Source organism: Arvicanthis niloticus, chromosome 4 (genome assembly GCF_011762505.2).
Source record: "Arvicanthis niloticus isolate mArvNil1 chromosome 4, mArvNil1.pat.X, whole genome shotgun sequence".
NCBI classification, from domain to species: Eukaryota; Metazoa; Chordata; class Mammalia; order Rodentia; family Muridae; genus Arvicanthis; species Arvicanthis niloticus.
This window is the reverse complement of record NC_047661.1, coordinates 31,014,093-31,158,271: the sequence shown is the minus strand read 5'-3', so window position 1 is coordinate 31,158,271 and position 144,179 is coordinate 31,014,093. Positions and strand designations below refer to the sequence as shown.

The 144,179-nt window shown below is 34.5% G+C and overlaps 1 long non-coding RNA gene and 2 other non-coding genes across 12 annotated transcripts; 2 read left to right on the top strand and 1 right to left on the bottom strand.

The window, feature by feature from the left end:
• Nucleotides 1-40,576: 40,576 nt before the first annotated feature.
• LOC117707985 (small nucleolar RNA SNORA48) lies at nucleotides 40,577-40,720 on the top strand. The gene has a single exon (XR_004606722.1). It is a non-coding gene; the product is annotated as a small nucleolar RNA SNORA48 (small nucleolar RNA).
• Nucleotides 40,721-59,055: 18,335 nt separating this feature from the next.
• LOC143441975 (uncharacterized) lies at nucleotides 59,056-133,429 on the top strand. 10 transcript variants are annotated; one of them, XR_013109796.1, is made up of 8 exons: nucleotides 59,056-59,253; nucleotides 71,133-71,267; nucleotides 72,621-72,829; nucleotides 73,939-74,103; nucleotides 75,289-75,413; nucleotides 107,308-107,351; nucleotides 110,206-110,350; nucleotides 111,526-113,360. It is a non-coding gene; the product is annotated as an uncharacterized LOC143441975 (long non-coding RNA). The 10 variants fall into 10 exon arrangements; XR_013109792.1 differs by lacking the exons at nucleotides 73,939-74,103; nucleotides 111,526-113,360 and adding an exon at nucleotides 132,101-133,429; XR_013109793.1 differs by lacking the exon at nucleotides 73,939-74,103 and having other exon boundaries at nucleotides 113,006-113,360.
• LOC117708026 (small nucleolar RNA SNORA17) lies at nucleotides 115,012-115,142 on the bottom strand. The gene has a single exon (XR_004606758.1). It is a non-coding gene; the product is annotated as a small nucleolar RNA SNORA17 (small nucleolar RNA).
• Nucleotides 133,430-144,179: the final 10,750 nt, after the last annotated feature.

Below are 144,179 nucleotides of genomic sequence, written 5' to 3'. Positions count from 1 at the left end.
CAGAGATCACCAAACAATTCGGTGACTCTAGTTCTAGGTTAATGACATTATGCCTACTGGGAAAAACAGGACTTTCCTTCAAACATTGAGGAGGCAGATCCCCAAAAATGTGCTAGATCCCAAAGTATCTGCAGGTATATGTTGCCATATTACTGTTCTGGAAGATAGAACCATTCTTTCCTTTTATGCAGACCAACATGGCACATCTTCATGTTACTTACAATTAAAATTACTGTTTAGCATTCCCATTAATATCTGTACACACAGAGTATAGCTATAAACATTTGGGACCATTAGCAGAATAAGTTGCTATTTTTTAACAGGCTCTATAACATTTTCTACAAAGTGATAACAAGTTAATTCCAATAATAGCATACTGATGTGGAAGTCCATAAAGCAAGCCCTGAAAGTTCTTTCTTCAGCTATGAAACACTTTTTATTACTATACATATCTCTACAAACACAGGTAAAACGTATGCCCTTGGAGGTAAACATGTTTACCGTGGAGAACACAGTTTGGTACTATTTGTCAAATTTATATTAGCATGTATGCCCACAGTTTTTAGTAAATTAAGAATTCTCTGGAATAGTAACATATAGAAAATTAGTTGTAGTACTATATAAATGTGAAAATCCAAGTTTCAACTATTAAAATTGAGGCTACTATTGTCAAAAGAGTCCTCCAACTCTTAAGTAGAATTACTAAACTAGAAAATTGAGGGAACAGCTAAAGTTTAATATTAAAGTACCCTTTCCTACGTTATCATCACTAAGTGAACTTCCAAGGTTCAAGCATTTGAATAACTACTGTTAATAAGCTTAAGAACAACCTGTATAGACACTAAATGTTAATGAGTCTCCAAATTTAAATTACTTGGAAATTTTGAAACAACCTAGTTAATAGAAGCATCCAGTTTTTAGGCTTTTAAGTTTCAGAGGCTTGCAATCATTGAAAATAAAGCTTGTAAAACAAGACATTAAGGTTTGTTTATACTGAAAGAAGAAAGGAGCCCAATATAATAAATGATAAAATCCGCAAATAAATGCATGACTTTCTTTTGAAATTGCATACTTGTTTTAATTAGTTTCTTAACCTTTGGAAAAATCATTGGCGGAAGAACCCGTTTGCACTAGAAACATTTGCATTATGTAGTAGAATGGAATTAAATTTAGAAAGACTATGATTGTGGAACATTTTAGTTTGGCAAATATTCAAACTATTTTAAATATAGACAAGAGTTTTAATGAGATCTTGGTATTTTATGAAGTGTTATATAAAATATTAAGAACTACAGGAAAAATGCAGTACCCTTAAAGTGGTGTTTATTATTCATATGTATTCAAAAATTAAAAAATGAAGAAGTAAAAGATAATATTGATCAACAATAGTTAACAAAATTTACTCTGCACTTAACACTTAAAGGTGAGATTGTTTTCTCAAAGTGTTAACTTCAGGCAAAAAGTAGTGAATTAAAGATTTTATCAATAGTCATAAAATGCAACTTTAAATAATATTTCTGGCAACATGAGATTTAAAAGAATATTGTGCAAAAATGTGTTCTTAAAATATTCATAGAAAAGAGTTATATGCAATTATAGGTAACTAAATACATGGACATACTTATTAAAGGATGATAATTTTGTTTTAGTTCTGTCTCAACATTGAAAAATGCTACAATTTAGGTTTTGAATTTTACTTTTATAAACTCTTCTATGTATAGTTATAAAAGATATATAACTTGAGTCAAATTATAATTTCACAACATTGAATGTATCAAAAAACATGAGTTCACAGATATGTAGATGAAATAATTATTTCAAATACTATGTACTTTCAAACATTATTGTATTCCACACTCAAATATGGCTCAAAAACCGGATAAGTTGTATGATTTTATCATGTGTAACTTGATTAAATGTTACTGTGACTATCATACTTTTTATTAAAAAATACCTGGGTCATATTTATTTAAAATTAAAATGCAGGTTATTAAGTGCACTGAATTTATCCATAGTCAACAGCACTTAGGTAAAAGTTAACATTTTCCTCAGTATCTTAAACTTGATGGTAATGAAATAGATGCAGATATTAAGACAATAAAATAGATATCCTCTCCATAAAGCAAAGCTTAAGTCAAAATTAAATAAAAAAAAGTAACAACAGAAAAAATGCTACTTCTAATTAATAGAATATGCTACTATAAATTAATGATGCAGTGCTCACTTCAGGAGACCTGAGGTTTTTGAGGAATGTTTATGTCATTATGCAGGGTTTGAAGGTACCTGTATTTGTGTCCAACACAGATCTCAGGAGCATTATTCCATGAACTACAAAATGAAGAAAGAAGAACAGGGACAGGAAAGTTCCAGTCCTAAAATGACATTGACTAACAAGAAGACAGCAGGAACAAAGGACAGAGCCCATATATTTACTTGGAAACCAAAATTGGCATACAGGAGATCAGATCTGTAGTCCCTACTAACTTCCCAATTCCTGCTTCTAACTCCTAATCTTATTTTAAGTCCAATATGAAGAATATTGGATGCAAGGTGTGTGTGTGTGGTGGGTATGCAAGCATAGCATCTCCCTTCCAAGACTTAGTTATCTTCATGAATTTAGGCTGTGGAAATTCTGCCTCACTAAAACAAAAAGTAAAGTAAAATAAAATTAGAATAAAATAAATAAAAAGGAGAGATGATTGGAAACAAGAACAAATATTTTCTAGGTCTCACTGAAGTTAGCCAGGGTGTAGAGGCGTGGGTGGATAGACCTGGGGAATGAATTCATTTGGAAGCTGCTGTCCGGATAAGTTGCCCCCAGAGGAAGGAAATGAAACAATGATATACATCTTTCTATATCTTTTCTACACAATTAATTGCTTCATTACAGCTTAGCTACTGGTTTCTAAACTGATAATGCAGTTTTATCACAAACATAAATATATTCAAGTGGTTTTTTCATGCTCCCATAATTTGTGCTGCTAGGAAAAAACAATTCTTAGATAGAGAACATATTTTACAGCATTCTTACCTTATTAAAGGAAGTATAGTCAAATTATGACCAATAAGAGTCACCGTATATTAAAATATGAAAATAGTATTGCTATGCTTTCTGGCTAGATGAAATGTTGAACTTGAAATCAATAGGAGAATGAACTGTTTATGTTGAATATATATGTGACAATTAGATACTGCTTACCTTATCCATACATCATTTTATAATGAACTTTAAAAAGTATTTCACACAAAGTCATGAAAGTTGGGTGGATACAAGCTTACACAATATATGCCTTTTTCTCAGTGAGAAATATTCAGAAATTCATTCCCATACCAGAAAATTACACACATATGAACTAATTTTGTGATTTATTTGGAATTGGAACAAAGAAGTAAACCAATATTAAATATAATTGACTTTTTAGAAGTAAATACATTGACACATGTATAGAATACTATATGCTGTGTTTCAGAAGCCTTGTGAACCTGAGACATCTAAAAGGGGCCATAAGAACAAATCAAGGAAAAGCAAATTTAGAAAAGAAAAGAGAAGAAGGAAAAAAGAAATGGATATCATCCCTCTGCAAGCATCAAAATGCTGAAAGTCTTATAAAAAAATTAACACATATTAATAAAATATAAAATTCTCCCAAACTGACAAAGTTAGAAAATGTGTTTTTATACAACTGAAAATATTAATTACACTCTTGTTATTGCACAATGAAATGCCAGACTGTTTAATGACCAAAGTTTCCAAACACTTTAGAAATAAATACCATCCTTATACTCGTCCTACTACAAGTCTATAATAGTGGACACTTTCGGATTTTTTGCAAATTTTGCATTAACCTTCAATCAAAATGTGCAAAACCGTTGTATCCTTCCTTTAATCAATGAAACTGTAGTGTGTTGGCTAAGAAAAATAAATGTACATAATAAAAATGAAGCACTACCTATAAAAATAATTTTACAATCATATAATTTTGAAATGGTTCTTTGACGACATAGACTAAATTGCAGTTTAATATCACTTCACTTTTTCTTCATGAAGGGGGTGCTAAATGTAAGCTAAATTGATAGATGCACACATGCCTGTCACAAGTACAATATATGGGAATCAATCTCAAATGGCCCATCCAGGTTTTTCAGTCTTGGACAAACATTTGACCAAAAGAAATGAAATACTGTGAGTAATCTGGGTTTTTGCATGCACTGGACACATGTTACAGTATGTTATTCCAATTACTAGCCATGTTTTTTTTTCTATAACATGAATTTTCAAAACTGTTTCAGCTATAAACACTGCAAAATACAATAATAACATGGCTTGCAGAATATGCATACTTGTATTGCCCAACACTCATGGGGAGAGATCAGCTTTTATCTGATTGGATTTGAGACCTTCTCTAAAGGAGGGAATCCATGCATGATAATGTAAATCAGGTCAAAAACCCATAGACAAAGAGATCAGAGGACCTATAACAGAACCTAATATTTTGACTCCTCTAGGTAGACATATAGTGCAAAGCTGCCTATTACATATTCATGTATTCATAGGCAAATGATTCTTACCTCTGTCTAATGAATAGAGGTGAATGCAGACTCATAGCTGTGGTTAACCATAAACAAGACATTTGTCCTTTTCTCTTTAAGGTTTAGGGAACACTGGGGAAGAGGCAGTAGAAATAATGTAAGAACTGGGAGATAAGAGAGCAGAGTTGTAAAAGACATCTATCTACTAGGAAAGGCATGAGGATTGCTCTGATAATCTCACACAAGCTGCAATTGGACGTACTGTGTCTGCAAAACAATTGTACCTCAACAATCTAGCATGGTTAGATAAGAATTCAGGAGACCCTTTCCCTAATTCAGGCACTGTTGGATATTAATTGATTAAAGGAGTTGGGGAATTACTCTCTGCAGTTGGCCAACTGAGTGAGCCCAAAAGGTGAATCAAAATTTCTGTTTTAGAAGTAGTTAAATCAATTTTAAAAGTGTTAATGTGTATGTTTGTGCAAGCTTTCATATCTAAGACATAAACCAAGATTTTATGAATGCTAGGCAAATGTTCAAATATAAAGTACTGTTTTTTTATTTTAAAATTTACAGTTTTTTAAGTTTTATGATAGGTCTCATATTTTGGAGAATCAGTCATATTGACAAGCTTAGAATTAGTTTAATTATTTTTGCTAGGTTCTACATAATGTGTATGCAGATTTATTTACCTTTTAAAATTAAAGATATTTTCATAATGTTCAGCAATGATTATTGATAAAGTTATATGTGTTCTGAAAGTACTGTATTCATTTTATTTACTTCTTTATTTCGGGCTTAAATATAATTATATCATTACTCCTTCATTTCTTTCCTCCCTTATTTTTTGTTTCCTTTTGCTTTTTTACTTCTTCAAGAATACATACAGCTTTTTTGTTGCCTTGTTTTTTAATCTGACACTAACACATTTATACTTGTGCTACTTTGGAAGGAACCTCCCCTTCACTTGAGTTTCAGGGGCACCCTGTAGTTTTCCAATTTTTTGAAGTGGTTCATCAGCTAGCTCAAGGAGATCAGTTTGCTTCAGTTCTCTGGCCTTAGCCCTTCAGGGCACAGGCATTTTTGTAGATTCATTTTCACCTCCTTCCTCCCTGGGTATTGTTGAAAGCAGCCCAGTGTTCAGGACTGACGCTAATCCCTAGTTTCACTGTTTGAATTTAATAACTGTTAAATGTTCTGTGTTTGAATTTCCTTTTCATTTCTTGGTTCTGGAGATTTTCTTTTCTTAGTGTGAACTTGTATGTACACTGTAAAATATTTTGAGAGATATTATCCATTATTGTATTGTTTTTGAAATGAATGTTGGTGCTCTGAAACTCAGATCTACTAGAAAATTAACTAATAATTAGATGTCATAAAGCTGCCTCATATTTGGCACTTAATAATAGGACATTGAATATCAGCAATATATATTTTGATATGAACTCAATTTTAAGCACATCAGGAGAAAATATTGGTTGCATATTTTTAAGAAAACTGTTCAGGTGAAACCATTTCAAAACTGTCTTAAGATGTTAGGAAAAAACTTTGTAACTTCAAACAGGTAACTGTCAAAGAATTAGCAGCAGAAGAAAACCAGAAGTCTATAAAGATGAAGAGGAAGGGGCTGCAGAGACAGCTTAACCAGTAAAGGATAGGGTCGCAACCAAAAATACACAAAAAATATTAAGAGAAAATATCAATTAACTCATATGTAGAAAACATTAAATTAATTATAACAACCCATTTCCTGGCTCTTTTATTCTTATAATAAGGATTATGTAATATTTATTCATGACATGATTAAGGTATCAGCTATTAGTTGGCATATATATTATGGCATCATGCCTTAAGCATTAAGAATTCTTGGTTCTATTTGCAATATATTAATATTATTTTATAAACAAACCTATTATGCATATTGCCCAAGGCACAATTTGACTTCCAGTCCTTTTTTTTCACCATTCAAAGATACTCCTTCTCTCAAAACCCCTCTCCAGTGCCAACGATGGTCCTTGGCAGACCAGTCATTGGTTGGCTACTCTCACAAGCTCTGAGGCATTGCACCAGCATAGCTTACAGGAAAGAAATGTTGGGTTGAAGGTACAATGGGTAGGTTGCTGTCTCTGTCTGACCACTTGGATCTTTCCAGGTTACCAAATTTAGCTATTTCATGCTCTGTATCTTCCACTTTTAGGAGTCCTTGCTGGGATCACCTTCATAGGTTCCAGGAAGATTGTACTGGGCTAGATTTTCTCATCTCCTACTAAATTCCTTCCATCCAAACCATTTCTCTCTGTATTCCCTTTCTCCATCTTATCCCTCTGGAACCCATGTCCATTTGCGACAATTCATCCACACACTGTATTCTATTTCTCTTTCCCAGGAAATTCTGTGAATCAGCTCTAGAACCCTCCTGTTACTTACCTTCTCTGAATCTATGTATTATAGTGTGATTATTCTTAGTAGCTAATATAAACTTATAACTGGGTACAAAGAATGCTTTCTGTATTTAGATTGCCTCATTCTGGATGTTTTGTTGTTTGTTTTGTTCATTCTATTTACGCCTGCAAATTTCAGAGTTTGTTTCTGTTTTTTGTTCTTTTGTTTGTTTGTTTGTTTGTTTTTAGCTGATTGATACTTTATTATGTAAATGTACCACATTTTCTACATCCAAATTTAGGTTGTTTCCAGTTTCTGGGTATTGTGAATAAAACTGCTATGAACATAGTTGAACAAGTGTTCTTGTAGGTAGTATGGAATGGTGTTTTGGGTATATGCCAAGAGTGGTATAGCTGAGTATTGAATTATATTAATTACAAATTTTCTGGAGAACAATCAGATTGATTTCCAACATCTCTGAACAAGTTTAAGTCCCAGCAGCAACAGAGGAATGTTGCTTCAAATTTTTGCTATCATGAACTATTACTTATATTATTGATCTTAGCCATTGTGAAAGTTATACGGTGAAATTTTGAAGTAGTTTTCATCTACATTTCTTTGATGGATCAGGATGTGGAACATTTCTTTTGTATGTTCCTCAGTCATTTTAGATTTCTCTATTGAATTTTGTTTTAGTTCTTTACCTCTGTTTTTAAATCGAATTGTTTGCTTTGTTGGTGCAAAGTTTCTTAAGTTCTCTATATGTTCAGAATATTAACCCTCTATTGGATGTGGAGGTGTTTAAATTTTTTCCATTCTATGGACTGCCCTTTTGTCCCATTGGCAATGTCCTTTGCTTTGCAGATGCGTTTCAGTTTCTATAGGTCACATTTATTCATTGTCAAGTTTAGTGCCTGTGATACCATTGTTCTCCTTAGGAAATTGTCTCCTGTGTCAATGCATTCAAAGATATTCCCTAATTTCTCTTCTATCAGGTTCAATGTGTCTGATTTAATGTTGAGAATTTTGATGAACTTGGGCTTTAGCTTTGAGTAATGTGACAGATAAAGATCCATTTACATTTTTCTCCATACATCCATCCAGTTAGACCTCCACCATTTGTTGAAGATGCTTTCTTTTTTTCCATTGTGTATTTCTGGATTCTTCATTAAAAATCAGGTATCTATATGTGTGTGGATTTATTTCTGAATCTTTAGATTCCATTGATCAGCCTTATATTTTTATGCCAATAGCTTGTGGTCTTAATTATAGCTCTGTAATACAGCTTGAAATCAGGGTTGGTGATAACTCAAACAGTTCATTTATTGTTCAGTATTGTTTTAGCTATCCTGAGATTTTTCTTTTTTTATGAAATTGAATAATGTCTTTTCAAGTTCTGTAAAGAATTGTGTTAGAATTTTAATGAGAATTGCATTTAGATTGCTTTTAGTAGGACAGTCATTTTATTATGATAATTCTACCAATTAATGAACATGTAGTTATTTCTACCTTCTGATATCTTTTTCAATTTCTTTCTTAAAAGACTTAAAGTTCTTTTCATAAAGGTCTTTCCTTTGATTGCTTAGGGTTATTAATAATATATTATATTTATTGTGGCTTTTGTGAAGGGTTTTGTTTGTCTTATTTCTTTCTCAGTCTTTTTGTTATTTGCATACAGGAGGGCTACTGATTTTTTTTTTTTAAGTTTATCTTGAATCCAGCCACTTCACTGAAAGGAATTATCAAACGTAAAAGTTCATTGCCAGCATTTGGGGGTTGCTTATGTGTAGTATCATATTATCTGAAATAACGATACATTTATTTCTTCCTTTCCTATTTGAATCCCCTTGATCCCCTTCAACTGTCTTTTTGCTCGAGCTAGAACTCAAGTAGTATACACAGTAGGTATAGAGCGAATTGAAAACCTTGACTTGTGTGTTATTTTAGGAGAATTGCTTTGATTTTTTTTTCCTCTATTTAACTTGATACTGATTATAGGCTGGTGCTCAAGTTCTTTCTTCCAGTTTGTTTACATGATGGATTACAGTGACTGGTTTTCATGTGGACTCATCCTCATCTCTGAGATGAAGTCAAATAGCTCACAGTGGATGATCTTTTTGATATTATCTTAGAATACTGTATTTTTCATCTATGTCCAAAAGGGAAATAGTTTTAAAATTCTTTTTTTCTTTCTTGAATCTTTGTGTGGTTTTAGTTTTAGAGTGACTGGCCTAATAAAATTTATTTGGGAATGTTATTATTTTGTCAAATAATTTGAGAAGTTTGGTGTTAACTCTTCTTTGAAAGTCTGGAAAAATTCTGTACTCAAACTCTATAGCCATGGGATTTTATTTTATTTTATTTTATTTTTGGTTGGGCGATTTTAATTATTGCTTCTATTTCTTTAGGTGTTAAAGGTCCATTTAATTTGTTTATTTAATCTTGACTTAAATTTTTTAGTTGTATCTATCAAGAAAATTATTCATTTTTTTTAGAAATGAATATCTTTCTTTAGTTTATGTCTGAGTGACCTGTCCATTAGTGAGAGTGGGGAATAGCAGTCTCCCACTATCAATATTTGAAAGTTGATATATGGTTTAAATTTTAGTAATGTCTCTTTTGTCAATGTGGGTACTCTCAAATTCTGGGCATAGATGTTTAGATTTGAAATGTCATCTTCATGGTGATACCTTTGATGTATATGTAGTGTCCTTACCATCACTTTGATTAGTTTTGCTTTTAAGTCTCTTTTGTTAGGTACTAGAATGATTACATCAGCTTTCTTCTTAGGTTCCTTTGGTTGAAAGATTTATTTCCATCCCTTTAGTAGATAATGTCAATCTTGTGTGGTTGTTGTTCTTGTTCTTGTTGTAGCAGCAGAAGGATGGGTCCTTGTTTTATTTCCATTCTGTTAGTCTAGTTCTCTTAATTGAGAAATTTACTCCATTTTGTTTTCAGAGTTATCAATGACAAATGACTGCTAACTCTTGTTATTTCATTGGTGGTGGTGTTGACAAGTGTGTGTGTGTGTGTGTGTGTGTGTGTGTGTGTGTGTGTGTGTGTGCTTGCTTCCCTTTCCTTATTTTTTCCTTTGGTATGAGATTATTTTCTGTTTTGTTGTATATATAGTTAACATCCTTGGTTTTGACTTTTCTTCCTATTACTCTCTGTGAGACTGGATTTGTAGATAGATATTGTTTAAATTTGACTTTATTGTGGAGGATCTTGTTTCCTCCCTGTATGGTGGTTAAAAATTTTGCTGGGTATAGCTTTCTGGGCTGGCCTATGTGGTCTCCTGGAGTGCTCAGGACAAATGTTTAGGCTCTTCTTATTTGCAGAATTTTTATTGAGAAGTTTGGTGTAATTCTAATAGTTATGCTTCTATATGTTACCCTGGCCTTTCCCCTTGTAGCTTTCAATCTTCACTCTTCATTTCGTATGTTTAGTGTTTTACTTATGTTATGAAGGAAACTGTCTTTTTTCATCCAATCTATTTGGTGTTCTGAATCACCATCTCTGACCTCAAGCTGTAAGGCAGAGCAATAGTGATAAAAACTACATGGTATTGGTACAAAGACAGGCAGAAAAATCAATGAATTAGAATTGAAGACCCAGAAATGAACCCATACCTATGGTCACTTGATCTTTGACTAACCGCCCAAAGGAAAAAGAACAGCACTTCAATAAATGGTGATGGTTCAACTGGAGGTCAGCATGTAGAAGAATGCAAATCGATCCATTCTCATCTCCTTGTACAAAGCTCAAGTCCAAGTAGATAAAGGAACTTCACATAAAACTAGATACATTGAAACTAATAGAAGAGAAAGTAGGGAAGAACCTTGAGTTCTTGGGCACAGAAGAAAAGTTCCTGAACAGAACACCAATGGCTTATGCTCTAAGATCAAGAATTGACAAATGGGACCTCATAAAATTGCAAAGCTTCTGTAAGGCAAAGGAAACTTTTTGTTTTCTTTATTCTTTCTATTTTCGTTTTCAGATTTTGAAAAGTTTATTCATTTTCTTCAATCGGCTTCTTCACCCCTCCCTTAACTCTCTTGGCTGTCTTTAAGGGGTATATTTATTCTCTTTAATTTTTGTTTTTTAAATTTTATTTTCTTTCATTTCTTTAAGTGAGTTATTCATTCATTTCCTTTATAAGGACCTCTACCATCTCCGTACAGTTGGCTTTAAGGTTGATTTTTGTGCTTCAGCTGTGTTGAAATATTCAGGGCTTGCTCTAGTGGTGTATCTAGGCTCTGATGATAACATAGTGCCTTTGTTGCTGTTGGCTGTCTCTTACACTGCTATGTAGGCATCTAGGTTTGGGATGATTATAGGTCTAGGTACCTATTTCTGATTTTGTCTTTATTGGACAGGTGTTTTCTTATTTAGTCTTCTGGTCCATGTGTCCTATGGTTGAGTAGAGGGACTACCTGATTTCGGGGGCTGGTCTTCGGATAATTGGGGAAGTCTTCGCTTAAGTCTTTGGAATGGGACATGATGAGCAGGAGTGGGGACATGGTGGGTAGGAACTAAGAGTGAGAGGGAGTCCAGATATGTGTTCAGTATACCTGGAGTTTAGGGAGTTAGAGTGGCCTGTGGTCATGCATAAAGTTTCTCTCTGAGTTGGAGCCTAGGACTATCAGGTAAGAGGAAGAGGTGATTGATGGTGGGGCGGACAGGCACTTATAGATTAGAAACTGATCAGGGGTAGGGGACTTACCTATTGTTTTGGTGACTGACTGGTCTTTGGTAGCCCTGGGGGCTTCTGGTGTTTATTTGACAGTTCTGTGGGAGACTTAATCCTTCTGTGTAAAGGAGTTGAGGAGAAGAGTAGAGAGGAGGTTGGAGAGAGAGACTCAGGAGAGTGGAAGGGAGAAGGGGAAACTGAGGTGAGGGTATAAAAAGAAAAAAAAGGAAGAAACAAAAAGAAAAAACAAAAGAAAGGAAGAATGAAAAAGGGAAACAAAGAAAATATATTTATATATTTTAAAAAATAACAATAAATTTGCATGCTGTAAATTGCTCTTTAAAAATCCTAAGAATCTAGGTATAATTAATATACTAATTTATTATCTTAGCAATTAACTTTATTCACATGTCTGACAGAAAAAAGAGAGAAAATAACATGATCCTTAATGACATTCTGCTGTACTAATTGATCAGTGCTTTGCTCAGTTATCATTCAAGAAGAGTTTTCCTGCAGCAGATGGGAACATGTACAGAGAACCAAAGGCAGATATTATGCAGAGAGTGAGGTACCTTGGAACACTCAGCTCTAAACTGGATGTCCACATCAGATCTCTCATTTTATGGTTCAGGGACCTCTCCAAAAGAGGAGGCAGAAAAGAAATGTAACTGCCAGTGAAAGGAGGACATGCGATGAAGGATTCTTTGCTAATGACACAAATGTAATGGTCTGCCTTACATTGGGTAGTTGAGATTTATTTGTCAGAACTCCATAGAGACAATTGCACAAAAAAAAAAAAAAAAAAAAAAAAAACCCAGAAAACAAAAAACAAACAAATAAAACCATCTTGTGTAGTACTGGTGGCTTCTTGCTCCTTCTGCAAACTTGGTCTGAATAACATATTGATGTGAGTTGATACAGAAGCATAGAAAGACCCCTGGACAGGCAAGACTTCTGGAGGACACATGCCATTTGGGGGGACTATAAGTAGGACTCAGCTGACTGGGTGAGAGGGGACTGCTGAAGGAGCTAGCTGTGCAAAGCTTGTTGGTCTCTTGTCTTTATGCCTTAGTGTCTTCCCTGATGTTTGCTTAAATGAGAGAGGCACAGCTGAGTACCTTCTCTGGTGACATGGTCTCTCCAGCTGTCTCATACCATTTTGGCTGAATCCTAGTTGTTCTTGCTAGGTTGTATTACCACTACTGCTATTCCAACACTACTGATTATGATTGAATCAAGCTGCCACTGCTGACCTGTGAATTGAACTGCTGATTTCCTGAAAATACAGATGGGATTAGCGCCAAAGAACCATTTGAAAAACAGGTCTACTTTACCCATATCCTTTCTTTTCAGCTATCTCAGGTGGGTAATAGGCTAGAAGGGAGGTTAAAGCCTTTAGGAACAATCATTAAACATAGGCTTTGAACCTTAAAAATAAAGTAGGCTTTGGGAAAAATTAAAGCTATACCTTTCCCCAGGAGATCTATGTACACATGGCCGAGTATCTTATTGCATACCTAACTTCTTTGATTCTAAGAATTATAGCTTGGTTATCATTAAGTTAACACCTAATATCCACCTATAAACAAATACATATATTTGTTTGTATAGATGTCCATTACTTCATTCAAGACTATTTTTTTTAACAATTCATCCATGTATGACAAAATACAAGACATCATTTTCCTATGTATGTATGTATGTATCTATCTATCATCTATCTATCTATCTATCATCTATCTATTACCTATCTATCATAAATCTACTTTTGCTGCTGAGAATTATTTCATTTTATAAATGCAACAAAGTATCTTTATCCTTCCTTCTATTGAGGGACATTTAGGTTGTGGACAGTTTTGAGTTATTATTAATAGAGCAAAAATGAGTGTGGTTAAGCATGTATCTTTGTAGTAGGATGAAACACTCTTTGGATATATTGGAGGTAGATGGAGTTATGGAACTGCCAAACTGATTTATACAGTTTCTGTCCAAGTTTGTGCTCCCACCAACAGTTGATGATTGTTCCTCTTGCTCCATATTCTTGCTTTATGAACTCTTAGTTTTATTATTTTTAATTGGTCTTAGACATTTTAACATGTATAAGTTGATAGTCTGCCCAGAATGTGACTGAAACAGATTCAGAGTCCCAAGGTCACATATTAGAAGGAGCTCAGGAGTTTTGTGGAATACTTCTAATTAGAACTGAGGGACCTGGAGGAGATAGGGACTCCATAATGAGACCAATAATGTCAACTAACCTGGACACTTGGAGGCTCCCAGAGACAGAACCACCATCCAAGAGCAAGCATGGGCTGGACTTAGCCTCCCACACCCTCTTACATATGTTGCAGATATGCAGCTTGGTCTTCATTCAGGTCCCCCAACAACTGAAGCAGGAATTTTCTTTGACTTTGTTGCCTGCCTATGAATCCTGTTTTTCTAACTGGACAGACTAGTCTGGCCTCAGTGGGAGAGAATGACCCTAGAACTGAAATGACTTCATATGCCAGGTTTTGTTGGTACCTGAGGTGTGCAGAGGACTCCCCTTTCTCAAAGAATAGGAAGGGTAAAATATGAGAGGAAGGGCTGTGTTAGGGGGGTGTGGAGGAGAAGGAGTGCTGAAATCAGGATGTAAAATAAATAAATAAGTAAATTAATGGAAATTTAAAAAGAAATCTCAGTGTAAATTACTGATGACTAAAGATGTTGAGTATTTCTTAATGTGTTTCTCAGTCATTTGACTTTTCTTCTTTGGGAATTCTGTTTAGATCAGTGCCCCATTTTTGGTTTGATTGTTTGTTTTCTTTATTTCTAATTTCTTGACTTTTTTGTGTATTTTCAAAATTAGCTTTCAATCAGATGTGAAATTGATGAAAAACTTTCCACATTCTGTAGGCTAACATTGGTATGAATCATGGTGTATTTTGACCCATTCAGAAGCTTTTGTTTCATGAGGTCTCATTAGTAATTATCATTCTTAGTATCTGTGCTAATGGTGTTCTGTTCAGAGAGTCTTGTCTTGTAACAATGAGTTCAAGGTAATTTCCAAAATTTTTCTTCTATCAAGTTCATTGTATCTAAACTTACACTAATTTATTTGTTCAATTTAAAGTTGAGTATTGTGCAGGCTCATATTTTGAAACTATTTGTATTCTTCTACATGCAACCATACAATTTGAGCAGCATCATTTGTTGAAAATATTTTCTTTTTATTAAGTGTGTACTTTTTCATTTTTATAAAAAAATTGATGTCCATAGGTATGCGGATCTATGTCTGGAATTCAATATGTGTCTGTATTTGTGCCAACTGCATGCTATCTTTCTTATTATATCTCTTTACTAAATCTTTAAATTGGGAATACCTTCTGCAGTTCCTTTATAATTGATTATTGTTTTAGCCAGCCTGGGGTGTGTGAGTATGTGTGTGTGTGTGTGTGTGTGTGTGTGTGTGTGTATGTTTGTGTGTGGGTTTCTATATAAAAATAATCCTTTTAACATTTGTGAAGAATTGTGTTGCATTCTACTGTATATTACACTTCTGAATCAGATTACTTTTTGTAGGATGGCCAATTTTGGTTTGTTTTTCTACATTAATCCTACCAATCCTACCAATCCAACTTTTCCATTTTCTGATATTTTCTTCCATTTTTTTATATGTGGTCTTGAAGTATTTATGATACAAATCTTTCATTTATTTTTATATTAATTTGATGATGTTATAAAAGCTCCCATTTTTATTTCTTTCTCAGTCTGTCATTTGTAAATAGGAAGGCTAATGATTTCTGTGAGTTATTTTGATATCCAGCTACTTTTATGAAAGTGTTTATCAGCTCCTAGAGTTTCCTGGTAGAATTTAAGGAGTCTTTTATGACTATCTTATTATTCAAATAAAGATACTTTGACTTCATTCTCTCTGATTGGTTTCCTCTTGATCTACTTCAGTTGTCTTAATGCTCTGTGTAACACTTCCACTACTATAGTGAATAGGTATAGAGAGAGTTGAGAACCTTTACTTGTTCCTGACTTTAGTGGAAATGTTTTGATTTTATCCTCATTTAAGTTCAAGAAAGCTATGGGATTCATGTAACTGGATTTATTATTCTGAAACATGTCTCATAACTCCATAATGTTTCCAGGACTTTTATCATAAGGGTGCTTAATTTTGTCAAAAGCCCTCTTTCTGTATGTAATGATGATATTGTAGTTTCTGTCTTTCAATTTGTTTATGGAAATGGTTAAATTTTTCACCTTACATATGTAGAATCATTCCTCCATCTCTGGGATAGAAGTCTACTAGTTACAGTGACCTTTTGATGTGATCTAAATTTGGTTTGCAAGTACTTTATTGGGAATTTTTACATCTTTGTTCATAAGTTAAATTTTTCATTCTCTGTTAAGATCTTACATGGATAGGATATATGGTAAGTTGACCAAAATAAAGGTATTGGTCAATATTTCTTCCTACTTCTCTTATTGTTAAATAATTTGATGAGTATTCTCATTAATTATTTGTTGAAGGACTGGAGGAATTTTGAGCGAAAACTATATGGCATTGAAGTTTTTGGTTCTTGTTTGTTTTTTGGTTGGAAATTTTTAAATTATGCCTTCAATTTCATTAAAATTATAGGTTTATTTAAATTGCTAGTCTAATCTAGATTTAACTTTGGTATGTAATATGTCTTAATAAAATTATCATTTTTGATTATTTATTCTAATGCAGCACAAGTATTTAAACTTATCATGATTCTATACATTTCTTTGTTGACTGTTGTTATTTCCCCATTTTCATTTCTAATTTGTTAATTTAAATCTACTTTCTTTGCCTTTAATTTGGATAAGGGTTTATCTGTCTTATTGACTTGGTCAGTCCAGTCTCTGTTTCATTGTTTACTTTATGTTATTTTATATTATTTTTAGTTATTATTTTATTGATATAATCCCTGAGTTTAATTATTTTGTTTCATTTACCTCTATGCCATATGATTTATGCTTTTCTGTTTTAGATCTTTTCATGTTTTTACTCAGTCCTTTTATACTTGCCATGTTTTCCACAAATCTGAGTATGTTGTGTAGTCATTTCAATTATTTTGTAGAAAGTTTTAATTTCTTTTTTGACTACTTCATTCAGTATTAAGTGGTTAAGTTTTTATTAGTTTATAATATTTCTGTTAGTTTTTGCTGTTGATATACTTTAATTCATGGTGGTCAAGTAGGATGCAGGGTATTTTTTCAAGTTTCTTGTATCTGGTGAGAACATTATTGGCTTGAGTAAGTGGTCAATTTTGACAAAAGTTCTATAAGATATTGAGAAGGGAGTCTATTATTTTTTGTATTTGAGTGAAATGTTCTACAGATATCTGTTAGGTCCATTTGATTTATAATGTTATTTAGTTCTAGTATTTCTCTGTTCAGTTTTTGTCTGGATTATTTCTATTGGGGAGTGTGGAGTACTGAAAATACTTACTCTTTTGGTATAATGGTCAATATTGCTATTCATCATCTTAAATAAAAAACAATATTCTCTTATATTTTAATTTAAAAATTGAATTGTAATATATATGCAAATTTAATAAAATGTTGTATAATTATTGATCTACAAATATACTGTAGCACAACAAATTTCTTACTATTTTATTTTTGAGTGAATTTGTATCTTATTAACTTTGTATTTATTTCAAATGACTTTTGCAATGAATTTCATATTTTTATAAACATATGTTTCTGTAGTTCTTCACTAATTTTCAGATTTTCATACATATGTACAAAGTCCTTAGCACAGAATTCAGATTTTTATTATCACTTTCTGACATGAAAGTTGATTTCTTTTTTCTTTTACTAAACTCTTTTCTGTGTAAATCACTGGATATATGAATGAAAATTGAACAGATCTTGAAGAAGCAGATTCATTGTATATTTGGATTTTCCCCTATTATCTGATACTTCGTCACAATTCAAAACTGAAAATGCATTACAGTAACTTTGAAACATTTATTCATAAATTATTTGATAAAAATTTCTGTACCACACATTTTTTCAAAACGTCATCTTCTAATTTGTTTCAGATGTTCATAAAGAGTTCCACAACATTGAGGCAGGATGGCAACAGTATCCCGATCTGATAGATAATAGAGCCTACACTTGAATGAACAGTACAGGAAAACAAATGAACAGTGTAGTTGGCACTGATCACGTGACTTAGTGTCCAAAACGCTTAACATTAATTCTAATTGATACCACTTTCTATGGTCAAGAGGAATGGAAATAATATCTTGAATTTTCACCTACTAAAATAATATTAATGTAATATTTTAGATTTTAACAAATGACTAAGGAAGTTTTGACAATATGTGTTTGCTGACAATGCAATCAAAAGAAAAAAAGTGCACTACGTTTCAATGCCAGACCCTGAGGGATCTTTGACACTATATTACCATTATTTTTGCTTTGCTCTGTCTTTTTATTTATATATTTAGATTATGAATTATAGATAGGGATAAACAACATAGTGAAATAAAGAAATAGCATGTTTAGCTTTGATGATAGCATTTTTGACAATACTTTTAAAGCAGATTTCAGATAGACTAGAAAAATAAAAATGAAAATAACTTAAAAAGAAATTCATATAATTGTTTCATTCTGCATCTAAGTAATATCTCAGAAAAGATGACATACTGTTCATTTCATACCCAAGGGCAGATAAATTCCACTTTGATACTTAGACTTAAATCAGGTAATTTTCAATATTCATTTCTTCATTTTTGTGTCTGTTTTCATGTTTTGAATTACATATATGTGTGTATGTGTCTGTGTGTCTGTGTGTATGTATGACACTGACATAGAAAGCCACATGTGACCCAATATAACGTTGAACTCTCAATCCTGTTACCTTCTTTCCAAATTCTGGGATTAGATATATGTACTACAAAAATCAACATTAATCATTTGGTACCATAGCTTAGAAACATTTTTTACAGCAGACTTATTGTGATAGATCTATCTGTATCTGTATCTGTATCTGTATCTGTATCTGTATCTGTATCTGTATCTGTATCTGTATCTCTATCTGTATCTCTATCTGTATCTCTATCTGTATCTCTATCTCTAATTCTATCTCTATCTCTATCTCTACCTCTATCTCTATCTCGATCTGTCTATCTCTATCTCTCTATCTCTCTCTATACATATGACTTCTTAATTTAAAATAATGAACAAAACAATTGTTGACTGTGATTAAATTGCCAATAATATGAAAGTAAAGTATACTACTACATGGAAATAGAAACTATAATTTTTTGCTGATTTATAAAAAACATTCTATACATACAGCATCTTAGGATATGAATAATTAAAATGAAATTGATACTTTATGTGTATAAATGAGAAAGTAGGTCCAGCTGAATGCAAGCATGTTTGGAATTCTTGGTTGAGCAAAACATTCAGTTGCCCCTTCACATTTTTTTAACATACATAAGTATGGTCTATCTATCAATGCAATGATACTGAGTACTTAGGTAACTTGGTCTCTTTTTCAGTCATATTTCTAATTTGAATTTTATTTTTTATGTGATTCTGGTATTCATTGTGACTTAAATCTATGTATGTGGCAGTTAAGAGTTCATGGGTGAGGTTACAAGAATATAAAACTATGAGTAATTTATTTGCACAGGTAAGTGTACTCTTCACTCTTCACTCTTCATCCAGAATTTTTTTTAAGACCAAGACCTTTACAAAAAAATACAATCAAACAAAAAGAAGAGTTTTGGTACCCTGTTCCCTTGGAAACATCTAGAAACAACTCTTGCATTCTAATGCTCAGGAAATATCACAAAAGGAAGACATAAGAACATTTAAAAGCTAGAAAATCAAGGACTTTATTTGAGATTCTGTCTCCTACTATCAGAAGCTACATTCATATAATCTATGCAGCATGGACACTCAATATCATGTTTAAACACAACCAACACCAATGTACATTGCAAACTACACAGGCAAGTCCATGAAGCCTTAACCATACATAAAACTGTCTGTAGGCCACTGAGGAAATCTGGGGGCAAGAGAAGTGGTACTCTTTAGAAAAGAGGACACCATTAGTTTATCTAGTACTAAAAAGTCAACCTTGAAAACATTTATACAAAAACATTACATAAATGGAATTTAGGAATTTTGGAATATATATATATATATATATATATATATATATATATATATATATACACACACACACGTGTGTGTGTGTGTGTGTGTGTTTGTGTGTGTGTATCCAATAACAATTAGTGAAAATGATTCTGAAGGATTGAGGGTTACATTGGAGGGTTACTTGGAAGGAAAATAGCAGGGACAAATATTGTAATTAAATTATAATCTCCATATGAACTATAAATAAATTTTTATAGTATATAAATGAGGAAATAAAAAGGAACATGGACTAGACCAAAGTAATACATAGTGGGGTGTTCAAAGCTTCTTGCTATATCCAGTAGCTGAGATATTTTACATTTTAATTAATATCAAAACTCTTGCACCAGAACAACTACCAACTAACAAATTTCTTAGCATTTTATGTATTTATACTAACCTTCTATACATAATTGATTTGTATTACAAACATATACATATATATATATATGAAATTATTTTTTAGTTTTATAAATTTTTGTACAGCTATTTGGTATCTACTTTATTAGTGAGGCTTATAACACTTTCATTTGATTACAGGTTAAAAATAATAGCCCACCAGATTTTCACTCACAGGATCCTTAGATTTTATAAACTGTTTAAGTCTTTCCACTTCATGAAAAAGTAAGGAAAGGTAAAATTTGGAACTAGTTATGATGCTGTACCATTTAGTCCATGATACATTAGTAAGTTGACTAGCACATTTTATAAAATATATAAAATATTGCCCTGCTATTTATTCAGATTATTCTAAAGTAATTAGTTTTATTCACATATTACATGCAATATTAATATTTTATTGAATTATCACCAAGTCTTCAAAATACCTCCACCAAAGTATATATTTGAGGAATTCATATACTATATACCATATCTTTAAGGTAGGTTTATATAACCAACTTAAGAGTAAATATGTTCCATCCCCTCCTCCTGCTTCTATGAGGGTGTGCACCCACTTACCCCCTCCCCCCACTCAGTGTTCAGCCTTCATAGGACCAAAGATCTCCTCTCCCACCTATGCCCAACAAGGCCATCCTGCCCTAGCCTTGGTGTATCTACTCATCAAGCAAGCTGAACAGACCTGCTCAAAACTCTTATGTCCTGGAATTCCATCTGGATGCAGTGAAGACACAGCATCAGAGGCTTATCAATTTGATCTTTCCCCCACTCCTCTTCTAATATCTCAACACCCATAATCAGCTTGAAGAAGCTAATGAAGAGTCAGCACCCCTATTCCCTGGGCTTGGGGACTAAGGTGGTAAATGTTGGGCTGTTTTTCTAGGGAAAAATAGTGGTTTTGTGGGAATAAAGAGGATTAGCTAGGATTTATTGCATAGCCATAACCTATTGGGTAGAAATCTGTACAATTATTATCAAGATGAAGATATAATTTCTTAAATGGCACCAATTTACTTTGATTACAAATTTTAAGGTTTTCATTGGTACGAACTTCTTATTGATATAAAAGTGAGATGAATATTGTTAATCTCATAGACATTGTACCAGTATAACACATTTAGGAATACAAGGCTTAGACCCAGTCCTTCTTTAACATTTTAAAACAGATTTGAGATGGTTAGCTTGTGAGTTAAGGGATTATAGCAAATTCATGGCTTGGAGTTTATTTTTAGGGTATTTTCTATGTTTTATTTAGAAATAACTGAGTGGAGTTAACAGACAACAGTCCAGATTACCTTACATGGATAGTTGGTTTTCAAAACTTCAGAAGTCTACAGAATTGACATGACAAACATTTCAGTATTAGTGTTCATTTTGATTAGAGACCTGACTGCTCCTGACAGCTTCCTGTATTGAATTCTAAGAAGAAATTGAGCATCTTTGGTGTTACTCCAGTTGTGGTGAGACAGCCACTAGACAAGAATTGCCTCTTTCCATCTACAGCAAATTACTGTCCAGAAAAGGACACACTTGCAGAATAGTCGACTGATTATATCTGCCTAGACAGAGTAATCAGCCCTTAATAATTCTGCAGCACTAAGGTCTGTCAGATGATCCTGGGCCAGAAGGCAGAAGAACAGATGCTCCAACGTTTTGAAGTAGAGGGAGTGTCCAGGTGTTCAGAGGTCTCTATAAATTGGCTAAGGTTTAGAAGCTATGCTTTGTGCTTCCCACAATTATAGTTAACTCAGTCATTCTGGATTTCTGATGGGGTTGAAAACTTATAGTCTCATAGCCAATTCTGGCTATTTACCTTGAGAGAAAAGATTTGAGTGGATGATTTCCAGCTGACATTCATTCTAAAGCCAAGGAAAAAGCCAGGTTTAGAACTAAGTGTTTTAGTTAGGATAGATGACAGAGGTTCTGGTTAGTCAACAAAATGATGGACTGGGTATTAGACTATCTTGTACCTCACTGGTACAAACTGGCATAATTATGCTCTAATTGAATTTTGAGAGAAAAGTTTTATTTTAACAAGAAGGGTGATATGTAGGAGGAGCTAATGTGGGAGGAGTACTGAGAGGAAGAGAAGGAGTAAGGAGAGGAGAAGAAGGAGAGGAGAAGCTAGGTGATGAGAGAGAGAAAGATGGGGGAGATAGGGAGGCAGATTTTCACGTGTCTCCACCAGTCAAAGATAGTTGATATACCTAGGTTGGGTAGTAGGTTACACCTCTTATTTAGCATTACCAAACTTATAAAGCCCTTGATTAACATTTTTTTAAAAAAGTGTACAAATGCAAAATTGAAAGGGGGAATGGAATAGGGGTTTTCTAAGGGGGGGATGGGGAAAGGGGATGGCATCTGAAGTGTAAATAAAATATCAAATAAAAAATAAAAAAAGAGTAAATATGTTTTCAATAGCTATTTATTATTTTTAGTTCAATTATTTACTGAGAAAATTATTGATTTCTTGTATAAACATCACATGTGCAAATGTTTTGTTTTTGGTAACGTTAAAAGGAACATAAGCTGATGAACTTGGTTCTACAAAGATAAGACTTTATAGCTTCAGTATATGGAAAGATCTTAAGAGTCACTGAAATTGTGATTCCAGCCAAAGTTTCTCAATGGGATTTGAGGGAACAGATACATTAGATAAAAGAATAGTCTTCTTATTTTCTCCATGTCTGGCATGTAATGAGAATCAGAACTTACCCTGAGAGAAAGTAAAATTAAACCCCAATGTCTTTACTGTTGCTACAGTTTTAGAAGAAACATGTCTAACTTTGAATTCCATCTAATTCTCGTGTTTGGCCTTACCCAACTTTGAATAGACTTTTCTAAGCCATATAACAAGAATCAGAAAACAGTGGGAGATGGAAAAAATTGTGGACACAAAATTAAACCAAACACTTAGGACTTAAATCAAAGAGAGGAGTCATGCTTACCTAATATCTAACTACAGATCATTTTTAAAAAAGTATTAAACCTTTATAAGATTAAATGTTTTACCTGTGGAATAATTGTTTAAGTAGTACACATATTCTAAATTTCCATTGATTATGCTTAAGAAAACCATAACTAAAACAGTAATTATGTGTTTTTCCTTGTTTTTTTTTTTTTGTATGAGGGTTATTAAACAAATTTACGTATAGCAAAACACCATGCATTGGCTAAGAAAATAGTAATCAATTTTAGGAGAGATATCATTTATTCATTGCTATATAAGCCTAGTTTTAAACTCTCACATACTATATTAAATCTCACTACCTTTATAGAATAATTTTTATACTTATGTCTTTCAGTAATCTGCCGAAACCGATGAAAAATGGAAAGGTTTTACAGAACATATGAAAGGATTCCATCATTAAATAAATCCATGGTTCTGATTAGGTGATGATATAGTTTTAAATTTTTAACTGTATAAACTTAATTTATCTAATCATTATATATTAAAGTTGAGTAAGTGACTAGAATATATTTGAAGAAAGTATTTACTTTCTTAAAATTGACTACAATCCTATCACTATTATTGTCTTCAAATAAATATCTTTTTCAATGTAAATATCTGAGACATACATATCAAATACATATGTGTATATATGCCTTAGTTAGGGTTCACTGCAGTGAACAGACATAGTGACCAAGGCAACCCTAATAATGACAACATTTAAGGCAGTTACATGGCAGTATCCAGGCAAGCATGGTATCGGAGAAGATGAGAGTTCTACATCTTATTAGAAAGGCATGCAGGAAAATACTGGCTTTCAGGCAGCTAGAATAAGGGTCTTAAAGCCCACAACCACAGTGACACGCCTATTTGAACAAGTCCATACCTACTCTAATAGGGATACACCTCATAATAGTGCCATTCACTAGGCCAAGCACATACAAGCCATAACAATATATATTCATCCAACATTTCACTCTTCTGCTTTTGTTCACATTGTTGAGCAGTGGAAGGAGTCAGTTGTGGTTCAGGTTAAGTCTTACAGTATGACCTTTTAGGATGAAAACATGAGAGTTGATCCAGATTGTCATGAAAGTTTGATTTGATTTTCTAGTTAGATAATTTCGCTGTTTATTGCTTACATCTGATTCATTTGAGTCATGCAGCAGATATACAGAAGCAGCAGATGCACAGACTGATGTAAGAGATTAATGCTTGCTAGTTCATTGGCAAGAGCTCAGAGACTGTTGTGTTCTAGAGTATTTTCCTGAAATATTTACTTGAGTACACTCTAAATATCTGTATGCACGACTTTCTGAGGGTCAGTCTACAGCTAGTAAAAAGCTTATTTATAAAGCAAACATGTATACCATAGAGACAGACTGTTAATGGCTCTCTTGAAGGAAAAAGAAATCATTGTGGAACACTATGGTAGACCTAGTGCCCTGATTTCAATAACCAAGATGAGACTCCCACAGATTGAAATCTAAAAAGAAAGAACATCACCAATTAAAAGAGTTAATTAATATGTAATATGGGGTTGTAGAGAGATAGTTCAGTGGCTAAAGGAGTGTACTTCTCTTGAAGAAGACAGACAAGAACACAAAAACACATGTCCAAACATACACACAGAAAGACAAACATAAACACAAACACAATTTTAAAAAATGAAATTAGTAAAACATATATGATCTGAGAAGTTTGTCAAGTACGTAGATCCGAGAATACTTCAAAATTATACCCACTATTAAGACGTTGGTTTATTTCTTTAAGTAGCAAAACCCATCCATGCTTATTGAAGAGGACACATATGCAGCAGGGTACTGCTTTGTCTGGACTCAGTGAGAGAAGACACATGTAACTTTCAAGAAATTTGAGACCCACAGAGTGGGAAAATCTAGTGGGGAGGGGGTTGGGATGGTGGGGATGCCATCTTGGAGATGATGCAGGAGGAATGGGATGAGGAATAGTTGGAGGGCAGACTAGGAGGGGTATAAAGTCTGGACTATAAAATCAACATCATCGTCATAATGATAATAATAAAGAAAAATGCAAAATTGCATTGTCAGACAGAAATCATGTCCCTTCTTAATTCAAATATTGGATTTTTTATACAAACACACTTTATTAATAAAGGAAAATAGGACTGTTTAAAGGAAGCTACAAGCCTATATAAAACATGTATGTATCACATACCTCTTCCTGTTCTATCTTAAGAGAGTGTATGATTTACTGGAGCAAGTTGCTGCTGAAAAAAAAATTACATTGACAGTCATAGTGTCATTCAACACTAGCTGTAAAGCAATTTAGTTCTCTTGACTACAGAATGTAATAATGCTCATTATCCAAACCCTGGGCTTATGAGGGTCACATGATGTTTATAAATCCACTCAAGAATTTATGGTTTCAATAAATAGCTTCAGACATAGTTAAATTCTCCCTAACACTTCTGGGTTTCCAGCTAAGAGTGAGACTTCCCCAAAACAGTAAGTAGGCACTGAAACAAAGTAGCTGAAGGCTATATAGAAAACAGAGTTGTTATACATTCCCAGCTATGTTAAGGATGAACTCTCAAGTTTCACTTTTGCCTTTTTATTGTGATAAATGATAACAGACTCTAATAGTCATTATGTAAATTTTTTCTAGTAACAATTATGTTCTTTCCTTCCATCTCCATTGCCAGAAAACATCAGAAGCATGTGGCTCCCTAAGCCATCGGGACAATAAATGTTTGTTGGTAAGCCTAGGACCAGATTTGTGGGCCATAAGTTCTATTCATCTAACTTAAAGAACCACCAGGATATGATTGTGCAACATAGTGTTCTCTAGATGGTGTGTCTTGCAGACAGCAAAGACGCAGCTTACTTGTGCCAGAATGAGAGTCATATTTCACACCAATTGGGCATCTAAAGTCTGGCAACTGCTGGTCTAGCTGTGTCAGAATTATTCTGCCAGAAAGAAAGAAAGTTGCTACAATGTAATTTCTCTTCTACTGAAAAAGATACAGAATGGTTCTTGGGTCTTAGGATGCTGAAAGCATCACCAATGTACTTAGTTATATTGCACTGACACACTTATTAAGTGGCTTGTCAAACTGCCAGATCTGAGTCAGATGAAGAGGCAAAAGGGCTTTCCAGCTGGCTCAGACTAGAAATACTCAAGGACCACTTCATGCCTTGTCCTTATTAGCCTCTGAATGTGATGATGCCTAAACTGCCTGTCTAATCAGGATGATTGATTAAGACTATTGAAGGCTTAGAGGGTGACTCAGAGCTCATGCTGCTTAGGTTGGAGAGAAAAGTTTGATACTTCACATTGCCAGAAATAACTCTTTGCTTGTTCTTGAGACTTGATAATAATTGAACATGTAATGGCATGTTGTGAGAGAAGAAGCATGTATTTGCCATAGATATGGCTCCAACAATAGGCTCTAAGAAAAATTATCACACTCAGCGATAATTTACTGAGTACTTTCTTGTGGATCATAGTGATATACAGAATTCTGATTGGAAAAGCTTTCACTACCCTGTATACTCACTGATGTCTTTTCTGCTCCCAGAAATAGTCTCCTTAGGATTCCTTCCAGGGAGTCAAGTAAAAAAAACAAATTTGACTCAGAAGTAGAATGTCTCAACTGAACATGGAATAGGGGAGGAATCAAAAATATCTTTGCACAAAGAAAATAGTTAAGACTTGCATTCTGTAATTATAAGTTATTAAAAGTACAAATAGGTGGTAGAGTTTGGAATTTTCATTCAAATGAAGGGAACAGGGATACTATGATTTCAAGAGTGGAAATATCAAAGTTAGGAGAAGAAGCATAGAAGAACTCATTGAATAAGCCCAGGTGTTAAATCTTTTCGACTGCTCTGAGTGTTCATCAGAGAGTCTTGTTGACAGGATAAGCCATGGACATGGCTAGGATATCTCAGGGACCTCTTAACATATCCATCTTAACATATTATGTTCATGCATAGGAAGCATAGTGGCAAAGGTAAAACAGGGTCTACAGTTTTGACTATGTCACTGTAAGACTTGTAGAATAATATAAATGTCCTGCCTATAAATTGTAAGGGTAATGCAATATAGAACATTATGGGAAATCCAGCAGCACTATGTAAAGTTTGCATTGGTTATATGTTATTATTCAAAAGTATGTAGTTTTATTTCCATACTGCTCTAAACAATAATGTGTGTTTATGTGTGTGTATCTTTTCTGTCTAGTCTGTTTATGTTTAAATAACACTTTTAATACATTTACTAAAAATTTTATTTATTGTTTAGTTTTCACAGACATTTATTTTGTTTGAGTCCTTTTTTTTGGTTTATTTTGCTTACCAGGTGGTGGTGGTACATGACTTTAATCCCAGAATTCTGGAAACATAAGTCAGCAAATCTCTGTGAGTTCAAGACAATCTCTGATCTACAAAGCAAGTTCTAGAACAGTCAGGGCTACAAAGTAGATAGATAGATAGATCGATAGATAGATAGATAGATAGATGATAGAGATAGATAGACAGATAATAGATGACAGATAGATGATAGATATATCATAGATAGAGACAGAAGGAGAGAGACAGAGACAGAAGAAGAAAGACAGGGGGAGAGAGAGCATGAGAGAGAGAGAGAAAGAGAGAGAGAGAGAAAACTATTGAGGAATTTATTGTCCTGAAGAGTCAAGATAGAACTCTGATCTTTAATATTGCTCATATATCATCATCACCCCCATCATCATTGTCACCATCTTGGAGAGAACTAGAATACTCAGTTTTTATTATGTAAACATCAGAATTGTACACCCACATGCACACATGCTTGTGCACATGAATACATGTATTTTCACATTTATATGTGAACCAGAATACATATACACATGCAAAAATCTGAGCTCTTTTCTTCCGCTTAGGAAATAGATGCCACAAGCCATAGTCTGCCACACTATGAGAAAGCCAAAGCCAGATGCACAGAAATTTATAAATTCATAACACTGATTCCATGACAGCCATCTTAAAGAGATAATCCTATTCTAATAACCAACCTAGGCAAACAAGTATATATCAAGACTATACCAATATTTGAGTTTAAACATACATAGACTCAGACAAGGGGCATAGGAAAAAATATGCCACTTGACATTACTAGACTGTAGCATATTTAGTTCTCAACCACAGTCAGTGAATCATGGTCTTCTCTAGTATCAAGTAACCACATGTGCAATTGACCATTATCCAATACTTTCTGACACCATTCAGGATATGGAAACTGGAATATCTTTCCGTTTCTGTATTCCAATGCAGCTAGGGCATCACTTGTGATTTTTGTTCCTATAATTAAATTCCATTAGGATGCATATATTACACAAGCAATGTCACTAGAACAGTATATTTCTAGATTAGTGACCTTAGTGTTTTCTATGTAATTCTTCCAGAATGGTATCCACATGCAACAGGGTTTGGTTCATTTTCAAAAGTAAGTGATTGTGTAATTTAGGTAATTATTAGTGGCTTTCCAATTTGGCTGTCTCTATCAATGGCTCGATCATCATATTTCATCTCTCAGTGTAACAGTGTCTTTGAAATTAATTGTGCACTTTGGACTCTCTTGCCTGAAGAGATCCCGTTTGGATTTTTCTGACACCCTGATAGGTTAAAAACAAAACAATTAATCTGGAATATAAAAATTCAAGAATTGTGCACTTTCTTGACTCCCTGTGCTATAACTACAAGAATGGTAGTAGATATTTTACTAGCACCATTTTTATATTAGTCCCTATCAAATAGCTTTATGTTAAAAATTATTTTGACAGAACAAAGCTCAGTTTCCACCATGAATTTCATGTGGCAAAAAACACTGGTAATACATTATTTCTACAAAGTTCTGCTCTTTAGAAAGTATAATTTTAAAGTAGAATATTATGAATAAATATGCTTATTTCCTCTACTTCTAATGCAGTTTTAATAACATGGGTAACTATAAGATTAAAATCAAATGCAGTTGCCTTTTCTGTTTAATAAGACTGTCATAACCTCTTTTCATCTTTTATTACTAAGGTTTATCTTTCATAATCATGTTCAATCCTATGGGTACAGAATAAAGGATTTGAAGTAGCTAGCACAGGGAAAGTTCATTACAGTAGGGAACAGATCACCAGTATTGGAAGAATAATCTAATAATATATTACAATCTTGCATTTTAATTTAAATAGACTAAATAGACAAACAGGTCTAAGGATCTGCAAATACCTTTAATATTTGAGAAGGAAAATAATTCAAAGTTAAAATCATGTCATTTTTCTGAAGATGTACTCAATTCTTTGCCTCTTGAAATTTAATGATAAATTCTCTCTTTTATGTGACGACTTTGGCTTTAACTAATGAGCAAATGTTGCTCATTTTCTTATGAAGTTTGAGTCTGTATTTTAATGCTTGAAATTCTCTTTTGCTTCTTTAGAACAGTCGTGAAAAAATGCCACCAAAGTAGTTTCTGTTTTTTGTTTTAGTATTTTAATGCAGATAATAAAATATAGAGACTATCCCTTTCTACTGAATGGGAAACTGAAAAACCATTATTGAAAATACTAAGAGTGGTATAAAATGAGCAAAGATTCAAGAACAATTTTAAAGTGACATGGTAGGTTACAAAAAATAAAGAAAACCAATGAAGAAAAAGAATCCTGTATATTCTTCAAAAATTATTTATAAACAGTATGATTTTTCATTGACTAATTTATTTATTCAACTTAAATCAAGATTTCAGCTCCCCCTCCTCCCAGTTTCCCCTCACATAGCCTTTACCACATCCTCCCTCCCCTTCTCCTCTGAGAAGATGAAGTCTCCTTGAGTAACAAGCTACCCTAGCATTTCAAGTCATTACAAGTCATTTCATTCTCAAGAGTAGGCACATTCTCTTCCACTGAGGACAGATAAGGCATCCCAGGCAGGGAAACAGGTTTCACCAGCTGATAACAGAGTCAGGGACAACATCCAATCCAGTTATTAGGGAACCTGCATGAAGCTGTGCTTCTGCTATATGCATGCAGGGAGGTGGGGTCACAGCCAAACATTAGACTTAGCTACCACTAAACATATGGAAATTGAAAGAAGAAATCACAAAATATAAGAGGAATGAGTAATAAATTTATTACAACAATGAAATCATGTATTCTTTCTTTTTAAAAGATTTATTATTTTTTGTGTGTATCCGTACCTTGTAAATGTCTTCAGATACACCAGAAGAGGGATTCAGATCCCATCAAGATGGTTGTGAACCATCATGTGTTTGCTGAGAATTGAACTCAGGACCTCTGGAAGAGCAGTCAATATTCTTAACCACTGAGCCATCTCTCCAGTTCCTACATTATTTCTTAGTAGCAATAATTCTGGCAACAGTGAATGGAAGATTTTTTTTTTTTTATGTCATTAAGAAAAATATTTAGCAGAAAGAATAAAAACAGGCAACCTCTGGAAGTAGGAGGTGGGGAACCCTTAAGAATGTACCAGAGACCTGGGAGGTGAGACACTATCAGAACTCAACGGAGGGACCTTAGATGAAATGTCCTACAGTGAGGAGAGGGAACCTGTAGAGCACATATCCAGCAGAAAGACAGGGCACCAAGTGAGGGATGGGTTTGCCATCCCACAGTCAAATCTCTGACCCATAATTGTTCCTGTCTGAAAGAACTGCAGGGACAAAAATGGAGAAGAGCCTAAGGAAAAGAAGGTCCAGTGACAGGCCCAAAGTGGGATACAGCTCAAAGAGAGGTCCCAAGGCCTGACACTGTTACTAAGGCTATGCAGTACTCACAAAAAGCCACCTAACATGATTGCCCTCTGGAAGACCCAACAAGCAGCTGAAAGAGTCAGATGCAGATATTTGTACCCAACCAATGGACAGAAGCTGCTGACCCCCTGTGTCTGAGTTAGGGAAAAGCTGGAAGAAGCTGAGGAGGAGGGCAACTCTGCAGGAGGACCAACAGACTCAAATAACCTGGACTCCTGAGATCTCTCAGGCACCGGACCACAAAACCAGGCAGGATTTATCAGCTGATATGAGGTCGCCAACACATGTACAGCAGAGGACTGCAGGGTATGTGTTCAGTAAGAGAAGATGCACCTAATTCTCAAGAGACTGAAGGCCCAGGGAGTGAGAAGTTCTGGTGGTGTGTGTGGGTGGGTGGGGGCATCCTCTTGGAGACTAGGGGAATGGGAGATTTGAGATGTGGAATAGTCAGAGGGGGATAAAATCTGGAGTATAAAAAATAAAAACGATTAAATAAAATTAAAATATCAACAAATCTTAGAAGATGATGGCAAAATAAATTTTAACAGAATAAAACCTAAGTCGAAGAGGAATTTAATTATATACTTGTATATTTACATAATACGAGATAAAGAGCTAAGAAAGTGAAAGAGGAGGAGAGAGAAAAATAAAAACAGTTGTAAAACAGTGTTAACACTAAATATTGACGACAACAATGTGAAAAAATCCCAGATAGCTGTATTATGCATGATATAATAGAAGGAAATTACAGGCATTGTTTGAATCTAATTGCTTTCATTACAAGAAAAATAGAGTACCAAAATATTCTACTTTTTAAACAAAAAAATAAATGTATTTATGATTTGTTGTTGAATTGGCTCTCTGACTAAAAGTCTTACAAACTAATTACAGGCTCATTTTCACAGAGAGCAGATTGTGCTACTCAGTCCAGTTTTAACCACCTTCTGAAGGCAAAAGTGATGTGCAGAAATGTTTTAATACAAACTTTGATTGTGAAAGAAAAAAAAAGCCAGAGAGAAATAGAATTGAGTATAAGTGCATGTCATTTCTCATATTTAAAGAATCATTCTTATTACATGATGCTGTCATTAAACTCAGGCTTCAGGCCTACTGAAATAGTCTTAGTTCATGGAAACTGTTTTAGATATTAAAATGCTAAGGGTTTAACTTGATTAAAAAAAAACAAGTTTTATTTAATGCATCTTCAATATTAACTAAAATGACAAAAGGTGAGAAATCACTAACAAGCAATAGAAAACATGTCAAATGACTAAGTAAGAATCTGAAGTGCCATTACGTGTGATGAATAAAAAAAGAAAACCTGTTTTGAGTAATTAAAACTGATGCTAGTTAAAGTAGTGGCATTCTGGGAAGATCAAGAAATTCACAGAGGGACTAAACTAAAGTTTACATAATTAGCCATTGAAAACTACTATATCTGTGTTCCTGGACTTGAGGAGAGTAAACACAAAATAAAAATAAAATGGCAAATATACAATAAATAAAATATCATTAAGAAAAAAGTGTGTTCCTGGACTTGAGGAGAGTAAACACAAAATAAAAATAAAATGGCAAATATACAATAAATAAAATATCATTAAGAAAAAAGTTAATATCAACTCACTGGTAAAGAATATCTAGTCTTGAGATAAATCGTAATTTTTGCCTGCATTCAATGTTATGGAAACTGCTCTAAGAAATAAGTGGCAGGTTGTTTTAAAAATGTTACATTCCTATATAGGAAGTCTGTTGTGGGGAGAAGGGTTGTCTGTTTTTCTTCAGTCTGAGTCAGATTTCTGACAGCCATGACATCTACTCATAATACAAATGTTTTGAACATCATGCTGCTATTCCTCAGTGCATATGGAATCCCAGACATCCATTCAGAATTATCAGTTTATTACTGGTGAATTTTGTCACAGGAAGGGACAAAGTTATAGGTACTTATAATTTTCACATTGTCTTAAAGAGCACAAGTTGAAAAACCATGTGTCTAGAATTTCTATCAAGGTGGAAAAAGAGGGAAAAGCCTTTAAAATTACATGCTCTAACCAGAAGTATGACATTGTTTCAGTCCATTCTGTTATAGTACAACATAATACCACAGATAAGGAATTTGTGAAGAATAGCAACACATTCCTTCATGGGTCTACAAGCTGAGAAATCCAAAATCAAAAGCCTAGCCTTTTGCACAAGCTTCTTTTTTGTCTTTCACAGGTAGAAACTATAAGAAAAAAGAATTCGATTAGAGTCCTTCTATGGTAGGAGTTATGTAAAAGACAGATAACTAGAAACTTAATAGCTAAGTTTTTGTAGTCTTAAATTTTTTTTCAAAACCTACTTTAATAAGGGTTCTTAAATGCTTTAACATCCTTTCTATCCCACCACCCACCAGAGGTGGTGGGAAAAATAGTTCTTAGGATACAGGGAATTGGAGCTATTTAGGAACAATTCTTTGGAGCAAATTCAATCTTTGTTTTCAGAATGTATACCTAAGTCCAGTTTAAGAGTGTCAGAATAGCAAAAACAAATTAGCAGCAATGGCACGACCCAGCTGAAACAGCCAGGCCTTCCACAAATGGGCATTAGTCAGCAGGAGAGACCAGGACCAAGAAGTGATACCAGAAGTAGTTTTCTGCTGTGCTTCTTTCAACAAAGAGAAAATCAACGAAGAGGAAGAGAGACCAAGACACAAGACCAATGAAGCATTGAAAAACTAGCTGTGCGAGCCTCTTGTCACTGTCCATTGAATCCTATTTATATTCCCCCAAACATCACATGTCCTCCTATAAGTCTTGCCTCCCATGAGTCTTGCCTCAGCAAAACACCATATCAATCTGTTTTAGAAAACTCTACATGAGTCTCTATCAGTAGATATCAATCTGCCAATTGGCTGGAGTCTGCAGAAGTGGCAAGCAGCTGTCAGAAGTATTTTGGCATGTTTCTTTCTATGAAGTCATAACAATGACCATTAAGGAATGACAAGGCATGCCAATACCATCCAGCACTGTCTACTGTCTGTTGGGTGCTTCATATTCCTTTTACGAATTTTCTTTAGCAAATCATTCTTTCATCTGTGTCTGCTTTAGGAAAACACTTCTTCACAGGTCTGCCCCAGCAAATCACCATCTGACACAACTGACTTTCCAAAGAACCTATACATTTCCACGCTAACTCCTTCAAAAGAGGAGTACTCATGGACTCATCCTCTACTAAGTGCCCAATTTCTCTATAGCTACAGTATTTTTCAGTATATTAAAGATATGTTCCACTCATATAATTCATATTAATTTCCCTTCATATCAACTGATTACCATTGAGTATATGGCTATATGTTATCTTCAAGAGCTAAGAAATAATCCTGTAAGAATGAGAAAAGGGAAAACCATGGTAGCACAGAACTCATTTGAAGTTCCTTTTTCATGGATTCAGCAATTCTAAAGGGAAGAGAACTTTTTGTATTGTGATAAGATTTTATCACATCCTTTATGGCACTGCTTGACATGAAAATCTCACCTTTTCCAGAACATCTTCATTTTGTACATATTTGTCCATTGATCACTTATACCTGTCTTGATCATTATATTTCTTGTCATGAACCATGTTTTTTTCTGATCAAGTATCATTTCTGTTATATAATCAATATTTCCACATGCATGAATAGTTCTTAAGGCAATTTTGAAATGTTATTGAGAAGCCATGAAGCTCTGCTGTTAAATGAAGTTTCTCTTAATAAAGACAAATTCATATCCTACAATGAGTTAATAATGAAACCAATCAACAGTCATGAGTCCTCTATGGAATCAGTACAAAAAATAGGTTTAGGATAGTCAGTTGGTAATGTGGATACTTTGCAAGTATAAAGACTTGAGTTCAATCTATAGAATCCATGTGCATGCATGTGTGATTAAAGTTTGAGCATAAACAGATGGATAAGCGCATCTCTAGAGTTCACTGACAGTCTAGTCTGACCTATATAGTAAACTCCAGCCCAATAAGAGACTTTTACCAAGGCATAAGGACTATGTTTGTGAAGGTGCTATTTAAAGTTGTCAACCAGTCTCTACACACAGATGCATACAAGGCATGCACACTCATACTTAAATACGCACGTACCCACACATATTAAACAAAATGTGATGACACTCAATCCATTTGTTCTAATAGTTCAAACTACAAACATCATCCCAGACTGACAAATGTTGAGATAAAAAGAAATTAATTTATACATTTCAATATCGCCTATTGTTTGAGGAACTTGAAATACATCTCTTGTATATGACAAAACTTTTGTACTGCATATCAATACTTTAAGTTACCAAATATTGTACATGTGAAATTGTTTTGTTTAAATGTATCAATACACTAAAAATTAATAAGTTCCAAGATAAGTTTAGATAGTTCAAATACTGAAGAAATAACTGAAATTGGGAAAAGTCTCTTAGATGTCACATAGGAAAATCATTTGAAAAGCTCAGATATATTTAAGCCAAGGGGAAAGTCAGGAGACTCAGGAGGCTTAATCTTTTTCTTATCTGAAAAAAGTCTACTCATAGAACTGGGATCAAGCATGAATATGGACAAAGGGAGAAGTAACTACACAGGTCTATATTTATAGGGATGATCTTTCAAGGAATTTTAACATTAACTTTGTGTTGCCACTTACCTTTTCAACAATGGTAATTCTAAAACTGCAGTTGAGTTGAACTATTATAATAAAATTAACAAGCAGTTTGTACTCCTACTCTACTAAGTCCTTGTACAGTCATATTCATTTTATAGCTCATTGGGAGAAAGTTAAAATTAACATTTATTTTTAGAGTTGGGGAAATGTATCTTGAAACTCTAGAGATAAGCTTGGTTTCTTATGGACTGTTTGCCAGCTTAAGCTTCAATAATTCCTAACTAGTTCTAAGAAGTCATTAAGGTCTAGAACATACCGCTAAAGATTTCTAACCAAAATGATTAATGTAGAAATATTATATCAGCCTAACTTGAGTAATTAACTTGGTGTGAATTAAGTAAACAACTAGATATTATTAAACTGGAAAGAAACTTATCATTCATGACATCTCACATATTGGAAAAATGCACAAAATTTGCTACAATTGCTGTGATCTTCCTTATGAATGCAGAGGATACAAAAACTAGATTAATTGGATTAATTACAACTACAAAGTAATGTCAATGAACAAATATATTGTATTGTGTATGATGTAGTACAATTATATCTTCACTTCTACCTTTCTTATGCAGAGTGTTCCTAAACCAAAGTGGTCTCTGTAGGTTTTTCTTCCCATGATTTTAATAGGCCTTAATAGTTTTGCTAGGTGTCCAGCATCAAACATAAAATTTTTCTTATTTAATAGGTTGTAAGTGCAGTGGGAGAGCTGTTGGCTATCACCATGGTTTGCATGCCACCATTGCACCCTTGGATATCTCATGTCATGTTCAGTGTTTTAGTAGTTCATGTATATCAAAGCTCATGATGTTTCAACCATACTCACAAACTACAGGCAAGTAAGCATTACTGAGACTGGGAGAAATTGTCTTACCCATGGGTGATCACACCAGTTTGTTAATACAAGTGGTCAGCCCTGCAAACATACTCACAAATAACATTTTACAGGCTTAGTTTATGTTTATGAACTTAAGAATATGTATGTTTATACATATACATATATGCACATATAAAAAACACAATTAATGAAAAAAAGAGACCATGAATTTTAAGGAGATCGAGGAGAGGTATAAGGGATGGTTTAGAAGAAAAGGGGCAATGTTTTAATTGTATTTTAATGTCAAAAAGTAAAAGAAATATATTTTTCAAACTAAACGTTTAAACGTCGTAAGTAATATTATAGCTACATTTCTTAAATTTCAAATTCATATTAACATTTTTATTTATAAAATTAAATAAATAATTGAATTCAACAGATGAAATATGCATATAACCTTAGAATGAGTAAAGCAAGCAAAATAATCAAAAACATTGAAAATTTCATCACTGTTGATCTTCCCTTCTTATGAATATTTTAATATTAAATTTAATGTCACATTTCTTTCCAATGTTTTAAGTTTTGGTAAAGACAGTCAGTGTTATGTAGTGGATGGGAACATCTTTGAGCATTGCAACAATAGGCAGAAGCAAAACACAAGATGCTGTAATGAAACTAAAATAAAAATAGGGTAACAGGAAATCTGAAATAATTTAAAATCATTATATATGTATGCATCCATAGGCATTAAAAATATAAATCAACAAGTAAACAAGACTATTACAAGGGTTTTCTATACTCCCATTACACAAATCAAGAGTAAGCCAACAGTATTCTTCTCCCATCATTCCTGAGTTTAATTGTATGTAGAAATGTTATGTCTAGGCATTCCTTTTAGCCATAAGTCCTTTTATATAATTTACTAAAAGGAATGCTTAGAAATCCATTTTCCCTGTGACCTTTAATAAGTATCTATTTATTGAATTAATTATTTATTGTGTTAGAATTTAAGATTCCCTAAGAAATAAAACAGTTATTTGTGAACTTCATGGCATGCAAACATTAACCTTTAACTCTATCCCATCTATTCCGATCCCTTTGTTGGCACAGTGACAGAACTCATTAAAGAAAGTTTAAGACCTCATGCTTAAATCTTATGAATTAAGAATCCTAATGCTATGGAAGTATCTTCCACTCTCCATGCTTTCTGGTAATGGACATGAGATTTATAAGATCTGCTGTCATACATAGTCTTCTGACTTATTAATCAAAAAAAATGAATCACAGTGTTTTCTTTTATTTAAAGACAGAGCTATAGCACTAATAAACAGAAAACTTATATTAAGGAAGGATTTCAAAAGTATATTTTGAAATTATTTGAATTGTTTTTCATTACAACAACTGGTGCTACAGGGCAATGTGCTTGTACAAGTTAAAGTTGCTATGCTTTCTCCTACTTCCATGTTGAAGTTTCTATAATTGGCTCCTATATGCAAATGATAGAGTAAGTTTTCAAGCATACTCGCTAAAAAAGGGTAGAAACTTACAATAGTGATGACTAGAAACATATTACAAATATGTCTTTGACCTTACCAGAAATCATATCCCAATCAAACCATTATTAATTGGAATATATCAAAACTGAAAATGCACTTAGCATATTTACCAAGCATTCTATATTAGTCCAGTAAACCGGAAAGTATCTCAGGCCATTTTCACTGTTGTTCAGTTGAGAATAATCACTTAATACCTTCTTTGCTGAATTTTCATCACCATTTATAGTATTTAAGACATTCATTTTTAAAAATGGTATATTTGAGATTGTGATTTGGGGGTTTCAATCCACACTTTTGTGGCTCTATCACTTCATGCCTGATGTAAAACAAGACATAAAAACAGAACTCGCTTGTGGCTAAAGGGTTTGTTCATCTTAGGATGGACATACAGCAAAGAGATACTTATAAAGAATGTTAAGAATATGATACAGTTCTAGGTGTATCCCCCATTAACCTTCCCCCCAAACAACAACAAAAAAATGTTTCCTAAAATTTCCAGAATTTACAAGTAAAATAATATTAACTGAGAACAGAGCCATGTTTAATTCATAATGAGAACAAAGTTATTTCCTAAAAAAGTATCAAATGTATCACATACATTCATTTGAATCTTTTGTAGACATGGTATGAAAACCCACACAAAGTAATTTACAGGAACCACTAGCAATTCAAGAATATGTAAGGAACCCATTTTATCATGTTGTGATCACACAGTTAACTAAGTACTGCAATTTATTATCCTGCATCTCTAGAGAGTACCATATCCAAATAAGATAAGCCTACTAGAATTCACACTTCAAGATACAGCTTCTACTGTACTCATATTTTGTGCCATCGAACAGTTAAAAATTGTTAAACTATTTTAAATTTTTAGTACGGGGGAGGAATTAAATCAGGAGACCAACTATCATGATAAAAGTGTTTTAGTGTTTTATTTCATTTGCCATCAACTTTACTATGATTACATATATATATGTATATATATATATACATATATATGTGTGTGTGTATATATATATTACTCCATATATATATACTCCCAATACACACCATGTTTATTTACTAAGTGTATGAATTTCATATTGAATGTCTATATATTACAAATTAAGTAATTAATATATCTATATAGAGAGGATTATTGCAAAAAAATATTTTTTAAAAAATGGCACCATCCAGTGAAAGAATCCATGCTACAGCAGGCAAGGTACTGATGGGCTGGCCAGCCTGTTCTCATCTTGTGCAGACTCTCTGACTCAGAGCTCCAAAATCTCTTTACCCAGCTTACTAAATTCCCTCTGGCAGGTTGCTACCATGCCAGCCCCATGCTTCAAAACTTCCACAGCCTTTTGTGGTGCACTTCTAGCAAACCCATGCTTTGCCACCGTACCTTTCTGGAACCCAGTTGAGCCTCTACATAAAGGAAAACATCCAACATAATTTGGAATCAATTGTTACTCCATTGCTGGGCATATCAACTAGAATCCTAATCTTGTAAACCATATTAAATCTACATCCTCAGGTGGCTAATCCTGGTGGATTTGTCATCTAAATCGCGAGACACTAGTAGCTACATCTTGTCATCTCACTATCCCTGTCCAAAAGCTCCCCTCTCCTTATAGAGGCACAGAAAGATGATCAAGATTCCATGTGACTTTAAATAGCCATAGGCAGTTATGAATATCATAAAGGAATAGAATAATTGGGATAATTTGTCTAATCTAGGTGAGCATCTTATATCATTGTCAATTGGCTCTGAAATTATTGTGGGGGCATCTTGTGAATTGAAAATTTATTGATGTATAAATCTGAGTGATTAATTATAAGCTTCTGGAATTTTGCTTTACTGGGTTAAGGGCATTTGTGACAATTAGCCACAGGGGGTAGATGGATAAGAAGAAACAAGCAGCTCTGAGGCAGGCAAACCAGAGCTCATAAGACCACTGACTGAGGTTAGCCTAAAGGCAGCAAGACCACCAGGGCAGAGAGTAGAAGAGTATAGTACGGGATGGTGCTATTATTTTTAATATTTCCTGCAATAGAGTATCAGGAAGAAAAGTAATATAAATCAATAGAAATAAAATTTGAAATCAAAAAGTTAAAATAAATTTTTAGCTAAGCTGAAATGATTAGTGCAATAGTTAAGAGATTCTGAGCCACATAGCCCATTTCAAAACAAGCTTAGATGTTTCCAAAGTTAACAAGCAGCAAGGTCATGTTGTATGGAGGGTTCTTTTTTCTGGAGTATGTGCTACCTCACTGAAATGTAATAACTTATAATCTCTCCAATATCTGCCTACTACTCATTTAAAGCATCTAAATTTTAATATTCTTTTGAATGTATTGTCTTATTCATGGCCTTTGATATCTGACAGCTATGGCTAAAAATTAAATTAGAGTTCTATCTTTTAAAAACTTCAGTGTACACACTGGTTATTAAACTGTTAACTAAATGTCAGAATGCTGTGTCTGCTTGTCTGAACACAAACTGAGATGCAGCCCGTGTCTTATTGGGGAAAATGTGGGCTTTCAGAAGTAACTTTATTTATAATGATATTTCATTTGATCTCTCTTGGACTACTAGTTTTTCTTAGAGAATCAATTGCAAGAGTATTTTAGAATTTCCTGGCAATGGACAAAGACACAGCTTGTTGGTGTTGTTGTTCTTGTATTAGACAGGGGAAGAACAGATGGCAGTCCTTTGTTCATCCTATCTTAATACCTGGCTTGGTAGCCAAAGCTGTCTCATGCCTTGGGCTCATAAAAATCAAATCAAATAAAATCAAATTCAAGCAAAGCAGCACAGAAGGAGGAAGACAAAGCCCTACCTATGGGTGCCATGCTACCAACAGACCTGCCCTCCTGCCCATGGCACTCGCAGGCTATAGATACCCACTTGCCGCCATACCACAGCAGCTAAGATGGAGAAGGTCTCTTGGAGGCCCACCAGTCACATGGTCATCCTACACCAGGAGCCATCACAATGTGCAAGGTTATGGTGGTCAGATGGGAAAGAAAGAGAAGTGGAGCAATTTGAGCATTATGAAAAGAGGTGGAACTGGAGACTCGAGGGTGGAGAAGCATAGCCTGTTATGAGTGGCCAGACCCACTTTGGGGCAATGGTGAGGTCCCAGCCAGAGCTGCCAGAGCTACCACTGAGGTCCATGTCTATATACTGGCAGGGTTTGGTGTCAATGCCAATGGTTTATGTTACCACCACAGAACATGAGATGTTCCTTGTAAGGGCAGCTGCCTGAGATCACATGGATGTCCATGGGCTGTGCAAAACTGAGTCACCATTCCACTGGTGTAGGTGTCTGGTTGATGGCCCCTCTTACCTCGTCACCATCTGCAGTAGCATGGAGAGCTGACCCTGGGGTCATTAGAACAGGAGAGCAAGTCTTGCCCCATTAAAGGCTGCAGCACTTGTAAGAGCAGGCCCTGAACCTCTGCTTGACAACACAATACCCAAGTAGTAGTGCTAGAGAATTCACCATGATTTTTCCGATGAGGGAGAGCTAGCGGGCTGAGTTCAGCTACCACCCAATCCCAGATTCAGTGCTCTGAGTATTCCCACCGCCAAATCTAAATTATCTACAAATGTTTGGGAGGCACGAAGGGGCCAGTCCTGCTGTTCCAAAGACATGTGAGCTCCATGACACGGGGCAACAACAAGGTAATCAGAAATATTCCTGTTGAGGATTCAGTAGTGATAGTGTCACAGAGCCAGAGATCTTGAACCAGAACAATGACTCGTTGCAATAAGCATTTGTAAGTGAGGATGTGTGGAGAGAGCCCTGAGTCAAGATAGCATTCCAAAACTAAGAAGTAAATTCTATGCTGAGAAATTAAGGGTCATTGGATTTTTGCTGGTTGTTTTTTAATTCACAGCCCATATTAATAACCGTTCATGATAAAATGACTTAAACTCACAGCTACCTCCTCCATAAAAATATCAAGAAGTTAGGTTCAAAGTCACGTTCATAAAATGTAGACCACATCTGGTTGCTCTGACCACTTTCCCCCCAGTGACTTCCATAGTGGAATAAAATGTAAACCAGGAAATATCTGCATCTATGACTTTGTATCACTTATGCATGGACAATGTTTTTCAGTAACTAACACCTATATGCTGTTTTATTTAAGGAGACTTTGGAGTAAAATTCTGTCAAATATTATACTAACTCACATAGTAGTGAAAACATAATTTTCACAATTCAAACACCTGCGTCCTCATGTACACATTCAAGGAGAAAAAAATTACCTTTTGACTTTTGATATACTTTTGATTTGTATTTTAATTGTATAATTTCATCTACTCTTCATATTCTTTTCTTTTACAATCTAACTTATTTTTTAAATTGTTCAGGTTGTTAAAGTTGAATTCATATTTGGCCTTTTTTTGAACTTAGTCTCTAAAGTATAAGGGCCCCTATCCACATTGCCATGGACCCTTTCTGTACAAAATAAACATTTGTGTTATTGTTTAGTCTGAAACCTAAATCCATATACCCATAACATCCTCAAGTATGTGATAAAGTATTTCCCACAAGTTCATAACATTCAGATACACCAAAAGATGATTAATTTGGAATTGTTAAAATATTTTTTAGGGCATGTATTTTTTTCTAACTTTTGAAGCTTGACTTGACTTCAGGATTTTTTTTTTAACTCAATTCTATCATGTTTAATATTTCATGTGTTACTTTTGAGTTGTGTATTTTATAGAACCCTACTGAGCTGGAATTGAATTTGCCTCCTAAATTTGACTATATAGAAAATTACCTTCTTCCATCCTAGGAAACAAAGATGATCAATTGTCCTTCATACAAAAGGACAATTGAGGATTGAACTTCCCTTATTCCATCCCAGAGCGCCTGTCTCCAGGCAGGCTGTTATATCAAACAAAAATCTCTCATTATGATGAATGTATAAAGCCTGGCTGTCTCTGACTGGGAAGCTGTCAATGGAGTGTAAATAGCTAAGGCTTTTTTTTTCAGGGGAAATATAATTTCTCCATAGGAGAGCAGCAGGACAGTGACGCTGCTGGACATCAGCAGTAGCTGTGCCCCCAATTTGTCCCAGGCTGTGCTGCTTGTCATGGCAGGCCTGGGATCAAAGGCTAGCTAGCAGTGTTCATATACTTTCTAAACCATGTTGAAGATCCTGAGTCCCCTTGTTCTCCATCTGAACAGATGATCATTCAACATCTGCCTAATTAATTTTATACACAGCTCTCTTAGGATTTTAAAGAAAGGGGGATATATTGCAATCATTTAAATTATTTCCTAGAAGTTATAATTGTACACATTCAGAATTTCCAATATTTTTGATACTATATTTTGCACTTAGTTTTCAAAAAATACAACTCAAAAAAATAACTGAGAAAACACCATATATTTATGGAATTATTGTAAAACATCAGCATTATCTTTTAAGAGCTATTATATTTTATATTAAAACACTGACACCAAAATGAATCAATTTTAATATTTTATATAGACTGATATACTCTGAAATTTATAATAAATATCAATAATAGCTGCCAGCAGAGACAAACTTACACTAATAAGGGTAAACATGAATTGGAACGTACATGCAACTTTATATGGGCCTTAGATGCTGAGTCCAATTTTCCCAACCAAGTTGGTGGAAGAGAGGCTAGATTCCAGAATAAGAATAATCCTCAGTCAGTTTTATCAGTCTGATTCTTTAATGAGCACAACACCTATTTTGAATTGCTATTTGGAGGATTAGTATTTATTTAAGCTAAATTTTGTAACCCAGTAGATTTTGTCTTGAGGTCTAATAAGATGGGGATCTTATAAAATTAAGAATTATAATGTTGAAAATTGCATATGTTTGTGTGGAACAAAGCCTAGAAAAGAAACTGTAAGTGGACTAGGGATTTAGTATAATTACAAGCGGGGAAGTTTTGGTGTCATAATTTTGCTTTGTTGGTGTTGGACTTTTAATCAGTTGAAATGTATTTCTGTACTACAAAGTAAGCTTCAATAAAAGTTTGCTTAATTTTCAAAAAAAAAAAAAAAAAAAAAAGAATAGTCCTCTGACTTCCATAGCACACTAGCACCATGAATTCACATGTACAAGCACACACTACAAGAGAAATAATAACTAGATAATTTAAATTTTATATTAAACAAGCAGATTAGTAAATATGATGTATCTTTTCTGTGGTCAGGATCATGCACCTACCGAATTTAAGCATTTTAAACTTATTAAAAGCTACAAGGGAAAATTTACGTAGTTTACAAAAATGATATCTTTTTTAAACATGTAGTTAAAACATTAGCAAATAAAATTTGTTGGAGCACAAAACTTAACAAAAAGTCTCAAAAGCCCTTGTGACTACAAACTTTAACAGACTTCTACAACTTGACAAATCCATAAGATGCAATGTTAATTATCCATATGACAGCACTTTCTTCTAAACAGATGTGGGGGCTGATACCTTCATTTTAAATTAAAGCATTGTAATTTCTTCTAAATTAGACCTTTCTCTTATCACTTAATAACTATTCTTAGTAGTATTTCACAATGATATTTACAAAGCACAGCCCGAGCCCTAGCTCCAAATATATATCTTTGTCAGCACTGAAAGCAAATATAACTCTCTGGATAAAGCAGGTGAGTGGCACCCTGTTATCTTAGCAGAGTGGAGAGGCAATGACCTACTTTCCTTTACATGCTGCCTACGAGCGGTATTAAATCAAATGGAGCACATTAAAACCATCACGAAAGGCAGACAATAGCTTCCCTCTGATTGCCTGCCTCAGCCTGGTAGCACTGTGGAAGTTGCAAAAGTCATTTGTATCAACTCATTACCATGTCACCTCATTTCATGCCCCTGCTGGATAAGTGGCAATGAGCCCTGTGTTGCTGTACTCCACATTCTCGCCACTGGAACAAATCCTAATAGCACCCAGCTGTCGAAGATTACCCCAGACAGTTACTAAGATTTAGAAGGGGCAACTTGGTACTGGTTCAGGACACCTTCCTTAGACAGGTCCATCATTTCTTTTCGAATGGTGAAATCAAGCTAATTTATAAAGAGTGGTTACCCATTAATCTTTCCCTCCCTGAAGGACACTGTACCCATACCACTCCCACCAGAGCACATTTCTTGCACTTTGATTCAAGGTAAGGATGATGTGACTTCTTATACAGGTGCATAAAATACAATTTAAAGTTGCAATCACTGTTTTCTCTCTGCTTGTCTTCTTAAAAAAAAATTGATGTGAATTAGTGATTACATTATTTTAAGTACAATACAGAGAGAGAGAGAGAGAGAGAGAGAGAGAGAGAGAGAGAGAGAGAGAGAGAGGAAATTGTACCCTGAAATCATTAGGGCACCAATTTTCTCTAGAAATACTATTCAAAATGATGAAAGCAGAAGAAAGAATTGCAGAAGTTCATTATTGTGGAACCTCCAGCCAGCAACTAAGGATTCCGAAGGAGCAAAACAATCAGCATTCTTTACAATCTACCTATTGTGCTGGCAGCTTATGGCAAATGGATCCAGAGGTTTAAGTTACATTTTAAAATCAGAGCATCTATCTTGTTGTGTTAATGAGCAACAATGCTACAATTTATCCCATTCTCTGCACAGCAGCTTTATATCCATTTAGTAAGATGGAGAGGGAAAAATTAAAGCAAACTGTGTAAGTAATTAGGCCCATCGTCAAGTTTACTGTAGGCTAAGTCACTTTGTAATTAATACATAAATACACAAATGCTTGGTTTATGCAGGATGAGAAGCATCAAAAGCAAAGTGCACTTTTCACAGTGTGTGATTTTCATTGCAGCTATCTCTTGTGAATGCAAGGACATTGCCTATGAGTCTCTACTCTCTCAGGTTGGTTATGGTGGCAAGGGTTAAATAACTTTTTAATAAATAAAGAGTCTAAATGAATGTGGTAGGGGAGAAATGGAAAGTATGAGATAGCAACTTAGTTGATTTCCTTAACTTCTAAAAAGTATGAGAAAAGATAAATCTTTCTTCACACATTTTTTTGTGAAAATTATACAAAAGTGATTCTTTCATGAAGAAATATTGTCTTAAATATTTATTAGAAAATGTTGAAAAAATGGAGTATTACTCATCTTTTAAAATGCAAAATGAAGAATTTTGGTGATTAATGGGTGAAACTGTAACAAAGCATCCAGAGTGAGATATTCCAAAACCAGAAACACAAATATGACATGTATACACCTCTATGTGGATATTAGCTGTTAAGTCAATGATAACCAAGCTACAATTCATAGAACCACAGAGTTTAGATATAGAGTAACAGACTAGAGAGAGCAGATAAAACTTGTTCAGATTTGAAAATAAAATGAATACACAGCATGGTCTGGAAAAGAAGCATCAAGTGGGAATGCGGAAAGTGAAGAGGGAGAGAGTAATGGCGAAAAAATCTAAAATAAAGGTCTATTGAAGAAGTAGTATAGAAACATAATGTGTTTCTTAAACAATATACAAATATGAAGGCAATCTAAATGAAATCACCAAATAATGAGGGAAACAGCCCTCAAAGGACATTCTTTGTTTCCAAATAAAATTTTTCAGTACCACGATTTGGTTACATCTTATTGAGTTGTTAGAAAAAAGAGGCCCATTGACTCTCCAAATAACCCAGGCTAGTACCAAAAATATAGGTTGTTCCCCACAAACTGACAGCAAAGCCTCATTGCTAAAGACAACACCTACACTACTCATTACATATGGTAAAAATCAAGCTGATATCTACATAGTACCTTTACCTATACATTCTAGCATCTTTGGTATAGAAAGGTACTACACTCTATCCAAGAAGAAATGTAAGCCCCAACCCAGCTACAAGTCTTTTGATCTACACTGATGAATTGCCTGCAGTCTATACAAGGGATAATGGTGGCACAAATCTTGTGGCAGGAGCCAAAATATGATTTGACCGAAGACCCATTCAATGAGATGGAAGCCATGCCCAACATTGCTTGGGTGACCAAGAACCTAAATCTAAACTGCCCAGGAACCCAGAGTAAAACAAAACACTACTACTTTACAAAACAAAAACACGTTGCAATTTGATGACTCCTAAAGATATTCTGCTATACTGATGGATTATTGCCTTAATCAGCCAATGTCAATGAAACTACCTCCTTGCACAGTTGGCAGTAAATAGAGAGATACACAACCAGACATGAAGAGTGTGAAAGAATTCGGAACTCTCAGGCCTAAAAGGGATCTACCTGTCAAATCCATCCCCTCAGAGCTCAGAGAACACTGCTAGAAGTGGCAGAAGGACTGTGGAGGCAATGGGGATGGAATGGACCAGGGAAACAAGGTCTCCTGAAGCATCATGAGTGAAACTCATGTGACTGGGGCACCATGCACAGGACCTGCTATGGCCTGCACCAGATCCTTCGCTATGATTTACAGCTTTCAGTTACTTAGTTTTATGGAACTCCTGAATATGCAAAAGAGTGGGTCTCTGATGCTTGTGCCTTTTCTTGTGCTCTTTTTCTTCCTTTTGTTTTGTCTAGTTCAGATGCTTTATCTTATGTTTTATTTTGTTATTATTTACTTTATAGATATCCTTTAGAAGCTTGTTTGTTTTTTAATGAGAGAAAGAAAAGAAAAGAAAAGAAAAGGATTAGATCTGAATGTCTGGATGCAAAGGGGTATGGGGGAAACTGGGAGAAGTCGAGGGAAGGGAAATCATAATCAATATATATTATGTGAAGAAAAATTCTATTTTAAATATTAAAAAATAAAATAACTGGGTTCAATATCAGCTAACAGCTGATTAAAACATTTCCTAGTTACATTTGCTCTTACATATTAGCAAAACAAAAAACCCAGAATTATTTACAATATTAAAATGTTTAAAATGTCTAATTTGGCCTTACTAGTATTCGATTTTTACTTAAATTGGTGTTTCAATAGCATCATTAACCAGAGATACATGTTTCCAATGAATAGTGTAAGTGAAATTATGGGTCAAATAACCAGAAAAGAAAGCACAATAAGAAAATGTACAATTTCATAATAAAACAAATTAGAGAGACTTATGATAACTTGAATATTTGAGAAAAGGAAAATTTTTAGGTGAGGAAATCAAGTACTTTTTTGGTCATATAAAAGACTGATAATTAATTGTTAGCTTCATATTTAAAGAGGCATGATTTCTGAAATCTAATATGGTTTCTCTGCCCTCTGTATATTTAATAGTAATTCTGTCACCTAAAAATTAAACTATAAAAATTATAATCAAAATAATTCAGACCTCAATAACAATCTTCTCAAAATTGATTCACTCAAGCCATAGTATGTTCTAAAACAAACAACAAAACACTCATTAGGATTGTAATAAGTTTTCTTCATATATAATTTGCCTCAAGATATCATTCAGTTTCCAGATAATTTGTCTTTAAAACTCATTAGCATTATAAACCACTCTGAAAATGAGTGAACTGGCCTTTATGTCTGTATCTGCCAACGCAGCATCTTTCCTCCCCAAAGAACTTCCAGCTTGAGTGTATTGAGTATGCAGATTTCATAGCCTCGAGATATTCATAATAATACAACTGAATCTGGTCCTCCTATGTTTCCAAATAAAAAAGACAAAACCATTGAAAAATCTTATGGGACATAGCTTCTGTATGTGTTTGAGTGTGCATACCTTTCTTAATTATATAAAAATATACATTGTACTGTCAAATATTTTATGGAAACTTTCCCTGAATTTAGCACTTTGAACTATATATTATTTTTAAGTTAATTTAAACAAATAAATGATGTTGTATTTTGTAGCAAGCATTAAGAAACTGTCAAGTGATAAAATACAGTACATACATTTTCAAAAATTTGCATGTGTGACTTTATACAAACATTTTCTCTGTGTGTGTGTGTGTATGTGAAATAAATTCTTTTGAAAAGTGTTTTTTAAATTACTTATATATTTTAAAACATGGATTATACAGTAAATTATGGGAATTTAAGGGCAATATTCTTCAGACATTTAAAGATATGACTACATCTAATATCGAGTATTTTTTAAAAGCTTCGTTCCTAAAACTATGAATATCAAAATAGGAATACTTCTAGTGTCAGTTGACTCTTCCTACAAAACCATGGGTCTAAAACTGCACTCTAAAGAGGTCTGCTAACTCATTTAAATTTCATCAGTACCCTATCAAACTCCAATAAAATTTAAAATTCTTTCTGTTACTAATTTGGGGAAAATAAGCACATTTAACTTCAGTTACTCTAATTCTATAGTAATTTTTTAAGTAAATGTTTATAACATGGCTCTTTGAACAACACAGATACAAAAATCTGAACTTTATCTTTTTATTTCTTTTTTAGTAGCGATGATAAAAATTCATATTTGGGTCATCAATGCAAAAAGTACAATGTTCACTCTAAAGAGAATAAGAAATAGTTTATTCTGGAGCCAAATACATTTCACCATGGCTCTGGAATACTGATTAAGGTCACCACAAACCATGCTTCAGTGTGGAGGCAAGTTTCTGTGATTTTTAAAATAATAGAACATAGAATAAGTTGAATGAAAATAATTTTCAAATTCGTTGGTGAGAATTTAAGGTAAGTGTTTTAAAGCGACAACGGTGTCATTTGGTACATTTTACAGAGTCCTTAGGTTTGCCTGTAGTTCTCAATCTGGCAATGTGTACATTCCAAGTGATTAACCCACTGGTCACAAATATGTGAGACTGAGGACAGAGGATGGCAATGCCTGACCATTAAAAAGGTTACATATGGTCCAAGGTGATTTGGCTCAGGACTTGCAACATTCTATCCACAATCAGGGAAATCCTAATCAGTTGATCAGCCTCCCAGATCGTTCAGTGGAAACGGTGGCTGATTTCCAGAACTTTTGTTCTCATGGCACATTTGTAATCTTTTCTTTCTAACACATGATAAAAAAGAAAATATTCATGAATCATATTCTGATGAGTGTGTCAAGAAGAGGCTTGACAACTTCATGTGATTTAAGCAGAACTTGGCAGCCTTAACACAGATTTACTATCACTGTATTGTCCCTTCGTGTGGATGCTGTTTTTATATCCTAAGAAATAGGCTTTCTTATAGACTTCAATATATACATGGCATTAACAAAAGGTTTTATCATGCATGCATTCTGTCATAAATATTACAAACAAGTTTAATGAGGATTCACATAGTTGCCAAGCTTTGGAAAGGGCAATCTTAAAACTGCATTCTGAAATTCATATCTCTGAGTACTTGCAGAAGTAGAAGCCAAATAACTATCTGTCAACATTTATGATCTGATAGTTTAAAAGTTATCCCTAGGCATATATACACATAGCTGTGTGAAAGCAAAGAATAGGAAGGATGTGGAAGGATAGGAATTGTGGTCGGTGAGATGGTGCAGTGAATAACTAAAATTGTTGCCAAGTCTCATGACTTGAGATTCAGAAATGGAACACATACTGTGGAAGACACAAGTCTTCCATAGTTTGTCTTCTGACTACACGAGCTCTGTGTGCCTGTTACCAGGTACACACATGGATACATGCCAATTAATTGAAAAAATAAAGGTAACAACAGCTTCTTCCGGTATTCTTGCATTGAAGAAACACCTCAGAGAACTGAGTTCCCAAGTGCAATATTTTCACATATCTCACATTAAACAAATAATTAATCGAATTTTAAAATACCCATCATTATCTTCTTTTTAAAAACTTTATTGCATTTTATTTTTTCAATTAATTAGCATGTGTCTATGTGTGTACCTGGTAATAGAGGACTTTCTGCTATTTCTGTTGTTATTGAAGTCTAGCTTTAGTTCATGGTGATCTGATAGAATTCATGAAATTATTTGAATCTTCTTGAATTTGTTAAGCTTGTTCTATGTCTGATAATATAGAGAATATGGTCAGTTCTAGAGAAGGTTCCATGAGGTGCTGAGAAGAAGGTGTATTGTATTTTTTAGGGTGAAATGTTCTGTATATTAAATCCATTTGGTATGTGTTTTACTGTGTTTATTTGAGTTGCTGTTTCAATAGCATGTCAACTTCTCCATTGGTGAGAGTGAGGTGTTGAAGTCTCCACTATTACTGTGTAAGGTTCTTTTTTTTAAATGAATTTTGGTGCCATTGTAATTGGTGCAGAGATGTTGTTCAGAATTGAGACTTATTCTTGTTGGAATTTTCCTTTGATGGATATGAAGTGTCCATCCTCATCTCTTTATTTTAGTTTTCATCTTTTTACACTCCAGATTTTACTCCCCTTCTGGTCCACTCTCCAACTGTGACACATCTCATACCTCCTCTCCACCCCCCTGTCTCCAAGAGGATGTCCCCACCACCACGCCTCCACCAGAGGAGGCCTCTACACTCCCTGGTGTCTCCAATCTATTGAGTGTTAGGTGGACCTTCTCTGACTGAACCCAGACCTGGCAATCCTCTGCTGTATATGTGTTGGGGGCCTCATATCAGCTAATATATGCTGCCTGATTGGTGGTCTAGTGTTTGAGAGATCTTGGGGGTCCAGGTTAATTGAGACTCCTGATCCTTCTATGGGGTTGCTCTCCTCCTCAGCTTCTTCCAGCTTTCCCCTAATTCATCCACAAGGGTCAGCAGCTTCTGTCCATTGGTTGGGTGCAAATATCTGAATCTGACTCTTTCAGCTGCTTGTTGGGTTTTTTGGAGGGCAGTATTAATAGGTCCCTTTATGTGAGTGTCCCATAATCTCAGTAATAGTGTCAGGTCTAGGGCCTCCCCTTGAGCTGGATGCCAGTTTGGGCCTGTGACTGGACTTTCTTTTCCACAGGCTCATCTCCATTTCCATCCCTGCAGTTTTTTCAGACAGGAAAAATTGTATAACAGAGTTTTGACTGTGGGATGGCAACCCCATCCCACATTTGATGCCCTCTCTTTCTGCTGGAGGTGGGCTCTCAAGTTCCTTCTCCCTACAGTAGGTCATTTCATCTAAGATTCCTCTTTGAGGTCTGAGAACATCTCACCTCCTAGGTCTCCTGGTACATTCTGGAGGCCCCCCTACCTTCTACCTTCTGAGACTGCCTGTTTCTATACTTTCTGCTGGCCCTCAGGTCTTTGGTCCTTTTTCTTCACCCACTACCAGATCATGTTTCCCTCTGTCCCCCATTTCCATAATCTTTCCTTCCCAGGTCCCTCCCTACCTCCCCACTTGTGTTTGCTTTCTTCTCCCTCCCATGTGGGACTGAGGCATCCTCACTTGGACCTTTCAACTTGTTGACCTTTTTGAGTTCTATGAACTGTATTTTCAGTATTCTATACTTTATTTTTTTGGCTAATATTCAAGTAATAGTGAGTACATACCATGCATGTTCTTTTGGATCTGAATTATCTCACTCAGGATATTTTCTAGTTCCATCCATTTACTGGCAAAAATCAGTATGGCCTTGTTCTTAATGGCTGAGGAGTATTCCATTGTGCAGATGAACAACATGTTCTGTATCCATTATTCTGTTGTAGGACATCTGGGTTTTTAATAACTTCTGGCTATCATAAAAAAAGGTGCTGAGAACCTAGTAGAACATGGGCGTCTTTGACATGGTGGGGCATCTTTTGCATATATTTCTAAGATTGTTATTGCTGGGTCTTCAGGTAGATCTATTTCCAATTTTCTGAGGAACCTCCAGACTGATTTCCAGAGTGGTTGTACCAGTTTGGATTACTACAAGCAATGGGGGAGTGTTCCTCTTTCTCTCCATCCTCACCAACAATGTTGTCACCTGAGGTTTTGATCATTGCCATTCTGCTTAGTTTAAGGTGGAATCTCAGGGACATTTTGATTTGCATTTCTCTGATTACTAAAACCTTGGAACATTTCTTGAGGTGCTTCTCAGCCACTCAAAATTCCTCTGTTGTGAATTCTTGGTTTAGTTCTATACCTCATTTTTTGATCTTTTTTTCCTTGTGATTAGCTTCTTGAGTTCTTAATATATTTTGGGCATTAACCCTCTATTGGATGTGGGGTTAGTGAAGATATTTTCCCTATCTGTAGTTTGCTGTTTTGTCTTATTGACTATGTCCTTTTCCTTACAGAAACTTTCTAGTTTCATGATGTCCCATTTATTAATTCTTGATCTTAGAACATGAGCCGCTGGAGTTCTGTTTATGAAATTTATCCCTGTGCCAATGAATTCAGGGCTTTTTCCCAATTACTCTTTTATTAGATTCAGTGTATTTGGTTTTATGTTGAGGTCCTTGATCCACTTGGATTTGAGCTTTGCTCAAGATGACAAATATGGTACTTTTTTCACTTTTCTACATTGAGACAGCCAGTTAGACCAGCAGTATTTACTAAAGATGCTTTCTTTTTTTCCACCATATATGTTTGGCTTCTTTGTCAAAGATCAAATGTCTGTAAGTGTGTGGTTTCTGGGTCTTCAATTTTATTCCATTGATCAACATGTCTGTTTCTTTACCAATACCATCATGCAGTTTTTATCACTACTGCTCTATAGTAAATCTTGAGGTTAGTGATGGTGGTTCCCCCAGCTCTTCTTTTATTAAGAATTGTTTTCACTCTTCTGTGTTTTTTGCATTTCCAGATGAATTTGAGAATTGCTCTTTTCATGTTTTTGAAGAATTTTGTTGGGATTTTGATGGGGATTGCATTGAATCTCTAAATTGCCTTTGGTAGGTTGGCCATTTTTACTATGTTAATTCTGCCAAACCATGACCATGGGAGATATCTACATTTTCTGAGATCTTCACTTTCTTTCTTGAGATACTTGAAGTTCTTGTCATACAGATCTTTCACTTGTTTGCTTAGAGTTTCCCAATATGTTTTATATTATTTCTATCTATTGTAAAGGCAGTTGTTTCCCTAATTTCTTTCTCAGCCTGATAATCATTTATATAAAGGAAGGCTCCTCATTAGTTAATTTTATATCCGGTCACATTGCTGAAGTTGTTTATGAGAGGGAGAAATTCTCTGGTAGAATTTTTTGGGTCATTTATGTATACCATCATATCATCTCCAAATAGTGATACCTTTATTTCTTCCTTGCAAATTTATATCCTTTTGATCTTTTCTTGTTGTCTTATTGTTTTAGTTAGCATTTCAAGTACTATATTGAATAGATAAAGGGAGAGTGGGCATACTAGTCCCCACTTTTACTGGGATTGCTTCAACTCTGTCTCCATTTAATTTGATATTAACTGTTGTTTTGAAGTAAATTGCTTTTATTATGTTTAGGTATGGGCCTTTAATTCATGATCTCTCCAATATTTTTAACATGAAGGTATGTTGTATTTTGTCAATTGCTTTTTCTGCATCTAAGAATCATGTGATTTTTTTCTTTGAGTTTGTTTATATAGTGGATTACATTAATGGATGTTGTATATTGAACCAATTTTGCATCCCTGGAATAAAGGCAGCTTCATCACCTCGAATGATGCTTTTGATGTATTCTTGGATTCAGTTTGCAAGAATTTTAATGAGTATTTTTGCATTGATATTATAAGCAAGATTAATCTGAAATTCTCTTATTTGGTTGAGCCCTTGTGCAGCTTAGGTATCCAAGTAATTGTGGCTTAATAGAATGAGTTAGGTAGTGTTCCTTCTGTTTCTATTTTACGGAATAGTTTGAGGAATATTGGTATCAGGTCTTCTTTGAAGGCCTGGTAGAATTCTGCACTAAACCCATCTAGATCTGGGCTTTATTTATTTATTTATTTATTTATTTATTTATTTTGATTGGGAGGTTTTTAATATGGGGCAATTTAGATAGTTTACCTGCTCTTGAGTTAACTTTGGTACGTGCTATCTTGTGGGGCAGAAATCTCGCGGGCGGGGGGAAGGGAGGGAGTCCGGAGACAGAGTCTCAGGGCGGTCCGGCACCAGAGCTTCCCGCACCGCCAGCGGAAGATCCCACATTCACGCAGCTGTCGGTGGGCGGGCCGGCGGCTGCATCGGCAAGGTTCCAGGGTTCCAAAAGCTGGGAATCAGGCAGAGAGACCATGGACACATGGAGTCCGGTTTTCCAAAGCTTTTATTGTTCATGACATGGTGAATGGATGCAGGTGTTGTGCGCTTCCCCCGCCAAAGGCCAGGGGAGACCAGTCTTATAGGGAAGGGAGAAAGGGGAGGGAATAACTTAATTAGCTACGCCCCTGGCCTTTTGATAATTCATTAATATTTAAATCTCTGGATTTAAATATTGTTAATCATGCCCTCTACTTGTCCTACGTGACTGAAATTAACAGGTTAAATGGAGTTACCTAGTCCAAGGCCCAACACTATCTGTCTAGAAAACCATACATTTCATCTAGATTTTCCAGTTTTGTTAAGTATAGACTTTTGTGGTAGGATTTGATGATTTTTTGAATTTCCTCCATTTCTGTCATTATGTCTTTCTTTTCATTTCTTATTTTGTTAATATGGATACTGTCTCTGGGGCTTTTAGTTAGTTTAGCTAGGGGTTTATCCTTTTGTTGATTCTTTGGAAACTATTGATTAAAAATCTGTTTTATTAGATATTTGAATGGCAACTCCAGCTTATTTCTTGGGACCATTTGCTTGGAAAAATTTTTTCCATCCTTTTAGTCTGAGGAATTCTCTTTCTTTGTTACTGACATGTGTTTCTTGTATGCAGCAAAATCCTGGATCCTGTTTATGTATCCAGTCTGTTAGCCTGTGTATTTTTATTGGGGAGTTGGGTTCTTTGATGTTGAGAGATACTAATGACAGATATTTGTTAGTTCTTATTATTTTTCTTGATAGAGGGGGTATTATGTGTATATGATTTTCTTCTTTTATGTTTGTTGTACTTTTTTATTCCTAAGAAAAAGGTCTTGATTTTTTTGCTTTAGTTATTTATTGTTATACATTGGTCAGTTCAAAAATTAATGGTGACTTGAGTTTGCCACTTTAACATGAGTTATAGATAGGATAAATTGCTTTTGACATTTATGGGTTCTATGTGCTAAATAAGTAGGCCTCTCATGTTTTTTTCAAGTAATGGCTAGACCAGGTTGAGAGGTCTCAGCAAACTTTCTTTCTTGTGACTATGATATAGGAATTCCCTGTATGTCCTCTGTATTATCATGGATCTTAACTCTTGTTCTCAAAGAAGAGTTTAAAAAACAACAATGAAAACAAAACAAAAAAAAAAAAAAAAAAAAAAAAAAACAAAACAACAACAAAAACAAAAAACAAAGCCAAACCTTGACTTACAGATTTTTTTCTAGTTCCAGCTTGTTTTATACTTGAGAATGTAACCTGGATCAAAGCAATGACTGGACAAGCACCAAATCCAGGAGAGAACATTGAAAGAGCAATGCTTCTTCAACATATGAGAAGTTTGTCTTCATATGTGGGAAAGGTAGTTGGAAACTTGAAAAGTTCCTCCAGCGGGGAGGTTAGGCATGGCAGCTGCAGCTACAGTGACTCATTAAAGGCCTTCTCTATGGTTCTTCATAGTGTGGCCCCAATGACACTAGAAAGTCTTTGGGTTTTCAAAACCACTTTATTGGCATGACGGATGATGGTTGAATCTGGATGTGCACCCCTGTGAAACTCAGGGCAGACCTGAGTTAGGGAGAAAGAAAGGAGGAAGGGTCTGGGGTAATTGGCTCGGCCCTATGGCCTTCAGGCATCTCATTAGTATGTAAATCTCTCTAGGGCCTGAGACCTGTAGTCAAGCCCTCTACCTGTGCTCTTTGGGTGGGGCTGCACTGCCCTGAACATGACTGAACAGTGTAGGTCAATGGAGTTCCAAGTCACATGTTAGGAGCCTGGATTTGAGCACAGCCAAAGAGATGCCTATATCTTACTGGCAAAGGACACCTGTTGGGGCTCCGGGCTTTCCAGCCAATGCTTCAACCAAAACCAGCCCTTCTATCACAGTCCTACATTCATACATTTTAATTTATTAAGATTTTCAACATTACTGTAATCCAAAGTGTTTAAAAATAAATTTATCTGAACTAACTGAAAATCTGAATATCTCAGAAGATGTTGATGATCTGAAAGTGGAGGAAGGTCTAGAATTTCAACAAGATAAATAGAGATCCTGTGTATACATGAGAATGAAAAGAGAGAAGGAAAGTGGATAGGGGAACATGTAGTTTATAACTTAAACCATGCAACATAATTCATAGAGACTTTTTTCAATTTATTTAATTTTTCTCCAAAACATGGAATTAGGAGTTATGTAAGAGGGAAAAATAATATGGATAGTCACTATAAGGCTAGGAAAAACTGTGTACTAATGAAGTTAAATCTGTGATTGGGGGCAAATAATACAAATAAAAATAAATGTGTTTGGATTACAACACATATTATGGAACTCTCTGAGTCAAGAAGCCAATCTGCACTTCTGTTTGTCCCAATGTGCTTTACTACTGATAAAAATGAGGTGTAGTCTGACAAGGTGTTTAGCATGTGAAAGCACTTGTGATGCCAGCCTGAGTTCAGTACCTGGGAACCACTCAGAGATCAAAAGTGTTCATACACACACACACACACACACAGAGAGAGAGAGAGAGAGAGAGAGAGAGAGAGAGAGAGAGAGAGAGAGAGAATGACAGAGAGAAAGAGAGAAATATAATCTTTCTCACATTTACACACATAAAAAGAAGAGTAAATAATTTCTTAAATACCAAGGTATGAGAAAATTAAAGATTATTCAGGAAACTGTAACATTCTGTTTTTAAGAACTATCAGTATTATGAAGCAATATTGTATACTCTTGCTAGAATACCTGGAATTATACATTATTATGAACCATTAATAGCTACATAGCTGGCAGTTAGCACAAACCATTCACTGCTATTTGTTTCATAGATACATAATAGATATTGAATAAAAATTCACCCTATAGAATTTCTACAACATTTAATGCAGACCAGATATTTGGTAAACTAAATAGCTGTTCTCAGAAATATATTTGGTGAATGCAGTTTTCTTTTAAATGTAGGTTTATATTTATTATTCATTTTTATCAAGAAAATTGAACATTGTTTATCAATGTTTCTTCTTTATTTTACAAGAATTTTCAGGTATACGATCTGAGAACTTCACTTACTAAGGTAATAGACTTCTACATACACACACACACACACATACACACACACACACACATAATCTCTGTTTCTCTGTCTCTGTCTCTCTTACACACACACACACACACACACACACACACACACACACATACACACACACACACATACACACACACACTTACATTGTTCAACATTTTCATTCATGGGTTATGTACTCATGCTGATTGAATTATCAAAATAGGAAAAACTAACAGAAAAGCAATTTGCAAGTTTTAAATTGTGCATTGTTTTAACTAGTATAATGGCATCTCAGGCTGTCTTGATTTCTCCCAAGAGAAACAAGACTGATCATTCACCCTATGTATACTAGACCTTTCTTTCTCACTTAATAAAGAATCTGATTGCTTCATTGGCTACTCTGAGTTACACATCTGGTATTTCAGTAACCATTTTAATTTAAATATATCTAGAGAAATAGAGATACTGACAGTTTTCTTGCAGTACATAATTGCATCTCTTCTATATTAGTATAATTCCAATATTCTTCTATATCTAATTTATAAAATAAGATATATAGAAAGCACACATGAATAAAAAATTAAATATAGTATTTGTAGGATTAAGAGATATCTGAGATTCTAAGAACCTGGGATCTTGGACCTTATTCCTTAGGAGTAAAGGACAATATCAATTGAACTGTGCAAAGTTAATTTTCTGACACTGAAAACAACGTAAGTGAGAGGCACAATGTGGTGAGTATTTTGACAATAGTTTTCAAAACCACAGCCAATCAAACAAGTGTTTATCATTTTGAAAAACAGTGATAAATAAAAGGCTAGATAGTATAAAACATTAATTAGCGATATATCTACTTGGCTCAACAAATCATATCTTCTTCCCCAGTATCATTTGTAAAGGACCAAGGATCTGTCATTTAGCCTGTATGGAGCTAAAAGAGCTGTTTATATAACTAACTAGATGAGACATTTACGTAAGGACCATGTTGCAATCTGTTACTAGTTTGCCTTTCTGATTTCCACTATGTCCAGGGATCAAAATTGATTTAATATGACTGAGGCAGAAAATCATTAGAAAAGTACAAAAAGAAATCTGGACTGTAGTTTTCTATTTGAACAGACACTAGTGGAAACGGATCCACTGGTCCTCTCATTCTTCAGTCTGAAGACCAGAAGCAACAACAAAAGCAGTCAGAGAGGACAGAATATGCACCCCACAGTGAAATATCAGGTAAAGCAGAGATATGGGCAATGTTACACTTGGGGCCAATGTTAAATGACACTGGTAACTAGCTAATTAGCAGATATTTAAATGTGATGTGTATGCTGATATCACAGAGTCTAACTACACAGTACTGAATACAGAATTTAAACTGTATTTCTAAAGAATATAACAAAAAAAGCTATTCCATAACTTTTAATGATTTTCTGTTGCTGTTGGTTTTAACTTAAAGATGATTTCTGCGTGCGTGTGTGTGTGTGTGTGTGTGTGTGCGTGCATGCACTTGTCATAAATGTACAGATAGAGGTCACAAGAAAACTTTGAAGAGTTGGCTGTCTCTTTTCACCATTTGGGGACAAGGATCAAACTCAGGTCTTCAAACTTGCCGAGAAGTACCTTGACCTGTTGACCAATTCCAATGACCATGTTTTGTTTTGCTTTGCTTGATTTTCTGTAAGGAAAAACCTAGCTTTATACCCAAAGTGAGATTGAGTTAGGATTTAAGTGTGATAATGAAAGCTCATATATTAAAACAGCTCAATGGTATAAGAACAAAAGAAGAAGAAGAAAGAAAAGGAAAGCATTTCCTGGAGTCATAAAATCACCAGTATCAGACAGGCATTTGTTCTGAGATTGATATTGGTAACATATACACATACATATGTTATAATAAATATATATCATTTAGATAAGTTCATGTTTATGAACTAGAATTTGAAACCTAGAGTCTAGTGAATAGCCATTATAAGTGATTTTGAGAAAAATCACTACCAATAGGTTACAATTGCTATTGGGAAAATTTTGATTTGAGCAGATCTACCCCCAGGAGCTGTGGATTGTCACTCTATTGAATTATATGTACAAGCAAAGTTAAGTTAATAATTAATTATGTATTTTCCACAGTTGTTAAAAAACTATAATGATCATACCATAGCAGTAACAAACAAGGAATAAAACCTTCTTCACATTCTAAATTGTCCAAAAATGCCAAGGGAAACTATTTTCATGATTTAACCAGTCATTTCTTAATAAGGAAACATACATCACTGAATTGAAGGAATCTCATAGTTTCTAGAGTATACCAAGTTCCAGAATAGTTACCAAATGATCCATTGTCTATTGTAGAACTGTTCCAGAACCTCTCACACTACAAGGCTCTGGAAATCTTTCTAGATCTTACATTATGTAATCTCTATTGCCTGCTTTTTAAAATCTCAGTTGCTCCATGTACCACCTGTGCAACTTTGGGCAGGTTAATTAATCCATCAAAGTGTAAAATTCATTCTTTTTTAACTACAGAAATGATTAATTTAGCCTGGAGATTATGGACATTTAATTATGTTTTTTTAAATGATAATTAAAAACTTGAATTTACTCTACGTGAACTTTGCAATGAGAAACAATTAGAATTGCATTAATGGAGTATCACTGCCAGCATTTCAAGACTGCAGTGAAGTCCAGAGGAAACTCTCGTGGCTTATGGCATGTAAACATGGTAGTCTCATGCCTTGTCCCAGCCTCTCTGAGTTCTTAGTGTCTGCTGTCTATCATCTGCAGCCAGTCATTGGTGCATGACCTTAAACTGTCCATCCTGTTTACAAGTTACTCCCCCCCCACTTTAATTTTTTATTTTTACTTACTCACTTTAGATCCTGCTCACTGCCTTCCTCCAGGTCACTCGCCCCCCCCCCCTCCAATCCTTTCCACAATCCCTGTGTCCCTTCTCTTCTGAGCAGACAGGGCCCCCTGGGTATTCCTGCACTTTGGCATTTCAATTCTTTGTGAGGCTAGGCACTTCCTCTCCCATTTATGCCAGATGAAGCAGCCCAGCTAGAAGAACACATCTCACATACATGCAAAGCTGTTGGGATAGCCCCTGCTCCAGTTGTTCAGGGCTCATATGAATTGCAAGCTGCACATCTGCTATATATGTGTAGGAAAGTGTAAGTCTAGTTCCTGTACATACTTTGGTTGGTGGTCCAGATTCTAAGAGTACCAAGGGTCTAGGTTAATTGGCTCTGTTGTTCTTCCTGGGGAGTTCTTATCCTCTTAGGGGCCTAAAGCCTTTCTCCTAATCCTCTCTAAGTGTCCCCAAGCTCCATCCATCATTGGCTTTGGGTGTCTGTATCTGTCTGAGTCATGTGCTGTGTGGAACCTCTCAGAGAATAATGTGCTTCTGTCTGCAAGCATAACAGAGTATTATTGACAGTGTTAGGGATTGGTAGTTGTTTATGGGATAGGACTCAAGTTGGGCTAGTTATTGGTTGGCTATTCCCTCAGTCTCTGCTCCCTTCCCCAAACCTACATTTCTTTTAGACAGGATAAAATTTGGATTGAAAGTTTTGTAGGTGAGTTTGTGTCTTTATCCCTCCACTGGGGTTCCTGTCTGGATGCAGGAGATGGCGTCTTCAGGTTCCATATTTACAATTTTGTGAGTCACTGCTATGGCCACTACCATTGTTTCTTGTGATTCTCCCTTATCCCAGGTCTCTGTCTCCTGCTGGAGATGCCCTCCACCTCATTACCCCTGTCAGTTGCAGATTTTCATTCATTTTCACTGCAGTCTAGCCAGCTCTACTGTTCTTCCCAACACCTGATCCTGAAACCCCCTCACAAACATTCCACAAAGACACTTACTAAACTGGGTTAATAGTAGCTTTATTTGTAATAGCCAGAAACTGGAAACAATCTACATGCCCCTCAACTAAAGAATGGATAAAATGTGGTAAAGCCATTCAGATATTAAAATCATAACAGCTATTAAATGATATCATGAATTTTGTAGGCAAATGAATGGAACTTTAGAATATCATCTTGAGTGAGGTAACCAAGTCCCAAAGGACACACATGGAATATACTCACTTATAAGTTGATATTAGCCATGAAATACAAGTACCATGCTACATCCTACAGAGCCAAAGGAGATTTTTTTCCCATCTGCAAGTAAGTTAAACATTTCAACTGTGCAAAATTTAGTTATTTAAAGAATCTAGATTCTAAAAGGTTTACTTAGTCCTTATATCTAGACCTTCCTTCTATGAATGAAATATACACTGAGCTCACTATATAACATTAAAAGTCAAAATTCCTCAAACTCTAAATGGTTAGTTTTTATGAATTACAATCATATAAACTTTAAATTATCATCTGAATCTAGTATATTAACTATTCTAGGCTATAAGTGATTCTGGGGTATGGTTGCAAAAAAAAAAAAATCAATGACAAATATTCTCCATAATAGTGTGAATAGAGATAAAAATAAAGCAGTGGTTCATTCTTTGCTACTGCTTTGCATTACTTTTAAATATATAACTGGGTCAGTGCCATTTATAAGCTGTTATTTTTGCATTAGACTTCAAAGATCCATGGTTTTAAATGTCTCCTGTTTCACACACATCTTGTCCAATTTTTGCTGCAAATATTTTCGCCCAAGAAATTGGCTGAAGTATTTTGAGTCATTTTAGTCACTGAACTGGAAGGCAATAATTGAGTTACAATGCTAGAAAATGTTTATAAGATACATTTCATGAATTTTCTATCACAAACAGTAATGAGTGAAGTGCACCAAATTCTGTTAAACAATGTAATCTCATAAGAAGTTGGAACAGTAAGCAAGGTTGAAGGTCTTTAACACTGAGAGTATGTCTGCCCTCATTTTTTTTTTATCTTCAGAGTCTACTCACTGTGCAATGTTCTTGTAAAAACACACCGAAATACAAAAGAGGCAGTCCTTTTATTGTTAAGATAGACATAAATCATAGGGCTCAAAAAAAGTACCAACTATAATAACAAGAATATTTTTACATCTGGCATTCTGCTTTGAGAAAGGCAAAGCCACTTCAAATGAAAGTCAAAAACACAAAGGCTTCCAAAGTCCAAGAAATGTATACAAATCAGCGATCATCCTCTGTGTAGAGGTAACAAGTAACAGTTAATTTTATTAAAAAATATTAACTATAGCCTGCCCTAGAAATATAAACTCATTTAAACTAACTACTGAAGAAGATAGTGCTTGAATCTGCCCTGTGTAGCATTAAGAGAACCTGTGTCCTCTTCCTAAACATATAAGTAGTAGACAGAAGTTGGCTGCAGGTGTACTAGTAACCCTGGATTATAGACATGTTTCTCCCCTAGCAACACAGTAACATCTGGAGTGCCAAATTATCAGTTGCTTGTAATCTCTCCTTGCATTTTAGCTCTGAGATTTTTTTTTTAATGTGAACTATCCATCAAAAAGAAACTTTGTAAATATCCTAATCTAGCTCTGTCTTAAGTCTAAATTGAAATGTTTACATATGATAATGAAAACAATATACAGTATAATAAAATTATTTCTTATACTCTTGAATGAAGATAATGCAAAAAATTTTATTCTTTACTTTACCATAATATAGATTTTTCTGAATAAGAACAATACAAAGCATTGTTGTCTTTAATCTTCTTCAACATTGGTAGGGCAGAATATATGTAGTTGATTCAAACATCTCAGTGGAATATCTTCCCTGTAACAAATGTGGAATACAGAACCAAACCCAATTAACATCCAGTCGTATTTCTTTAACTGGGTGGTAAGGTACAGAGGAAGAAAGAAGAAATTCAGCAAGAATGGGTTTAAATCTCAGTCCAATTTGTGCAGCCTACATACACCTCACAAGCTCTGCTCCCAGCCAAGCAAATGATCTAATATTAATATCTGTCATACAGAAAGGCAATCTTGTCTTTTAACGATGCCCTTTCTAGCTCCAGAGTTCAATTCTCCCTTCACACATTAAGACAGTGTCAAAAAATTATAATGACTAATGCAAGGTTGAATTTTAGCACTCCTTGTTAAATCTGAGTTTCCAAGCATGTAGTTTCAATCTCATTTTATGGCAACATCCTTTCAGTCATAGAGGGACAAAAATGTATCCAGGTTTTAATAGTTTAAGAATTAAAGTTATCTGATATTCTCCCAGAGAACACACATTCCATTATATAAAATCTTATTCTTAATATATTACATCAGGTTCTTATTAAAAAATTTCAGCCATGCCATTTAGATTGAATGATATTTAATAAAATTAACTTTGCTATTTGACAATAAAAATGATGTCTTTCAGACTGGCTACTTGAGAAAGGAATATGAAGACATTGTCTTGAGTACAGGAGAATTGTCTCTTCGTTAGGGCAGGGAGCCTAGAGAAGAGTGAGGTTATAGAGTTTGATTAAGAAGTGTCTTGGAGGGACAGAATCTGTTTTTATTGCATAAGCTATGTTACCTATTTTGCTGTGAGTTCTGTCATGCTCTTTTCTTCCTCTCTTAGGGAAATTAATTTTCTGAGAAGTATTCATTGAATTAGGAAGATTTATAGATGGCACTAGTATTAGAAATTGCCTCACCTCTCCTCAAGTCCAACCTTGTAATTTTACAGTTGTAATTGAATTGATTAAGTAGGATTTGAAATGAGTTGGAATCAAATTTGAATTGAGTTGGAATTGAAATCGTAGTCAAGAATTCAGGACAGAAGTTTCAATCCCCAGCTCACCCTTAATGCTATCTTTTGCATGTAGCATACATTATCCTCCAAAAACTATGTTCAAGTGAAAGAAATTGAGAAATGCTCTAGATTTTCAAAGCTCTACTAGCAACATCAGTAATCAGGAGAGAAGAGCACACACAAGACTTATACAACCTCAAGACAGAAAAAAAAAATTCCAACATGGAAATGGACTGTGGGCATGAAGGACTGATAGGCTGAGGACTTATAGGAAACAGATAGTTGTTGAAAGATGGAAAGCCAGGTTGCTTTAAGGATGTGACCTCTGGTAAGCATACAAAACTCCAGGGGATGGCCCTATGCCCAAGAATACTTGAACAATACAAATTGGATCTAATTGGTCAAAAAAGAAAAACCGTTATGAAGATAGGTGGGTAGAACAGTGCTGATGGACATAGGAGGAGTTTGGGAAAGAAAGGACAGATACAATCAAAAGATATTGTAAAAAAATTTTAAAGAATTAATAAATCATTTCCAAATACATTTTAGTATATATTTTTATTTTAATATGTGTTATTTTCAAGTATCTTTAGATAATTTTAGTCTCTGAAGGGGACAACACTGGTCATTCACCCATATGAGAATCTTCAGTGGAGAAAATATGCAATGTACCCATGAAATAATGAGCCAGACATTTCCTTAACAAAAATAGAAAAGTAGATCTACCTCTTAAAATTAGGTGTTGGAATCCAAAATAATTTTTCAAGCCTGTCCTTGACACTAGGATTTATAGTGTACTTGCCAGTGCCATAACACTGCTGGGAATCTCCTAATGAGACCTTTGCAGATGTCCCCTTCCTACTGACTCACAGTGTGACAGCTTGTGGAGTTAAATATGTATCAATACCTTCTTGTTGTAGAAAAGTCTCCAGGGAGACTGGGAGACTGGGCTATCTTGTCCCCTGTATGGGGAAACCTCCATTGGTGAGAGTTTCTTTTTCTCTTTCTTTCTTTCTTTCTTTCTTTTTTTTTTTTTTTTTTTTTTTTTTTTTTTGCAATTGCAGAGGAGGTTTAATGACGAGGGCCCTCGGGCCGGAACATATCTCACTCAGGATATAGAGGTTCCGACCTGAACCCCAGGAAACTTGGGATATTTATGGGTAGGGGTTGGGGAGAGCGGGAAAATTTGGCACGGTTACATATGATTGGTTGCACTTTCGCCCGGCTACACATGATTGGATATTTCAAACACCAGCAACTTGCAGAACTGGCAGAACTTGCAGAACCTCGGACCTCCCAGAAAGGGAGGGAGAGAGAAGTAAATGAGAGTTTCTAAGAAAGGGTGTAGTAATATGCCTTTAAATTTTGTTCTAGAAGAGGGAAGTGTTTGTGTGTGTGTACACCTGTGTGTGTGCTTGTGTGTGTGTGTATGTGTATCTGTGTGTGTGCTTGTGTGTGTGTGTGTGTATGTGTATCTGTGTGTGTGTATCTGTGTGTATGTATCTATGTGTGTGCCTGTGTGTGGTATGCATATGTAAGAGTGTAAAGCAAGCCTAAATATGTTTGCCTGTGTTTCTGGGGAGAGATAGTGATATACAGAAAATGGATGTATGTGTAGACCAGCCCATGATGCAAATACACAGACCAAAGTGGACACATTGAGTGCCTAATTCTGTAATTCTTCCTCACTGAAGTGCAAGCCAGCTAGGTCGGCTAAGCTATTTAGCCTATGAGGTCTTGGAATCCTCTGTCTCTACTTCTCCAGAGTTTTTCAAAAGAGTAACTCAATGTGTCTTGTTTAAGAGATTTTCGTAGATCTGTGGTATAAACACCTAAAGAATTAAATGATACACACAAATCTCAAAGCAAGAAGGGTCTTAGTGTTTTCATACAAAAAAAAAAGCTTATAGTACTGAAAATTTCTACTTTTATACAGACAATTGAAGTACAACACTGTGAAACTTCCTTCAAATTCATTCTAAATTAAAAATCAAATGTCATTGTAGAAGAGACTAAACTTAAAATTACTTTATATGATACTTACTAAATATCTTTTATACAAAAGCTTGTAACAAAAATCATTTTTCAAACTTCAGAGGCTACAGATTTTAAATAGGGGAAAATTTATAATGAGATATCTTTTGGTCATTACTTAAGTCAAGATATGAAAGGAATTTGTTTCACATACAGGTTATTTTAGTATAATATTTTAAACTTCCCATTCTTTACCTGTGACTCAACAGAATATGTCAGATATGAGCATTATAACATCATGATGGCATGTCCATAGTGAAGCTTTTAGAATCTAAAAGCATTATTGATTTTAGATTTGGAAGTAGTGATTACAAATATCTGCATGTTTAATGGAGGGACACTAGAGCTATTTGTGTATGTAGTTAGTAAAACAATGTGTTAAAAACACCTATCATATTGAACCTTGATTTGAATGCATGTAGTAAAAATATAAATAGCCTATTTATTTGAAGATGCAATATGTCCTAATGAGTATACTTAACTACATAACTCCCATTTTCAAATTAAGCAGGCATCCCAGATGGGGATCTATGTTACCAACAATTGCTTAGAAATCTTTGTAATACTGCTTATATTACACATTAAAGTGATTCACTTAACTTTGAGTTTTTATTTAAAATTTTATATTTTCATTTTTTACTTTTATTTATTGATTTATCTTACAATCCATATCCTCCCCACTCAGTCCACTCTCCAACTCTTCCACACACCTTACCTCCTCCCCACCCCCTTGTCTCCAAAGAATGTCCTTACCTTCCATAACTCACCCAACCAGATCTCTAAACTCCCTGGGGTTCTCAGTCTCTTGGGGGTTAGGTGTATCTTCTCTGACTGAACCCAGACCCAGCAGTTTTCTGCTGTATATGTATTGTGGGGCCACATATCTGCTGGTGTATGCTGACTGGTTGGTAATCCAGTGTTTAAAGATCTCTCTGAGGTCCAGGTTATAGGAGACTGCTGGTCCTCCTACATGGTCTTCTTCATCCTTCCCATCTTCCAGCCTTTCCCTAGTTCAACCACAGGAATCAGCAGATTTTGTCAATAGGTTGGGTGCTAATATCTGCATCTGACTCTGTCAACTGCTTGTTGGGTCTTCGGGAGTAGGGTCATGATAGGTTTATTTTGAGGAGGGCTCCATAGTCTCAGTAATAGTGTCAGGCCTTGAGACATTCCTTTGAGCTGGATCTAACTTTGGGCCTGTCACTGGACCTTCTTCCCAGGATACTCTCCATTTCCATCCCTGCAGTTTTTTCAGACAGGAACAGTTATGGGTCAGAGTTTTGACTGTTGGATGGCAAGCCCCTCTCTCATTTGATGCCCTGTCTTCCTGCTGGAGGTGGGCTCTATAAGTTCCCTCTCCTTACTGTCTGGCATTTCATCTAAGGTCCCTCTCTTTGAATCCTGAGAGTCTCCTATCTCCCAGGTCTCTGGTACATTCTGGAAGGTCCCCCAACCTCCTACCTCCCTAGGTTGCCTGTTTTCATTTTTTCTGCAGGCCCTCAGTGCTTTAGTCCTTTTCTGTCACCCAATGCCAAATCAGGTTCCCCTCTCTCCCCTCACCCTCCTTCCCATTCACTTTTCCTCCTTGGTCCCTCCCTTCCTCCCCACTTGTGATTGCTTTCTTCTCCATCCCAAGTGGGACTGAGGCATCCTCACTTGGGCCCTTCAGTTTGTTGAACTTTTTGAGTTCTGTAGACTTTATCTTGGTTGTTCTGTACTTTCTTTTTTCACTAATATCTATTTATGAGTGAGTATATTCCATGCATATTCTTTTAGGATTGTGTTACCTCACTTAGGATAATATTTTCTAATTTCATGCAAAACTCAGGATGTGTTCATTTTTAATAGCTGAGTAGTATTCCATTGTATAAATGAACCATATTTTCTGTATCCATTCTTCTGTCTTGGGACCAGGTTCTGGCTATCACAAATTGATACAGAGACAAACACATTGATCAGTGAAATAGAATTGAAGACCCAGAAATAAAACCACATACTTATAGACAATTGATATTTGACAAAGAAGACAGAACTGTAAAATGAAAAAAAAGCATCTTCAATAAATGGTGCTGGTCTGATTGTGTATATATAAAAAAATAAAAATTGAATATTTGTCACCTTGCACAAAGCTCAATTCCACATGGACCAAGGATGTCAACCTAAAACAAGATATACTGAATCTAATAGAAGAATAATTGGGAAAGAGCCTTGAACTCATTGGCACAAGGGGGAAATTTTCTAAAAAGAACTCCAATGACTCTGCCTCTAAAATCAAGAATTGATAAATGTGACCTCATGAAACTGGAAAAGCTCTGTAAGGCAAAGGACATAGTCAATAAGACAAATCAGCAGACATCAAATTGGGAAAAAAAAAATTTTCACTAACCCCACATCCAATAGAAGGCTATAATCCAAACAATATAAAGAACTCAAGAAGCTAACCACCAAAAAAACAAACAACCCAATCTAAAAAAAAAAAAAAAAAAAAAAAAAAAAAAAAACCAGTTTAGAACCAAACTGAGACTTCACAATAAATGAATCTTGAATGATTGAGAAGCACCTAAAGAAATGTTCAAAGTCCTTTGTAATCAAGAATTGCAAATTAAAACTACCCTGAGATTCCACCTTACACCAGAGTGGTTGTTATCAAAACCTTAGGTGATAACACATGTTGGCAAGGATGTTGAGAAAGAGGAACACTCCTCCATTGCTGGCGGTATTGCAAATGGGTACAACCACTCTGGAAATCTGGAGATTTCTGGAAATAGATCTACATGAAGACCCAGCTAACACTCGGGAATATACCCAAAAGATACCCCACCATGCTACAGGGACACATGTTCCACTGTGTTCATATCGGCTTTATTTGTTATAGCCAAATTTTTAAATTTTCAATTATGTGTATAAACACACTTTTGTTGAATGCATAAAAGAATCCAGGAGCATTGGCTCTCCTTAGAAATGAAGTTACAGATGATTGTGAGCTTCATGTATGTGTCACAGCAAATGAAGATAAGTCCTCTAAATAGTACTATACAATCTTTTAAATATTATTAATTATTTTATTTGTTTGCATTTCAAATGATATCTCCCTTACCAGTTACTCCTTCACAATCCCCCATCCCATTGCCTCTCTCCTCCCTCTATGAGGGTGGTCCTCCACCCATCCACCAACTGCTGCCTCACAGCTCTAGCATCCTCCTGTGCTGTGGCACCAAATCACCACAGGACCAAGGGCCTCCCCTCTCATTGATGTCAAATAAGGCAATTCTCTGCTACATGTTTCTGGAGCACTGGAGACTTTCATGTATACTCTCTGGTTGGTGATTTATACTCTGGGAGTTCTGGGTGGTCAGGTTATTTGATATTGTTCTTCCTATGGGGTTGCAGTTCCCTTCAGCTCCTTCAGTCCTTCCCTAGCTCTTCAATTGGAGTCCTCAAGCTTAGTTTGATGGTTGGCTGTGGGTATCTGCATTTGTGTTTGTCAGATGCTGGTAGAAACTCTCAGAGAACACCTATACCAGGCTCCTGTCAGCTAGAGCTTCTTGTCATCAGTAATAATAATGTGAGGTTTTGGTGTCTGTAGATGGGATGGATCCCTAGGAGAAGCATCTCTGGATGGCCTTTTCTTCAGTCTCTGTTCCTTTTTTGTCCTTGTCTTTCCTTTGGGCAGGAATATTTGTAGATTAAAAATGTTGAAATGGGTTGGTGACCCCATTTCTCTACAAGGGGCTGTGCCTATCTACTGGAGGTAGTCTGTACAGGTTCTATCTCCCCTTTGTGGAGTATGTCAGCTAAAGTCCTACACTATACACTCTTATTCTATACACTCTTATACACAGAATAATCTCTCCAGCAATATCATTTCATTACCTTTTATCCTAAAATTGTGTCCTCAGCTATACTGCTGTGTAATAATATATAATGTAGTTATTAACAACATAAATGAAAAAAATCTGTTCAATAGACCTAACATAATTCCACACCATGATTTAAAAAAATGTAAATTTTTATAATCTGTTTATTGTCTGTATGTGATCACAAAGTCTTTATTCTGAAATGAGCCTCCTCCTCCTGCCCCCAGTCACCATTACCATCTATGTCCATCTATGGACCTTAAGTATTGGCATGTCAAACCACTCCTCACTTTCAAAGTAGAAAAGAGCCCCAAATTCATGAGTCACATACATACCTGAGATTGATATTCTACAGGCAACAAGAAATCTGCTATTTACCCCTCTTTCCATCTACCATTTCTAAATAGAATCAGTAGCTTTTATTACTGGAGCTCTGACTCATTACTGCAAACATGGCTGTAGCATTCTCTGAGGTCTTCCTTGCCTGTCTACACTGCTAAGTTTTGTTTCTTTTTATTAGGGAAATTAGATTAAGGAACCGATGAGAAAAAGTATCAGTGATCAACAAACACATGAATAAATCAATGTTCTGCAAGTTATCCCGTTGTTATAGCAACATCCATTCAAGAGACCTACTACTTTGGGAAACTGGCAGGTGAGACTAGCTTGCCAACTTAAAATCTGCAATTATATCCTACTCTACTTAGTGATTCTCAGGAATGAAATTTTTGGGGAAAAAAGTACCCAGTTTATAAATTTAAAATTGTGTGAATGTCCTTTTTCTTTTATACCTGATAATATTAAAATGAGTGGGTTTGGGTTTTGTTGTTGTTGTTGTTGTTGTTGTTGTTGTTATTGTTGTTTTGGGTTTTTTTTTTTTTTGCACTTTTAGTCTTTGTAGATGTGTTAAAACATTTTATGTGCTTACAGCGTCTCTGAATAAATAGGAAGACGTTGTTATTTCTAGTTTTAAAAATCAAACATTGATTTCCAAGGGCTTATAATTTTAAGACCAGGATTTAAGCAACAGCCTCTTTATTCTTTGTCAATAATTCCAAATTTGCATGAAGCCCTAAACTAATTTGACAGTCCTGACTTCTAGGAATATAATGTTTGCTTTATGTTCGTTAATGCTATCCTTATCTGGAAAGGTATGTAGCATAATCTCTCAATAAACTGCAGGTTTCTTCCTTATACAGAAGAGCAGCAGTTGCGAATTTGTGTATTGATTTCCTGTTCAACCATTTTGCTCACAGAATACAGTGTTTTATGCTGTTATTTATGGAAAAAGCAAGGGCTAAAATATATATTCTGAATTGCATAGAATATTTATAAATACATGCACTATGTATGTTCATCTCAATATGCAAACACTCAGTGCACAAATAAGGCTATCAGTTCACAGATATCTCAATGTAATAGAATAGGGGGAATTTATGAAGTATACTATTTTCATGTATTTTCTTTATATATACATATATTAAATTGAACCATTATTATTTTATTTTAAGGATCATGGCTATGACTCAAGCTAACTTAATTTGTGTACATGGATGTGTATGGGGTTTGAGGTTTAGCTATGCCTTAATACGCCAAGCTGAATATTACATTTTCTTAATTGCACCGATAATGATCACAAATATGCATAAGAGTCAAACCCATGAACCATTTATAAATGCTCACTGTATAACAATATTTTGTATTTTCACAGTAATAACATCTTAACAGTAATAGTAGTTGGTTACCCTCTTGATCCTATAACCTGGATAACCACAGTCTCTTGGATCGAACTAATGTTTCAGCCATGAGTGCCATCTTGTGGGTCCCAGAGAAACGCGAGGCTCCCAGGACCCAGTGGGATTGACTATAGCTGCAATGCACAGAGAATGTTGGAGGTAGAACCTGTAGAGACCACTTCCAGTAGATAAGCACTGTCCCTGGCCGAGGGATAGAGCCACCCACACATTCCAATAATTTTTTAACCCAGAAATGTTTCTGTCCAAAGAAGAACAGGAACAAAATTTGAAACAGAGACGGAAGGAAAGGCCAACTGGGGAACGACCCCATCATGACTGCAGAAATCAAACCCAACATTGTTGCAGTGGTCAAGAGGTGCTTGCGGACAGGAACCAAGTGTGGCAGTACCTTGGGAGGTCTGTCCAGCAACTGACCAATGCAAAGGTAGATTCTTGGAGCCAACCATCAGGCTGAACTCAGGTAACCTGGTGGGGTAGCTGGCAGAAGGACTGGAGGAGCAGAGGGGAATTGCAACCCTATTGGTAGAAGAAAATAGGATGGCCTGACCACCCAGGTCCCCTAGAGGCTAGACCACTAACGGAGGAGTGTACCTAACGGGATATTTGGCTCCAGATACATATATAGCAGAGGATGGCTTTAGCCAACAGCAACAAGAGGGGAAGCCCTTGTTTCCAGGATGTTTCATGCCCCAGAGTAGGGCGATGCTGGAATGTGGGCAGGAGAGTGTGGGTGGGTGGGGGAGCACTTTCATACAGTCAAAAAAGGAGGGGGAGGGCAGATGTAGAATGGGGGCAGGTGTGGAGGGATAATAGGGAAGTGGGATATCATAGGATGGGGAGTAGGTGAAGGGGGTAACCAGGAAGTGAAATATCATTTGAGATGTAAACGAATAGAATGTTTAATAAAAATTAAAAAAAAATAATTAACCAAACAGCAGCTAATGTTGAAGACTGGGGATTGCCAAGATGTTTCACAATTTTTGTAACTGTGTAAAGGATGAAATTAAAAAGAATAAAGACAAAATTAACAACGCCAATTACTTATTGGAAGAGCAAAAAGGAAGCAAAACAAGAACAGAGCACTTCTTTTGAAAGGGTATTGAGTAGAAGAATGTTCTGAGGATGTGACATTTGAGACATCTCCTTAATATCACAAAGAGAGCACTGAAAATCAATGATGAGTCAGACACAGAACAACTCTGAGATAATCTAAAGGCAAAGAAAAGATAGAAGAGAGATTTTAAGTCAAATTCAAGTTTGGGATTTTCAGAAAATACCAGGCATTCTTATGTGGTTTGCATAGTAACTGAGAGGGATACAGTGATTACAGGCAGTAATACAGAAAGACAAAGGTCAGGCAATTAGTGGGGTGCCAGAAGTTTTAATATAAAAAACACCCATTGTGGGGATCGGTCATTTGTTTTGAAATATAGATTTGAGTGTGTGTGGGTCGGGCTCGGTGTCTCTGTCTCTCTCTCTCTCCATGTATGTGTGTCTGTATGTACATATGGCTGTATATCTGTGTTTATGTGTGTTTTCATATAACCAATCCATTTGCTGATGAATTAGATTTTGTGTATTAAATGGTGCCTTTATCAAATTTGCCCTGAGAACCTCTGAGGTCATGACTTACTAAAATAAAGAACTTGATTGGAGAAGGTTTTTGAGACATAGCAACAAGTTCTTTCTAGGAAAATAATAGGAAATTTGGATACAACAGGATAAAAAGTTCATGTAAATATCTACATTACACTCAGAGAGAAGGAGTACTAGATACAACAAAAAAATATAAGGAACTAGTTGCTGGATACATTAGAATGGGGAAAGAGGATTAAAGAGACTTTTGGAAAGTTTAAAGGTTACCATCAACTTTTAAAAAGCCAAATTTAAACAAATGCTTGAAAGTAAGTTTAAAATTCAAGAGGTCAAAACTGAATCAAAGGTAGCTAGCTCTTCAGAAATTCTGAATTGTAGTGGAAAATTATGGCATTACAGATAATATTTTTAAGTAAAAATGGTACATATTATTTTATTGAAATTTTAAATATAGTTCTTGCTTTGCAACCATTATTAAGAATACAGAAATTTATTTCAGGTCCAGAAAAATTGTTTATCATATATATTCCAGTGTGAAAGTCTTTAATATATTTGTTCACTTTACATTGTTACAACTTTAAAAAATATGTTTCTGTTTATGAAGATCACTCAAATGAACAAATAAAAACCTTATGTGAGCTCTCTAAATATCTTGGAAACACCCAATAAATTAAAATTTGAAATTAAAGTTAAAATAAATTTAATTAGAATAATTTTTAAATTTTATTCACATAGGACAAACATCATGCTTATAAATGAGCATAATTTCAAACTAAAACCTTTCAAAGTTTTGTACCAAAATATGGTTTAAAAAATATGAATCACTACACATTACTGACTACAACCACAATATTTATTATCAAACACCTAGCTCAAACTGCCTGTAATATTACCATATTTCAAAGCTACATAAAATTACATATATACTAAAGAACTGTATATGCATATATTTAGTGAGGCTTCAGCTTGATTTGAGGAGAAGTATAGTTGGAGATGCTTTAGAGCAAAAGGGGAGTTAATATTTTATTCTCATTTCTTTATGAAAAAAAGAAAATAATTAAACAATATTTTCTATGCAAAATTACAATAATTCTTTATGATATGAGCCTCATCAGATTGCAAAGATATTTCTACATTAACTGGCTGTCCAAAGAATCAAATAAAACACCCAGTATTTTATCAAAAGCAATTAATCTTTTTTTCAAACAGTGTGTGACATTTCACTGTGTAATTGCACAGGAAATTAAAACTCTTTTCATAGGTTTAATAATGTATGAGAGATGGGCTTTGGAATAATTGTTTTATTGTGCTTTATCATCCTAGGGCGTGGTGTACAAGCTGTGGCTTACCACTTTGCCTGTGTCATCTCCAAGATGAATTAGAGAAAAACACTACAGGGACACCATTCTGGCTCCCCAGGATATAAGCAGGCACTGAAACTCAAACAAGTATCTATCACTTTTATTTTTCCTTTCTGAGGGCACAGTAAAGCTTTGATTGCACATACAAATTTTCACAATAATCCTATTTCCTAGACCCATATTATCATGTAGAGTTGAGATGCTTCCTATGTTCATCTTGATGCATTTTTGAAAGCTTAAAATATTATTTGAATTTGATTTTTTTGTTCATGACTTAAAATATGAGTATTCTACCAAGTGATTCAACTTCTTGTGTGTGTGTGTGTGTGTGTGTGTGTATGTGATGTGTGCATATGTGCATTTGTGTGTGTTTGAGTCTTCTTATGTATATGTATACCAGTGCAGGTGTGTACACTTACACCTAGAAGATGGAGGTTGATCTTCGTGGGATACATCAGATGCTGACTTTCACAATTATTGGGAAAATGTCTTTCACTGGCATAGTGCTTTCTGCTTTGGGTAGACTGCCTGGCTAGTAAAGCCCGAGGATCTGCCTATCTTTGTCTTCTCAGTGCTCAGATAAGCATGTGTTATTATGCTTGAATTTTCTAAAACTCTTTTAATGGTGTTTGTGACAAGATTCACACATTGTATATTATAAATGTTGCCAGATGTAATACATACTTAGGTATAGAAATAGAGACTATAGATGATAAATAAAGGTTATAAGCAAAATATTTAAGAGATACATTATTTCTAAGATACAGAATTGTTATTTCTCATTTGGTCATGATTGAATCTTTACTTTAATCCGCATTTTACTTTTATTAATCTTATATAAATATATCATATAAGAGGTGATTATAAGCAAATACTGAAGATAAAAGAGTTGCCGTGACATTTTGAGAAATAAAAATAGCAAGATGAGGTGACAGAAGATGACAATACTCAGTATCAAAGCTGAATACTTATCTTCAACCCACACATTCTGCTAATAAAAAAAGATTGCTTTTAAGTTAAATTTGGTTGAAATATACATGGTTCTTAACAAAAAAGAGCAATAACCTCATTTTTTTTAAACTTCTACAGTTCTCAAATAAGTTCACACTGTTCAACTAATGTTTTGCAGGGGAATATACATAATAATCAAGTAATAATCAATTATCTTGAAAGGTTATTGAAACCTATACATGATTTGGAACATTTAATATACATTATTGGAATGAATAAAGCAACAGGCCAAAGGATGTAATGAGAATGAGATTATTCATAATAGATGCTACTGTGTGAATTAACTAAAGTTTGTCAAAATGATAATCTTTTTTCCTTCAAAAATTACACACACACACACACACACACACACACACATATCTTACCTACCTATATCCATGCTGTAAGAAGTGTCAGTATTTCCGAAGGTAAGGCTGGTTAGAAATAAACTTTACAGGAAATGATGAAACAACTCATCTCAGAAGACATGTGGGTGAAATTCTTATGTTATAATGGAAAATGAGAATCTGTGTAAAGGAGTTTTAATCCAGCAACATGGCTGATCTTTGGTCTCATAAGGAATCACATCCAAAGATATGATTTGGCCTGAATGCAGACATGCTCTTGGTACACATGTTTAATATAGCTGGCAGAAATCGAGACATACCTTTAGTACACATCTTTAATCCTAAACAATGACATCTAATTGAGGGGCAGATAATGTAACAAATAAGAGAAATACTTGACACAATGAGTTGGAAATAGTATGTACCCAACTCTCATGAGATCAGATAGGAAAGAGAAGCTATTTAAGATCAGTAAGAGAGAAAGACTCAATTGAATCAGTTTCAGTTCAAAATTCAGAATTCAGTTGTGCTCAGTTTGGAGCATCTCAGTTCAGTGAAGTTAGGAGCAATTCAGTTTGTGGAGTTCTAGGGCGGTCTTTCCAAGGAGAACAATCCAGTTATTGGAAGAAGGCAATTTGAATCAGTCAATTTGGAGAGGAGTTAAAGCCAGAACTGCTGAGTGGAACCAGCCAATGAGAGTTAGAAAAAAAAATCTAGAAAGAAGGAATTTACTCAGGAGTAAGTCTTAGAGACTGAAAAATTCTAGGCTTAGGTTTGGAAGATGAAGCCTTCAAGGTCCAGACTGGCAAAAGATTAGAATATATGGAAGGTGAAAACTTCTAGGCCATAGGAATAGTTATATAGAACTGGTGTTGTCTCAGCCCATGCCTCATATTTGAATAGTTTGGGTATGGCTCTCATTGCAACTCTCCATCTGAGGAAATAAAAGTGATATTTACATTAACAGACCTGTAAAAGGAGAACATTAAAAATGAGGGAATAAAAGATGACAGATGCCAATTAATACAAGAAAAAATGAAAGCAAAAGAAAAGAAAGAGATAAAAGTGAGTGATCAAAACAAACAAACAAACAAACAAACAAAAAAAAAAAAAGAATGAGGGCACCAAGCAGCAATAGCTGAAATGTATGATGCTAAGTGCTTATGCAGGGCTTGGCACAGATCAACTGGGAAGGAATTCTCAATAAGCAGTAGTCCTGATTACTTTTGTATCATTATGTGAAATCAAACCACCAATGGCAGGAAAACTATGAAACATTTATTTAAATATGAAAATTTGACTTTTGCCATGAAAGTTATAACTGTTCATTATGTATCAGTTCTATGTTGTAAGCAATAAATTAGTTTTCTTTACATCACTATATTGATCTGCAAAAGATATTTTTTAAAATATTGATATCTAGAAAGATCTCTTACTTCTAAGAGTGTTCCTCTTAGTTTAAAATGCTATGAAATGACATTGTTTTGCATTCAGTAACATTTATATTTAATGTTTATATGATTCCATGTTCTCACTATATATCATAGAAAGATAACTGAATGTATCAATGGTTTAGCCAATGTGAAAATTTAGTACTTTTGATAATAATTATTAAGCATATCTATGAGAGCATTATGTATCTCAAGTCAACAGAACAAAACCAGAAAGCATTTGTTTCTAAAGCTAGAAATGATTGTAATTCAAGTAATGAAGACCTCTTTATGTGTTCATAGGAAAAATATCATTGTGTTAATTGTAATAAAATCTATTTTTTTCTATATTTTAATAAATCTTTAGAAAGAAATGCTAATCCCAAATGGAAACATCAACTTACCAAAAAACTATAAATATTTATAACCTGTGGATGGAAGATGAGCCATGATACCTATTAAATGGCTTCCCAGCCCTATAATTCTCCCTTTGTTTATTAGGTTAAGTCTGTAGTTATTTTGAAATTCATATTTTATGAGAGTAATAATTACTAAAACATCAATAAGGAGTTTTGCATTAACTCTACATTACTTGGTACTTTACGTATTGGTATGTAAAATTTATGGCTAGCTCCTAGTATGAAAAACATTTCTATGTTAAACTAGTAAGGTGATTCAATAGGCTCTTCAAAGTGATGTAGAGCATAAATCCTGGGGATTAAAATGTAATTTCATGCTAAATTTTATTTTATAAGATTATCTCGTTTATAATAAAATGTTGTATATTTAATCTTTTGCATGGGAAGTACCATTAGTTTTTATGTTTTACAGAAAAGGTAATTATTCTTTAATTACTGAAACTCAGCTCCAGTTTTAACAATTATTACATGATTGTAATAAGCCATAAAAATACATTTTTTAATTTGTGTGGTATATATAAGCAAAAAAGATTTGTTGATAATATTAGAAACAGAAGGAACACTGCTTAATTCATTCTATGAAGCCACAACTACTGTGATAATAAGCCACACACACAAGGACCCCAAAAAAGTATAGAATTTCAGACCAATTTTGCCTATGAATATCTATGGGAAAATACTCAATAAAATGCTTGCAAACTGAATCCGAGAACACATCAAAACCATCATTCACCATGATCAAGTAAGCGTCATCCCAGGGATGCAAGATTGGTTCAAAATAAGAAAATCCATTAATGTAATCCACTATATAATTAAACTCAAAGAAAAAAAAATCAGATGATCATTTCATTAGATGCTGAAAAAGCCTTTACACACTTCTTCATGCTACAAGTATTGGAGAGATCAGAAATTCAAGGCCCATATCTAAAGGTAATAAAAGCAATGTACATCAAACTAGCAGCCAATATCACTTTAAATGGAGAGATACTTGAAGCAAGCCAACTAAAACTAGGAAAAAGACAAGGCTGTCTACTCTCTCCCGATCTACTCAATATAGTACTAGCAGTTCTAGCTACAGCAATAAGACAACAAAAGGAGATTAGGGGAATACAAATTGGCAAAAAATAAGTCAAGGTATCATTATTTGCAGATAATATGATAGTATACATAAGTGAATCAAAACCAGAGAACTTCTACAGCTGATAAACAACTTCAACAAAATTGCTGGATATAAAATTAATCAAATAAATCAGTAGCCTTCTTTTATACAACTGATAACCAGGCTGAGAAAGAAAAAAGGGAAACAACAGCCATCACAATAGTCACAAATAACATAAAATATCTTGGGGTAACTCTAACCAAACAATTAAAATATCTGTATGACAAGAATTTCAAGTCTCTGAAGAAAGAAATAGAAGAAGATCTCAGAAGTAAGATCACCAATGCTCATGGATCAACAGAATTAACACAGTGAAAAATGTCCATCTTACCAAAAGCATTCTACAGATTCAATGCAATCCCCATAAAAACTCAACTCAATTGTTCAAAGACATGGAAAGAGCAATTTTTCATTTCACATGGAAAAGCAAAAATTCCAGAATAGCGAAAACCATTCTCAGCAATAAAAGAACCTCTGGGGGAATCACCATTCCTGACCCTAAGCAATACTACAAAGCTGTAGTGATAAAAACTTCAGAGATAGATGGGTTTGTACAGAGATAGATGGGTTGATCAAGGAAATAGACTTGAAAACCCAAAAATACACACACTTATGGACACTCGTTCTTTGACAAGCCAAAAATATACAATGGAAAAAGAAAAGCATCTTCAATAAATGGTCCTGGTCTAACTGGCAAGTTATATGTAGAAAAAATAAAATAGACCCATATTTGTCACCTTGCACAAAGCTCAAGTCTAAATGAATCAAGGACCTCAACATAAAACCAGATATACTGAATCTAATAGAAAAAAAAGTAGGAAAGAGCCCCAAACTCATTGACACAGGGAAAAACTTTCCTAAACAGAACTCCAATGGCTCAGGTTCAAAGATCAAGAATTGATAAATGTGACCTCATGAAACTGGAAAGCTTCTGTAAGGCAAAGGACATAGTCAATAGGACAAATCAGCAAACTAAAGATTAAGAAAAATATCTTGACTAACCCCACATCTGATGGAGGGCTAAGAGAAATGCAAATCAAAGGACCCTGAGGCTCTAAGTCACATCAATCAGAATGGCTAAGATTAAAAATCAAGTGACAGTAGATATAGGCGAGGATATAGAGGAAGAGGAACTTTCCTCAATTGCTAGTGGGATTGCAAGCTGGTACCACCTCTCTGGAAGTTAATCTGGGGGTTCCTCAGAAAATTGGAAATAGTTCTACCTGAAGACTCAGCTATACACTTCTGGGCATATACCCAAATGATGCTCCACTACACCACAATGACAGTTACTCCACTATGTTCATAGCAAACTTACTTGTAGCATCCAGGTGCTGGAAACAACAAAGATATGTCTCAACAAAAGAATGAAAACAAAAAATGTGATTTGTTTACACAATGGAATAGTAGTCAGCTACTAATAGGGAGGGCATCATGAGTTTTGCGGGCAAAATGATGGAACTAGAAAATATCATCCTGAGTGAGACCCCAAAGGGCATGTATGGTATATACTCACTAATATACTCACTAATAAGAGGATGTTAGCCAAAAATGTACAGAATACCCAGAATACAATTTAAAGAACTCAAGAAGGATAACAAGCTGAATGCCTTGTGAGGATGCCTCAATTTCACTTGGGAGGGAAACTAAAACAATCATGTGAGGGAAAGGGAGGGGGAGAAAAGGGTGAAAAGAAACATGATCAGGCATAGGGGGTAGGAAGACAGGAGAAAATCCCTAAGGGCCAGTAGAATGAATGGAATTATGCAACCTCAGGGGTGGTAGGTGGTGGGACCCTCCAGAAATTACCATAGACCTGGGAGGGACCCTAGATGACATGCCCAACAGAGGGGAGAGGGAACTTGTAGTGTCCACCTGTAGCAGAAAGACAGTTCACTAAGTGGAGAGATGGGGTCACCATCCCAAGAACAAAAACTGCAGACCCAGTATTGTTCTTATCTCAAAGAACTGCAGAAATAAAAATGAAGAAGAGACTGAGGGAATGACAGTCCAGTGACCAGCCAAATTTGGACTGTATCTCAAGGAAAGGCCCCAAGGACTGTCACTATTACTGATGCTATTGTGTGCTTACAGACAGGAGGCTAGCATGGCTGTCCTCCAAGATACCCAACAAGCAGCTGACTAAGACACATGCCGATACTGAAACCCAACCAATGGACTGAAGTCAGGAACCCATGTGGTTGAATTAGGAAAAGGCTGAAAGAAGCTGAGAAGAAGGGACATCATAGGAAGACCAGCAATCTTAAGTAACCTGGGGTCCTGAGATCTCTTAGCAACTGAGTCACCAACCGGGCAACATACACTAGCTGATATGATGCCCCTGACATATATACAGCAGAGGACTACCTCATCTGGCCTCAGTGGGAGAAGATGTGCCTAATCCTTGAGAGACCTGAGGCTGCAGGGAGTAGGGAGGTCTCTTGGGATTTGGGCATCTTCTTGAAGACAGTAGGTAGGAGGAATGCAATAAGAAACGAAGGGAAGGTGGACTTGGAGTGGGACAATGACTAGATTATAAAGACAAATAAATGTAAATCAGGAAGGAGGAAATATTTGAATGTAAATAAATGATATAGCCAATCAAAAAATAAGGAAAAAATAAAAATAATAAAACTGATATAAAGCCTCATAAGGCAATATATGGATTCAGAAGATGTTTGGTAACTCTTTGCTTAGAATAAAGAAAATAGATGTCTAGTATGACTAGGCTTCCATCTTGTTTTATTAGAATTTCCAGGTCAGTTAGCAGATATTAACTTCAAATCAGTGAGCAAAGAGCATCAACATCCTCCCTCAAGAAGATGCCATCCCAAGAAGTTCACCTTCACTTAGAAGAGTGGTTTTTTTTTTTTTTCCCAAAAATATTGAGTTTTCAAACACTGCAGATAAATATTAAAGTTAAAATAAATTTATCTGGAAAGATTACAATATTTTAAATAGAAGTTCCACTTCTCAGGAGCTACTTCCAGTGAAACACCAGGATGAAGAAATGCTGGGGAAATCTAGGTCATTGGGAATTAAGACGCCATTCATTATGACCCTTGATTTAATTTCACACAACCACCATAGCAAATCTTCTTTACACTGACTGGAGTCAAGAATGCTTCTAGCTAAGTTTCCTTTCTCTTGTTCTTTATGAGTGGTCAGCTTTACTTGGCCCCTTACTCTTTTCCCACAGAGGCTGTACCTACTTTGTTTTGTTTTGGTTGGCTTTGCTTTGTTTTTAGCGATTTGATAAAAGTTAGAATTATCAATTGAGAAAATACGTCCATATGACTGGCCTTTAGGCAAGCCTGTGGAACACTGTCTTATTTAATCCTGGTTGACTTGGGAGACCATAGCCTATTGTGAGAGTTGTGGCCACCACTGGGCAAATGGTCCTGAGGTATAGAATAACACTGGCCTGGAAAAAGCAAGCCAAAAAGCAACATTTGCACACAGCTTCTGTTTCAGTTCTTGCCTTCAGGTTGTTGACTTGAGTTCCTGCCCTCACTTCGCTTACTGATATGACCTGAGAGTTACAAAATAAAACAAACAAACCCCCAAAATGAGTATCATTAAAATAAACAATTTAATATCAAATTCTTCACATATAACTGTACTGTTTTCTATTCTTACCTGTCTTATTGATTTACTGAATTATTGATTTTTACATGATACTCACTTCAAATTCTTTTTCACAAAACAATCTCTTTATATATTTTTAAGACAATATCAATATAATTAAATATTGAAAGCTTTAATTTCTTTGGCCAAAATTACATGATAAGAATATAATGTATACCAATTATATATTTCACAAAAAAAACCAGATTGCAATAAAATAAAATATACTCATTTTGCAAGAATGGACTGTGTGATTCAGAAAATTTAAACTAAATGCAACAATAATATGACTATATGGTTGTGAATATAAAAAGGTGGAGGTATTGTGCTCTTTTCTTCTTTGTTGTTCCTCATAAATGTCAGAAATATGTTCTTTCTTGCCCCAGAATCATAGACCAAGTATCAACAGTATTTGGAAGTGACACCTTTGTGAATCTACTCAGCAACTGTTTCCACTAGTGAAAATCTAACTTTCTTTGATACCAGAAATTCCAAAACTGTTTTACATTTATAGAAAAAAAGTTTGAGTATGCAGCTAAGTATATGAGTCAGGAATTGAGAATTTTACAAGGTGTCTTTCAGCATTGAACATTTAGTACCAGTCCTAGTAGGTAAAATATTTCTTGTACAGCAAAAAATATTTAACAATTCAAAAAGATCAAGATTTGCTTCAAAACTTTTTATGATATTTAATAAAATAAGAAAGCTAAGTTTCCAGAAATTGCTTCAGAGAAATTATATATACATAAAAGTATGTACATATACAAGATTATAGATATACATATAAACATACACACACACACACCAGACAAATAACCCCCGAGCTTGTAAATATAAACAGTAATAAAATGTAGATCATTTGACAAGAGAAGATAGTATTTAATTGTTTTACATAAATCCATAATAATTCTAATTGCAAAAAATATCTTTATGTTTAACATTAAGTTCAACCTTCAAATTACTCTGTGTAAGCACATATTTGGTTGCATTTGTGGAAGTCTCTATAGAAATGTATGCATTTAGTCAAATAAGAAAATAGAATATGCACTTTTTATGTGTTTCTATGTGTAAAGCATTCACTTTCTCTTGGTAGCTTTATACAAAGCTATATGTAGAGAGAGGTCAGAGATGTATGGTATTTCATAGAATTTGTCTATGAGATCATGTTAATGGAAATTATTAGTTTTCAAACAATTTAAAAGTCTTAGGAAAAGATGGTTGCTTTCTGATTCTAAATAGTTACATCTTTTGGCTACTGGGTTCAGTGGAAAAAATCATACATCATATATATCTATATCTATATCTATATCTATATCTATATCTATATATATATCTATATATTACTGATAATAATATTATATATTACTGATAATAATATATATACTACTGATAGTATATATTACTGATAATAATATTAATAATAGTAATTCAGATGAATTTAGTAAATATTTCATTTAGACCCCTTTTGCAATTCAGTGTTGCTCTTGAGCTTGAATTATCACACATCTAGAGAAAAGTTGAAAAGTCTGTCCTCAAAGAAAGAACTGACCTTCAGTCAGAGGCCCTCCATATAACCCTCTATGACAGCTCTGTGACCTGCAGAATAAGGAAACTTCAAATAACTAGGGAAAGGTTGTGTTACAAAAGGGGTTTACAGAAGTAAAGGGTAAGACAGTATAAGGAACTGCAGAGGTGAAGCTCACACTGGTTGTAGACTATGGAAGCAAAAGGCATTTCATCTGTCAAGGACAGAAAGCAAACCCATTACAGTACAAAGAGGTGCTACCAGCAGGCTAAGAAAGCAGGAGGGAAGCAGAGCACTATCAGCCAAGAAATAAAGAGAATACTTTCACATAGCTCTTAACTTCATTTGGAGGAAAGAAAAGGCAGAGAAAGTTCAGTGATTGGCAAGCTTGACAGTCATCTTGTGTGGAGGGACAGTATAATGAAACTATGAAGTTAGAACCCATCTGTCTTTTTTTTTCAACTTCATTCATATTAAATTTAAATTCTGAGATCCACATACTTTGAAAGCAACTATAATAGTCCAGGAAGTCAAAGCAAAGGCAGAGCTGATTAGCAAGCATAATGAACAAAGAAGAATTTCAAAGAAAGTTAAAGAATAATGTTAGTTTTCAAAAATAAACCACCTGTCAAAATTTGATTGCAATGAAGATCAAATACAAGTCATGTGAAGTGAAAAAAATCAAAAAGAGGAAGAAAATACACAAAGTAAACAATCCCAATAAAGTGAGAACTTGAGTGAGTTTGAAATGTATCTTAGATATAAGGAAATAAGATGCTGTGTAGGGAAAATAAAAGTAAAAATAATGTATGTAAAGTATCATTTAAAGTAAATTCTTACTGTGGTGTCTAAGATAATAGTGAATTCTCATGAGTATTTGGTCTTGAATTTTGATAGTGCTGGCTGGTTAATTATTTCTGAATGTTTGTGTCTTATGGGCTATCTCTGGTTATGGTGGCCAGAGAATAATAACTTTAGGATCTGTGCATTATGCAACTGAAGGGACAAGCAAAAAGAATCTCAACTAGGAAACAAAATTAACATAATAAATTTGAGCTTAATAATTTGTTTCATTTCTTTTTGACAACATTAAGCAAAAATCCTGCCTCAAGAGGGCATTATAATTTTAAAACACAAAAATAAGCAAAGGTTGGCATAAATTATGTCGCTGTGTTCACATTAAATTCTGACAGGATAATAGTACAACTATAACAAGCTGTGTTTGCTCTGAGAGGGATGTCTGTGTTCTCTGCTAGTTTAAAAATCTGAGGTTATAGACACACAGTGTTTACCTCACTTAAAACAACCTGAGCCTGTGCAGTTGGCATGAAACATTCCCTACAGTAGATTTTAATGGAAGTTAACCCAAATAGGTAAAAGTAATATCGAAGGATATTTTTGTTTTGTTTGTCTGTTTTGCAATATTGGACACTTGAGAACAAAACAACAATGTCACGATGAAAAATAATAAAAGATAAAATTTCTGTTGCTGTTTCATTATTGCTCGTTTGATACACTTTAAAAGGAACTTATTATTTAGACTTCTGGAATTGTGCCATCCTGGTCACTACAAAGGCGATTAAAAGAACTCCTTGCTGAACAAACACTGGTTTGCCAGTGAATTTCAGAAGTGCAAACCCTAGAGGTTGTTGTTTTGCTATTTTCTCTGCTCTTTGAAAAATTTTAGAGAAAGTATCATGGGAGTGAGTCAAAAGCCGTCCAGTGAGGCCTCAAGGAGCAATATGACTGGCCTAATGGAAATGAATATGTTCTGAAGGCACACTTTGGTTCTCAGACTGACACAATGCATCCCAGAAAGTAGAATTTTACCCCCATGAATCTCAGGCTAGGAAGTAAAAATTCTGGAAGAGCAAAAGCAGAACCTTTTTGTCCAAAACTCTTTTCCCCAGGAAAGTGATTTATCCCTTAAAGAGACAATCATGGGTCAATCTTGAGCAAGACCACATCTTGATTGGGTCCGCATGGATGTTCACATCTGTGACCCTTTCTCCATATCTTAAACTCACTTTAGTAAGTTCAAGGTATAATGGAGAGGCTACTGCATCTCATTGTTCTAACTCAACCTGTGGTCACAAAGAACATTTTTTTTTCCAAATATTTTTTTTTCATCTCTATTAGTTTGCTTTGCTTACTGACCACACCTGGCAGAATCCGTTTTGATAGGAATGCACGGTATAAGATCAAGATCATAATCAGCAATACTGACAGGATTGCTGCTAACAGCATATGGCAATTTTCAAGATGATGAAACCTTTTGATAGGAAGAAGGATTACACTGGAAAGTAAAACAAAACAGAAAAACACCTTCTGATCAAAAGAACTGATCAAGAGTTTCTGGTTGTTGGAGACTTGGCATTCCAATCAAAATAGGCCATTTGCTTGCATAAGGAAACACCCTACAAATTTGGATTTACTTTAAGTTAAGCTAAAGAGGTAATAAAGTGTCCATTAATGAGGTACTGTGCAACCCCTTCCTAGGGCAATGTCCTGTAATATAATTTTGCCTGTTTTGGGGGAGGTTTCAGAATTATTTAGAAAAAGAAAACAAACATAAATTATCTTATTTTTGTCTTCATCTTTTCTCTTTGTTTCATATCTTTAAAAATTAGAAGTTTTTCTTCCAAACTTTGGGCCTCCTTATTATTTCTCTAAATCCTTCTTTCCAGCTATGCAGTTTCTTAGCCATATAGCTAATTTCTATGACAACTGAAAGAAACAACGTGACTTTATCCTTCTCTCTTCCACCATCTTCCCCCAGGATGCTGTTTTATAACCTCCCTGCCTAGGTTTTTCTTCATGGGAAAAAAATTCTTCATGAGCTTCCAGTTTGCTAGAATTATTAAGTTCTTTTATTTTTTTAAAAATATGAGATAGAGTCCAAAGGAGATTCCACTGTTCTTCTTGAGTGCCTTGTCTGTAAAGGAAACTACCCAGGTAGATACTCATTCATATGGGAATTCTAACTGGAAAATGGGCAGAAGGACCACAGACTTGGCTTTTCCTGATGTCATATTTGGTTTTTAGCACCATCTAGACACCACACTTTTACAAAGGCTGCTATTTCCTCACTCTTAGGAACCACTCACATAATTATCTTATTTCCTTACAAGACAATCTTTTTTGCTTTCTCTCTCTTATCAAACAATATGCTTTCCACATGATTGATCATTTATGACAAGTTGCTCACAAAGATTCTTCTTAAGTATTTCTTTTTCCGTTTCCATTCAAAACTAGTCAAGATAAGAGCTATTTCATGCAGAGACACCCAAATGTAGGCCCACATCATAATTTTATGATGACCTTTAGTGTATATTACTTCTCCTCATATCAAGGTAGACTTGAAAGCAGAGAGTGGGCCACACTAACTGCTGGATATATACCTTTTGCTTGCACATAGTGACCTGCTTTTCTCAAGTAGTCACTACATACTTACGGTTATATAATTACTCCAAACATTACACAATAAACTAGAGAACACATTGCCACATATTGCTCTTGTGAGGATATTTCTTACTTAAACTATGATGCTGCATCTTGTCCTAAAATGTGTGATAGTGTCGCACATATTGAAACAAATTCAAGAGTACCCATAGTCAATAATTTTTCATATTATTCAAAGCTAAAATAGTTCTTTGCTGTTTTCTGCTTTCAGAATTTCAACCACATGGTTTCAAAGTTCATTTAAGAGACAGTAATATGTAACTACATGACTTGAAATTTTGTTATAAGACTTACGCACAACATAAAACATAACAAAAGCTTCTGCTATTGCTTTTGCTGAAATAAGTAAACAAAATTTCCATGATTCTAATATACAGTTGAGAAAGCTAATAATTATTTAAGAAAAAATCTTGTTCTTGTTTTTAGTTCTAGAGGTGTTAAGGCAGAAATAATTTTTATTTTATTATTTTTAAAAATAGTTAATGTGCATGTTTTATGTCTAAAATACTTTTTGCCCTCATTAGTGTTTCCATATATGATTGTTCTGTTTGTTACTCCAATTTCATCTTCAGTAAAATGTTTAAAAAAAATAGAGCATTTGACTGTTCATATTCACAAATAAAATGTTTATCTCAGTATTTGGTCAAGGGTCAATGGATATAGTCATTTGCAAAAATAATAATAATAAAATAAAAATAAATAAATAACAAATAAAATAAAATTTAAACTAGCTCATTAGAAATAAAGAATCCTGAGAGATATCATCAGAACAAAAGAAAATAAAATCAAAGCAAGAGGGCAATATTATATATTTTAGTGATAAAATATCAAAATATTTATATATGAATACAACCAGTTAAGAGGGATACTAATTGCAATGCTACTGGACATCAGCATTTTATACCTATAAACTAGGCCTTTGGTTTGGTTTCAGCTATGTGCATCTCAACAGTTTGTAAACAGACCAAAGTAACTAAGTCAGCAAATGGCCTAGATGGGTAAGTGCCATCACACTTGTTTTTTTTTTTGTTGTTGTTGCTGTTTGTAAAGCCCCATGATCCTGTTTAATCATTTCAATTTTCATTACACTTCCTTCACTTTTATCCAAGTAATATTAAAGTAGTAGTATATTTTGCTAAAAATTAAGTGGCTTCTAGTATAAATGAACTACATCTTAGTTTATAATACCACTTTAGCAAAATAGTGTAAGCTTCGAAATCTAATTTTTTAAATGTATTTTTCTCATCGTTAGAAAGTCTGAGGAGTTCACTACCAGTGCTCTAAGCATTCTGCAGGTGTGAATGGTCCAGTTTTGTGACTTAAAATAGTACTTTTACACCGTGTATTCCTGTAGATAAAGGACATATGAATACTTCTTTTTTATGGATATTAAATATAAGCATCCTCAATTGTATAGATGTCAGTGTTAATTAAACTCTTTGGGTCAGAGCTAAACAAAATCAAACAGAAAACAAAACAAAGAAACAAAAATATAGAAAGAGTAATTGTTAAGAGGAAGCTGGGGATCCTGAAGAATAGGAAGGGGATGAGAGTGGGAAATAGGGCATAGAAATGAAAAAATATATAATTTAAGCACATATGAAACTGTCAAAGAATAAAAATAAACTAATGAGTGTCTAAGATAATAAAGTACAACATCAATACACTATCAATAACACACCAAACAGGCAAACTGTAAGCCAGTTTGATTTACCAGTCAATGAAACATGATTTCATTCATTTTATTTTCCTGGAATGTCAATTAATATCAATTCTAAAAGGAGTCTCTTTACATTGACAGTGCAACATTTTCACTTACATGTTTTGTAAACAATGTTACTAGAATCCTGTAGACAAAGTATGTCCTTTGATGTGACCCTGTAAGAGATATTTTTTGTGCCCTATTCTTAGAATTCTACATGGTTCTTCCTAGAGGAAAAACAAATCAGCAGCTGTTGCCTTTTGCAGCGCCTTTAGGCAAGAGTAAAACAAAACCTCTAAGTTAGCAGAAGATACTTTGCATAGTCATGGCTAATGAATTACTGATAATTTCAAAGAATAAATGTCTGATGAGATGTTATCATAAAAATAATCCAAGTGACAAGGAAATGGGTATTTCTGTAGAATGCAAAATAAGATAATAGTAATTTTTCCAAATTAGACAGGCTGTCATTAAGAACAATAATGAGCAGACTAAATCCAAATGGTTTTTCCAATACTAAAGCTAATTTGGACAGGTCTATATAACATTTTATAGAAAAAAACTTTTTGGTACATGCAGAATATTCCAAGAGAGTATATGTTTTTGTATGTATAATATGCATATCAAGTGTATATAATGCCAAGAATCTGCCAAAAAATCAGCATAAAGCTGGAAACAATATATTAAGAAAGCCAAGAATTCTGTTAACATGATCTAGTAACTCTGTCGTAGAGCCTCAACAACTTTATTTTCATGAAAACCTTAAACATCATTTATAAATACTGCCCAGGGAAAAGAAGTCCTCTTAAAAAGATGCTGAATTTTTAGTTTTAAATTTGGGTAAAGGAACTAATTTAGTCAATAATTTATGTTTCATCTAATGGCAAAATTCAGTGTGTATCCTCAGAAAATCAAACAAGAGATTTACCAAGCTACAGATTATAAAACCGGAAAATTTCTAAGATACATCAAGGATGAATTTTGATAGTATCTGCAATCATAAAGTTATAGTCATGTGAAGGAGTTCTTTTCTAGCACAGTCAGGTCATCAGACATGAAAGGGCAAGACTTTTACATAGTGGTGAAGAGGGAAGAAAGAGAAGTATGTTTTTTATGGAGAAAGAGAGAGAGAGAGAGAGAGAGAGAGAGAGAGAGAGAGAGAGATTAACACACAGATGATAATAGGTAGGGAATAAATTATACTGTTTTGAAGCTGCAAAAACATGCTTTCCCTTTGATAATTTTGGAAAAGTAGAACATCGTTGTCTGGATGTCTTCAGCTTTACTAAGCCAGTGTGTCTTCTAACTATTTCTCATAGGTCACTTCAAGAGGTGACAGTGAGATGGAGTTAAAGCCAAGGTTCTCCAGAAGTCTATACCCTGTGAACAAGTGACCTAATTCATGTTATTAGTACTGGCCTAAGTGCGGGAGACAATGAATGTTTAGTATTTTTTCAGAGCCGAGCAATTATACAGATAAATGGCCACATATCTTATGTATTACAGTATTTTTAAAAATCTGAATTTCTCCTCTTAAAATGGCAATCATGCTTCAATAGTGAATCATGGGACACTTCTAAGTCACAGGTCACTAGGTCATCTTTACAGAAACTAAGAAATGTTGGGAATTTTACCTTTTCATAGTTATAAGTCAGATAATATTTAAAATGTTTGCAGTAGTATTATTTTCTCACTCAAATATAACTGAAGAAACTGGAGCACTCCTCTTAAATTAATATTTTTCATATTAAGGTTGTGAATGACAACATATGGCTAAAAGCCTAGTTATTTTTTATCACCCTCTAGTTAACATCCTATGTTCTCTTTTCTGTTCTGGTCATTCCAAAGATAATCTTAGGTGATGATGTTAATTACAATGTTATATCATGGTTAGAAACCTTTTCCACAGGGAAAATTGAAAGGAGAGAGACTGATTGATAACTGAGATGTTACTATCCAGACTGTAGATTAAAACGAGAAAAAAAAAAGGAAAGGAAGAAAGAAGCAATTTTGCCACGTCTTATTGTAGCACAATGAGGTTTTGAGGTTTTGTTTTTTTTTTTTTTTTTCATGGACAAAATGGGTAAAAATGAATACTACTTTAGAAAATACCAGATAAAGCCATGTGAGACCATTGAGGATCAGGAGAAAAACAATAGCAGTATATCAACAAGAATTAACAGAAACTAAGCAGGTACAGTCAAAAGGACATCTACGATGGCACAATGAGAGCTCCGTGTCACTGTGAGTGCTATGACTTTCCTAGACTTTAGTTTGTGCATAAGTTATTTCACTCTTCTTTCAGTCATTAGGTATTAGAACCTTCATTCATCTTTCAGCCTGAACCTCATTGCATTGTCCAGTCTGTTTCCCTCTCCCCAAAGTCATCCAGCAAGAACTATCCTCTTATATTTTTGTTCTTGGGTAAACACACACTGTAGCTTGTGCTGATCCTGCTCAGCTTTCAACCTTTGCCAGTTGAACTCTGAGACACTCTTGATTGTTTTTCACTACAAAGCACTGATACTAAACTGTCCTCATCCAGAACAAGTGTTGCTTTAAAAAGTGTCCAAAAGTTCAGACAATTCTGAAAAACAAAATCCTTATTTATAATGCTTATTCTCATTTTACTATGGATAATTTAAGGGAACAAGAATTGTATTGCATTATAAAAGTCTCTAGAATTCCAAAAGATGAGTTATGATTGGATGATTTCTGTACAGCGCTACCAAATTAGCCATTGCTTATTAAGACTATATTTTTCCTCCCCATTCCGAAAAATCATGCAGCCCTGACACTTGGTTTGAAGCTAAGCAACAATATAACTTATTGCTAAATCTCTCAACACTTCCAGCAAAGCCTAAAGCCTACAAGTTTTCCCATGAGTAGGTATTTACAAAATGAAAATTATTTATTGGCTTCAGATCTATTTTGAGGATGCCTTGGAGGGTAGGGCTGTTGTGGATAATGAAAGATAAGTTCTACAGATAGAACACATTTTACTTTTAGGAGTCAAGATCCAAAGAGCATAAATCCCCATGTGTGGTATGGAAGGCAAATCTTTTAAATCTATTTTGGCATTGATTTTTCACTATACTGCTCATTGCTGTTCTTAAAGAGAAATGATTTTCTTGCAAAGCACATACATAATGACTCTTGAAATGTCACACATAAAAAAGTAGTTACAATTACTTGAAGCATTTAAAAAATTCAGTAGTCAAATGTACCAGATACTGCCAAGAAGTAATCTGAAATGTAAACGTTTCACCACAAAATCCTTTCTTTTGTGTACCCACTAGATATTAAAAGATTTTAAGAAAGACTGGTTTTAGGATTTTGGTCCTATACTAAGGGAGTTCTTAAATAAACTCTCAGTCTCATTTTATGAAATGGGTGGGTGTGAAATTAGTACTCTGTATCCAGACAATGGTAGAGTAAAGAGAATTCACATATGCAAGGTCTTCAAAGACATACGTGGTACATATGAGCTAGAAGAAATGTGAATATTTTTATTGTACGGACATAAGTAGGAAACATGATAATGCATGTGCACATGTAAATTTTATGCAAATAAGCCTATACAAGAACTACCAAATGTTTATGGAAAAATTTATACATACAACATTGAAATCTGTTCTTAAATATATATTCTCAGCATATAAAGAATTATGAGGGAGTAATATTCAGAACCTTGTGGGTGTTAGTTATTTGGGAGAAGAAAATTATATTATTCAATATTCTCTAAAATAGAAGTCATAATAAAGGAAAAACAGCCATTATAATGTGTTTCAGTAAGGGCATGTTTTGTTTAAGTTGAATAAGAGCTATTTAAAACTTTAAAGTGTGAAATTACCCTTGGCCTTTGAAGTGGTAGTTTAATGTAAATGTAAGAATTAAAAGGTGACTAGCCATGTATTACTTTTTCACATTTGTCAGCTTAATCCAGCCGGGTAGTTTAGAAATTCTGTCACAGATGTCTGAAATTGTTAAAATTAGCATGTTTTATCTGCAGAATGCAGAATGTTCATTTACATAAAATTGGTTCATTTCTAACACAATGTAGCTATAAAATATGTTTTTATAAAATATATTGAAGGTAGTTGAAACAGTTTATGGGGGAATTTATTTGAAAGAAAATACAGTAGCCTGTCTGATGAATTTCCAGGATTTTTCTCTAGCCAGATGTCCATTTTCTTAGTTGTAAAAGGACATTGAACCCTGGTCTGAAGTAAAATGTTTTCATTGTTATACTAACTTAGTGAAATATAAAAGCTTATTAGAACCTAAGTATTCATATCAAGCTGATTTCACATACTATAAAATTGTAGTCTAGCCATCTCCAACAGTACAGTGGGCTCATCTTAAACATTTCTACATTTAAGACTTCTAACAAGTCAGATACTTTCAAAACCCATGTGAATTTATACATTTCTATAAAAAAAAATCATCAAGGTAAAAAATACTAAGAATGTAATATGTCTATCGATAGAATGGGAAATTATTCAAAGAAAATAGCATTGATCAAGGAAACAAAGGTGATTTCAATCTACAAATTGATATAATTTTAACATAATTTTAAAATTATATTTTTAAAAATATAATTTTGCAGAAGTAAAATCTCTTCACAAATATTTGGGTATCCTTTAAAGTTAGAATGTACAGTCAGACACATAGGTAAAATTTTCATTTTATAATGAATATTCATGAAAGAAAGAAAACCTACCCCTTAGGGTAAAGGCTAACAACTGACTGTCATTTATACATGCTGTGAAAGGAAAAATCAGTTTTCTCCAGTAGAGTGACTCTGCTCTGCTTATATCAGCCACTGCAGACAGGCCTCACATTCAGAAGTGCTTGACCAACCTATAATAGATATATTTAGTGGGCTAAATAGAGAGAAGGGGTCTGGAAGGACATGGAGAAAAAAATATAATTAATATGCATTTGAAATTAAAAGTGAATCTAAAAATAAGATATATGATAAAATGGAATATATAGTTCTCAAGTGAAGAAACTCGAATGGCTGAGAAGCACCTAAAGAAATGTTCAATCAACATCCTTAGTTATCAGGTAAATGCAAATCAAAACAACCCTGAGATTCCACCTCACACCATTCAGAATGGCTAAGATCAAAAACTCAGGTGATAGTAGATGCTGGTGAGGATGTGGAGAAAGAGGTACACTCCTCCATTGTTGATGGGATTGCAAGATGGTTCAACCACTATAGAAATCAGTCTGGTGGTTCCTCAGAAAATTGGACATAGCATTACCTGAAGACACAGCTATACCACTCCTGGGCATATACCCAGAAGATGCTCCAACATCTAACAAGGACATGTGCTCCACTATGTTCATAGCAGTCTTATTTATAATAGCCACAAGCTGGAAAGAACTCAGTTGTCCTTCAACAGAGGAATGGATACAGAAAATGTGGTACATTCACACAATGGAGCTATTAAAAACAATGAATTCGAGAAATTCTTAGGTAAATGGATGGAACTAGAAAATATCATCCTAAGTGACGTAACCCAATCACAAAAGAACACACATGTTATGCACTCACTGATAATTAGTTATTAGCCCAGAAGCTTGAAATACCTAAGATTCAACTCACAGACCACATGAAACTCATGAAGAAGAAAGACCAAGTGTGGGTGCTTCAGTCATTCTTAGAAGGAGTAACAAAATACTCAAGGGAGCAAATATGGAGAAAAAGTGTGGGACAAAAACGGAAGGGGCCCTCTGGAGACCATTTCACCTGGCTATCCATCCCATGTGCTGTCACCAAAGGTAGATACTGACATGGATATCATAAAGTGCATGCTGACAGGAGCCTGATATAGCAGTCTCCTTAGAGGTCTGTCAGAGTCTGATATATTCAGAGGAGGATGTGCACATCTAACCATTGAACTGATCAAGGGGTTCCCAATGGAGGAGTTAGGGGGAAGACTGAAAGAGCTGAAAGGGTTTTTGGTCCCATGAGGAGAGCAACAATACCAACAACCAGAGCTCCCAGAGTCTAAACCAGCAGCCTGGGAGCACATAGGGAGGGACACATGCCTCCAGCTGTATATTTAGGGGAGGGTGGCCTTGTTGGGCATAAGTGGGAAAGGAGATCCTTGGTCCCATGAAGGCAGAATGCTGAGTGTGGGGGAGTTCAAGGGTGGGGAGGTGGGATGGGGGAGTCAGTGGAGGCACATCCTCATAGAAGCAGGAGAAGGGAGGATGGAAGAGGGGGTTCCTGGGCAGGGGGGAGAAGAATGGGGTAAGTGGATAACATCTGAAATGTAAATAAAATATTCAATTAAAAAATAAAAAAGGATATGAGTTAAATAAAAAGCTTTTAAGTTATAGTCCATTCGTATATTATAGATTATATATACATTATGTATTATATATAAGCATATATAATATATATGTTATAGATATTTATATATACACACATATGTATAAGAAAAATATATACAATATATTTATATTATACATACATATATGGAAAAACATAAATAATGACTTATATCTAGGTAATATTACTTATACTTAAATACACTGATATTGTGAAGTATAGTAGGTTTGCATTACATTGGCTTTACTCTAGTTAATTGAGATTGAGAGGAGCATACAGGATTATTTAAAGAATAAACAACAACAATGTTCTCAGTAGCTGTGACTGTATGAGATGCAAGTTCAGATCATGCTGCAAACTACTGTGGAAAAATCACAACTCTGAGCATCAAACAATAAATTTAGAGTTAACAATTTATTCCATATTCTGAAAACTAAAAAACTAGAACATATATATATATATATATATATATATATATATATATATATATATATATAAAATTGTATAGGCTCTGTAAGGAAACTTCAGGCAATGACATGACTGCACCAAGATTCAATGTGATGATTGTGGGCACAACACATGTTGTAAGATGAGAGTAAACAATATCTTATGCTATGTTTAACATCCCTGAATTCCACTTCCCTTAACATTTGAAGAATGATCACAGAGTCTCATGATTTAATAGACCTCAACTCTGTAACAACTGTAACAGTAAGGAAGGAGTGCACTGGTGTCTAAATTCCACAGATGAGACTGTCCTATTTAGTTTGATGTACCACTAATGTGTTCAGTAAATATATTGAATCAAGACTGCAGTCTTTTTAGTCTTTTCTGTACCTCTAATGTTTATAGTATAGAGGAAACTCATTGAGTGTACCTTCAATCTGTTCTACCAGTTCACAAGATCTTAGATTTCACTCAAACTAACATTCTTTTCTGTTGCTTTTTAAGGGAGACTCATTATTCTACAATGGCATATTTCTTAGCATGGTATTAATAAGAAGAAAGGTCAGAGAGTGGGTGCTTCCATTATTCTTAAAGGGGAACAAAATACTCACAGGATCAAATATGGAGACAAAGTGTGGAGCAAAAACTGATGGAAAGGCCATCCAAAGACTGCCCTACATAGGGATCCATACCATATATAGTGACAAAACCCAGACAGTATTATGGATGTCAAGAAGTGCACGCAGACAGGAGCCTCATATAGCTGTCTCCTAAGAGGCTCTGCCAGAGCCTGACAGAAACAGAGGGGATGTTCCCAGCCAACAACTGGACTGAGCACAGGGTCCACAATGTGGTCCCCAATAGAGGAGTTAGAGAAAGGACTGAAGGAGTTGAAGGTGTTTGCAACCCCATAGGAAGAACAATATCAACCAACCAGATGACACCAGAGCTTCTAGGGGCTAAACCACCAACCAAGTAGTCACATGGAGGGACCCATGGCTCCAGCAGCATACGTAGCAAAGAATGGCCTTGTTGGGCATCAATGGGAGAAAAAGCCCTTGGTCTTGTGAAGGCGCGATGCCCCAGCATAGTGGAATGCCAAGGCGGAGAGGCAGGTGTGGAATGGGGTGGGGAATACCCTTAGAGAAGCAGAGGAGAGTGAATGGGATAAGGGGTTTTTAGGGAGGGGAGAACCAGGAAAGGGGATAACATTTGAAATGTAAATAAATAAAATAGCCAATAAAAAATACAGCTAGCAACCTCAAAAATAATTTTTTTAATTTTCATAACTAGTCAATATGGATGCAAACATTTTCACACTCATGATACTTTAATATTAGCTCCAAGCTCTCAAATTCTAGCTTTCAATTTGGTCTTTACATAGTTGTAATTCCTTAAAAAAAACATTTGAGTATATTTGTGACTGGAGATGATAAAAGCAAGTTCCATGTAACTTGAAAACTTTAGGTCCCTAAGCCATACTTATTCATTCTACTGATTCAAACTTATTTCCAGGATAATTCTTGCCACAAATGATTCAGAAAGACAGGTTGACCACTGTCTATTTTATTCTCTTTAAAAAATAATAATAACTTTCTGGGAAAAAGATTTTGGTTTTATTACATTTGACTCAATATGTGGGAACTGGTATAAGAAAGGTATGAACTTTCTGTGAACCATGGCTAGGACAGGGTGCTGAATGTTCTCACTGGGCAGTTTTCTGCGAAGTGTTGCAGAAACTATGGTAAGTGAGTTCACTTAAAAGCAAGGACATGAAGAGGATGCCCCGCCATGCCCACATAGTCTGTGGGAAAGGCAAATGCTAAATGCCCAGGAGGGAGAGTCTTAGCTCTTTTCACATGGCTAAAGATCATAATACATGACATCAGTTGTTTTTCCTTCTGGTACTTGTATACACTTTAGCAAACTATAATTGTCCTCTCATGTTTTTATTACTTTAAATTTAATAAAAATGGGAAGTCCTTTTTTGTGCTGCTACTCCTGAGCTCAAAAGACTTGAGTTCTTTGGTACCTCACTCAGATCTGTATAATATATCCTTAGATCTGCAAGTCTGAGGTTTGCTGTCCATGGAGCTGGGTGATGCCAATATTTTATTCATTACAAAATAAAGCCTAATATTAACTAATATCTAATAATTTAGAGTTATATTTAAGATTTTTGGATTTTTATTGAAAGATTCAATATTCTTATAAACTGAGTGGACCAGAGTTAATTTCTGTTTAGACCAGGGATAAAGGATCATCACTAGAATACCCACCCCAACGTCACCTATACCAGTGAAGCATGGTCCTTTGTCAGGCTTGGTCTATGAGAATTTGGAATACCACTGACATAGACAAATCTTGTTGAATTATGTTTTCTTATTTTTCCAAACAGAATGACTTTTCAACTCTTCTTTACATGTGTAAGGCCTATAGATTTTGTTTTTGTTGTCATTTTTGTTTTGATTTTGTTTTCTTGTTTTTTGCATGCAGTTGTGTGAACTACTTTTCTGCTTAATTTGAAGTATGTATGTAAACTAATAGATTTATTTTCACTTAATATTTACAGAGAATAAAAGCAGTTATAAAAGTGACTCTGAGCCCTTTTCTCCCCTTCTTTCACAGATATGTGATATTAGTAATTCAACTTAATGATATCAGGCATATTTATACAGATAATTTTTTAACTTTCTACAATTGTCAGATTACTTTAAAATCTGTAAGAATAACTTCCATAACACTTTTATTGATTGTTTTCTAATTTTCAGTACACTATAAAATATTAATAGCACTAGTGTGAAAGGTTGTCTTATAATGACTTAAAGCATTGCCCTTCTGGTATACCAAGCTTCTTTGTTCTCATTATTCCTAAATCAAGCTGTCTTGTCAGAAGAATTTTAATGAGATGCTAATGGATCCATTGTTCTTTTCTTCTAAACCTGTCTCACATTAATATGCAAATATATTGAAGCTAATGAAATAAAATTACTACAAAATTCAGCTAACTTGATAAAAGATAATTATTTTGTGATTTTTTTAAGTTAGTAAGTACATGTAGATAGGCTGGATTCAAAGAATGCAAATTTCATTGGAATAATGAAATTATACCTGGGATAGGACTTTCAGATATTCATTAAAATGTGTTAGATTTCTTTTATTTTTAAATCTAAAATTTTCTAAAATTTTTGAAAAATAGTTAACGTACGTTTTTTAACTTACCTACCTAGCATTAAAAAAATATAAACTAAATCACAATTTTATTACTGTCAAATATTTTCAGATCCACAAAATTGTAAAAATGTATTAAATGGTACACCCATAATATTTTAGTTTGTGTGTGTGTATAAATATTTATATTTATTTTCTTCTTTATATCTTTATATAACATTAATTTGGGGACTTTCTATTCTTGTATATCACTAAAGATAATCATTACAAAGAATTAACCATATTATCTAAGTTGTCAATACCTTCAAGGATAGAGATGCCTGTCTAAACGGTGTAAAGTGAAGCCTAGTCATGCTGAAAGTGTTGGGTCTTTGTTCTGAACCTGGAGGGTATTTTCTCCCATAAGTCACCCCTTACTACAGGGTCAGAATGCTAAGAGTTGTGAAGTGCAGGTCAAATAAAGGTGTTCATAAACAGAAGGCTGCTAGACTACAAACCAATGAGACATCCCTTTCCATTCAAATTTGTCTGTCAGTATTCTCTGTAATTCTTCTTCAATTCCTATATGTAAAGCCCTTTAACTGACAGAATTCTGCTCTGGCATATCTGCTATCACCTTATGTTGCTGTTATTTACATAGACCCCTTTATGCATTTTGTATGAGTAAATTGTGCTTGCAATCTTTAATTATATCTATGGTAATTTGATAATAAAATATTAATAATTCAAAATGTAGAGAGATGGGAATATATGTTATTAGGAGGAAAGATAATTAAAATACAGTAAAATTAGAACTAAATAAAGCCCTGGTCATAATGGGAAACTGCAGCATAAGGATAAATGTTACTGAATCTTATTGGAAGTTCTGGCCATGTTATCTATATTATTTTTATTAACAAGCCAAGTAATCAAAAAAACATTTTCCTAGGAATGAAATCTGAATTTTAATGATTAATAAAAAGAGCTAATTGAAGTGTGTTGGCTACTCTTCTATAGTACAAATTAGTTAAAGCTTTACAATGTCTTGCTTAAAATATAAATAAAAACCTGTGCTTGGTATGATGTCATAGTAGTTACATGTATTGTTGATTTGTTGTTGCTGTTGTTTTGTTCTGTTATTTCAGAGAACACAGGTTTGTTCTATTACACCCAGAAGGTAGCTCTGAACTGTCTCTAACTCCAGTTCCAAAAAGAATCCATTTATCTCTTCAGGTTTATAATCATCCTCAGTGTTCTAGGTCACCAGATGGCAGACATAAAAAAAAAAAAAAAAAGGAAATATTCTGTTTGTCTCTCTGTTTCTCTGTCTCTGTCTGTCTGTCTGTCTGTCTGTCTCTCTCTCTCTCTCTCTCTCTCTCTCTCTCTCTTTCTCTCTCTCTCTCTCTTTGTGTGTCTGTGTGTGTGGTTACTGGGTTTTAAACTATGAACATTGCACATGTCTTGCTTAAAATATAAATAAAAACCTGTGCTTGGTATGATGTCATAGTAGTTACATGTATTGTTGATTTGTTGTTGCTGTTGTTGTTTTGTTCTGTTATTTCAGAGAACACAGGTTTGTTCTATTACACCCAGAAGGTAGCTCTGAACTGTCTCTAACTCCAGTTCCAAAAAGAATCCATTTATCTCTTCAGGTTTATAATCATCCTCAGTGTTCTAGGTCACCAGATGGCAGACATAAAAAAAAAAAAAAAGGAAATATTCTGTTTGTCTCTCTGTTTCTCTGTCTCTGTCTCTCTCTCTCTCTCTCTCTCTCTCTCTCTCTCTTTCTCTCTCTCTCTCTTTGTGTGTCTGTGTGTGTGGTTACTGGGTTTTAAACTATGAACATTGCACATGTTAATTCGGTGCTCTACTACCAATCTATTAACCCAGGTCAATTTACTATTTTAATTGCATTGTCATGTTTTAGAGAATGAAGAAATCTAAACCAAAGCAAACATATATATATATATATATATATATATATATATATATATATATATATAAAATTGAAGTGTGTTGGCTACTCTTCTATAGTACAAATTAGTTAAAACTTTACAATGTCTTGCTTAAAATATAAATGAAGGCCTGGGCTTGGTATGATGTCATAGTAGTTACATGTACTTGTTGATTATATATATTTATAAGGAATATGATGTATATACTCAAGTCTGACTGTAGGGTGCTGCAAGTGATAATGTATCCAAAAGTGATTTCTAAAAATGTGTCATTTAGGAACAGCAAGTACTTTGACAAGTCTGTTAATTTCTCAACTTACAAATGACTCTTGGGTGTAGCATGTGAACATGTGAGTCGGGGCATGTGCCTATGTGCTCAACTGTTGCTGGCCCTCCTTTTGGAAAATCATGTAATAGCACTGAACAAAGACATGAAGGACTTTAACTTTAGGTTCATTGTTAATTGTAAGAACTATGGTTAAGAAGATAACTAAATTTATAGTTAGAAAAGTTGCTATGTGTGAAGACAACAATGCAACACTGATAAAAGAGAGTCTTCAGACTAGGATACTTTGGGTATGACCAAGTAAATTCCAAAGGCTGTGCAGTGTCAGCCATCAAACTGCAAGGAGGCATTCCAGTTCAAGTTATATTAACCGATGGTGCCCTGAGGTGAAAGATTGCCAAGATAACTAAAAGGAAAACCAGAAAATCCCAGGGTCTGAGCCACAAAGGTGAACCTAATGGAGAAACAAGTCAAATATGCAGTAAAGGACCCACAGTGTGAACCATAGGACTTCTTACAATGTTTTAATTCTTCTCTCATACCTATATCCTGGCAAGACCCTCTCTCCATTCCTCTCATTCCCTAAACCCCATGATCTACTGCTTCTTTCCCTTCAAAAAAAGAGCTGCCCTTCGAGTTATGTCAATTGACTACAGCATAACAAAATGCAATAAGACCAGGCCCAAACCCTTATATAGAGAGTTGATGAAACAACCCAGGAGGATAAAAAGGGTCACAATGGCAGGGAAAAGAGTCATAGACCTGTCTCCACACCCACTGTTGGGTATCTTACAAAAACACCAAGCTAAATAATAACAGCATACATGCAGAGAACCTAGTGCAGACCTAGGCATCATTGAACCACCTTAGCAGGGTTTCTGGGGACTCACAGAGATGAAGCAGCCATTATAGATTTTAGAATTTTTAATAAGATGTGAATTGATAGAGAAAGCTAAATAGAGAGACAATATATATGCTACTGAATTTAAATAAATCACTAAGCCAACTAGTTTTGATAGGTTTGCCAAGATAGGGGCACTTGTTACGAACAAAGTCGTTCTCTGAGAAACCGATACAAGAAGCTTCTGTGAAAAGTGGCAGGAATCTGCATTCAGGTGAAGGATCCAAAGGTAAAGATTTATTGACAAGTTGAGTAAATGAATTGTGAACTCAGATACACATATTTTTAAATTATTGTCGAGAATGTTCCCTGCCAAACATTAACCTCCTGGGATCCAGGACTGGACCATTGATTATCTCTGCCAGTTAATTTTGTTCTTTAGCACACCTGGTAAATAATTACCTGACATTTAATATGTGTCAGGTGTTCTGTAGGCACTGAGGGCATAGCTTAACTCAAATAGATTTTTAAACCAGCTGCTCACAGAAGAAGGAATAAGATAAAATGGGCTATAGCAATATTTGGACATGGGGAATTATAGCCTGAAATGTAGTCCTATTCTATGCTGACAAAGAATAAACTTTAAAAACACAGAAAACATATGTTCGGTTCACAAGTATAAAGCATTTTGAGAATAGTTCATTCCCATCTAAAATAGACTGTACCAAGAAAGAAATGAACAGTTATCTCAAAGGCATCTTATGTCTGACTTAAAGGAAGGCCAGAGAACTTTGAAGTAAACCAATGAACATGTTATGTAAATCATCTGAAAAAAATAGAGAACATTCTTTCCAGTCAAAACTTCACCAGACTAAAAAAGTTGTGATTTTATTTGAAGGTCCTTTATCAACGGGGAAATGTTTCATCTCACAAATTAAGAGTGAATCTCAACTTTCCAGTCCTTCAGATATCAGATTCACCTTTTATTGCCTTTCTGAATACTCAAGTTCAGAATGTTTTGTTATTTTATTTATTTATTTATTTATAGTTTATTGTCTGTGAGCTATGGGTTATTTGGAACTTCTCATAGGTTTTTGTTTGTTTGTTTGTTTGCTTGCTTGTTTTAATAAATGCAGACAAACCCTAGTAGTTACCTTGTGGCTGTGATCAAATCTTTAACTAGAAGCAAGAAAGTTAAGAGAAGAGTTCCAGTCGATCTTAAATTTGGAGCAAGTGTGATCAGTCCTTGCCTAGATGGTAGTAGAGGGTACGGAAGTATACGGGAACTGAATACTCATATCTCAGCTCACATAAGGTAGGAAATGGAACTGTCTTCATCCTATTCTGCTATCTATGTCATTTCCCTTCCCTTCTTCAGTCCAGAGTCCCCACACAGAAGACAATGCCCCACATACTCAGATTAGGAATTTCCTTATCTCCTAGTTAATAACCTGGGGATGAAGCCCTCATAGGTACACCAAAAAGTGTGAGTTACTAAATGCCTATGTATTTCTTTTTTTCCTTTTTATTGGGTATTTTCTTTATTCACATTTCAAATGTTATCTCCTTTCTAGGTTCCCTCCTGCCAAACCCATTATCCCATCCCCTATCTCCTGCTTCTATGAGGGTGTTCCCTGCATATGTGTTTCTTAATTCAATGAAGTTAAATAGAAAGTTTTATATAAGCCATCATTGAACGTAAACAATTTACACATCCAGTAGTTCTGAGCTTACTTTCCACTGGTCATTGTTTTAATATTAATAGCAGCCAGAATGCAGCTCATATCTATTGTATAATCAAGTCATCATATCACTTTAACTCATCCAAGTTACACTCTATTGAGTACCCACCACACCTACTCTAACCTGAACTCTGAATAGTTTGGATATTTACAAGTGAAAGTGAATGGTGGTAAGGATCTTACAAGGATTTGCATAGTCTTCCTCAGTCACTAATATCAATTTTGGTTTAAAAAGCATTGTTCCCACATAAAATTTGTGATATTGTGATTTTGAAAATATTCATAATGTTTTAATTATCTCATTATCTGAAGTAGAAACATCATTTCTTTGGAAAGCCAGTTGTGTTGGATGGTGTTTTGGTGGGACAAACACATGAGAATTTTCCTGAAGTGTTTCACATATGTGAAAAGATGTTTCCCTGAGGCAGACATGTGAAGGGACACATGATGAAGAATTCTTCAGTAAGGACATGCATGTGTTGGTCTATGTTACACATGATGAGTAGGAGAAAGTTTTGGCAGAATGAATCAGAAATAAGATGCACCCAACTCACAGGACAAAAACATAGGAAAGAAAGGCTGCTTAAGAGCAATATAAGAAAGGTGATGTGTGGTGTATGTGTACGACAGTTTTACTAGGACAGTTTCACAGAGACAGTTTGAAGAAAGAATAAGCTACACATAGGTAAAGACTGAAGGAATCAGAGAATAAGAAGAAGCCAGAAGATTAGAACATATTGCCGAGTTAGTATAGGCTGAATAGGGAAATCCAGTCATTTATATTTACAAAAGATTGATATATATTTTATTTATTCTTGATATATATCTTATAAAATAATATTTCTATATATACTAAATTGATCTTAAGATGTAGAAATATGAAATATTATCTAAACTTTTCTGGTGTGTTTTTGTTTAATTTACGTTGATAAACTTACAGGTAATAATTTCTCAAATAACTAATATTAGTCAAATTTCATAGAGATTTTATACTTTAAATATATTTTGAACTTACTAGATATAGCCTTAGGGTAAATGTTAATTTTGAATCTATTTTCAAAAGTCTTTCAGTAAATTTGTATAATTATTATATAGCATTATTTTCCACAGATACGATTATAGGAAATTTTTGGAAAACATACAGGACAACTTTTCTGTACATGATTCTTTAATATTTGCAGATATTTATTATGTTTGCATTGGTGTTTGTGCATTTTATGAAGAGAATTTGAAAAGTGTATTTGATGAATATAAACTAAAATGTAGTCCTATTTTCCTTTGAATATATTCTCAAATATTTCCTTATTATTTTTCTTTTAAATTATCTTAAATAACTGTTATATAAATAAGTATTTAGAATATCTTTGAAGATTCCATAGATATAATTATTTAAAGTTCACTTCAGTAATATGATGTTTCAAAAATTATAACTGGTTTAACATGAAAGTATGAACAGGAGGCTTTCCCAAACACAGTTGCAGGGTCTTATTTGAAAATACATTTTTATAATTGAAACTGGTTTATCATTGTGCACATAAAGCATTTATTCCATTATTTTTAAAATATATATTACTCATTAGAGTGTTATGTAATATGTATAAATAAAATGAAAAAGACAATGTTTTGTTTCTATTTGGATCCCTGAGCTTTTCAATGCTTACATATACATCAAATTATAGAGAACTATTTTGGTTATTTACTTTGATTTAAAAATAAATTCCAGCTAATGGATTAATTATCTACTTCCATTCTTCTGTATATTAAAATAACTTAATTATATAGTCCATATATACATACATGTATGTGGGTACATGAACATATGTATAAATGAGCATAGAGACTAGAAGAGGATGTCATACTCCTAGGAACTAGAGGTATGAGAAACTCTGAGCAACTCTACCTGGCTGCTGGGAACTGAACTCAGGTTCCCTGTTAAAAAAAGTACACATCTTGAGTTGAAGAGCCATTAGTCTATTCTTTGCTCCCAATTTTTAGTCTTCTGCACTGGGACATGCAAATGATGGTTAATTTTATCATTTGAATACTCATATTAAATAAAACATAATTGCTTCTAACTACTAAATATATGTGTTTCATTTTATGTTATGTTTATATATTTAAAAATACACAAAATTATATTTTTAAATGATTATTTTGTGATAGAGATTAAAGCCAAGCATTAATTTATTTTTAGGAATATAATGTAAGTTTTCCCATTCAATTGCAAGCCAACAGTTCAAATGTAAACCATCTTGTAAAAAATGATTTTATACTTTGCTACAAGTATTTCTTTCTACATATATTAAACATATGGTAGCTATTTAATATCAAGAAACTTTTCACATATTAGAACCATGTTTTCAAATTTAATACATTTTCATATTCATTAACCATCCTCTTTCTGTAATCTTGGCAAACGTACTTTATAGTCATCTCTAATTCATCGCACCAAATTAAAAAAGGGGGGAGGAGTCTCAGTCTCCTGATTTAATCAAGAAATAATCTCATCACAGATGTACAGTTTTTATAATTTGATCTTGATTTGCTTTCCAGAAACCTGACCATCAAATCCAGCTGAGAATTGACGAGGAGATGAGGTGATACATATCAAAGTTGTTTCTGAGCAGTTTTACTCGAGTAGTTTTTTAAGGCAGCAGCTGGATCAAAGCACTTATTCTTCCCTGGATTGTAACACAAAGCAACATCAAATAACTTAGCTGTGCTGGTTAGGCTCCCTTGCATGCTTTGAACTAGGGGGATAATAGTCTTACTATGGCTTTGTGTCCTGGAGTAAAATTATGAGTGGTTCCCCTGGATTGTGTTGAAAAGACTCATGAATAGTTGAAGAAACATAGATGAAAGTACTTTTCTTTCATTACGAGTGAACTTTTGGTAATCTTGAAGCTTTTAAGTTTGGAAACATATTGAAAATATTTCTAGTTACCAGTTTCAGTTAGAATATATATTTTAAACCCATTCAAACAATGACAATTTTACGCAAAATATATTTACATGCATGTGATTTAGTTGTGTTTTACATTGAAATGAATGGCTTGATACTAGTCAGCATGTTGACTGATAAAATAGGTAAAACATTCCTATGTTATGTAATAGGGAGTTTTCATTTAACTTTGTATTTAAGCATGATATCTTAAGATCTTGTTTTAGTTAACACCATTAGAGTAAATAGTTTTCTGATTTCATGTTATATTTTAAAGGCTACTGCTGATTAATTCAATTTTATGAATGAATGAACTGTATGACTATTAAGATGCTTATATTATTGTTTAAACTATCAGCCTATGCTACTGAAAACCTTGGTTCAGCCAAGAGACATATTTAATTCTTCAATAGATTTGGATATCCTGATCATAATGCATAGATAATGACACTGTACATACAGTGAAAACAAATCAAACAACAATGAGAACTATAGGGCGAGATTTTTGTGGACCATTTAGGTAAAATTCTTTAAAACTTGTCAACTGAATTGTATATCTAGTAACTATTAGCCATGCTTGAGCAGAATTAATTTCAATATGCATGAACAGGCACCGTTTATAAGCAAGAATAATCACTCACATTAAAACAATGATTGTCAAGGTCCATCTAAAATTTAACTCCTGTGAGAGAATTCAAGTGGTTGTTGCTTTTTTTAGTGATAATGATTAATGAACAAATTAAAATAGACTGATGCATCACATGGATTCAGAATCAATGTTCTCCATACTAACATTTACCTAGGAGGATGATTATAATTAAATTTTTGTAAGATGCCTGACATGGAGCTGAGAATTGAATGCTAGGTCTTTGGAAGATTAGTGTGTACTGAACCATCTAGCTCTTCAGCCTTAGGGACTCTATCTCTGGTTTTAAAAATTGAAGCATTTTAATTTATCTTTATTCTCATTTACTCTTAATTCATGAAGACGTTGACAATGTTGACAATAAAAATTTGACTTACTCATTCAGCAAACTGCATAGCTTCTCTTGCATTCACCAAATTAAATCTACATTTTTAAGTAGATTTAATGTTCAATATTTATTGCCATTGTGAGATGTACCAATAAGAATCTAGTTAAGTTATAAGCAACTGTTTGTAAAAGGGATGATTAAAAATAAATTATAGACATTTTCTATGTTAGTTCTCTACTACATTTGCTAAAGGATATTATTATGGTTACAAATATATGTTTAAAAAGAGATTGATATTGGAGCATAAAACTCTTGCTTTGATGGTAGAGAATAATAATAGAATGTGTCTTAAATTTTATCTTACTACATATGCTGATATATCAGCCCTTAATATTAGCATACCAATGTATTTAGAAGCTTCATGAAGAAATTATATATATATATGCATATACATCATATACATATGCATATACAGCATATGTGTATATTATACTTTGGAGGGAAATACTTACCATAATTCACATGGAACTTGATAAATAGTCACATTATATACAGCATCTCACATGAAATCAATATCCAGGTAAGGTTTTGAGTTAATTCTTATTTTAAATATTTATATCATTAAATAATCAAGCTCCAAAAACTTAGATGAAAATTTCAACTCTCAGCAAACTCTGTTATATAATTGTGTTGAATTTCATAAGGGCATTTAACATTGACAGCAAAATTATCTTTATTCTTTATTATTTTATGGGAAATTAAAAAAATATGTTAACTTATTTGGCAAATAAAATGTTAATTATTATTAGTGATTCAATTTTTTTAATTTCTTACAAATTTTTATCATTAAGATTCATTTTACTATGTGAGTGTTTGCCTGTGGAGGCTAGGAGAAGGTGTTGAATGACCTAGACTATTTGCAGGTTCAGGTGGTTGGAAGATGTCTGACACTGAGTTGAGAATTGAATGCTAGGCTTTTGGAAGATTAGTGCTTGCTTATGATCACTGAACCATCTAGCTCTTCAGCCTTAGGGACTCTATCTCTGGTTTTAAAAATTGAAGGATTATAATTTATTTTTATTCTCATTTACTCTTAATACATGAAAACGACAATGTTGGCAATAAAAATTTGACTTATTGGTTCAACAAACTTCATAGCTTGTCTTGCATTCACCAAAGAATCTGTGGGTGGTTGAGGTAGAGAAGTAAGCAGAACAGTGAGGCTTTATACTTATGTAAACTTTATATTCCAATACAAGGAAAAGACTAGAAGACGTAAGTATGTAACCATAATCACTGTCAATGATCACTAGAGCTTTGGAAGAGTGTTGGGTGGGAATGATACCTGGTTCTTTTCTCTATTAATGTCCAAAAAATATTTTAATGGAGAACTAAAATAAATGAATGAGTTGTCCATAAATTAAGGCAGAGAGAACATTGAAGAAGAGAGAAATGAGTTTTTTTAAAAATCTAAAGATAAAGACATTGAACAAAGAAAAATTCACATTTCTTCACCTACTTGCACTTACTTGCCAGCCCATCTGTTGGAACCTATCTCTTCAAGATTCCAGCTTACATACAATAGCATGTGAAACAACTATCCTCATGGACTGAGCAACTACTAGACATTTGTACTTCCCATTCACAGCTGCCCATTGTTGGGTTTGCGGGACTACAGACTGTAAGTCATTACAATTAATTCCCTTGACATATAGAGACATTGCATAAGTTTCTGTTACTTTAGAGAACCCTAATTAATACACTGGGCAAATAGAATATAAAGTCAGACAGATACCAAACTCTGTAGATTCTGAAGATATAATATAAGATTTTTGCCAATGAAGAGCTGCAATTGAAATGAGACCAAATATGGCCATGTAGGGAATTAATGGTATGAGAAGGATATCCAAAGACTTAATGAAACATACTGATATAAAAAAAGATAGAGATTGGGAAGATGATAACTGTAAGATGAGAATAATTAGTGTAAATGTCAGCAGGAGAAACAATATTATCAGATATTAGAGGCACCATTTAATGAAAAGATTTTTACCTTTTTGTTCTGTCTTTTCAAATGTCAAAAGAAAATTATCTCTGTCAATCAGAGAGTTTACAGAGAATTGTAATGCTGACATTAACATCATGTCTGTTGATGTTACTTGGAATACACATTATATATTTTTTAATTACCCTTTCAGAAATTCATCTAAAAACATTAATAAAAACTGGACTATCTTAATTAATATACAAAGAAAAGAGAAAATTGAAAATAAAACATCAAATAAAAAGGAAAATTTAAAAGTTTGAATATAGAAAGAGTAAATCATTAGTTTTTCTTAGGCACCTCTGCAGCCTTAGGGCAAGTGGTATCTCCTAGTAATTATTGGTACGACTGGAAACGCCCCTTTTAGAAATAGACCTGCAGCTGTCCCTGGTGTTGCTTACAATCATTGTACTTACATCTTTACATTTCCAAAAATATCAAATGTAAACCTAGGATAATCAATTTAAATTTGATAAAACAATGAGTCATGATATATTTGGAGATTACATGATTATTAAAAGAAATGTCGATTAATACATGCTTATATACATATTTCAAAAACTATATTTCTGAAGTGGGACAGTAATATATAAGCAGTAACAGTAAAAAATATTCTGTTATATTGAGAAACTTTATGGTGATTTCTGAAAACTCTTGTTGAACTATTAATACATTTTTCAGAAACAATACATTTTAAGATTTTACATTTTTAATGCATATTTAATTTATGAATTTGTTGTCTTATACAGATAAAAAAATAAGAACTTGTTTGAAAAAACTGAAGTAAAACTCAGACTTTCTTTTGATAACAGTGTTCCAATGAGGAAACGGAGAGCATACAGAAGGAATGACCTGACACATTATATTGCAATTTCACCACCTTATTTATATTCACTTGATCACCCAAATCTGACTTTTCTTTTACTTCTTTATGTATGTTCCATACATAGTTTTATTTTGTCAACACTTTAAATTTTCCTCCATCAAATACACTATTTTGAAATTAATATTTACATTTGTGTATATTTGTGTATCAGGGTCAGAGGCAGAAAAATCATAATCAAATCACTAAATGTGACCTCCACCTGTTTTGTTTCACATGTCATAAGATATGCATACATACTTTTACATATTATTTTAAAAGAAAAGGTGTGTTTGGAAAGAAACATGGGAGGCCCTTAAAAATAGTATGTTAATGAATGATACTATATAGAAATATTTACTAAATCAAGCTCTGTTTGTTTCCACTGATGAGTAATGCTGTATTTAATCAAAGCAAAAACTAAGTCCTACAAATTTATCTAACACATTGGCAATGAAACAAATTTCATGTTTATCAAAACTAAAGCAGCAAATGTTTGTGGTAAGCACTTTTCCCCTGCATTTCTGTTTGATTGAACAAATTATATGTGTTGCCCAGTTCTCCATAATCTGCCAACACTGGACATCCTTTGATATAAATGCTCATCTCATGTGGTTACATTTGCACTCATCAGAGCATGAATACAATGTCTTTTCCTGTCTCCATTATCCTACCACTATCTCACAACTCTATAAAGTGAACTCATTTATATTACACATTAATTTGTTGAGTTTTTATTTCATTCCTTGATCTGTGTTTAAAAATATATTTGAAAATATATTTTTTGAGCTATTCTTATTGGGATACCTTCATTTTGGAACCTATCTCATGGCTTTGTTTTCTTTTTCTTTTTTTTTTTTGTCATTATTTAACCTTTTATGCCAGAAGTTTAAGCCAGAGTTTATTGTAATTTTATAATTTTAATTGATATTTCACATTCAAGACACACTTCCAAATGCAAGAATCCTCTGGCCTGAGTTTCAGCAACACTGAAGTTAAGAAAACACATTCTAGATCTGTATAACACTGCCTATTATTTTGAAATGTGTTTTATGTATACTAATGGGTATAATAATAGAACATTTTAAATTAAAATTTAAAAATCATAGTTCCTGTCAATAGAAATTACTTCCACTTAAAACATCAACGTAGAATCCTAACAGTTGATATGGCTAACATGCTCTATTTAAATGTAAAAACTAGTGTTTGTATTCTCAAGGTTATTATACATTGTTTTGTGATAGACAAGAAAATAATTCAAGAATGAATAATAGATGCTTTTTAAAGTTAAGTTTAAAAATTGCTTAAGAGTCTACGAATTCACTGCAGGAACACCTGCAACAAGCCATTAGCATCCTAATTTGCAGGCATTAATCTGACATGACATTTTTCAACTTCTCTCCTTTTACAAAACTTGGGTCATAATGAAGTTAACCTTTTACACATGCATCTACTGTGCTGCAGATTTGACTCGTAAATTGTTCAACTGTTTTGAAGCCCAATCAGGAGACTGTCAAGCCTTCATTGCCAGATAAAGAAAATACTGCATAAAGAATGTGAAAAAGTATGCAGAAACGGTTTTTAACATTTTGCTTAAAAAGTATAGGTATTAACACCTGTTACTCTGCATGTCATCTTGTAAAAAGAATGTCATTTTGAAATGTTTTATTGGTTCTTTGTGAATTTCATATTATGCACCCCAATCCCACTCATATTTGTCCTACCTCACCTCTCCTCCAACTTTGTAAACTCCCCACTAGTTGATAAAAAAAAGTGTCATGGAAGCTCTACTGTGTCACAGTGTGGTTCAGAGTATATGCTTTACTCTATAATTCTTTGCTTGCAAATGTTCATTGCAATGATTCACTGTTCTGGTAGTTAGGCAATAGCTTCTGATACTATCTACTATCAATACGAGAAACTCACAGGGCATTCTCTAGGATATCCTGTTGTTGTTCTGTGTAATGAAGGTCCTGTAGTTTTGGACCAATAGAACTGGGCCCTTCATGCACATCAGCAGTTCCTTGATGAGGTAGATATTGGAGTAGGGAAATTCAAATCCCTGGATCTGGGCCTGGGCAGTATCTGAGCAGATGAGTCGGCAAGCTTGCCTGTTCTCATGCCTCTGTGGCCAGTTCATCAGCAACCTCCAGAACAAGACCAACTCTACCCTGATGCTCAAATGCGATACAGCACCTGCTCACCCAAGTATTTTCAGTGAGCAAGAGACATGACCAGTTCTCCCACTCTCATGACCATAGGCCAGCTCTCCCATCTGCCATAGGTGGCAAAAAGCAAGGGTGGAGGAGGGCATCCCTCCCTTGCTCATGCTGCCCTATGACAAAGAAGTTGGTGGGCCAGATCTCCCATCATCACGTCTCTGGGCTGGCTCATCAATACCACTGCTATCAGGATCAGGTATACTGTGCTTCCCAGGTAAGATGCAGGATTGGTTTCCCTGAGTGCTGCAGCAGGTGAAGAGCAGGACTAGCTCTTTAGCTCTCATGACTACATTGGGGACAAGTCCCACCTACATGGTGGGACAAAATAGGAGGAAAGATCTCTCTCTTGCCTATGCCACCACATAATACATAAGAGGCAAGGCTAGCTTTCTCACACTCCCTTTGTCAGAGTCAGCTTATCTGTAACTCCCCACATTCAGAACTTACCTGCTCTCCCAAGTGCTGTAGTAGGTGAGGCGAAGAGCCAGCTTTTCTACTCTCATGATCTTGGTGCCATCTTTCCTGTCTGCAGTTGGTGGCATAAGATGAGGGGAGGCATCTCTTTCTCACCAAAGCCATCCTATAACAGACAACATGGCAGGGCCAGCTCTCCTAGGACTCCACCATGTTTCCAGGTGGCATCACTGGCTGTTAGCATCAGGTAATTCCTTAGTACCTTCAAGTCTCTAGTTCTGCCTTTCCTTGTTACATTCACCTCTTTCTGTTTCTCTTTGTCTTCTATTTCTCCACAACTTACTTGACACTCTTAGTAGTATCCAGTTCTCTGATTGTCTAGGAACATCTCACAAATGGTCTTAGGAATGCTATGTCTCATGCATACATTATTGTGTTGAACAGAGGTCATCTTGGGCATGGTCTGCCTCCACTCTAGGTCTGTACATCATTGGACTGGTGGCAATCTCAGGGTAGCTCTATGTCCAGTCCCCATGACATTGTTCTGGTGATCATCTTGAGCTTTCTCCTTACCTGGCTTGTCCGGGTGACACTTTGAGAAGGTTGTCTATTGTGGGCTCACTCCTACATGTACCCTAAGGTCCCAGATAGAATTTTCCTAGCCTCCAGCTTATTGTCCTTCTTGGGAGCCCATTGGGGGCCTGCCTGGCACTAGATTGGTGGTCCTCTCAGACTAGCACACTGTTAGAGGGCCCTGTTTCAGGACAGGTGGTCATCTTAGGCTCACTTTTTATAAGGGGAATGTTAGGCTACTAAGGATTCATATGTTCATAGGTAAGAACACTGACCATAAACATAGCTTCTCTCATCTCAGCCACCAACTCATACACATGTGGCACAGAAACCAGATCTGCAATACTGCAAAGGACATGTGGGATATGTTTTAAGTGTAGAGTAGTTTTAAAAAACCAATCTTTGAAGACTTGAAAATTGACAATTGTCTCCTTAAGTTGGAACATGAGAAGGTTGTATGCTGGAAAGCAATAAGAAAAACTGAAGGGGAGAACTTGAGGCTAGACATAATTGTACTAAGCTCTGTACACATTAGAAGTTTAAAAGAATACAATAATAATCATAAATGATGAAAAGTGCATATACAAAATTATTATTTTACAAAGCATTTTCTGTAATGTTTAGTTAAATTTATGTGTCTTATCTGAGCAACACAGTGCTCAATAGTTCCAACATTGATAAAGTAGATACAGACCAGGAGGGAACACACAAGATTCACATGCCTGCACCCTTTCATTTACAATAACATGATTACTGTGATTTATAACATATTCACTATAAAACAAGGCATGACAACTTAAAGAGCAAGAAGAAAGGCATGACAACTTAAAGAGCAAGAAGACAAGACAAAGCTGTCCTTCAAAGTGAGCCTTGGAAATCTATTTTGTTCTGATCTTGCAAATTAATTTGAATGTGGATATATATATATATATATTTATATATATATTATATATATATAAATATTTCAATATATATATATTTGAAAATTAATGATAAACAAATATATCTTAATTTTAAAGACTTGATAAAGACAAAAATACACATAGTTTTGTTTCTCAATAAAAAGTTTATAATTCATGTTAGTTAAAATAATAGAATGAGTTTAATTTAAAGGCAAAAATAAATAGTGCCATGAAGCAAATGGAATGCATACTCTACAAGAAGGCTAGGTATAAGGTTGAAAAATGGCAGCATTATTTAGAGTGGGTACTGAAAGAGACAAGGCAGAAAACAAGTTGTAGGTGATGGTAAATTTTTAATAATTATTTGAGGAGAATGTCTTAGCCTTAGGAAAAGCATTCAAAGTATATAGAGTAAGATTGAGAACTACTTCGAGGAATTTGGAAACATAAATTTAAGAAGAGTAAGCAATATGTGTTAGAGATAAGTTATGAAATCATAAATATTTGAAAATGCAGTTGGGTATGCTGAAAGTCAGTGTATTGAAGAGAAACTCACTTTTATGTTCACATAGAAAAATATTCTTAAGAAACACATGGGATTAAGATGAGTGGTTTATGTTAACAAATTTTTCTATTTTAACAAATTCACACAGACATATTTGACATGTAATATGAAAATACCATCTACTAGAAACAGTTAACTGTATACTATAAGTATTTCCAGATAGAAAAGGCAGTCAACACCAATCAGTTACTTATTTAAACTTTTAAATGCTTTTCCTAAATACTCCACATGTATATTCAATTTTGCATAGTTTTCTAAACATAAAAGATTTTAATATTTAATTATATTTTTAAAAAAGGAGTCAGTATATAATAGTGTTTCATCTGAATCCAGTACTTGATATTTTTAGCATTTGGCTCTCAAAGTCCACAATTATTTCAAGTTTAATAATCTCTGTATAGGCTGCTAGACACAAGCTAAATGTAAGAAACTTTTGAGCCTCTTCCACTGACAACTAAAGATTAAAACACACCTGACTTGAGAGTTTATAATCTTTTTCCTGTGATATTTTCAAGGTAGTCATGGAAATTAGTTCCTCCATTAAGGTTAGCAAAGTACACAGATGGCTGGTTGGTGCTGGCTCCAGATGAAGAGGGATTTCTGAGGTATTATCAAATTTACTGCAGAGAGAAAGTGACAGGAGTGGTCAGAGATGGATGTGATTGACCTGTGAGCATGCTTCAGGAGTAAACAGCACAAGTTCTGAACACATGTAAAAATTTCTGCCCAATTCTGATCATAAACACACGTTATTTTCTCTTATGAGTTATCTGCTTGCCCCAAAGATATTCATTCTACCTACAATTATGTTCCTACTATCTGTAGCAAATATACTAAAAAGTAAACAATTTAAAGCCATTCATGACAGTGTATAGTTATAATCTAAGTGCTGTAAAAGCATAGACAGGCAAATTCCTGGGTGTTGAAAACTAGTCTACTGGTTATATTTTCAGTCACTCTTGGAAAGAAGGAAAAAGAGAAAAGTCAGGAGAAGGTGAGGACAGTGGAATTACATGAAAAATTTATCCCCTGGTTTAGACATGAACAGGGATGCATATACATTCCTATCCATAAACAGACATGTTATGAATATACATAAAATAAATGATTTTATCTTCCATTTTTAGGAATACATATACAAACAGATTAAAATATATAAAATATAAAAGCAACCAACACTACAAAAGAGCAATCATGCTAGGATTTATAATATAACTAGGCAGAGATCATAAAGTATTGTGTCAGTCATTATAATGAATCCATAATGACAGAGTTTGGGAGGTAGTAGGAGAACACCTAAAGATAGCTATGGCCACTGAGAGAGTTAAAGGCCACAGAAAATTATTTGACAAGAGACTATTTCTTTTTTAAAATGACATGTTGAAGGATGATGATGTAGCTCAGAGGTGTAGCACATATATAAAATATACTAGGTCTGACATCAAGCTGTAGCACTGCAAAAGGAAATAAAATTGTTTACAGGAAAAAATGTATACTACAATTTTGCTGAAAGAATAAAGATGTAATACAGATTTAAATAGCATTCAAAAATAAGCAGAATTAAAAAGAGTATAAATTAGCAAATTACATTTTAAATGGGGAATTTCATGTGAGTAGTAGTCATACAGTTGGAAAATGATACTAAAATATTGAAGATAAACACCCCCTAAGCCCTGACTGTCTCCTAAGAGGGCTTCTCCAACTAGGGACACAGGTGAAAACTCTGTCATGACACCCTTGCCTGCTGAAACCCCACAAAGGCCAAACAGACATGGCTTCTTTCCTGCCCTATTAGAGATCCATCTCCTTTCTGGTCTACATATCCATCTGCACTCTTAGATAGACACATCAGCCTCTGACCACACAACTCTGCTTGCTTCTCAGGAGACATGCTATAACCCAGGACATACAACCAACCACCTGCCTTCTGGTAGACTCCAACTCATGACATCCATGCCAGCCAATACCAGAGACAAACAGATGGTGAAAGGCAAGTGTAAGAACATAATCAACAAAAGTCAATGCAAAAAGACATCATCTGAGCCCAGCTCTCATACTACGGCAAGCTCTTTATTTCCTAACACATGTGAAGATTAATATGGTGACATTCAATCCTATCTCAAGAATGAAAGAGTTTTTTAAATAATACATAAATAATTCCATTAAAGAAATACAGGAAAACACAGTCAAAAAGGTAGAAGTCATTGAATAGGAAACAAATAAATGCCTTAAAAATACAGGAAAATACAATCAAGCAGGTTAAATAAATGAACAAAATTATACAAGATCTAAAAATGTAAATAGAAGCAATAAAGAAAACAAATATGTAGGCAAACCTGGAGATGGACAACCTAGAAAAGAGAACAGGGACTACAAACACAAATATCACCAACAGTATACAAGAGATGAAGGAGAGAATCTCAGGCATAAAAAATACCATAGAAGAGATTGATATATGGGTCAATGAACATGTCAAATGTAAAAACTTCCTAACTCAAAACATCAAGGAAATTTGGGACACAATGAAACGACCAAACCTAAGAATAGTAAGACTAGAAGAGGGTCAATATTTCCAGTTCAAAAGGCCAGAAAACATCTTTAATAAAACCATAGAAGACAGCTTCCCTACCCTAAAAAATGAGATGGCCAAAAATGTTCAAGAAACCTACAGAACAACAAATAGATTAGACAAGAAAATAAAAATTTCCATTCCCATAATAATCAAAACGCTAAATACACAGAACAAAGAAATAATATTAAAAGTAGTAAGGGGAAAAAGCCAAGTAACAGATAAAGGCAAACCTATCAGAATTACACCAGACTTCTTAACCGAGATATAAAAAGCCAGAAGGTCTTGGACAAATTTCATGAAGACCTAGAAAACAAAAATGCCAGCCCAGGCAGATCAGTGATCAACTTGAGATCCATCCCACGGGCAGGCACCAATTCCTAACACTCCTAGTGATGCTATGTTGTACTTGTAGACAGGAGCCTAGTATGGTTGCCTTCTGAGAGGCTCTACCCAGCAGTGGACTGAGACAGATACAGATACCCCATCCAAACATTGGAAGGGGTTCAGAGACCTCTATTTATGGCAAGATTGAAGGCTGTCAAGGAGATAACAGCTCCACAGGAAGACCGAGAGTGTGAACTAAGCTGGATCCCTGGGAGCTCCCTGAGTTTTCAACCAACGAGTATACACAAGCTGGTCTGAAGCTCCAGTAACATACGTAGCAGAGAGCTTGAATATTTTGGGCTCAGTTGGAGAGGGTGTGCCTAATTGTGCAAAAACTTGATGCATCAGGGTAAGGAAATGCTGGGGAGGGGGCACCCTCTCAGAGAAATGGAGGGGAATAGGAGGAGGACCACTGTGAGTAGACTCGGGGTGGGAGAGTAGTGCAGCATTTGGATTGTAAATACATATATAATTTTAAATGTAAATATATAATAAAATTTAAATAGACAAACATAGAAACAAACAAACAAAAAAGAACACTAAAGAGTTAAGGACAAGGCTTCATTAGTAAATGACTTGCTTCCCCAACACCATGTAAAGGATGATTGTTTGATCAGCCTTTAATCAGGCTTGATTAAAGCCTGCTTTAGGACTTGAGACAGGAGGACCCACTAGCTTTCATACTGACATGCCTGAATCTGTACACCTTAGATTCAATGAGACATTTGCCTGACATTAACTTATGGGGACACACACATATACATACACAGAGAAAGAGAGAGAGAGAGAGAGAGAGAGAGAGAGAGAGAGAGAGAGAGAGAGAGAGAGAAATGCATATACATAAGCACACACATCAAATATAAAATTTAAAACCTGTATATTTTTAACTTTCCCATTAGAAATATAGTTTACCAGTTTTAATCTTTCATTTATTTGTTTGTGTCTTGTGCCCCCTGAGCCCTAGAGAGACTAAAAAGAGAAATAACTTCCTCAAAGACTGGAAGTCTATTGACTATTGAAAGTGAATAAGAGATGGTAGTTATCACATCTAAAACAGGTCCAAGCAGTAATTGCTGAGATAGTGATGCCAAAATTGAGACATGCAAAAAATAAATCTACAAACAAGCCTAGAGGAGGAAAGTTAGAAAACATGAGACAATTTGTTTTACCTGTGAAGTTGTAAGAAACATTGACAGCTTTTCCTAGAGACATACATACAATCACAAATATATGTTGTGAGAAATAAGGAAGGAATCTGTTTTTATATATATTTTAGACAATTAAAGTATTTAATTAGCCATTTAAATATTTAAAAAAGTAAATAGTGTTAAATATTCAAGGAGGACACAGTAAAATGAAGGACATACGTGTAAACAAAGAAATCAAATCTGCATCAACAGAAAGATTAATATAATATAAATGTATTCTTTTTATATTTTTAAATTTATTCATCTCCTTTTTCATATCTTACTGGCATCTTTATCTTCTTTAGATATAACTGTAGTGGTTTGACTCAAAATGGCCCTTATAGGCCCATAAAGAGTGGCACTAGTAGGAAGTGTGACCTTATTGGAGAAAATGAGCAACTGGGGTTCGACTTTGAGGTTTCAAAAGCTTAAGCCAAGCCCAATGTCACTCTCTCTGTATTTTTCCTGCTGATGCAGATGTAGAACAGATCAAGTTCCAGGATAGCCATGATTAAACATCAAAATCAGAAAAAGAGTGAAAATATATTTGAGTGAGGTGGCCATATTCAAGCTCCAGAAAGCATCAGAATATAAGTTTTAGTCATGTGGTTGTGGATTTAGAGTAGAAAATACAAGGAAAGACTTATGGAATCTTCCTGTGACTAAGGAAAGCCACTTAGGCTAAGTGTATGGAAGGGGTCTTCCTGTATGGAAGCTCAGAGTAGGCATTGGGTGAAACTCTGAAGGTAAAGCCTGAATTGTCTTGGGGACATTAAGGTTTTGGAGATGTCAGAGATACGGGGTATGTGCTGAGAAAAGTTACTAATGGGGAGGGGAACCAAACCAAATGAAGTGTAGTGCTGTAAACTATAGTAAAAGGAGTTAAAGATCTGAAGAACATTTTGACAACAAACATGAAGATGGGGAGTTTAGAGTTTGCCCAGTTGGTGTTGGGTTTTGCTTTGCTCCAGTATTTTATCATTGTGCTCTCTTTACTCCCTTTCAAATGATAATACATAACCTGTGTGATTAAATGTTGAAAGTGTGAGAATCATTTTTCATTTTGAATTTACCAAGGATTACAGTAAAGAAATGTCATGAGTCTTTGAACTTTTAAACAGTGCTGATACTATAATACACTATATTTACTTTTAAGTTGGACTTGATGTATTTTACATTATGATGTGGCTACTAACACATGAATATAAGGGAGTATAGTATAATGATTTGAATTAAATGGTCCCCATAGGCTGAAATGGGGAGGCACTATTAGGTGGTGTGGGCTTGTTGAACAAACTGTGTTACTGGGGGTGACCATTAAGGTTTCAAAAGCTTAAGCCAGACCCACGGTTCCTCTCACTGCCTGCTGCCTCTCTATTGATGCAGATTTAGAACTCTCAGCTATTCTATAGCTATAATTCTGCTTATGTCCCACCATGCTTCCGACCATGACAATAATAGACGAAATCTCTCAAATATAAGCCAGTTCCAGTTAAATGTTTTCATTTATAAGAGTTGCCATGATCACGGTATCTCTTCTCAACAACAGAAACCCTAACAATTCCATTTGCCTTTATACTACTTCAATCCAAGATACTCAAGAAACTAACATAAAATGCTTATGAGTTTGAGATCAGCACAGGCTAAACAGATAACAGTGATAAGACAAACCTGTACACACAGGATAATCTTGTCTCAGAAAAATCTAACAAGAAAATATCAATAAAAACATTACAAGTTCAAAAGTAAGAAGCTACACTTTCCATTATCAATTTTCTTTTTAGAGATGACTTTCATAGATTATAATATAATCTCAAAATTCTTCCAATATTTCCCAAGATTCCCATTTCCCATCCATCAACTTCTTACTCTGTTTCTTCAGAAATCTAAACTAAACTAAATCTAAACTAAAGTTAATTCATGCTGTAGACTTGTGTGTGTGTGTGTTGTCCTGGACCTCTCTGATACCCTTAATATTTCTTCTAAGTTTTCTGTAGAATTATAAAAACTCTCACTAATGTTTGGCTGTATGTCTTTGTATCTGTTTCCTCAGTTGCTGTATGAATCCTCTAAGATGACAGTTATGGTATGTGCATGTCTAAACTTATAGAAGATTGTCATTAATGGTGTCAGTGTGGGCTCTTTCTTTCCAACAGGGTACTCATGGTAAAGTTTAAGGGGAAATCGTGGGAATTGCAAACCAATGATTAGTTTAGCCCGAGACCCATGTCACAAGAATGATTATATTTCTAATCTAAATAGATGCCTATAATTATACAAGAAGATAGCAGAAAACCAAATAGAGAAAAAATCCTTTAATAATATCTACTGCAAATTCAGTTCTACAGAAGATATTAGAAGTAGAACCCCAACACAAGGAGGCTAACTACATGTAAGAAAACAAAGACAATAAATAATTCTACACCAGCAAAATCAACCAAAAGAAAACAAACACACACAAACATACGCACACAATCACACACACACACACACACACACACACACACACACACACACACACAGAGAGAGAGAGAGAGAGAGAGAGAGAGAGAGAGAGAGAGAGAGAGCCACCACCAACATCAAAATAACAGAAATTAACAATCATTGGTCATTAACTAATAGACTCAGTTCCTTCAATTAAAAGACATAGGCTAACAGATTGGATGTAAAAATATAATCCCCCATTCTGCTGCATAGAAGAAACACACTCCAACAACAAAGATAAATATTAAAGCATAGTAAAGGGCTAGAAAAATTTTATAAGCAAAGAGACCCAATAAGCAAGCAATCTAATAAACTATATTTTCAAGCAATGTTAATCAAATGAGTTGTGGAAGAACACTACGTATTTAACAAAGGAAAAAATCCACCAAGATGACATCTCAGTTTAGAACATCTATGCCCCAAATGCAAGGGAATCCATATTCATTAAACATTACTGAAGCTTGAATCACACATCAAATCCCATACATTAATACTGAGAAATTTCAACATTGCACTTCCACCAATGAACAGGTTATTGAGACAGAAATTAAACATAAAATAATGAATTTAATGGTTATAACAGATATCTGCAGAACATTTCACCCAAACACAGAAGAATATGTTTTCAACACCTCAGAAAACCTTCTCTACAATTGACCATATACTTTGCCACAAAGCAAGCCTCAACAATACAGTAAAGTTGAAATAACCCAGTGTATCTTATCAGATCCTAATAGATTAAAGCTGGACTTTAAACAACAGAAACTACAGAAAGCTTACAAATTCATGATAACTGAACAGCTCCTTACTTAATGACCACAAGGCCAGGGGAAAAAAGTAAAAACAGAATTTAAAGTCTTTCTAAAATTCAGTGAAAATGAATGCAGAATGTATTCAAAAGCAAGGAACACTGAAGAAAGAATATCTTGTATACTGTATGGATGTAACACCTGTCAATAAAAAGTCGATTGGCCAATAAGCTTAGAAAGGAAATATAAGGTGGTACATCCAGTAGGGAGATTGAATATTAGGACAGAGAGAAGTTCTTGGGATGAGTCCAGGAACACAGAAGAAGAAAGCATCATGGAAGCTGAGCAGAGTGACCAAGCCCACTCAGTCACTCAGCAAGGTCTCAAGGGAGGTAGTAAGGATTAAAGGAGAAGAAAAAGGACGATTAGACAACACTACAGCATGACTCCAACAAATGCCGAAGCCAGTTTATGTTTTATTTTATCAGTCTGCTTTTATACCATTCTAGTATATGCAAAGAAGAGGGTCAGTTCTTTGTCAAGGACAAACAAGGAGTAAACAAAGTAGTCAGGGAACAAACAAGGTATAAACAACTATTCCAAGGTCACTGTATTCAGAGACTTATCAATATGATGCAAGGAATACATTCTTCAGTTGTATTTTTCTTGTGCTTACTTCTTTTTCCAAGCTCAATGTCAAATATTCTTGTCAATTTCCTATAACAGGCACCAAAAGCTCTCCACCAAAAGCAGAGGTAACCAGCCATGTGGCAGAATTAAAATTAGAACGAATGTGGTATTAAGTTATGAGAAACTCAGAAAATGAACAAAAGCTTATGGCTAAGGTGTTAATGAATATAACTTGAATCTCAAAGTCATTATTCAAGGGTCCTGGGGCCAGGAGGAAAAACATGCATTTTTGCAGAACACAATGAAAGCAATGCTGAAAGTAAAGTTCATGGCATGAAGTGCCTTCATAATAGTTAGTGAAATATTGTACTAGAACTTAAGAGAATACATGTAATTTTTATAACAAAAAGAAGCAAACACACCCAAGACGAGTAGACTGCAGAAAATAATCAAACTCAGGTCTGAAATCAAAGATATTTGTTTGTGTCTTTGAAACAAAGAAAACAATACAAAGAATCAACAAATCCAAGAGTTGGTTCTTTGACAAAATCAACAAGATAGACAAACCTTTAATGAAGCTACTAAAAGGCAGAGTCAGAATATCAGATTTAACACAATCAGAAATGAAGAGGGGAACATAACAGACACTGAGGAAATTCAAGGAATCATTAGTTCTTACTTCAAAAACCTATCTAATACAAAATAGGTAAATGTAAATTAAATGGACTATTTTTTGATAGATACAACTTTATTAAAGTTAAATTAAGATCTGGTAAACAATTAAATAGGCCTATAACCATTAAGAATACAGAAGCAGTCATCAAAACTCCCCTAACTCCAAACAGCCTAGGGATAGACCATTTAGAGCAGTTTTCTAGCAGAATTTCAAAAAGAGATAATACCAATCTCCTCAAATTATTCAATAAAATACAAAATTCAAAGAACATTGCTAAATTAATTTTAGAAGACATAGTAGCCCTGAAAGATGCAACTAAGTTGCAACACAAAGATGCAACTAAGGAAGAGAATCTCATACCAATCTGGGGAGTTCTTTAGAAAGTCATTTAGATTGCTGGGGCAAACATGAAAAAAATGTTTACCTGAAGTCGATACAGGTGAAACACTAAAGCAGATTCTTGAAGGAACATTTAGCTAAGGCAGACACAAGTAAAAGGATGTTCCTCTAAAGCAAAAAATGTGAAAAAGACATATGATGAATTCTTTGCTAATGACATGCATGTATTGGTCTGCCTCACATTTTGTAGTTGAGCTGCCTTTTCTGGAACTCTACAGAGAGAAACACCAAAATACTTCTGATGTTTTGTTGCAGTTTCTTGCCACTTCCTCAGAATCAGGCTGATTGAGTAATGTCAACTGAGACAGACACATGTGCTGGGGCAAAACCCATGGAAAACACATGATGTTTGGAGGAAGTATAAAAAAGAACTTGACTGACCATAATGGAGGCTTGCTGGTCAAGATAGCTGTCCAATGCTTGTTGGTCTCAAGTATTCCTTGATCTTAGCTTCTCTTAGAGAGGCACAGCCAAGAACTACTCCTGGTATTCTTGCTAGTCCGAATTCCTCCTGCTGAGGCCTGGCTGTCTCTGCTAGGTAGTGCTACCAATGGATCTAGCTGCTACTTCTGATCTCTGACCTGTAAACTGAATTGCTGATTTCCAGACAACAGGGACATTTCTTTCTTTCTTTCTTTCTTTCTTTCTTTCTTTCTTTCTTTCTTTCTTTCTTTCTTTCTTTCTTTCTTTCCTTTTGGTTTGTTTTATAATTTTTATTGGATATTTTATTTACAATTCAGATGCAATCCCTTTCTCCATTTCCCCAACCCCTCACCCAGGAACCTCTATCCCATCCCCCCTCCTCCTGCTTCTATGAGGATATGCCCCCACCCACCCACCCACTCCCACCTCCCCACCCACGATTTCCCCTGAACTTGGGGTTCCAGCGTTCACTGGACCAAGGACTTCCTCACCCACCTATGCCGGACAATGTCATCCTCCCCTACATATACAGCTGGAGCCATGGGTCCCATGCTTCAGGACCAGAGGGCCAGTGCGGAGACCAATTCATCTCAGGAAATGGGGTATGGCCCGAAAGGTGGCCGCCCTCTCGACCATCATGCTGATCTCATGTTCATGTGGAACCTGGTGCTAAATGACTCATAGACGACCTGCTTCTTGGTCAGGGTTTCATACATAACAGAGCAGCTCCCTTGCTGTGATCTATTGAAAGTAAAGAATCATTTCTAAACAGGTCCACTTCCTTCTTATCCTTGCTTCTACACTACCTCTGGTGGGTCTGAGCTAGAAGGGTCATTAAATCATTTGAGAACCACCATTAAAAGTAGGATTTGGAGGAATGATTGCAAGCTGGTACAACCACTCTGGAAATCAGTCTGGCAGTTCCTCACAAAATTGGACATAGCATTACCTGAGGACCCAGCTATACCACTCCTGGGCATATACCCAGAAGATGCTCCAGCATATAACAAGGACTCATGCTCAACTCTGTTCATAGCTGCATTATTTATAACAGCCAGAAGTTGGAAAGAACACAGATGTCCTTCCACAGAGGAATGGATGCAGAAAATGTGGTACATTTAGACAATGGAATATTACTCAGCTATTAAAAACAATGAATTTGAGAAATTCTTAGGTAAATGGATTTCCATCAGAATGATGGAAAATATCATTCTGAATGAGGTAACCCAATCACAAAATTACACACAAGGTCTGTACTCACTGATAATTGGATATTAGCTCAAAAGCTTGCAATATCCAAGATACAACTCACAGACGACATGAACAAGGAAGACCAAAGTGTGGGTGCTTTGGACCTTCTTTGAAGGGGTAACAAAATACTCAAGGGAGCAAATATGGAAGCAAAGTGTGGGACAGAAACTGAGGGAGGGGCCATCTGGAGAGTATTCCACCTGGGTATCCATCCCATGTTCAGTCACCAAAGTAGACTCTGATGTGGATGTCAAGAAGTGCATGCTGACAGAAACCTGATATAGCTGTCTCCTTAGAGGTCTGCAAGAGTCTGACATATTCAGAGATGGATGCTCACAGCTAACCATTGAACTGATCAAGGGGTTCCCAATGGAGAAGTTAGGGGGAAGACTGAAAGAGCTGAATGGGTTTGTGGGCCCATGAGAAGAGCAACAATACTAACCAACCAGAGCTCCCAGAGTCTAAACCAGAAGCCTGGGAGCACATAGGGAGGGACCCATGGCTCCAGCTGTATATGTAGGGGAGGATTCCTTCGTGGGCATAGGTGGGTGAGGAAGTCCTTGGTCCAGTGAAGGTTGGATGCCCCAGTGTGAGGAAAATCATGGCTGAGGAGGTGAGAGTGTGTATGTATGGTGGGGCATATCCTCATAGAAGCAGGAGAAGGGGGGATGGGATAGGGGGTTCCTGTGTGGGGTGGGAGAGGGAAGGGGATCACATCTGAAATGTGAATGAAATATTCAATAAAAAAGTAGGATTTGAAAAATTAACATTAAAACAATATCATTTATTAATATGGATGCAAAAATGCTCAATGAAATACTTGCAAATTAAATCCGAGAAAGCATCAAAAACATCATCCATAAAAAAAAATAAAAAACAAAAAAAACATCATCCATTATGATTAAGTCGGCTTCATATCAGGGATGCAGATCTTATTCAACATATAAAAATACGTCAATGTAATCCACCATGTAAACAACTGAAAGAAAAACAAACAACTACAAGATTATCTCATTAGATGCTGATAAGGGTCTTGGAAAATTCAGGAATGAAGGGTACATACACATACACAATAAAAGCAACATACAATAAGTCAATAAACAACATAAAATTAAATGGAGAGAGTACACTAACTTGTCTAAATGTATTAAAGACCTAAACATAAAAGCTGATACACTAAATCTGGTAGAAGAGAAAGTGGGGAATGCTATTGAATGCAATGTCACAGAAGAACACTTTCTGAACAGAACACTAACAGGTAAGTCACTAAGATCAACAACTAATAAATGGGTGCTCATGAAAGTGAAAAGCTTCTGTAAGACAAGTGATACCATCCAAAGGACAAAATGGCAGCATACAAAAATGGGAAAAGCTCAGCACCAACCCTACAACAAACAAGGCTGATATCTGAAATGTATAGGAACTCAAAAAACTAGACATCCAGAAACCAAATAATCCAATTAAAAATGAGGTACAAATCTAAACAGAGAATTCTCAACAGAGGGATATCTAATGGGAGAGAAGCCCTTAAAGAAATGTTCTACATCCTTAGTTACCAGGGAAATGCAAAACAAAACAACTATGAGGTGCAGGTCAATTTTCTATTACGTTAATGTGTTTTGTTCTCCACCTCCCCAAAGTAAACCCATTGTTTCTGTTTACATTTCCCTTATTATTTCCTGGTAGTATCTTCCTGTATTTGCACTGTGTGGGAGACTTTTATGAAAGAGGATTGACTCAGGAGGCAAAATCAGCTTCTAGGTTAAAACATTTCAGAAAAACCAGCAAAGATATGAAGTAATGTAAGAAAATTGCAAAGGAGTGTTCTTTAATTCCCTTCATCGTCTACACATTTCACTACATCTCAAATCACCCCTGTAACTATTTATTTCTGGGAAGGTTATACAATTTGATAGGCAAAGTCAGAATATTTAAACACTATTTTTCTTTTCTTTTTTTTTTTGGCTTTATTTTTGTTTGTACATCCTGAAATAGATGTTTTGTAAATTACTTATGTGTTTTGTGGCTTTCAGGTATGTGACTAAACAAATTCATTTATTTCACAAATATTCCATTTGAGCTAGAACCACTTGCTAAAATATCTTTCTCTCTACTTAAATGTCATTACTACTTTTCAACAATTATTGGACTGACCACTGTGTTGGTCTACATCCACATCTCTGATTTTGCTCAATTAAACTGCATCTGTTCTTTTGACAAATCACACTCTTTTGACTAATAAAATTTGATGGAGACTGATATACTATTATAAAGTGAATCATTCAAGTGCATTCTTTCTTGATATTATGTTTGCTAATGTATATAAACTTGTAATTTCCTAATTCTGAGATATTGATGAAGACTTAATTAAATAGTTAAATTTGAAAGAATTAAATATGTCTGACATCCATTTATGTTGAATATTCTTTGTAATTATTCAGATTAACTTTGAGGTTATTTGTTAGCATTTTATATTTGCTTTCTAATTTGCACTAAGTCAAATAAAAATTATATGTAAATGTTTTACTTTTGATACTATTAAACTGGTATTGTTATTTTAATAAAATATCAAAATTCACAATGCTGATAAACAGAGGATAATATTTATGTTATTATTAGATAGAAAGTATATTAAAAGGTACCTAGATAACACAAGCAAGAATATTGTTCATAAAACATTATTTGTTCTACTTGGCATACCCGCAAGCTACTCAACTGTCCTAGATTGCATCTCTTAACTTTTTGTGTTTGGTGAGATGCAGAAAGAGAAATATAAGGACAAACTGCCTTCACCCTGTCTTATGGTATTTATTGTTATGATGAAACACTATGAACAAAATGCAAGTTGGGTAGAAAAGTAATATATTTGGTTGACACTATCACATCAGAGTTCATCACTGAGGGGAGTCAGGACAGGAGATTAAACTCAAAATTAAATCAAACCTCAAACACAAACTGGGCAGAAACCTGGAGGCAGGAGCTAATTCAGAGGACATGGATGGGTGATGTTTACTGTTTTGTATGCCATGGCCTGCTCAGAGGGAGTCCCAAACCTAGGAATAGCAGAGGCCACAATGGGATGGAGTCTTTCACATTAATATCCAATTAAGAAAAGGCCCTAGAGCTGAATCTTGTGGAGCAACTTTTCTACTTGATGTTCTCTCCATCAGATTTTTTAGCTCATGACAAGTTGAGATAAAAATATCCAGTACCAACAATTACCGGTGCAGATTGAGGCTCATGCAACTAGACAGAGGCTCCAGTTGATACTCTCTGGAGAAAAAGAAACCACAGGTGGCTCAGAAAGCTGGGATAGAACCAGATGGGTCTGGCAAAGAAAGTCAATGAAATGATTTCTCATGCGGTTCTGCTATATTTGTACATTGGTGTCTAACCCAGTTGTCATCAGACGGGCTTCATCCAGCAACTGATGGGCATAATATGAGGGAATCTAGCGGAAGAGGGGGAAGAACTGTAGGAGCCAGAAGGTTCAAAGACAGCACAGGAAAATCCAGAGTCAACTAATCTGTGTTGTTTGTCTTTTGCTACTTTGTAGGTTCTTTTTTTTTTTTTTTTCCCATACTCCTCTAACCTTTTTACACTCATTTAACTCCTTAACATTAGATAGGAGAGAAAAAAAAAAAAAGGATAAAAGGGCAGGGCAGAGACCTTACTGTTAGACTAGTTCCTGTCAATTACAGGCATTGAGTTCCATGGGGGCAAGTTTTATCTTTACTTTCTTTGTATTGCTGTTTCTTCTTGTCACATGACTACTTAACAAACCATGACTAACAAGAACTAACAAATTACCATCAAAAGACCCAAAAGCAACAACCAACCAACCAACAACCCAGCCCATCTCTTGGGGCCCTCTGAAATGTCCCTAGAATTCCAAATATCACATAGTTGCAAAAATTATCTGCAGCTTGCAAAATACACTCGTATTGGAGCGTTTGGCAAATCACAGTCAGCTGCTGTAGACAATCTGAAGCAGCCCCACACATGGATTAAAATGAAAATGTATTATTATAGTATTTCTGTGTTTTTTAAAGAAGCTAAAATTCTCAGTACAAAGCTGGGCTCATAGGGGCTCATTATGACTTAGACAATCAGAGAGAATTATGTGTCTTATCTACACCCCCTGTGTATACTTTAAAGATATGCAGCTTTACGTTCTTGTGGGACTTCTAACAGAGGGATCAGGGGCTGTTTATGACACTTTTGCTTGTTTTTAGGAATTTTGTTGTCCTCTGGGGTTGCTTTCTTCAGCCTTAATTTGAGGGTAGATGTCTAATATTATCTCAAGTTGATAAGACATGTTTGGTTACTATCCCTGGGAAGTCTGTCATTTTTCTCAAATGAAAGAGAGGAGCAGTGGGTGGAGAAGGAAAAAAAAGAAAGGTGATGGAGGAGATAGTGTGTAGAACAAGGGGGTAGACAATGTAGTCTAAAAGTAATATATGATAGAATAAATTAACAAAAAAACCTGTCCAGCACACATACAATTGTTTTATTCTTCTATAACCATACTTTCTTCCAACCTCAAATTCTGACAGAAGCCATTATTCTTCTCTGTTGTGATATAAATCATTAGGTCAGAAGGAGGACCATGATAGAGAAAGAAAAAACTTAAGCATAGAGAAAACCTTATGGTGGATCCTCACTAAAATTTAAATGTGTGATCCAAGAAGTATACCATTAGGTAATAGTAAATGACATAAAATGAAAATATTCCCAGAATGCATTTATTGAGGTTGTTATATCCAAATATAGATCTTTGTTATATCCAAAATATAGAAAAACATTGAAAGATCTATCATATGTAAACAACCTGCTTTTAAAATAGGAAAAAAACCCAAAAATTATCTAAGAAGATAGACAATTAGAAACTGAGAATTTGAGGAAATAATTAACATTTGTGAACTTAAATAATTTTAAATAAAATAGGGAAATAAGACTATATATAAGTGAAAAAATTAAAAGACAGGATAAAAGAAGACCCACAGTAACCATGTATCTATTTATCTATCATCTACCTATCTAATCTTCATGTAAATAAGTGTGTCTGTCTGAGTATGTACATGTTTCTTACAGAAACCCATGGAGACTAGAAGAGGTGTCAGATCCCCTGGAACTGGAATTGCAGAGATTACAAGCCACCATGTCAGTACTGAAATTCAAGCCTGGTTGTTCTGAAAGAACTGTAGGAACTCTTTATCTCCAAGATATTTCTGCAGTCTCAAATGTATTGTCTTGAACTCTTGAACTCTTGACAGTGAATATGAATAGAGTACAACAAGATGTTGGCAATATAACAAAATTTAATAAACTCAATTTATATTTACTATAGTCACACCATGTGAGCACATGGAATTGAACATAGACTCATGCAATATGGTTCTCAAAACACTATCAGAAATACCTCACATTACATTGTAAATTATTGTATGCTATGACTTGTATTATTTTAACTCTACATACTAAATTTTCTATTCAATCTGCATTGATTCAATATATCTTTGGATTGTATTGTCTTAGGATGCTTAATTTAAAATATTCTTTCATTGTTGAATTTCATTTAAAATGTTAAGTGTACTTTGATTAAAGTTAGGAGAAAGCTTTCAACAGTATCTAAAGTATCTCTCCATACAATTCTGTCATTTGATGTATATACTTTAAAGCAGAATTTCAGTACTGGTAATTATATAATCAATGTTTCTAAGTCTGAATCCAATCCCTGTGGCTAACACCAGGAAAGCAGAGAACTAACTCATATAAATTATTCTTTGCCCTCCAAATATGTCCCTTGGCCTATGTATCATACCCAAATACAAAACATAAAGTGATGTAAATGCTGCAAAAATAAAAAAATACAATTTTTAAAAGCAGGGATAGGGGTATTCTGATGGCTATGAGTATTTAGCGCTCTTGCAGAGGATCAGAGTTTGTGTCCTAGCACCCAGGTCAGGAGGATCAAAACTGTGTGTAACATGAATATCCAGATGCTGTCTGAGAACCCAACAAATTCAGAACACACACACACACACACAAAACCATAGACACACAGAGATGCATATATATATATATATATGATTTTTAAAAATATGCCATCAGCAATGAAAATTTATGATTGAAATTTAATATTTCATGGAAAATAAACATTTCATGTATCACACTATTAAGCCAATTTACATTGCTTTTATTCATAAAGTTATACATTTACATATGTTCTAATTGTTTTAATTTTTATTATCTGTAAATATTTACTTTGTATATGCATTTTACAGGCTTTTATATAAAAATTCACACATAATTTTTCAAATGTGGAGTAGTATTGCTGATAAGATTTCAGCAGCACTCTTTAGAATACAGTGAGGTGGCAATTTACTATCTTACATAAAATATAAGTATACTATTAAGATATCATAGTCTTTCCTATTATTTGTGCACATGATGTACACAGATATCTCTTCATGTTCCTAACATTGTTTGTAACTGTTCCAAATTGGAAGTAACCAAAATGTCCTTCAGTAAGTGAATAGATAAACAAACTCTGATATATCCTTAGAATTGATTGTATTAAACAATAAAATTTAATGAGCTCTGAAGAACAAGTGACATGTGTCTTAAATGCAGTTGATATGTGAAAAGAGACAATCTCAGCAGTCCACATACCATTTAAATCCAAATTATCAATATTCTGTAAAAGGTAAAGGAACAGATAACAGTGTTTGCCAACATGTGATGGAAAGGGAAAGTTGGATAGAAGAAACATAGACAGGATTTAGACACACAAAATACTCCTTTGTAGTATCATGATAGTCAATGACTTGCCTGTACATGTCGAGACTCATAAAACATCAAAACCTGAACATTTTGCACAGTAAAATAAAGTTTATAAAATACCAGGAGTTATAAAAATGGATTACAAACATAATTAAAATAAGCCATATTTACATGTGTGTGTATCAATCACACGAGAATGTGACAGGATTTTCCTGACTTGCATATATTGAGAAGTGAAATTAGACTTTCTGATTAAAAGCAAAATCAAATGCAAAGTATCTATAAAAAACCAACACAGTAAACAGTAGTCTAAAAAGTGTTTCCTATATGATATGTTGCAAATTTAGTAGTAATTTTTCTCATCTGCATGCACACACTTGGTGGTACATACCTCAGCACTGCTGTAAGCATGGAGGGCAGGGTTCCCATTCTTGTAATGAGAAGTAGTTGATGGTCCATGAGAGATTGGTCCATGTGGAAATGGATTGATTGGTTTTAGAATAATCATCATTAACATCCACTTCCAGCAATATAGAAAGAAATGTTTACATGAAGAAATATTTATAAATGTGCATATTGTGGGAGCATTACACATCCATATGTCCTTTTGTTCTCCATTGAAGAGATCTAAATAAATAGTACAATATAACCCCTTAGTATATTTTGATTTTTATCAGTGTTATCAGAAAATAATAGCACATTGGGAAAGGCTGATTATAAAACAAAAGAAGGAAATAGACCAGATGTGTAAACTTTAGTATGAAAGTAATAAATTACCTCCTCTCTCTCAACAAGCAAGCAAGCAAAGAAAAACAGCAACAGAATCATAGATGGGTTTATGTTCAAAAGAGTAATCAAAAGCTAATCAAAAGCTTCCAATATATGAAGTGATAAAACTTGAGAAAGAAAGAAATAAAAAAACTTTGGGTTTTAAGTAAAAATATTAAATAAGCACCACGAGTCTATCCCGTGCAAAGAAGTGATCAATAAGTATATAAATGAGTGTCGTAAGACAAATCTGTTCAGAAAATCATGAAAGTGTTTACTAAGATACTTGGCCATTAAGAAGGGTTAGGGCTATAAATTTCTGCATTTTGTTATTTAGTCATGTATGGTAACTTCCTTTCAAAAAGAACAATATGGAAAGAAAAATCATGGCCTTAACAGCATAGAGGTTTGAAAAGTACTGCCCATGCCATGCAATCAAGCATTCAAATTAATAGTGGTAGACTGTATTGATAGATGATTTTTTATAGGAGGGGATTTTACTTGTGGGATACGATCTTCAATAATCAAAATATTTGACTGTAGTCATAAGAAAAATATTAAAGAAAAAGAAAAATTAATAGCATATGATTATGGATGGCACCCTACTAGAACATGACTCTGTTCCTAAAAAAGAATAGCAAATCTTTATACATATCAGTAAGTCATCAACAATGGTTTATTAATTATCAAATTTCTCAATTATGACAAGTATAACATTTTATAATGTAGTGAGGCCAAGAGAATACTATTATGAACTATATCAGCGTTTCTGTTACCTCCATAATAAATGTTCTCGAAATCCAAAATTATATTTGAAGATTATTTAATTTTGTTACGGGGATATGCAATAGTGATGAAGTCATTTGATTTTTAATTTTTATTTACATCATTGATACCTCAATATTTCAGGGTAGCCATTCAAATTGAATTGTAAACCTACATAAACGAAGAATTGTTCTAATTTTTAACTTTAAAATAAGGAATCTGATACTACCTATATTCACTAACTAGAAAACACATGTATGTGGGTATGTTGAACCATGTGGCAAAGAAACATGAAGTTCATCCTTTATAATATAGTATAAGTAACATGATAAAAGTTAGTATTTCACATAGATAACTAATACATGATTACACAGATAGGTATAGTGTCTAGCTATGTGTTTATATCAACTGTAAAACATAAATAGATAATACAATTGTAAAAACCGCACTCATGATACATGCTTAAATTTTCCTCATCACTTGGTACAGTTCCTGGCTAATAAGACTGTTTAAATTAGTATTTGCTGACTATTTTTTAATGCTTTGTGATCTTTATAATAGATGAGCACTTGATATTGTTTTAAAATATAATAATATTTATATAATTATTACATGTTTAAAAAGTAACACTCATAGTTCATTCTAGTTGGCACTGGCAGGTATGCTGAAAAGATTTCAAAAAATTCTGTTCTAATAAATGCTTCCAATGGTATGAGAGTGTAAGAAGCTAAACTGTAAAATCTGCCTAGCTTGTGAAAGGACCTGAGCTGTACTTTTAGCACAGGACACACACACACACACACACACACACACACACACACACACACACACACACACACACACACAAATACACACACTGAAGTGTGTGCACTTTATCTCAATTTTTGTTTTACAGGACTTTCAGTTAACAGTTGTGCACATTAAATTTACTGATGACTTGGAAACTTATTTGAACATCATCTTTATATACAGGTTAAATTTATTTTCTTGAATGTTTGCCAAGAAAAAAATCTTGCTAAAGAGTCTATTTATGAAGAAGAAGTGTTGAGATTTCTTCCCCTGTATTGGCAAAAATTGTTTTCATAACTGCTTGCATAGAGGGAAATGGAAGTGTGAGTCTTTTTTGCAGCATCCTCACTGAAATCCACTGAAGTATTTGTTGTAATGATTGACAGCTTGATTATATGATCTCTTAAGTAGACATGATTACACTGTGAATCCTCATGTTTAAAAATTTTCAAGTGTTTTATACTGCTGATAGCCTTCAAATTAGTGAGCACTTACCCCAATAAGCCACTAGAAGAAATTTATAAGTTTGAAAGACTCTCCAATATTTTTCCAGAATGTATCTAATCATAGTATGTTATTTTTGTTATATTTAACTGCCGTAATTCTTCTGAAAATATTTCTGTGATATTTTATTGTACCTTCTAATAGCAAAAGGAATAAATCACAGTGTATTCTAACATTTTCAATGTGACTAAATATGAGAGAAACTTGTCAGAATCCACTAAAACACATTTAAAAATATGAGTACAGGTTCAAATTTATATCTTACATGATTATCCCAAGTCAACAGTGGATACATAAAATGAAGTAAGTAAAATTTTAATAAAACTAAGTATCAGTAAATTAAATAACCACACCAGATTCTTATAAAATTATAAGAATTTGGTCTCGCAGAATGCTTTATGTTATTGTGCACAGGCTTGTTCTTGTATGATTATGTTGGGTGATTCAATAATTACATGGTGATAAGAGATAATGCTAATGATCTTGGGATTATGATTGTAGTGCCATGGTACAATGACAACTGTCTCAACACCTGAAATATTTATTAAATGACTAGACCATGGGTAGCATGTACTGCATGGATACATTGGCAAATGGTATATGTTTACAGTAGCACAGAACAATGTAGCACAAGATTTCCTCAAACATACAGAATGGAACACAATTTATAACCTCTGAATTGATTATTAAAGAGATTTTCATTTTATATTTTTAGTGGCTATTGCACTGATAACAGATCTCATAAACTTCATACACATATTTGTCACACTGTCATATTCTACTTAATAGCCTCATATTTTTGACTGCATGTAATTGAACCAAAAACAGTGTAACCAGAATACTGTATTTTTTGTAACCAATATTCTTGTATTAGAATATATTGTATTTTTATTACTATTACAATTGTGATTTAATTTTTAAAAACAGATTTCATGAATATTTGTAATCATAACCCTCAAAACTAGACTCAGGTTGCTGTATAGTATTTTTGTATTTAACTTATATCCACACGTGAAAATGTAAGAGTTTTACTTTAATGGAAGAAAAAATATAGGTTGTATAGACACATTTGTGTGTGTGTGTGTGTGTGTGTGTGTGTGTGTGTGTGTGTGTGAATGATCTATATATCTATAATTATTTATTTGTATTTATAAATATTGACTGTAGCCTTTTTCAGAACTATTAATGATTATTTCAGTTCCATTGAAAACAATCTTGCCTTGAAAACAAATGATTTTCTGGATGGAAGACAAATTTCAAGTCATCCTGCCACCACTAAAAGTTCAGAAATGGAGAGGAGTGACTCAGCTTCTCTACAAAAGTGAATTTTAATGAACTGTGCTTAGATTGTGTGGCTAATCTTGGTTTTATAGTTTTTCTAATTTCCTTAAATTTTCACAATTGTGTTTTTTCTGGCTTATTTTTTGGCATTATAATTTTCCTTTTCTACTGTAATAGCTAGGTAGATCTCCTTATACTTTTTTGTAGCAAGGATAATTTAGAATAAGGCAAAATATAACTGCTTATAATAGTTTTATATAATATGACAAAATATTTTTATCATTAAGTAACAGTTTAATCATTTTTTGTTTTTCTTTAAAGAAATATTATCCAGGTCTGAGTTCTTTTTTGTGTGTACTAAGTTATTCCCCATTTGAAGGCATTTTTATAAATTTCTAATATATATGTACCAACTCTCTACATCATTTTTATAATATGTGTTTCACATTAACATTCAACACTGCATTTTCATTGACCTATTAATCAGACATGTTGCATATATTTTTGCCTAGCTTTACACTTTTCTCCTCTTAATTTTTCACACTTTGTGACAATTAGCTGTTTAATACTTTCTCCACAAAACACTAAAATTTGTAAGACAGAAGCTATCCATGTCTCCTTTCATATGTGTTCTGACTGATAAGTACAGGAACTTGAGCAGAGATGTGAGATGAATATTTATGAAGAATAAGTGAAATACTTATATTGAGTTATAACAGATTGGAAGATCTGAATCTTTTGGCTTATCAGAATAATTAAAGTACAAAATTTGGAAAACAGGTTAAGCAAAGGGGTAAACAGGCTAAGAGATTTCAAAACCTAAGGAGAAAGGATCAATACCCGAGCTCATATAAATTTAGAATTGACTTGAATCTGAGCCTTTATTGCTTAACATGATGATGTGTATAAATATGATATTTGTGTGATAAAAATAGTTATGCAAGGCAGAATGTTAAACCATGCAGGAAAAATCTTTTGGAAGTATTCACAATTCAAGTGTTTTAGTACTCAGATTTTAACATAGATTCACGTTATATCATCTAATTCTCACTAAGATATCTTCCATTTCCCCAGTCTATTACTTGTTAGTTATATAAGATTCTTTAATTGTATAGGAGCCTCTGTCATGTGTCTTGCAGTAACTATGGTTTGGGGTTGTGTCTGCCACCTCCACAAATAAAGCAACTCCAGAGAAAAATAAATTATGAACCCAGAATCCATTGTTCTATCTCTTGCATTCTTGCTCTCTCCTACACTTTATTGGGGCAACTCTTTATCTAACCCTACGAATCAACCTTTACATTGTTTCCACAGAAGGATTTCTATGAGTTCTATGAGTCACTTTTAGAAAACTAATCAAAACTTAAGAGAGATGAAGTCCGATTCTAGAGAGTTGATCAGAAGCACAGATATGACAGTCTGAGGCTTATTTATGGCTTAAGCAAGGAGCAACTTTTGAGGACTTGAGTGTTCCTAGTTGATGTGATGATACCTTCACTTATATATTATCAGATTTTCATCAGACTGGGAGGTACCCGTGTACTGTCTGTCACAAAGTCGATTCTTGTTTGACAGTGACAAAGCATGAAAGAACTCCACAAAGCTGGTTTTCAGTATATCTTATGTTCACAACACTCAGTACAAGAGCTAAGGCTGAATCATTTCTTGTTTGTTTGTTTGTTTGTTTGGTAGGTTGGTTGGTTGGTTTTTTATTTATTTTTTAATTTTAAAAAACTACAAGCAGTTTGTTCTTCAGTACTGATTCTTATATGTGAACTAAGGCAAAAATATGCATGTTTGTATATGGAATGTGTGTGTGTGTGCTTGTGTGCATTTGTCTGTGTATGTGCATGCATGTTAATACATTATGAAATGGGAGGCTTCATGAGGAGGGGTGTCTGACATCCACAGGTTTCTCAGTAAATCTTAGGATCATAACACTCACAATACATGAAGTTGAGGAAGTGTAGATATTCACAGAAAACAAAAACTGACATGCAAGCCTACAAAGCAGTGAAAACTCTGATCATTTACTCATTATATTTAAGACACACAAATTGAATGGAGGTTGCAAGTCCCACAAGCAATATTTATATATGGAAATCTTCTCAGAATCTAAAAACAAATGCCTGGGTTTTTAGCTTTGTGATACTTTGTGTATTTGGAATAGACTGGGAAGTCTTATTATGGAAGAGTCTGATATAGAAGTGATCAAGTTGGAGGATTCATGGACACCACAAGAAAACCTACAGAGTCAATTAACCTGGAACCATGGGGGCTCACAGAGCCTATGCTACCAACCAGGGAGCATGCAGGAGCTGGATCTAGACACCCTACACATTTGGAACAATTATACAGCTTGGTATTCATGTGGGTACCAAGAGGAGTGTGGGCTGTTTCAGGCTCTATTCCCTGCCATTGGATCCCCTTCCCCTATACTTTGAATACCTGGTTGGGCCTCAGTGGGAGAGGATGTGTCTAGATGTATTGGATCTAGATGATCCAGAATGGGGTGGTGTCTGAGAAGGGGAAGGTGCAAGGGAGAAAGATGTGTAACGGTGAGACTAGGGAGGAAAAAGAGAGGAAGATGTGATTGGGATATAAAGTGAATTTAAGAAAAGAAGAAAGAAAGAAATAAAGAAATTCTGACTTTTCAATCACATGCATAGATAAATTCCTTGTCACTAATGTATTTTTACTATTGGAGAAAATCAAGTCCAGGGTTCACATAATATAGGATTTCTGAATGAAGTTCTTAACTAAAGTTAGATCTTGTATTACTTAGAAGATGAACAGATGCCCTTATTTTGCTATTCAGAATATATTCATACAATCTAGGAACCGCAGGGATCATAAACATAGCACAATGAGGAAAACGAGCTGGCAGAACAGAAAAGAGATTGACAAGATTAAAACTTGGTGCTGAGGGTGGAAGACTCTGTCTCTTGATTTGTGTGGTACACACATTTTTTCAGGACAGCTGCCACTCCCACTCCCAACACCCATACCTACACCATTTCCACACTTTCTTCACATAGAGATTCTTGCATGTTATTTTTTTTCTTCCAGTCTTAGTGCTTGTACACAGGCCTCCTCCACCAAGAATAAAAGCTTTTCTAAAGTAAACTTCCATTATTTCTCAATTAGAAAGACTTCTGGAATTTCATTTCTTTTCTAAGTGTCTAATGCCAATTAGTTCAAAAATCTTATAAAATATACATTTAGTGCTCTGTGTATATTTTTCCTTGGGCCACCACTCTCTTATCTACGCAAAAGGTAAAATAAAATAAAATAAAATAAAGGTGTTTATTTACAATGCCATTGAAGAAAACCATAGTCAACCAAAGCTGACAAATTTATCTATGATTAGAATATATTGAAGGATGATGTTTTGAAATAACACCCCAAAAATATACCAAGAGTTATTCTTTGATGGCAATCATATTTAGAATTCAGTAATATATAAGAGAAGAAGATGCAAGGAAATAGATAAGAAAATACTTGTATGTTGGAAAAACATTCAAAGTAGGTAACATTTGTGGAAAATTAATCTTTAGGGCAATTTCTCAAGAAAGAATCCATATTGGTTTTAGTTTGATTTCTCTATGTTACATTCATGCATATTCAGGGAACACTAAATGAACACAGTAGAAATTAAATTGAGAGAGAGACAAAGACAGACAGAGAGAAACATAAAGATTGATATGTAGATAGAAAACATAAAGATATATATAACATAAACATAAAGGTATATATATATATATATAGAGAGAGAGAGAGAGAGAGAGAGAGAGAGAGAGAGAGAGAGAGAGAGAGGTGAGACAAACAAGGCAGGAAGGAGGGAGAGACAGGCAGAGAGTAAGAGAGTATGAACATGGTAGGAAAAAGTGAGATGTGCAGAGGAATTTGACTGACAGAAATTTGATAGGTAGTTACAAACTACACTTTCATGTATGCACATTAAGTAAAATATCTTGTAAAGATCCGAAGTTTCTAGGACTCATGTTTACACAGTTTAAACATATAGTATCATATGGACAAGAAACATCTGTTGAATACAATAACATGTAGACTAGGGTGGCCCTAACACACCATTGTAGACTATGATAAGTTTGAATTCTTGGACCTTTTTATCTTTACCTCCATGTAGTGGAGTCATATACATACACAGATGATTTAGACAGTTCTAGGAATAGACACCAAGGTTAGTGTGAGCTACAAACTGAGCAAAGTCGCTTGCCTAGAGTAGATAGTTTCATTTTTAGCAGCTTAAAGGATTTTCCTCATTCAAACTTCATGTTTTCCTTTCCATTTCTAGCCTTTGTCTGCATTCTGCAGGCTTATGAGTTGTTTGTAGGATTTCTACATTCCCCATCCTTCATGCTCTCCTTGTTTGTACAGTAGTTACTTTTTCGCATTTAATCTGCAATACAAGTATATCACAGCCCCGTATCAGGTCTGAGTCCATCCTTTATCTGAAGCATCAGATTGAAGGCTACATTCACATACCTTTTCTCACTAAGAACTGGTTTGAAACTCTCTGATGTATTTCATCATGGTAATTTGTATATCACATTTCCTTTGGTCACTTTCAGTCATGGCAGAGTGGTGGATCCCCTACTGAATTGATGTAGCTCGGTTCTTTAGATCTAATGCAATTAATCTTCTTCACCTGAGGCTTTAATGCTGGAGAGTAGAGACAACAACCAAGCTGTTGGCAAAAGTGAATCCCAGTGGAATCTCCCGAGAGGCAAAACACTTTCATTTATCAGAAAAAATACACATTAAAAACAGGAAGCTGTTCTCTAAATTAAAAGCTGTAGAAGACTGCCAACCCCATTTTGCTTTGATAGAGCATTTATTTTAGATAAAAAACAATTGTGCTTAATTTAATGTTTTAATTTTGTTAGAAAAAATGTCAAGCAAAGATTCTTGCTATATTTAAGACTGTAGGTCTGTCTGACCAACTGCTCTACAGAAAGTTGTGTATTTCTTTTTGGTCTTGGGGTAGAGTATATACCTGGCATTTGTATGTACGACCCATTTTCTAGATCAACAATAACTAATGTCTCATCATAAAGATTTAAACTGTGAGATATTTCTAAAAAGATGGGGTTGAAATTTATCTAACATGGATGGGCATTATTATTTGAGATAGCTTTCAATACATACCTCAATAAACTGTATTTTAAATGAATAAATAACAATGTAGTAAATACAGAATATATATAAAAAATTTAAAAAATGAATTTGAAAGTAAGTAAATAACTTGCAAGATAGACACCAATAGTGATAAATATTCATCATTGATATAGCTGAGGATGGAAGCTAGGTCCTGATACCACTACCCCTTCTCAAGTTCTCAAATCAAACACACACACACACACACACACACACACACACACACACACAAACATTTATACACATACACACACATACACACACAGAAACACACACATATATAATGATATTTATACACTAGATAGATGACTTTTGAGTAAATAACACAACAAATGAATGCAGTAAATAAATTCACTATATTAAAACAGAAAAGGTAACATGTTAAAGCATATTGAAATTCATAGTTTAATACAACAAACAAATAAACGAAACCCCTACTCTTCCAAACAACGAAAAAAGTACACTTGCAAAACGCAAGTGCAGTGATGGTTTCAGTAAACAATTTTTCACTGCTTTAGGTCTTCCAAATCAAGGACTTGTTGGTGATCCTTTTATCCTGTAATTCAATTAAATGCCTTAAATTAAGACCTAGACCTTCATTTAATGAACATTGCTCTCAAAATTGCATTTCTAACTCTACATTTTAAAAACTGGTACTGCCATGGAAAGCCTAGGCATTTACCTTCAGGCTTGTTGCATGTCACACTGTAGGCCTAAAGCAAATTAGAATTCTGACTCTGAGTTAGTTAGAGACATTGATTTGCCTGAGGGAACTAGGCAAAGAGGAAAAAGAAATGTTTATTGAATATCAGCCACATATCAGGAGGGTTTTGATATGTGCCTGTGAATATTCATTCTTTTCATTCTCATAGCTAAAAAGAAATTATACAATTTTTTTATGATAAAGGTGACAGCCTCTAAGAGGACAACATTTTTAAGTCACAGAACAAATAATTCTGAAATATAAACCTAGAATGAATGATGTCAAAAGACATATCTTCTTATGTGATGGTATACCTCACCAAGTTTAGGAAAATGTTTATAATTGACTCAACAATTTCATATCTTATGTAACTTTGCAAAGGTTTCTTACAAAGCA